The sequence below is a fragment of the Lampetra planeri genome, chromosome 27 (genome assembly GCF_965212315.1).
Source record: "Lampetra planeri chromosome 27, kcLamPlan1.2.h2, whole genome shotgun sequence".
In the NCBI taxonomy this organism is placed as follows: Eukaryota; Metazoa; Chordata; class Hyperoartia; order Petromyzontiformes; family Petromyzontidae; genus Lampetra; species Lampetra planeri.
In genome coordinates, this window is record NC_136133.1 from 171369 (window position 1) to 315547 (window position 144179).

The following is a 144179-nucleotide window of genomic DNA, read 5'->3' on the forward strand; positions in this document are numbered from 1 at the left end:
TGCCGTCAGCTCGGTTGTGGCTTCGCCGTGTCAGCCCCGGGAAATGCTCGGTACGGAGCGGGAAGCGGCCGGATCTGGATGGACAACGTGCAGTGCAACGGTTCCGAGTCTCAACTCTCGCAGTGCAGACAAAACGGCTGGGGCACTCACGACTGCAGCCATGTGGAAGATGCTTCCGTCGTCTGCTCACTCGGTATTGATCTTCAATTATGTATTTATGTTCACAATCCATAAGAAACTGCCATTTAAAACTCAATTTGTCGACAAAATAATAGTCATGCAGTGGTCACAAAAAATAAAGTTGCAAGCCTTTATTCATAATAAAGTTTTTTGGGTTAGATCGCGTAAATAAAATAAAGTCCTTAACCCACCCGACATTGCCAATTAGTCAGGTTTGTCAGGTAAACAAAACGTGCCAATTAGTCACTCCTTCAGCACATCGGTGTGTTGGAGAGTAAACCAACATTTACTGTTTTGAGTACGACGTTTAACTGGTGATTACAACCAGCTTAATCAGGCAATTTGGCAGAATTGTGAAGACTTCTTCCTGCTTCCGGTCTTAAATAGAGCAATATAATGTCATCAATGTGTGCCTATCAGGTGGAAAAATTGGTCGCGAAAGCCTACGTGCTAAAGCTTGTTAGCCTTCAGTTTAAATGTCACATTTATTCAGCCGGTATTTACATATAAATGGATCATACTTGCATAATGAATGTTCATTGCATACACAACATTTTATATATTGTTTACTGCATTGATATTGTATTGCCTTAATCATACCCATGGCATTAAGGTTGACCCATAGGATAATGTTATTTAACATTGAGGCCACTCCTTCACCTGAGCAATGGATGCGCATCAATGAAGGCAAATATTTCCACAATGCAACGGGATGATGTTCTCAATGTTCGTGCGAATTATTAACACAAGCTTGTGTGTGCATGTCGTTTTCAAATGGCTTACATCATCGACATCATCCGGAGCAGCTCTTCACACTACTTCCGGTAAAGTCTGAGTAAACGGCAACTATATTCAGGATGTATAGTTGGAATGATTGAAATACCTGCAGTCGAAGAACATTTAAGTATGTAATATTTAGGTTATCCGAATGGCCGGTAACTCAGCACTGTGGAGGGGCAGTGAGGGCTGGTGGATCACACTCGTGTTGCGAAACTTCCTTCCTCTGGGCATCGAGGAGGTGCCATACTCTGGGTTGCTCCGGTTTCCTGCCATATGTATAAACACTCATTCATTCATACTCTTTGGTTCTCTCGGTAAAGTCACGAAGGTAGAAATAAAATAAAATAATTTAATATATCGAGGTTTGTAGAGCTTGGGCAACTATTGGCGCTAGCTCACCGCCTGGCTGTCTTTCAGCTTGTCTATGGTTCAACGATTGTGAGATACAATTTGCATAAACGACGCCGCTATATATGAAAAAACAAACAATATTATTTTCATTATTTGTACTGGAAGCACAGAAAACTGCAAAGTCAATGCAATAAAAGAGCGATATTGGTTTCTAAAAGTGATGGGAAACTGGTATTGCAATGAGAGGTGTAGCGTGAAAATCTTGGAAAATCATATCGCCGCAACTCTAGCTGTACGTTCCAAATTAAAAATCCTAATCAGAAGGCCGCTGAATAGTCGTCATTGATTGCAGAGTACCAATTTGTTGTGTGGGGTTGTGAAATGTCCACCACTGCCTCAGGGATGGCGAAGAAGATGAACTGCACCCAAGACTCCTTTGAGCATTGAGTCACCATCTATTTATTGCTCGTTCTGAAAAAAGAAAGCGTTTAACATTTCCTGACATTTAATAAGTTTAAGTTGTCCACTGTTGCTAACGAAATCAATATTTCACAGCACTACGTCCACACATTCTTACAATGTCCCTGTGGGCAATGGTGTTAGCATAATGGTGATCGGCACTGCACTTTTAATCCAGCAACAAGTTCAATCCAGCAACAAGTTCAATCACCGCCACCAGCTAACATCTGTGGCCAGTGATATCTCAACTGATATCCCTCCACTGACCAGCGTGGTGATGTATAGTCAATCAAACCACCATGATTAATACGACCATGGCGGGGCAAGGGGGGGGGGGACTTCCTCCAGAAGTGGACTAACACTGGCTGAAAGTTGTCATTCGTAATGCATCATGTCCACACAGGACAACAGCCCTATCCGGATGAAAATATTATTTTGCATTGTGCAATAGTTGGGAAGGCTATTAACATGTGAATTGATTTGAAGTTTTCGTGACTGCATGACTCCAATCTCTCCCTTTAACGCAGCTGCTGTGCGTGCGTGCGGTGACGAAACTCCTTTCCATCTCTGACCCTGCCTACTTATCCTTGGGTGACACCCACCTCAAACCTATATATAACCTCGTGTTGCAGCAGCCCTTTCTTGTTCAGCAGTTCTACTGCTGTATCTTTCCACCTGATGACCACCGCTTGTGTTGCGATCGAAACGTCGTGATTTATTATTTATTTTTATACCTACGTGACTTTACCGAAAGAACCAAAGAGTATGTGAATTGAGTCTGTCCTGTTTCTCTCTTTTGCAAATGTCACCGTCATCATATGGAGCAGCTCCAACCACCATTGGCACCACCACCACCACCACCAGATCCACACCCACCATTACCACCACCCCCACCAGTACCACCACCACCCCCACCAGCACCACCCCCACCAGTACTACCACCAGTACCACCCCCACCAGTACCACCAGCACCACCCCCACCAGTACCACCACCAGCACCACCTCCACCAGTACCACCACCTCCACCCCCACCAGTACCACCACCAGTACCACCCCCACCAGTACCACCACCAGCACCACCCCCACCAGTACCACCACCAGCACCACCCCCACCAGTACCACCACCAGCACCACCCCCACCAGTACCACCACCTCCACCCCCACCAGTACCACCACCAGTACCACCCCCACCAGTACCACCACCAGCACCACCCCCACCAGTACCACCACCAGCACCACCCCCACCAGTACCACCACCAGCACCACCTCCACCAGTACCACCACCTCCACCCCCACCAGTACCACCACCAGTACCACCCCCACCAGTACCACCACCAGCACCACCCCCACCAGTACCACCACCAGCACCACCCCCACCAGTACCACCACCAGCACCACCTCCACCAGTACCACCACCTCCACCCCCACCAGTACCACCACCAGTACCACCCCCACCAGTACCACCACCAGCACCACCCCCACCAGTACCACCACCAGCACCACCTCCACCAGTACCACCACCTCCACCCCCACCAGTACCACCACCAGCACCACCCCCATCAGTAGCACCACCACCAGCACCACTGGCAGTACCTCCACCGTCGCCACCAGCAGCAGCAGCAGCACTGTCACCACTGCCGGTAAGACCTCTTAACATTAAGTGACGTTGACATGAGGGTTGTAATGATAGCTGCATGAACTGGGCAACACCGTTTTGTGGTTGTGAAATGTAACCAATTTTATCATACACTTGGAATCTAAATATGCGATTCGCTCGTTCCAAACACAGAGAGGATGCCAGAAAGGATGCCACTTAAAAGTTTAATACAATGCCGTATACATTACACAGATTCTTTGGAGCACAATGTGGTATAGGTTACACCTAACGTGGTATGCATTCACGTAAATATATTTAAATAATAATGAAGTAAACAATACTGCACTGTCTGGTTGCACACCATCATTCCGGTTAAGGATCACGGCCTCCTCATAACCTGTTGGTCATGAGGTTTGTTTGACCATACTCAAGCGCCGTGGTGACGTCATCGCCACTTTATGACGAACGGCGGTTGTTGTTGTTGACAATACTTTGACCATGCTGGTGAGTGAGGGTTGTTGATAAGTTGGGTGGTGATGGGGGGCGTCGTGGTGGCAGAGCCGGGGGAGTTCAGATATACTTCGCCACTTGTGTTAGCCTTGGCTGGGGAATGGAATTGAGGTCGCATTCAGAGAGCAGTTTGCTGTTGTGCCACCACTACACACAGTTAAAATAGCCCGTGCAGTAGATGAATACCTCACTCTTTGTCCAACCGTCCAATAATTCAGCGTACCTTCGTGTTCGAACGAGCACAGGCCATCACTTATTAAATAGTCCTCATGAGCCAGTCGAGTAGATTCCACGTTTTTGCTGTCCTATAGCCAGGACCGTCTAAATAAATAGGACAAGTATTTATTTTTACATAGTGGTAATCGTCAATGAAGGAGTCCAGCAGAAGATTGATAAAGTGTTGAGAATGATTATTATTGTTGTGGTATTTTCCACACACGCAAACATAACTGCCTGGATGACAATGCTGCCCTACCTGTTGGTGATTGGTTGGAAGGCCATTGTCACTGGAATTGAGTTTATCGCGTGTTTTTTTCTACTGAAAATGTAAATCATCATTGTATGGAGCAGATCTCACCTACCGACGGCACGACCACGACTGGCACCACCATCGCCATCACCAGAGCCACTATCACCCTTGGTTAAAAAAAAAAACTTACATCACGAAATAATGTGAACAATTATCGGACACTCTTTTGTCACTGCAAGATGAACGTAATTGCACTACATTATCATTATTAAAAGTAATTGTCCTCATGCTCTGAATCAATTAAGTCGACTTGTTTGTACCCACTAAAGCGGACAGAATGTTTATAATCTCGCATGGCTAGCGGCAGTTCGTAGAATGCATGGGTAGAAGATTTGTCACCGGCCCTCTCATTGTTTACACAGCAGGGCAGGTATCGCAACTTGCCCCTCCACTCGACTGAGAGATTGACACATGACAATCCCATCAATATATATTAATTCTCAGAACTAAAATTTATTCAAATAAGGGTGAAAATACAAATTTAAACATCTCGTTCGAGAGACAAACATCGCACCTCCTGGCTTTTTTTTCTCCTGGAAGACACTGGTGGAACGTTAAATAATAATGATAATAACATTTTAAATAGCGTCGTTCATGAAAAACTGCATCTCACAACGCTGGCCGATACGCACATCTCCTTCTTGGGTGGAAAATTAAAGACACAAGCCAGAGTAGTGTGGTTGTGGCCATGCAACACAAACAATAGATCATACAATAAACCCACTGCAGTCTGCGCTCCTTCAATGGAGAAGGAACAGTGAAGCTACAGGAACTCTCTCTCTCCTGAAGCCCTCTCATTGTGGCGAGCAGCAGACCTCGACTTTGGCATTTAGCTGCTGTGCGTATTGCCTGCATCATATGCAAGGCCAGAATTGAACCCACAGTTTAAGGTTTTATATACTGTATGTTTTTGTAAAGTTAAATTAGTATTGATGTAAATGTCGTGAAGACTTCTTTTTAATGAACTCGCACAGCGGCTTGTGGAAATGGATCCATGCGGTGGACTAAGCGTGCGTGAAATATTTTTAGGGCTTGCAAAAAGGGGCCGCAATTTTGTCGCCGCAATGCGCACTGTGACTTTATTTATTTTTTTCAACTTCCCCGCCGAAGGCGGAGGAGGCAGTTTAAATGACGGCAATTGATTAATCACGCCGAACACCCACGGCACATTAGGAGTAGTTACACGGATTTCGAAATATCGTGTTTACCCGCGTGGTTACCATTTTTTTACTTCACGCAAATCTTCCAAGACCTTTAAACGTGGCCCACACCACGCGCACCCACACCGATGTTGTAATTTGAAGTCTTTCGGGGTGGGACGGGGTGCAGGGGTGAGGTATTATAAAAAAAAAAGCCGCGCTCAGTTTCAACCCAGTTCCATATTTTACCTCCAACAAACACTGACTGGTGCAACGCAGCTACTCGACTAATTATCAACGATGTGGTTCGTCCAGTGCCTTCTCACCTGTGTCCTGGTGGTTCGTGCTGTGCCAGGTAAAGGCGCACACACGCGCATACAACTCACGGGCTTTTATATGCAACCAACAACAGCGCACTTTCTGCCAGCTTCAATACAACGTATATATTTGTGTGTATATGTGTGTGTGTGCATATATATGTGTGTGGATATGTATATGTGTGCAGTGGTTGCGCGCTGTATTCGATTCCGGCCGACCGAGTTTGATTCCCGCTCACGGTCAACACCAGTGATGATTATCTGAACCCGTCCTGGGATTCCCCTTTGTCGACTCACCCTCAAAGGAGTACTTGGTGCGGTGTGTAAACATTGACATTTGGGAGACAAAGGCGGCCGGGCGTGGTGATGGCGACCCACCCCCTCGTGTGCCGTTCCGGCCTTCATATGTGCTCGCTTAACAGCACTTGCCCCAAAAATATAAGGCTGTAACAGGGTATTTTGTCTTTGTATGTATACATGTGTAACGTAGGTAATTTAAATGAAAGATTACAACGCTCGTGTTTGTGAATCACTTCTAATCAATCGCATGGGTGCAGTATCCACGAGACATTAGCGAGAGGTGCATTTATTGTTCTCTGTTCGTAGATATTATGTTATTAGTTACACGTTATTAGTTACATGTGTGAATGAAAATGATGCGCTTTACGATTCGTATAATGTCCTTTGTAAAACAAAACCCCGAAGTGAATCGAGATTACTTGAAAGCGTAGCATTATGCCGGGACAGTGTTCTGCCATAATGACACCCTTATGGGGTGGCTTTCCTGTACACAGAGTGGCCCATTGAGCCATCTGGTCTCTTTTCGATTAAAACATCCAAGAATGGTAGCTTGCCATTCTTTTCCACCTCCATGGTGAATTTGATGGCTGGGTGTATGGAATTGATGTGGATGAGGAAATATTTGATCGTTTCTGCGTGGATTACTTACACAGGTGGTGGGGGGGGGGGTCGAAAAGTACGCATTTATACAGGGAAGGGGAGGGGTCAAGTTTTGACAGATTTTTGCGTACATACTAAATGGATGGCCCCTAAGGAGAAATAGGTGGGTGGGGCCAATCAGGTAGTGGTGGGCGGGGCCATCAGGTAGTGGTGGGCGGGGCCATTAGGTAGTGGTGGGCGGGGCCAAGCAGGTGGTGGTGGGCGGGGTCAGGGGTAGTGGTGGGCGGGGTCAGGCGTAGTGGTGGGCGGGGTCGGTAGGGGTGTAGAGCGGCTTAACGACGACCAACATCCCTATTCGGGCAGCGATATAACAATAGATGTCTTGTTGAAAGTGTAATAATGCTCGTTGAAACGACTTCTGGAATCCGTCTTTTATTCAACTTATGTTACAGTTACTTCACGCTGCTGATAGGCAGCGTGAGAGGGACAGATAGAGAGAGAGACGCACTGCCACGTGGCAACTCGGAGCCCCGCTCCCGCGTGGCCCCCTTCCTCCGTTCGTTCCCGTTCTGACCACGTGTCGTTCGTCTCCACCCCTATTTAATACCCGGGTCACGTGGTACGTTTCCGCCAATCCTCGTTAGCCTGCATGGAATCTTCCAGGTTCCCTCGTCAGCTCCCGGGACCACGCCCCTGACTCATCTCCCCATTGGCTGTGGCCAAAGCCAGCAGAACCAATCCTTATAGCTGTCACCTTTCCATCACGTCAGGACCATGCCCCCAGGCTTCCCCCCATTGGCTGTATACCAGGACCGGCAGAGCCAATCACCATGACGAGTTGTGATACGTCAGTGAGCCGGATATATCCTCATATTACAAAAGCATTCATGCAGATGCATGTCGACATCTGTTGAGATACGAGGTGCCTGTGTAGCTCAGAGCGTTTAGTTAGGGCGCTTAATCAGCAACCACCACTGAGTTACCTGGGTTAAATGCGAGTTTCAGTCAACTCTGATTGAACCGCTTCTTAAGTGGAGCGAGTTGATGGTTAACCAGGTTACCAATGACTATAGCACACATTGCTATTATTGTAAAAAAAAACTTTAATGGGTTACATTACAGCTGTGAAATTCACACCACCTGTTCGGATCGCAAATGAGAATGTATCCGAGTCGAGTCGAGTACTCAAGCAGCAGGCCGGTTGTAGGAAAGTGCGCTCTGCCTTGTGTGGGAGGAATAACAAAACGGTCTCATGTTGTCATAATAACACGACTGTAATGATGAGGGTCATATGCACGACATCTCGAGCATAGGGCACCAGCGCCGTGCAATGGCCCACTGCCCATTCTCTCATCGTCTCATAGACAAGTGTGCCCTCCTGCGCAGCTACGAGAGTTCCCAATGGATTGCTCGTCTCGTCACATAGCCCATCGCACTGTTTTAATACAACTGAGCAGACGAACACAACTATTAAATAACTTATTTCTTCCGTCAACAAGAATTCGACATTGTGTGATCATTTTCACGTTTTTTGCGCGCGACTAAAGTGGTGTAATTCAGCAGTAAAGTATTATCATTAATTTAAAGTATCCCACGAAATACATGTTGGCACATACAATGGCGGAGCCAGGATTTTTAGGGAGGGGGGCAACCCCTCCAGCAATGAAAAATGATAGAGGAGTTGTTAGTGAGTAAGGAGTTGTTAGTAAGTAAGGAGTTGTTAGTAAGGAGTTGTTAGTGAGTAAGGAGTTGTTAGTAAGTAAGGAGTTGTTAGTAAGGAGTTGTTAGTGAGTAAGGAGTTGTAAGTAAGGAGTTGTTAGTGAGTAAGGAGTTGTTAGTAAGTAAGGTGTTGTTAGTAAGTAAGGAGCCCCTTGCTTTGTATTCGCCGCGTGTGCGGCGATGGCGCAGCCATCGATCGAGGGTCGAATTCTACCCGTGTTGTGTGATCGGCATCGCGCTCGCTGAAGGTGTTTGATGCCTTCAGGGAAGTCGTGCACTCTGTATACGCAACTGCGCACAATTATGAGTCACTTACAACTGCTTTTCCATTACTTATTGCCAATTATAGACTCAGACTATTGTCCGATTATCTCATAGAGTCCCTGGCACATAATAATATGCTACAAAGTCGCAGTGGGGGTCGTAAAATTCTGATTTATTACTAATAAACCCATTGATCCGATCGTAATGAGGGATTTCGATCGGATCATTGGGGGGGGGGGGGGCACATACCTTCCATTACGCATACCCTCTTGCATAAGCTCAGTAGCTACTCATTTGGATAGAGCACAGTTAACAAGATCGTAAAGGGCGTGAAATCGAATTCCCTGCCAAGGTCGAGTCGAGAATCCCTCCCCAATGACTGAAACCAGTTGCACAATGGGGCAGGGCTTGTGTGTAGTGGGCGGGGCTTCCGTGTGTAGTGGGCGGGGCTTCCGTGTGTAGTGGGCGGGGCTTCTGTGTGCAGTGGGCGGGGCTTCTGTGTGCAGTGGGCGGGGCTTCTATGTGTAGTAGGCGGGGCTTCTGTGTGTAGTGGGCGGGGCGTCTGTGCGTAGTTGGCGGGGCTTCTGTGTGTAGTGGGCGGGGCTTCTGTGCGTAGTGGGCGGGGCTTCTGTGCGTAGTGGGCGGGGTTTCTGTGCGTGTTGGAGGGGCTTCTGTGCGTGGTGGGCGGGGCTTCTGTGCGTAGTGGGCGGGGCCTCTGTGTGTAGTGGGCGGGGCTTCTGTGCGTAGTGGGCGGAGCTTCCGTGTGCAGTAGGCGGGGCTTCTGTGTGTAGTGGACGGGGCTTCTGTGTGTAGTGGGCGGGGCTTCTGTGTGTAGTGGGCGGGGCTTCTGTGTGTGTAGTGGGGCTTCTGCGTGTAGTGGGTGGGGCTTCTGTGTGCAGTGGGCGGGACTTCTGTGTGTAGTGGGCGGGGCTTCTGTGTGTAGTGGGCGGGGCTTTTGTGTGTAGTGGGCGGGGCTTCCGTGTGTAGTGGGCGGGGCTTCTGTGTGTAGTGGGTGGGACTTTCACGTCATTAAATCACAAACGGAAACTACTGCACACACAATGAGCCTGAAGGATAAGTCCATCAATCCGTAGTGACATCACACGTGATACATAACCATTATGTAATTTAACATGGGATGGACCCCTCTTCGACGAATGGTGGAAATTTTGGCGGTAATTCCCATCCTCGTGTAGTTTAATTCGCTCAACATTAAAGTGACATTGGCATCATCATTATCCATGCTCAATCCATTGCTGGATGAAGGCCTCCTTTACGTAAACCTTGACATTTTTAAGGACCGTTTCACCATACTATAACTGACAACAAGGCCGTAGCCATAGAGTCAACATTGTGGGGGACCAAACTTTCCAGGGTGTCTGGGGGTCCCAACCCAGAAAAATATCTACATTTGAAAACTCATTTCCTGCCTAAAATATTTTAAACTTCACGAACACATGGGATGGACTTTTTTTTTAACAATAATGTCTAACAGTGTATTGTATTACATTGCTCTGTTTTTACTTTTTTACCATTTCTTGTTTCATTGTATGTAATGGCAGAGATTAGGGATTCATAAAGTACAACCATAACCACAATCATATAAACAGAAATCTACGCATTGATTTATATGAAGACAAGTCCAGATATTGTGGCCAAGGTTAACCAAATTGTTGTCTTTATTTAAATAGCAAAGCACATTTTTTTATAGCAATATATTGGGGGGGACATTTTGAGCATATTTGAATATTGGGGGGGGGGGTGTGTCCCCCCCCCCAATATATATTATAATTACGGCCTTTACTGACAAATGTGCAAAGACCCAAGCACGTAGTTAACAACGAAAATGGAGTACAGTCCCGAGTGAGCCCAGATATGCTGTATTCAAACCCTTACATACCCGTCTCCAGCGTTGCTGAACCTTATCAATAGATTTCACCATTAGCCAATCAAAGGACCCTTCACTTTCTGATTACATTTCCCGTGCTTTGAGCCTTTTTAAACCGTTCCACCAATCAGCGTCGTCTCCCACCCACGCGCCCACCAATCCAAAGTGCCCCTAGCAGGCAGACGATGACCAGTGGAGCACAAGTGGTACCCACTTGAACAGCGGGGCTTAGTGCTATACACGACTTTGGATACTGTATAATTAATAAGGCACTATAAGAAGGGCCTGGGTTGAATTTCTGACTTGGACGCCTTCTTTGTAGAGGGCTGTAAGCCCCCCCCCCGCCGCTGTTCTGAATGGGTTTTCTATGGATTCTCCATTTTCCTCCCATATATATGAACAAAAACTATACAAGGTAACTGGTATTGGTCAAACATCGTAATGCTCAAAAATTACCGTACTCATTTAGGATGACAAATAGCAACATCGCCACCTACTGTGAATACTTGGCAGGACCCTCCTGAAGCAGATTATTGAGAGGCAGGCGTTCACGGTATATACAGAATATAAAAGCCTCCCTTCGTGGCCCTTTCAAATGTATAAATGTATCGCGTTGATCACTGTATGCGTGTTTGTGTTTTTCATATGCATCCACCTTCATTTGGAGAAGCTCAAACTACCGGTAAGAGTTTTCATGCAGTTTTAAGGATGTATATCAAACTGGGCATTTTGTAAAGACAATACAGTACCATACTTATTAATATACAAGTAGTGTCTAAATGTAGCTGTATCTCAAAACACTGAAAAAGTAGGACATGCTTATCACGAGAAACTAAAAATCATGGGGGATATGCATACACACAACGCGTTTCCACTTCACGCGACGCAGAACGCACCCCCCTATAACGCGGTTTATGAGCTATCGACGACGACTCCTTTCTTGAGCTGCGTGGCTGAGCCTTGATACATTGCAGTAATACTCCGATTTATGTCTCTCCTTTTTACGTCGTTTCGCAAATACTTTGTCACTTTATTAACATCACTACCTGATGTGCATTGCCTCAACCCACACTTACGTCGCTGACAGCTTCATCCGTCCTTTCTCGTATCAGTCTACTCCCCTTAAATTTCATTGACTTTTACGTCATTTCAATATTCGTTGTCGCGTAGGATTGACAACAACTGTATCATCTACATACAAATAATTCACTCCCTGTCAGAAAGAACCTTCGTAAGTATCATACATTTTTTAGCGATTCCTGATAGTTATAATAAAACTGTACTAACTTCATAACCATGTGTTTGTGTACTTGTCTATTTGAAACGTTTTCACTGCATTCTCTGAAGCAGCGTCTTCAACTCTCACCCCCAGCGGTGAGTGCTATCACTCACTAAAATGTGCACCATGGTTATGTCACGAATGTACCGAAATATATTCTTGAGTTGGAAATTGCAGTTGTTATGTGTGAAGTTTGGTAAGGATTGTGAGATTTTTGATGTATTCAAAAGTACAATAAATGTGTAATGTATCCAAGACGCCAGGTGGAATGGAGCTTAGATAAAGGAGATAGGGTAAAGGATGTGGTTACAAGGAAAGCTCAAGTGGGAGTCATTCTAAGCAAGTAACTTAAATAGGATATGATAGATGTAGAGGGTGGATCAAAGCTTGATTTTGGTGACATGAAATACTGAAGATGGAATGCTCAAAATGGTATAAGGCTACGCACCATGCAGGCAGGTTGTAGTGAACAGGAAATATGAAATTATGGAGGCGTTTCGAAAATTAGTGCATGGATGTACCTGAACAAAGACTGATAGTTTGTGCAGACCGAAATGGCCGTGGGAGTAGAATGGGAAGGATTACAGGGAGTCCATGACGACAAAAGTACATTGTAAAATAAATGAAGGGAAAAAAATAATACTGGAGATCACTGAGAGTTTGTAGATATTTATTACTAACACATGATTTGAAGAGAAAGAATAACCCACACTTGAATACTAGAGTAGGGTACATTGGAGATTTGCTTGTCTATCATGGTGAGTTCCGTTGCCAGCAAATAATGTTTGTCAGCCCGCTCTGACCAGCATGGTGAAGTATGGTAATTAAAAGCCGCCTTCATCGCACGTAAACTATGGCCTCTGATTTCCCAGTATCTCTGGTTCTGCCATTCATGGAATCAGCAGGATCGGTAAAATAGCAGAGGGTGCTCAGGGGATATTGCAGGGTAAGAATGTTTAACAATTGAATACTGCATTGCAGTGTTGACATTTACACTTTCACACAAGCGTGCTCACACGTGCACACACACAAACTCTCCTCGGTGATTGCTTTGTCTCCGGTCCCTCTTGTCCTCCATGCTGCCATCCACGCAACGCTTGTCCTCACCCCCCTCTGCGCCCACTTTTCTTACTCGACCCCACGCTCCCTCTATTGATTTATATTGTTGAGTGCAGACGTGGAATTGAGTTAACCGATTTCTGTTTTATACGTTGGTGTCCCGAGTGGTAAAACAATATTTTGCTTCACCAATGTCAGTCCAGAAGAGGCTGATTTTAGCTTTCTGTACTCATTATAATAGTAAATGCACTGCACTGTGAATATCCGGCGACATGAGTTAAATTCCCAGGCCACGTTTAACATCAGTGACCCAGTGACCAGTGATATCTGAACTAAGCTACACTGACCAGCCGATGGGAACGGGTCAGTTCTTATGACTGTAATTACCTTCATTAAGCGGCTGACCTTGTTATGATTCCCGTTTCTAGCCGTGGGGTGCCAATCAAGCCCGTGCCTCAATGGAGCAACCTGCCAAGATTTAGACTGGATTTTCGCAGGATACTACTGGTGCAATTGTCCCTCAGATTGGTATGGACAATATTGCGAAAATCCCGGTAAGTGCACTTGCACTTCTAGATTTGAAGCTTTCGTGACTGCAAGGATTCATACTCTTAGTTTTTTGACTTTACCGAAAAAACTAAGAGTATGCACTTATAATGTATATTATAGTGCATTTCCTTTTTTTTTGTACGTCTTAAATTAACTATACATAATGTTTTACTGTCACTGCAGTTATTTTGGATGATAAATAAATTGGAAGGAAGTTAAACGTTAGGCTATATTATATCTTTCTTGTATCCATCCAATTGTACAATCATCATATCTGTAAGCGAGGAGTAAAACCCATCAATAGAAAAATTGTGCAGGCCAAAAAAACATATTTCAATAACACAAACGTGAAAAAAGTGCTCGGCCTCTGCACAGCATGCAAAAAACATAATCAGTTCCTGAAGAAGTGCATTCTGGTTGGCTTGTAATAGGTCACAATCACAATACATTTGAGTTTACGTTGCTGTATCACTGCTGTCTGTCATTCGGGTCACATTTGCTCAAATTTATTTTGCTGGTGACCTCAGATAAGAGGGAACCACAATGGAACTGCTCATGGTTTTTTCATGATGCACAATTTGTAGACGTTTGTGTGTTCTTTGAAACTAACCGTTGTACAATGCAAAACCCTAGACACTGAAAGAGGAAGTCAACCAGATGTGAGGAATATTTGAAATAGCCATACTGAGACCGATAACAGGATTAACGAGTAGCGATAGGAGATAAAATATTGATCTAAAAAAATAAACGTTTCAAAGGGACATCATGAACATCATCCAAACAGATGATTGCCTTAAATCACAGGATGGATAACGTTTCTCAAACAAGTTAATAGGTCGCATAGTGTAAACGTAGGGACTCTACATATATTGTTTCCACACTTGGCAGCAGTGAATAATGGTGAAAATACACGCAACCACGGGGAGAACATGCAATCTCCCAATATACAGGCATTAGTCGCGATCGAACCCACGACCTCCTGTATACCACGCGAGGTAGTTAACATCTCGACAAGAGAATCACAATGCAGTTCTCCAGGAATTTCTGATATAGTTCTTACATAGTGCATAAAGGCTCAGTGCTTATTGTACATATTTCTGAGTGTTTTTTAACTTATGGTATTCTGGCCTACACTATGTTTCTATGATAGGTTTTCTCGTTAGTTACAGATTTGTCTGAAAGCAACCTGTGTACAAACAGAAAATTGAAAGTGATGCTGGATCAGATCTGGAGCCATGTAGGACAGGACGAGCTTCTATACGAAACTAGCATTGGAAGCCAGCTAAATGGGCATGTAATGGCATCCATGTCATTCCATGAGACTTCAATCACATCTTCACGATGAGAACTACAAACTCGTGTTATTCTTTTGTTATTTTTACGTATCTTAATTGGCTGCAATGGCCAGTGAGCATATTTGCACACATCATGAAACAGAGATTTGTAAAACTCAATTCCAGTGGGCGTGGAGGAGCCATACCCGAGCTCGCCAGGAGAAGGCAGTATAGCAACTAGGACTAATCACCATCTGTTTCCATCTGTACAGAGATACAACATTGTCACTTTGCGCAAGGCATGGGTTTTCTCCGGGTTCTCCGGTTTACTCCCCACTTGTATAATAAACACAACTCATCATTAATTGGATGAAAACATCTGAAAATGAAAACCCAATACAGCAGCAGGACCCTCCTGAAAAAGAGTCCTACAACTCAGTGTGGCTTTCCTGGATTTGGAAAGTCATGCTTTTTCAGCTGATAGTTTGTATGAAGACAGGAGCTTGATCAATAACACGAGAATACTTGCACATATCTAATAAAGTGTAATATTCTAGAACAAATATGATGCATAAATAATGAGGAGCAGTAGAGGTCAGAATGTAATAATCACACCATATAAATGTGTTTGTCTCTCTTTACATGCACTCGCCGTCATATGGATCAGTTCCCACGATATCTCCCGGTGAGTTCATGCAATGCAACTGATGTAAACGCAGATAATGTAAAGTGATTGCGGATCAGCTGAGGAGTTGTATCAGACCGAATTAGCTTCTGCTCCAATAACAGATAGCACCTGGTTAGAGGCAGGAACTTGCTGGTTGTTTTTCATACATAGCTCTTCATTGCATCTTCAAATTTGCATGTATAACTGGAGGCAACTATCTAAAACCAAAACTTTTTAAAATGTAAATGTGCTAAAATGAATGTAGCTTACTATAGTTTTAATTTACAAAAATTATAAAACAAATATGAGTGTAATGGAAGGGGCGGGGTGGCAGGCAGAGCCGTCCCTCGGGTACGGTGAATCGGGGCGACCGCCCCAGGCGCTGCGCTTTGGGGGGTCCCGCATTTCGAAGTCATGGTGTGAGATGTAATCATTGCAATTTAGTTGGAAGGCGTCGGGGGACCCAGACAGTGACATTTTCCCCGGGTCCCACACCCCCCCCACCTAGGGACAGCCCTGGCGGCAGTGGTGGACTGGTTCACAGGACTGTGCGATGAAGCCAGCCAACTAAGTTATATCCCTGACCATAGCTAAAATCCGTGATGAGTGATGTCTGCATTGGTCACTAACCATGACTGATCAGCACGGTGAAGTATGGTCAGACAACCCCGAGGCTTTCATCAAGCAGTGGAGTGACAAACTCTGACATTTATTCCTACTTTTAAGAGGCTGACACTGTCAGATTAAATCACGCTGCTACAAACAGCATACTGCGTGAACTGATGATGAGATGAAAAAAACTACCAGATCCAAAGCATAATAGTGGTACCGGTATGTGTAGGATCTGCATGCGCATCGAGCCCGTGCCAAAACGGCGGGACCTGCATTTCGGAGTGGACGTTCGGGTGGGACCCTCCACGGCCCTACTGGTGCTACTGCAGCATGTTCTGGTCTGGCCCGGATTGTGAATATTGGTGTGAGTATGGTTCCAGTTGTACTTCGTTGTGCACGAGTGTTTGTCTTTTTGTAAATCTATATATAAAAAAGGGAAATTTGTGATTATGTGTGTCTGTTCAAAATGTTTAGCGGACTTCCCGACATGCAACAAACTTTAAATTTGCCCTGTGGGTACTTTCCAGACTGTACACCATACAAATATTATAAAAATACACTTTTGTATATATTTATTTTGGGGGGGTGGGGGGGGCGCAATATATTTTGCACGCCAAGTGAGCTGTGACGTCTCATCTCTGTCATGTGACCCGTATGCGGAAAAGTAACGGAGTGTGCCTGCTCATGTCACCCCCCCCAACCCTCCGCGTGTTGCAGGTCTAATGCGTTCTTCGCGCAGCATTGCTTTATTATTTCAGTCGTTTACTGCCGTACGCACCCTGAAAGTTGTGTGTCTGTAGCAAGCGCGTGTATGTGTACCTATGGACGCGCGTGTATGTGTACCTATGGACGCGCGTGTGTGTGTGGGGGGAGCAGTAGTGTAGTAGTTAGCGCGCTGCCCTACGAACCCGGCGAGCCGAGTTCGATTCCCGCTCACGGCCACCACCGTTGACGATTATTTTAACCGGTCCTGGGCTTCCCCTATGTCGACTCAACCTCAATCGAGTAACTAGTGTGGTGTTCGAACATCACCACTGGGGAGACAAATACGGCCGGGCGTGGTGACTCCAAGTCCTGGGCGAAGCCGGCTAGTACAGTATATATGAACCAGAGTTAATAATTGGGATATTTTGTAAAAACGTAAAAAAGAAATACAATTTAACTGTCACCATACTTATCTTTGTAGGATATTAAAACCAAATCAAGGAATATATATAGACATTTACAAATTATGCTTGCAATGTTTACTATAGGCCTGAAAGATAATATGATGAACTGAGATTTTTAGATGGAGTGACACAGTATTTGGGACACCTTTGATGATGATTTGAAACGGTGGTGGTGGTGACGGTGAGGAATTCAAGAGGATGACTGCTCCGGAGATGCAGGTGTTTGATAACAATGCAACGTTCTTATAATCTTAACACTGGGAAGCGCTAGCCGCAACACCTTCCTTGATTGCATTCCCATTTGTAATAGAACTCACAGTGGACTCGTTTAAACCAAAATGTATAAACGAGTCGACTGTAAGTACCTATAAAGTAAAAGTGCACAATAGCGAGTTCAGAGCGGGATCACTGCGAGACTTCACGACTAAGCAGGCAGCCGAGCGGGCATGCCGAATCTTCGCAGATAGTTTCAAATATAAAATGTTGCGTGTCACCACTACACGTGCATCTCCCCGGTGTTGGTGGTCTGGCACTACGTACACTCGTGCATACTCGAGCCTGGCAGGTCGCGAATAAGGAATTCGGATCCATTTTGTAACTCGCGAATATACAAATCCAGAACCCGTGCTGAGCAATGATTAACTGTATTGTCATCCAATAGCAAGCACACCATACTCTTTAGTTCTTACGGTAAAGTCACGTAGTTAGAAATAAAATAAAACATTTTTCCACCATGCTACGGAGAAGGTCTCAATTCAACTTCCAGTGAGACCTTGCAATGCATCTTAGGCAAAACGCAATAATGCATCTTATGAAAATGCTGGCTCAGATGAGGAGCTGTGTAGGATAGGACAAGCTTCTACATCAACCAGAAATATCGCTAGTTAAGCAGACACCTGTTGATAGTTGTTTTGACAAGGTTTTCCATTGTCGCTTCAAATTCACACCGAGAACTATCTGAAATTGCATAAAACATTTAAAGAAAATGTAAATTTGTGGCAATCTGTTCATAAAACAAAAACGGGCTGGAGCTTTGGTGTGGGGGACTGAAGGGCTGGGCTACTAATGATCTCAAGGACTGAGATTTCAGTCCATGGTTAACATAATTGACGAGTGGTATCTGAATTGGTCCTCGGGCTCCCTTTCCTCGTCTAAACACTGTAATACAATGTATTCATCGTTATGTGGAGCAGCTCCGTGGTCAACTATCGGTGAGATCTTGCAATGCAACGTGTGTTAACACGGCATATTTAAAGTGGCACTGGCTCAGATGAGAAGCTGTGTAGGACAGGACGAGCGACCCTGGGGTTCCGAATAAACGGAAGTCAAAATTGTAATTAGTTAATGTATTTTTGGCGACTCCGCCCCACCATGCACATAAACGCCGCGACCCACCTGGTGCGGATCATTCTGTTGTCATGTCGTCCAAGCGCAGCGAGGACGAATGCGCAGAAGAAACAAAACGTTGAAACCTTGTTAAGCGCATCGCGTAGAGCTCGTCGAGAGGAATAGATTGTTCGTATCGTTCACCTTCAACAGACAAAATGACGTCGCAACGCAGTTTATGCGAGAGCCGGGGGCTTATGGGACCCCGGGGTCCCGCCATAAGGTTCACATGTCTTTCCATTGTATCTTCAAGTTCACATCTGTAACGATAGGCAATTGCATATGACATATTCTTGGTTCTTTCGGTAAAGTCACGTAGAAGGGAAATAATAAAATAATAAAAATATTAAACTATATTTTGTATATACTTTTTTAATATAAAACAATATTTTTTTTATTTTTATTATTATTTTATTATTTCCCTTCTACGTGACTTTACCGAAAGAACCAAGAATTTGAATCCCTGCAGTCACGAAAGCTTTAAATCAAAGTTTGCATACGACATAGTTTAATAATAAGAAAAACTATTATTTTAGAAAATCTGTTCATAAAAAAAACGTATACATGCTCCGATATGTGCGTTGTCTTTGTACTTTTCGCCTTTTGGCATTCTCTTGTCTAACGCTGGTGAAGCTAGGCCATAGAGAAGGCTGTCTCTGGTGTAGGCCAATCAGTTTCAAAGACAAAGCCATCTATTATTAAATAATGTTTGTTTGTACGTTCACCACAAGAACGTGTGATTAATACAGACTTCATTCCCTGCAAAGGTTAATATTTGTTCTAGATTTGAAGCTTTCGTGACTGCAAGGATTCATATTCTTAGGTTTTTTCGGTAAAGTCACGTAGGTAAAACATCAAAATTAATAAAATAAAATAAAAATCACGACGTTTCGGAAGCAACACAAGTCTCCGTCATCAGGTGGGATCGTCACAGCTGGATTAGCTGCATCAAGTGAGGCAATGATTCAAGATGTAATCCCTTAAAAGCAAGTTGAGGGGGGAGGAGAGGGGGGGGAGCTCATCAGAATGTGGTAGCCAATGAATGGAACGTATCGGGAGGGAGGGGGGTGGGGCTCAAAGACGGCACGGAGTGCCACGTACAACGCATCGGGAGGGGGAGGGGGGCGGGGCCAAAAGGATGGACGACGGCGTGGACGCGGTTGCTGCTGCACACGCCAACGCATTGGACAGAGAGCGGGAGGGGAGGCCTGATACACATGATAGAAAAGAACGAAAATGCCCATGTTTATACCAATGCTGGCTGAACAATGAAGAGAGTACTGTTAAACACTGGGGGTGTTAACACTCGGTAAAGTAAAGTAAAATAGTGCCTGTCAGATAAGATGGTCCAAAAAAGTGTAATTAAGTCTTTTTTGCGTGGTTGATAACATCTTTCCAATGATTACTAAGTTTGTACCCATCATCACGGTTGAAATTATGTCTGTGTTTGTATATTTGTATGGCTTCGTGTACAAACCTTTGATGGTAGCCGGGAGGTTTGCAGAGAACCTTTTCCGAGACCAAGGTTCTCTGCAAACCTCCCGGCTACCATCAAAGGTTTGTACACGAAGCCATACAAATATACAAACACAGACATAATTTCAACCGTGATGATGGGTACAAACTTAGTAATCATTGGAAAGATGTCATCAACCACGCAAAAATACTTTTTTGGACCATCTTATCTGACAGGCACTATTTTACTTTACTTTACCGAGTGTTAACATCCCCAGTGTTTAACAGTACTCTCTTCATTGTTCAGCCAGCATTGGTATAAACATGGGCATTTTCTTTATTTTCTATCATGTGTATCAGGCCTCCCCTCCCCTCTCTGTCCAATGCGTTGGCGTGTGCAGCAGCAACCGCGTCCACGCCGTCGTCCATCCTTTTGGCCCCGCCCCCCTCCCCCTCCCGATGCGTTGTACGTGGCACTCCGTGCCGTCTTTGAGCCCCGCCCCCCTCCCTCCCGATACGTTCCATTCATTGGCTACCACATTCTGATGAGCTCCCCCCCCCTCTCCTCCCCCCTCAACTTGCTTTTAAGGGATTACATCTTGAATCATTGCCTCACTTGATGCAGCTAATCCGGCTGTGACGGTCCCACCTGATGACGGAGACTTGTGTTGCCTCCGAAACGTCGTGATTTTTATTTTATTTTATTAATTTTGATGCTTTACTGGTTAATATTTGGTGTGTGGACATCTTAACACCTGTTGTATTGTCAGAAAGGGTAAAACCTATTCTTATTGTTTTTATTTTGATACTGGCAAAAGGGTCCCATGATATAATAACAAGTTTTGGAGCTTTGGTGCAGTGGTCTGAAAGACTGTGCTATGAATGGTCTGAAGGACTGAGTTAGATTCCAGTACATGGTTAACATAACTGATGAGTGGAATCTGAATTGATCCTATGAGATCTTTCCAGTCATGTCAAATAAAAGTGAGCACTGGAGGCAGTGATTGTCGACGAATACAAGTAGAATGGACCACCTTGTGGTTGAGTTTCTTTTTGCATGTTCTTTACCTACAGCCACCAGTTTCTTGGGAGGTCAGATACATTGTGCACCATTCTCGAAAACGGGCGATTATAAAGTGATGGTATCTGACTTGAAAGGTTTGCAAAAGCAGGAGCACGACCCCGAACAATAGAATGAGCATCATACTGAAGTATTCTAGGACGTATTTTCTACATAAATCCTTTGGAACACTAGAGTTTATCACTTAATGATCACACCATGTGAACATGTTTGTGTCTATTTACATATATTCACCATCATGCGGAGCAGCTGCTACAACAACTCCCGGTAAGATATTGCAACACAACTTTTAGATGCAGCATATTGAAAGTGATGCTGACTCAGCTATGGAGCTGTGTCAGACAGGACTAGCTTCTACACCAACAAGGTAGCACCTAGTTAAGCAGGCACTTGCTGGTTCTTTTTGTAATCTAGCTTCCCATTGCATTTTCAAACCACGTCTATTACGATAGGCAACTATAGAAAATAATATTTAAACAGTTTTTGTGGTGCAATGTTCTGCAGGACTGTGCGATGAACCCAGCAAAGTGAGTTAGATTCCTGTACATGTTAACATCATTGAGTAGTGATATCTGAATTGGTGCTATGTTCCCATTTCACCCTCACATTCCTATTTGTCTCATTACATGTCTTTAGCTGCTACGACAACCGCCTGTGAGACCTTGCAACGCAACTTGTGTAGATCAAGAATATTATATGTGACGCTGACTCAGCTCAAGAGCTGTGTACTAGTCCTAGCTTCCATATCAACAGGAGATTGCGTCTATTTTAGCAGGCACTTGCTATGTTCTTGTCTTTTACACAGCTTTCCAATTTATCGTCCGATCACAATTATAGCTGTAGACAATAGAATTAAACATTTTTTCCATTTAAATTAATAAGTTCATAAATCAAATATAGCGTGAGGCCTTGATGTAGTGACTTGAAGGGCTGTGCTATGAACCCAGAGTCAAAATTCCCGTTCGTGGCCAACATCACTGATGGGAGTGATATCGCAATAGTTCCTAGGAGCCCAGTTTACCATCCAACACCAATTAGAGCGTCTGTCTCTTTACATGTCCTCAGTGTTATACGGAGCAGCTTCTACAACTCTCCGTGATGCTTGTTAAGCTGAACAGCTGCGTAGGACAGGACTAGGTTGTATGCCAAACAAGATGTGGAACCCAATTAATTAGGCATATTGAATTATTTTACATTTTTCCACTCGACTCCAAAAATATATTAAAAGCAATGATGTTTCAATGGAGTGTTTTGTAACTGTGGGACCTTAGCATATAACACTTAAGTTTTATATTCTACGACAAATATTCTGCATACATCATGACGAGTTATAGCGTTCAGACATTTACGTGTTTGTCTCTCTTTGCATGTATTCACCATATGGAGCAGCTCTCACCACAACTGCTGGTGGGTTCATGCAAAACAACTTATGTACAGACACAATATTGAAAGTGATGCTGACTCGGCTAATGGAGCTGTGTAGGACAGGACTAGCTTCTACACCAACAAGATAGCATTTAGTTAGCAGGCACTTGCGGATTCTCGTCCTTATATTACCCTTCTGTATATATCAAAATACATCTATCACTCTAGACAACTGTAGAAAACAAGATTCATAAAAAAACGTTGACTTGCGATATTAAGTTCGGAAAGCAAATGCAGTGTGGGGGCTTTGATGCAGTGATATGCAGGACTGAGCGATGAACCCAGCGAAGTGAGTTAGATCCCTGTTGTTGCTGTTGTTGTTGTTTTCCTCGCACTTTCTGTTCATAGGTGGCGTTGTATCGCCACTTTAGATCCCTGTTCACAGTGAACATCGAGTGATGTCTGAAATGGTGGTGTTTCCATTGCACCATCAAATGTCGATCTGTTTTTTCATGTCTTCCCCATCATATGGAGCAGCTGAAGGTACATTTTCCGGTGAGCTCTTACAACGCAACTCGCGCAGATAAAACACATTGAAAGTGACGCTGACTCAGCTATGGAGCTGTGTAGGACAGGACCAGCTTCTACACCAACAAGATAGCACTGAGTTAAGCAGGCACTTGGCAGTTACTATTCTTATATAGCTCTTCATTAGATGTCAAAGTTCACTTCTCTTACTGGAGACAACTGTAGAACACTCGTCCTAGTTGTAATCGTGTAAATTTGTGTTGTTCATTTCATGAAAAAACGTGGAGCGGTGGGCGGGGGGGCGAAAACGGTCCATTGGATGGACTGCTATGAACCCATTGGCCTGAGTTAGATCCCCAGACCATGGCTAACATCGTTGATGTGAGACTGAAATTTGGTCCTTGGCCCACCTTTTACCATGCAACACTGACCAGCATGGTGCAGTCAGACTTACATCCAGCTTTGGATTGACAATGGCCGAAATTAGTATTGAGCGATTGACATTGTCTAGTTTAAGAGATGCCGCTACAGAGAACATAATCCATTACCTGATGAGATGCAAAGAATAACCAGATCCACGGCATAATTGTGGTACCTGTATCTGCAGTAGCTGCGTGTGCATCGTACCCGTGCCAAAACGGAGGGGACTGCGTAGAGCAGTGGAATGACTGGTGGGGCATTCAGCGCCCCTACTATTGCAATTGCTACGGAATCATGTCTGGTCCGGATTGTGAATATTTTGGTGAGTATGGTTCTTACTGTACTTATTGATGCACGTGCTTCTATCTTTTTGCAAATATATATGAACCATAGATAAGTAACACTGCTTATCTTTGTGGGATGTCAAAATTAATCAATAGGAAATGTTTACATCATGGGACCTCCTTTGCCAGTACCAAAATATGAGAATAGGTTTTTCGCCTTTTGGCGTCCTCTGGTTTAACACCGTTTTGAGACGAGGCTCGAAAGAAAGCCGTCTCTGGTGTGGACCAATCAGTTCCAAAGACAATGCATATATTATCAGAGTATGTTTTTAGTTTGCATTCTGACCACAAGTATTGTGGTTAATGCAGACATGATTCCTTATAAAAGGTTTCAGTTTGTTTTAACATATTGACACCTGTTTTGTTGCCAGAAAAAAGGGGGAAAATCTATTCTCAGGAAATATTTAAGCAATATTTGTAGGGTTTACTGTTATCCTGAATATAATGTGGTGCTTGGAGATGTTTGGGTTGCACAGTGAGAGCGGTTGGGACACCGCACGATGAATCAGCCACCCCGAGTTTCATTCCTAGCCAGGGGTAAGATTAGTGGCAACATCTGAACCATTCCTGGGCCCCCACTTCACCAATCACCACGCCATGATTAACACGGCGTGGGGAAACCTTTCCTCAGCAGTGCATGAGACGATTTTATCCAATTATTATTTTATCTAATGAAGGTTTTGTGAAGAAATAACCTAGATCACGAAAAATCACTTGCAGCCACAACATTGAGACCTATATATCTAAATTAGCATTTTTAATCAGGGACATCTAATATTGACAGACTTTTATTTGCTATAGATATCAAACTAATTATTAAAGTTGTTTTACTAATTGTGCAGTCTATTTGTGGTGTCATTCATGTACATTGCTATTAAACACAGTCACCCAGTGTTTTGCCAATGAGTAGTTGTGTAGAGGCAGAAACTTGATCACTAACTTGTGAATATTCACTGTAGGCCAGGCTTAGCTTCTATACTAAAAAAAACATGGAATCCAATTAATTGGGCATTCCATGACACTGTAACATGGACCTGTATTACTACTGACAACTCTCAGCTCACATTCAACAATTATTAAAACGGAAATTCACTACCTTGGGGTTATGATTTTGTTATTCTCGCACATTTCATGATCTACAACAGCCACCACTGTCACTGGTGTTAATATAATTGCATACTATCCGCAAATCAAAAAATTGGAAAATAAAAAATTGCTGATCGTTTTATAGAGGCACAAGCATTATCCTTTTAAAAAAGAATAGTTCAATATAACACTAAAGTGAAATATTTTTGGATATGTATTCAGTATTAACTAATGAAGAGCAGTATAATTCAAACGTTAATAATTTAATCTGTTTCTGTCTTTCTACATGTAATCACCATCATACAGAGCAGCTATCACGACTCTATGCCAGACCACGCATCACAACTCGTGTATAGGGGGCACATTTTAAGTTATTCTGACTCGGCTGAGCAGACACATAGGATGGGACTAGCATCGATGCGAAACATGATTTGGATTCGAGTTGAATGCGGATTCAAATGATGCTGAGATACGTTTTTCAAATGAAGCAGAATTTTATTTTTGGGGATTATTCCAGAAAGGGAAGTGACATGAATAATTTTTGATGTTGTTTTCTCACAAATGGTGTCACACGGCATTAATTAACATTCTTCACAACATTGTGGTTATGCTATGGTCTATTTTCTCGCATCTTACTTCGCTGTAACAGCTAACAACCTCCGTGGAAAGTTTATTTCCGACTCCAAAGACATTTGGAAATAAATTATATTTCAATGGAGTGTGTTGTAATGGTGGGACCTTTGTCACAAACACTGAAGTGTAATATTCTAGGCCATATTTTGCATGAATTATCAGGAGAAATCGATTTCAGACTTGATTAATTAAAACCATATTTACGTGTTTGTTTATATTTGCATGTATTCACCATCATACGGAGCAGGTTATACAACAACTTCCGGTGAGATCATGCATTGACACTTGTGTAAACACAGACTATTAATAAGTATAACCCGTAAAAACAAAGTTTTTCACTATAAATCCTTTATATGCGTGGCAGCGAACTTAATATAAAGGATTTAAAAATATATTCGCCTGTGGAGGACGCGGGGATCGATCTCGCGACCTTTGGCATGGGAAGCGAGGGTGCTACCAACTGCTCTACTCCGCCACAGCCTGTGGAGGGGTTACGCTCTGGGCTCTTATACTGTGACGTTCAGCGAAAGCGATGAATGAGTTCTATTTGAATATATGTAAAATAATTTTTTTTTGCCTAAAAAGTGTAACATTTTGGGAATTTTTTCACGAACATTAATTGTCTGGCACAACGAGTCTGTGTGGAAAATGTCAGCTCGATTGGATCACGGGAAGTGGGTTAAAAAACGACCGAAAGATTTGCACGGTCGCAAGCAAGCACGCAAGCAAGCAAGCATGCGAACTTAATATAAAGGATTTAAAAATGGTGCTGGCTAAGCTGAGGAGCTGTAGAGGACAGGACTAACTTCTATGTCAAACAAGATGTGGACCGCAATTAATTGAGCATGTGGCATACTATTCACCATCATATGGAGAAGAGTCCATGACAACTTCCGCTGAGATCATGCAACACGATGTGTACAAACATATTATTGAAAGTGATGCCAACTCGGCTAAGGAGCTGTGTAGGACAGGACTAGCGTCTACACCAACAAGATATCGCACTGAGTTAAGCAGGCAGACAAATGGATTAAAGCGTTTAAAAAAATAAGCATTCGTAATATGAAGTTCATACATCAAATATGGTGTGAGGCCTTGGTGTAGTGGGTTGAAGGGCTATGCTATGCACCCAGAGAACTGAGACAGATTCCCGTTTGGAGCCAACATCACTGAGTGATATCTCAATAGTTCCTAGGACTCCATTTTACCATACAACACCAATTAGAATGCCTGTTTGTCTCTCTATTTGTCGTGATTGTTAAATGGAGCAGTTGCTGTGAAAACTCCATCTTGCAATGCAACTCGTGTAGATGCATCAAATTGAAAGTGGTGCTGGCTAAGCTGAAGAGCTGTGTAGGACAGTACTAACTTGTACACTAAACAAGACGTGGAACCAAGACAATCAATTAATAGCTTACTCTATGAGACCTTACCAATCATGTCCATTAAAAGTGAGAATTGGAGGCAAGTGATTGGCTATTCATGAAAAGTAAAACGGATCACCTTGTGGTTCAGTTTATTTCACTTATCTTCTTTACCTACAACAGCCAGAGTACCTCGGGTTGTGCGATAATTTGTGAAATCTGGTATGGGGATTTGGTGCGATGAATCCAGCGAAGCGAGTTAGATCCACTTCCATGATTAACATCACCGAGTAATGATATCTGCATTGGTCCTATGTTCCCATTTCACCATGAAATGCCTATTTGTCTCATTGCATGTCTGCATTGTCATGGAGAGCAGCTGCTACAACAACTCCTGGTGAGAGCTTGCAACGCAACTCGTGTAGATAACGAATATTGAATGTGACGCTCGCCGGGGTCAAGAGCTGTATAGGACAGGCCTAGCTTCAACACCAACAAGAGTTACGCAGGCACTTACCATGTTTAATATCTTAAGTAGCTTTCCTTTTTATGTTCATATCAAAATTATAACTGGAGGCAACTGTATTAAAGCATTTTTTGTATTATACATTTGTAATATTAAGTTCATACGTCAAATATGGTGTGAGGCTTCGGTTTAGATGCCTAAAGGGATATGCTATGAACCCAGAGAACTGAGTTAGATCTCGGTGAGATCTTGCAAACCAACTCCTGTAGATGCAGCAAAATGAAAGTGATGCTGGCTAAGCTTAGGAGCTGTGTAGGACAGCACTAACTTCTACAATTATCAAGATGTGAGACCGATATTAATGGGGATATAAATACATCAATTGATCAGTTATTCTATGAGACCTTACCAGTCATGTCTATTAAAAGTGAGAACTGGAGGCAGTAATTGGCTATGAATATAAATAAAATGGACCCCCTTGTGGTTTAGTTTATTTCACGCATCTACTTTACCGAGAGCCACCAGTTTCTCTGGAGGTGAGATAAATTGTGCACCATTCAATAATACAGACGTTTATAGAGTGATGGTATCTGAGTTGAAAGACAGGAGCTCGATCCCTAACAATCAAACATTTGTCCATCATACTGAACTGAAATATTCCAGGACGTGGTCTTCATTTATCATTAAGAGAAACAGTTAATCAATTTTATAATCACACCACATGAACGTGTTTGTGTCTCCTAACATACATTCACCATCATACGGAGCAGCTCCTACGACAACTCCTGGTGAGATCTTGCAATACATCTCGTGTAGATGCAGAATATTGAAAGTGATGCTGACTCGGCTAAGGAGCTGTGTAGGACAGGACTAGCTTCTACACCAAAAAGAGATAGCGCTGAGTTAAGCAGTCACTTGCTCTTTTTTCTATCTTACATAGCGTTCCATTGTATCTGGAAATCAACATGATAGCTGCAGACAACTGTATTAAAGCATATAAAAAAGATATATACATTCGTATTTTTAAGTTCAAACATGAAATATGGTGTGAGGCCTTGGTGGGTTGAAGGGCTATGCTATGCACCCAGAGAACTGAGTCAGATTCCCGTCTGGAGCCAACATCTCTGAGTGATATCTCAATAGTTCCTAGGACCCCATTTTACCATCCCACACCAATTAAAATCCATAAAAGAGGTTTTTATGTTAGATCGCGTAAATTTATAAATGTGTCGTTAAAACCCACCACCACCTGACACAGCCAACTAGTAAGGGTTGTCACGTAAACAGAACGTGCCAATTCGTCACTAGTACAGCACACCGGTATGTTGGAGAGCCAGGCCACAACATTTACAATCTGAGTACGACGTTTCGCCAGTACTTACAACTAGCTTTATCAGGCGACAGCCAAATTTGTGGAGAATTCCACCTGTTTCGTTCCTTATATAGAGGCGTAGATGTGTTGACCACCCTTCTGCACTCTCGCACAATGTGGGGAGGGGATTACTGAGGCAACATACATTATGCATGTGCATTGTGCGAGCCCTTTGAACATGTCCTTCCTGTCTATTGTGTTTATTATAATAGCCATACCAACGGTAATCGCTATTGAAGTACGCTGCCCTTTGTCGGAATGTATTTAAATAATCTATTATTTGATGATTCGCTTCCACGCAGCACTAAGGCGGCAGCTATCCGAACGGTTAAAGTTATTTTGATTTCTTTAAATGTCGATAGATTATCTAATCAGTTTTTGCCAGTAGTAGCTAGTTTTGCACAAAACTTCAACATTATCAAAATCAATTGAGTGTCCTTGTTGGCGCGCGTGTTCTGCTACTGCTGACAGTTGCATTTGGGAGAATTTAATATTTCTCTGAAGTTCTTTTAGTCTCGTGCTGATCATTCGGCCTGTTTGCCCAACGTAACATTTACCACACATGCAGTTAATCCTGTACACGCCTTCTGATAGCTTCGGTAATACATCTTTTGTACCCGATGTTAATTTCTGTATTTTATGTATTGTGCCAAATCTTACTCGGATGTTTTGTTTTTCCCAACATCTGGATAGTTTATCAGTTACTCCCGCAGTTTCAATGCTCTTGTTATTTTATTTGGTTTTGGTATTCAATGGCCTGTTGTTTTGTGCATCATTGTAACCGTTAATTTGCAGCGCTTCTTTAACATGTTGAATTTCACTTCTCAGACTGTCACCATCTGACGCTTTCTTAGCTCGATGAATGAGCGTCTTGATAAGAGTAGATTTCTGTGCGGTGTGATGGTCGCGAAAGCCTACGTGTTAAACTGACCAAGTAAAATGCCTGTTTGTCTATTTATATGTCCTCTTTGTCATATTGGGCAGCTCCTACGACAACTCCAGGTGAGATCTTGCGATGCAACTCATGTAGATGCAGCAAATTGAATGTGATGCTGGCTAAGCTGAAGAGCTGTGTAGGACAGTACTAACTTGTACACCACCAAGACGTGGAACCAAGATAATCAATTCACAGGTTACTCTGGGAGACCTTTCCAGTCATGTCAATTAAAAGTGAGAACTGGAGGCCAGTGATTGGCTATGAATACAAATAAAATGGACCCCCTTGTGGTTTAGTTTATTTCATGCATCTACTTTACCTATAGCCACCAGTTTTTCTGGAAGTAAGATAAATTGTGCACCATTCAAGAATACAGACGTTTTTAGACTGATGGTATATGAGTTTAAAGGTTTAAAGGCAGGAGCTCGATCCCTAACATTCAAACATATGTCCATAATACTGAAGTGAAATATTCCAGGACGTGGTCTTCATTTATCATTAAGAGAAACTGAGTTAATCAATTAATAATCACACCACATTAACATGTTTGTGTCTCATTACATATATTCTCACCATCATATGGAGCAGCTCCTACGACAACTCCTGGTGAGATCTTGCAACGCAACTCGCACAGATAAAACACATTGAAAGTGACGATGACTCAGCTGCGGAGCTGCAAAGGACAGGACCAGCTTCTACACCAACAGGGGATAGGACCTAGTTTAGTAGGCACTTGCTGTGTTTTTTCTCTTGCTTAGCTTTCCATTGTATCTTCCAATCACAATTATAGTTGTAGACATTCTGTATTAAATATTTTTTCTTGAAGATATGAAGTTCCTAAATCAAATATGGTGTGAGGCCTTGGTGCAGTGGCCTTAAGGGCTCTGTTATGAACCCAGATAACTGATTAAATTCCCACTTGTGGATATCACTGAGAAGTGATAACTTAATATTCTTAGGGCCCCATTTTACCATCCAACACCAATTTGAATGCCTGTTTGTCTCTCTATTTGTCGTGATTGTTAAATGGAGCAGTTGCTGTGACAACTCCATCTTGCAATGCAACTCGTGTAGATGCATCAAATTGAAAGTGGTGCTGGCTAAGCTGAAGAGCTGTGTAGGACAGTACTAACTTGTACACTAAACAAGACGTGGAACCAAGACAATCAATTAATAGCTTACTCTATGAGACCTTACCAATCATGTCCATTAAAAGTGAGAATTGGAGGCAAGTGATTGGCTATTCATGAAAAGTAAAACGGATCACCTTGTGGTTCAGTTTATTTCACTTATCTTCTTTACCTACAACAGCCAGAGTACCTCGGGTTGTGCGATAATTTGTGAAATCTGGTATGGGGATTTGGTGCGATGAATCCAGCGAAGCGAGTTAGATCCACTTCCATGATTAACATCACCGAGTAATGATATCTGCATTGGTCCTATGTTCCCATTTCACCATGAAATGCCTATTTGTCTCATTGCATGTCTGCATTGTCGTGGAGAGCAGCTGCTACAACAACTCCTGGTGAGAGCTTGCAACGCAACTCGTGTAGATAACGAATATTGAATGTGACGCTCGCCGGGGTCAGGAGCTGTATAGGACAGGCCTAGCTTCAACACCAACAAGAGTTACGCAGGCACTTACCATGTTTTATATCTTAAGTAGCTTTCCTTTTTATGTTCATATCAAAATTATAACTGGAGGCAACTGTATTAAAGCATTTTTTGTATTATACATTTGTAATATTAAGTTCATACGTCAAATATGGTGTGAGGCTTCAGTTTAGATGCCTAAAGGGATATGCTATGAACCCAGAGAACTGAGTTAGATCTCGGTGATATCTTGCAAACCAATTCCTGTAGATGCAGCAAAATGAAAGTGATGCTGGCTAAGCTTAGGAGCTGTGTAGGACAGCACTAACTTCTACACTTATCAAGATGTGAGACCGATATTAATGGGGATATAAATACATCAATTGATCAGTTATTCTATGAGACCTTACCAGTCATGTCTATTTAAAGTGGGAACTGGAGGCAGTAATTGGCTATGAATACAAATAAAATGGACCCCCTTGGCGTTTAGTTAATTTCACGCATCTACTTTACCGAGAGCCACCAGTTTCTCTGGAGGTGAGATAAATTGTGCACCATTCAATAATACAGACGTTTATAGAGTGATGGTATCTGAGTTGAAAGCCAGGAGCCCGATCCCTAACAATCAAACATATGTCCATCATACTGAAGTGAAATATTCCAGGACGTGGTCTTCATTTATCATTAAGAGAAACAGTTAATCAATTTTATAATCAAACCACATGAACGTGTTTGTGTCTCTTAACATACATTCACCATCATACGGAGCAGCTCAAACGACAACTCCTGGTGAGATCTTGCAATACATCTCGTGTAGATGCAGAATATTGAAAGTGATGCTGACTCGGCTAAGGAGCTGTGTAGGACAGGACTAGCTTCTACACCAAAAAGAGATAGCGCTGAGTTAAGCAATCACTTGCTCTTTTTTCTATCTTACATAGCGTTCCATTGTATCTGGAAATCAACATGATAGCTGCAGACAACTGTATTAAAGCATATAAAAAAGATATATACATTCGTATTTTTAAGTTCAAACATGAAATATGGTGTGAGGCCTTGGTGGGTTGAAGGGCTATGCTATGCACCCAGAGAACTGAGTCAGATTCCCGTCTGGAGCCAACATCTCTGAGTGATATCTCAATAGTTCCTAGGACCCCATTTTACCATCCCACACCAATTAAAATCCATAATAGAGGTTTTTTGGTTAGATCGGGTACATTTATAAATGTGTCGTTAAAACACACCACCACCTGACACAGCCAACTAGTAAGGGTTGTCACGTAAACAGAACGTGCCAATTCGTCACTAGTACAGCACACCGGTATGTTGGAGAGCCAGGCCACAACATTTACAATCTGAGTACGACGTTTCGCCAGTACTTACAACTAGCTTTATCAGGCGACAGCCAAATTTGTGGAGAATTCCACCTGTTTCGTTCCTTATATAGAGGCGTAGATGTGTTGACCACCCTTCTGCACTCTCGCACAATGTGGGGAGGGGATTACTGAGGCAACATACATTATGCCTGTGCATTATGCGACCCCTTTGAACATGTCCTTCCTGTCTATTGTGTTTATTATAATAGCCATACCAACGGTAATCGCTATTGAAGTACGCTGCCCTTTGTCGGAATGTATTTAAATAATCTATTATTTGATGACTCGCTTCCACGCAGCACTAAGGCGGCAGCTATTCGAACGGTTAAAGTTATTTTGATTTCTTTAAATGTCGATAGATTATCTAATCATTTTTTGCCAGTAGTAGCTAGTTTTGCACCAAACTTCAACATTATCAAAATCAATTGAGTGTCCTTGTTGGCGCGCGTGTTCTGCTACTGCTGACAGTTGCATTTGGGAGAATTTAATATTTCTCTGTTCTTTTAGTCTCGTGCTGATCATTCGGCCTGTTTGCCCAACGTAACATTTACCACACATGCAGTTAATCCTGTACACGCCTTCTGATAGCTTCGGTAATACATCTTTTGTACCCGATGTTAATTTCTGTATTTTATGTATTGTGCCAAATCTTACTCGGATGTTTTGTTTTTCCCAACATCTGGATAGTTTATCAGTTACTCCCGCAGTTTCAATGCTCTTGTTATTTTATTTGGTTTTGGTATTCAATGGCCTGTTGTTTTGTGCATCATTGTAACCGTTAATTTGCAGCGCTTCTTTAACATGTTGAATTTCACTTCTCAGACTGTCACCATCTGACGCTTTCTCAACTCGATGAATGAGCGTCTTGATAAGAGTAGATTTCTGTGCGGTGTGATGGTCGCGAAAGCCTACGTGTTAAACTGACCAAGTAAAATGCCTGTTTGTCTATTTATATGTCCTCTTTGTCGTATTGGGCAGCTCCTACGACAACTCCAGGTGAGATCTTGCGATGCAACTCGTGTAGGTGCAGCAAATTGAATGTGATGCTGGCTAAGCTGAAGAGCTGTGTAGGACAGTACTAACTTGTACACCACCAAGACGTGGAACCAAGATAATCAATTCACAGGTTACTCTGGGAGACCTTTCCAGTCATATCAATTAAAAGTGAGAACTGGAGGCCAGTGATTGGCTATGAATACAAATAAAATGGACCCCCTTGTGGTTTAGTTTATTTCATGCATCTACTTTACCTATAGCCACCAGTTTCTCTGGAAGTAAGATCAATTGTGCACCATTCAAGAATACAGACGTTTTTAGACTGATGGTATATGAGTTTAAAGGTTTAAAGGCAGGAGCTCGATCCCTAACATTCAAACATATGTCCATCATACTGAAGTGAAATATTCCAGGACGTGGTCTTCATTTATCATTAAGAGAAACTGAGTTAATCAATAATCACACCACATTAACGTGTTTGTGTCTCATTACATATATTCTCACCATCATATGGAGCAGCTCCTACGACAACTCCTGGTGAGATCTTGCAACGCAACTCGCGCAGATAAAACACATTGAAAGTGACGATGACTCAGCTGCGGAGCTGTATAGGACAGGACCAGCTTCTACACCAACAGGGGATAGGACCTAGTTTAGTAGGCACTTGCTGTGTTTTTTCTCTTGCTTAGCTTTCCATTGTATCTTCCAATCACAATTATAGTTGTAGACATTCTGTATTAAATATTTTTTCTTGAAGATATGAAGTTCCTAAATCAAATATGGTGTGAGGCCTTGGTGCAGTGGCCTTAAGGGCTCTGTTATGAACCCAGATAACTGATTAAATTCCCACTTGTGGATATCACTGAGAAGTGATAACTTAATATTCTTAGGGCCCCATTTTACCATCCACCACCAATTAGAATGCCTGTTTGTCTCTATATGTCCTGATTGTTAAATGGAGCAGTTGCTATGACAACTCCATCTTGCAATGCAACTCGTGTAGATGCATCAAATTGAAAGTGGTGCTGGCTAAGCTGAAGAGCTGTGTAGGACAGTACTAACTTGTACACTAAACAAGACATGGAACCAAGACAATCAATTAATAGCTTACTCTATGAGACCTTACCAATCATGTCCATTAAAAGTGAGAATTGGAGGCAAGTGATTGGCTATTCATGAAAAGTAAAACGGATCACCTTGTGGTTCAGTTTATTTCACTTATCTTCTTTACCTACAACAGCCAGAGTATCTCGGGTTGTGCGATAATTTGTGAAATCTGGTATGGGGATTTGGTGCGATGAATCCAGCGAAGCGAGTTAGATCCACTTCCATGATTAACATCACCGAGTAATGATATCTGCATTGGTCCTATGTTCCCATTTCACCATGAAATGCCTATTTGTCTCATTGCATGTCTGCATTGTCGTGGAGAGCAGCTGCTACAACAACTCCTGGTGAGAGCTTGCAACGCAACTCGTGTAGATAACGAATATTCAATGTGACGCTCGCCGGGGTCAAGAGCTGTATAGGACAGGCCTAGCTTCAACACCAACAAGAGTTACGCAGGCACTTACCATGTTTAATATCTTAAGTAGCTTTCCTTTTTATGTTCATATCAAAATTATAACTGGAGGCAACTGTATTAAAGCATTTTTTGTATTATACATTTGTTATATTAAGTTCATACGTCAAATATGGTGTGAGGCTTCGGTTTAGATGCCTAAAGGGATATGCTATGAACCCAGAGAACTGAGTTAGATCTCGGTGAGATCTTGCAAACCAACTCCTGTAGATGCAGCAAAATGAAAGTGATGCTGGCTAAGCTTAGGAGCTGTGTAGGACAGCACTAACTTCTACAATTATCAAGATGTGAGACCGATATTATTGGGGATATAAATACATCAATTGATCAGTTATTCTATGAGACCTTACCAGTCATGTCTATTAAAAGTGAGAACTGGAGGCAGTAATTGGCTATGAATATAAATAAAATGGACCCCCTTGTGGTTTAGTTTATTTCACGCATCTACTTTACCGAGAGCCACCAGTTTCTCTGGAGGTGAGATAAATTGTGCACCATTCAATAATACAGACGTTTATAGAGTGATGGTATCTGAGTTGAAAACCAGGAGCTCGATCCCTAACAATCAAACATATGTCCATCATACTGAACTGAAATATTCCAGGACGTGGTCTTCATTTATCATTAAGAGAAACAGTTAATCAATTTTATAATCACACCACATGAACGTGTTTGTGTCTCTTAACATACATTCACCATCATACGGAGCAGCTCCTACGACAACTCCTGGTGAGATCTTGCAATACATCTCGTGTAGATGCAGAATATTGAAAGTGATGCTGACTCGGCTAAGGAGCTGTGTAGGACAGGACTAGCTTCTACACCAAAAAGAGATAGCGCTGAGTTAAGCAGTCACTTGCTCTTTTTTCTATCTTACATAGCGTTCCATTGTATCTGGAAATCAATATGATAGCTGCAGACAACTGTATTAAAGCATATAAAAAAGATATATACATTCGTATTTTTAAGTTCAAACATGAAACATGGTGTGAGGCCTTGGTGGGTTGAAGGGCTATGCTATGCACCCAGAGAACTGAGTCAGATTCCCGTCTGGAGCCAACATCTCTGAGTGATATCTCAATAGTTCCTAGGACCCCATTTTACCATCCCACACCAATTAAAATCCATAAAAGAGGTTTTTAGGTTAGATCGCGTAAATTTATAAATGTGTCGTTAAAACCCACCACCACCTGACACAGCCAACTAGTAAGGGTTGTCACGTAAACAGAACGTGCCAATTCGTCACTAGTACAGCACACCGGTATGTTGGAGAGCCAGGCCACAACATTTACAATCTGAGTACGACGTTTCGCCAGTACTTACAACTAGCTTTATCAGGCGACAGCCAAATTTGTGGAGAATTCCACCTGTTTCGTTCCTTATATAGAGGCGTAGATGTGTTGACCACCCTTCTGCACTCTCGCACAATGTGGGGAGGGGATTACTGAGGCAACATACATTATGCATGTGCATTGTGCGAGCCCTTTGAACATGTCCTTCCTGTCTATTGTGTTTATTATAATAGCCATACCAACGGTAATCGCTATTGAAGTACGCTGCCCTTTGTCGGAATGTATTTAAATAATCTATTATTTGATGATTCGCTTCCACGCAGCACTAAGGCGGCAGCTATCCGAACGGTTAAAGTTATTTTGATTTCTTTAAATGTCGATAGATTATCTAATCAGTTTTTGCCAGTAGTAGCTAGTTTTGCACAAAACTTCAACATTATCAAAATCAATTGAGTGTCCTTGTTGGCGCGCGTGTTCTGCTACTGCTGACAGTTGCATTTGGGAGAATTTAATATTTCTCTGTTCTTTTAGTCTCGTGCTGATCATTCGGCCTGTTTGCCCAACGTAACATTTACCACACATGCAGTTAATCCTGTACACGCCTTCTGATAGCTTCGGTAATACATCTTTTGTACCCGATGTTAATTTCTGTATTTTATGTATTGTGCCAAATCTTACTCGGATGTTTTGTTTTTCCCAACATCTGGATAGTTTATCAGTTACTCCCGCAGTTTCAATGCTCTTGTTATTTTATTTGGTTTTGGTATTCAATGGCCTGTTGTTTTGTGCATCATTGTAACCGTTAATTTGCAGCGCTTCCTTAACATGTTGAATTTCACTTCTCAGACTCACCATCTGACGCTTTCTTAGCTCGATGAATGAGCGTCTTGATAAGAGTAGATTTCTGTGCGGTGTGATGGTCGCGAAAGCCTACGTGTTAAACTGACCAAGTAAAATGCCTGTTTGTCTATTTATATGTCCTCTTTGTCATATTGGGCAGCTCCTACGACAACTCCAGGTGAGATCTTGCGATGCAACTCATGTAGATGCAGCAAATTGAATGTGATGCTGGCTAAGCTGAAGAGCTGTGTAGGACAGTACTAACTTGTACACCACCAAGACGTGGAACCAAGATAATCAATTCACAGGTTACTCTGGGAGACCTTTCCAGTCATGTCAATTAAAAGTGAGAACTGGAGGCCAGTGATTGGCTATGAATACAAATAAAATGGACCCCCTTGTGGTTTAGTTTATTTCATGCATCTACTTTACCTATAGCCACCAGTTTCTCTGGAAGTAAGATAAATTGTGCACCATTCAAGAATACAGACGTTTTTAGACTGATGGTATATGAGTTTAAAGGTTTAAAGGCAGGAGCTCGATCCCTAACATTCAAACATATGTCCATCATACTGAAGTGAAATATTCCAGGACGTGGTCTTCATTTATCATTAAGAGAAACTGAGTTAATCAATTAATAATCACACCACATTAACATGTTTGTGTCTCATTACATATATTCTCACCATCATATGGAGCAGCTCCTACGACAACTCCTGGTGAGATCTTGCAACGCAACTCGCACAGATAAAACACATTGAAAGTGACGATGACTCAGCTGCGGAGCTGCAAAGGACAGGACCAGCTTCTACACCAACAGGGGATAGGACCTAGTTTAGTAGGCACTTGCTGTGTTTTTTCTCTTGCTTAGCTTTCCATTGTATCTTCCAATCACAATTATAGTTGTAGACATTCTGTATTAAATATTTTTTCTTGAAGATATGAAGTTCCTAAATCAAATATGGTGTGAGGCCTTGGTGCAGTGGCCTTAAGGGCTCTGTTATGAACCCAGATAACTGATTAAATTCCCACTTGTGGATATCACTGAGAAGTGATAACTTAATATTCTTAGGGCCCCATTTTACCATCCAACACCAATTAGAATGCCTGTTTGTCTCTCTATATGTCGTGATTGTTAAATGGAGCAGTTGCTGTGACAACTGCATCTTGCAATGCAACTCGTGTAGATGCATCAAATTGAAAGTGGTGCTGGCTAAGCTGAAGAGCTTTGTAGGACAGTACTAACTTGTACACTAAACAAGACGTGGAACCAAGACAATCAATTAATAGCTTACTCTATGAGACCCTACCAATCATGTCAATTAAAAGTGAGAATTGGAGGCTAGTGATTGGCTATTCATGAAAAGTAAAACGGATCACCTAGTGGTTCAGTTTATTTCACTTCTCTTCTTTACCTACAACAGCCAGAGTACCTCGGGTTGTGCGATAATTTGTGAAATCTGGTATGGGGATTTGGTGCGATGAATCCAGCGAAGCGAGTTAGATCCACTTCCATGATTAACATCACCGAGTAATGATATCTGCATTGGTCCTATGTTCCCATTTCACCATGAAATGCCTATTTGTCTCATTGCATGTCTGCATTGTCGTGGAGAGCAGCTGCTACAACAACTCCTGGTGAGAGCTTGCAACGCAACTCGTGTAGATAACGAATATTGAATGTGACGCTCGCCGGGGTCAGGAGCTGTATAGGACAGGCCTAGCTTCAACACCAACAAGAGTTACGCAGGCACTTACCATGTTTAATATCTTAAGTAGCTTTCCTTTGTATGTTCATATCAAAATTATAACTGGAGGCAACTGTATTAAAGCATTTTTTTGTATTATACATTTGTAATATTAAGTTCATACGTCAAATATGGTGTGAGGATTCGGTTTAGTTGCCTAAAGGGATATGCTATGAACCCAGAGAACTGAGTTAGATCTCGGTGAGATCTTGCAAACCAATTCCTGTAGATGCAGCAAAATGAAAGTGATGCTGGCTAAGCTTAGGAGCTGTGTAGGACAGCACTAACTTCTACACTTATCAAGATGTGAGACCGATATTAATGGGGATATAAATACATCAATTGATCAGTTATTCTATGAGACCTTACCAGTCATGTCTATTTAAAGTGGGAACTGGAGGCAGTAATTGGCTATGAATACAAATAAAATGGACCCCCTTGGCGTTTAGTTAATTTCACGCATCTACTTTACCGAGAGCCACCAGTTTCTCTGGAGGTGAGATAAATTGTGCACCATTCAATAATACAGACGTTTATAGAGTGATGGTATCTGAGTTGAAAGCCAGGAGCTCGATCCCTAACAATCAAACATATGTCCATCATACTGAAGTGAAATATTCCAGGACGTGGTCTTCATTTATCATTAAGAGAAACAGTTAATCAATTTTATAATCACACCACATGAACGTGTTTGTGTCTCTTAACATACATTCACCATCATACGGAGCAGCTCCTACGACAACTCCTGGTGAGATCTTGCAACGCATCTCGTGTAGATGCAGAATATTGAAAGTGATGCTGACTCGACTATGGAGCTGTATTGGACAGTTTCAGTTTTAAGTTTCTTTTACTTGGTATAGCCCTGTGAGCCATTCGGCTCTTGAATCGGGTGCAACCGCAACAAACAAAAACATGAACAAGAAAACATCTTGAAGTGACTCCGCGACAGGACCAGATCCTACACCAACAAGACAGCACTTAGTTAAGAAGGCACTTGCTGGTTCTTTTTCTTTTAAAGCTTTTTGTTGCATCTTCAAAGCACATCTATTACTATATGTTGCACACTCAAAATGAAGGACGTGGGCAGGTGCTCCAAATCGAGGGCAAGCACATTTATTGTGGTTAATAGCAATCTTGTGAAGAACAGCACCGTCACTCTGTGAAATGCAATTGCACGTGTTACAACAGCATTTATTCCGAGTCGCCATTAACCATGTGGCTGGTTTACACGTGCGGTTATTTATTCACAGTTTTCTCTTAAACCCAATTCTACTACTGATAGACCATCTTTGTCTTTGACAATCACATTTGCACATCACTATTCGAATATTCCTTTAATCCTAAGCTGTATGTCTATCTATACCATCCACTTATATCGGTATCTTATACTCATCATATGTACTGTATGTGTACAGTATACGTACTGTATTTCACCATTGTATAGCTTACTACTTTACATGTGTTCTATTCTCAATAGCATTGCAAGTAGTCATACTCTAGGTACATGGGCATAGTTATAGACTAAAGAGTACTAGAGTTAGAGAATTACAATGCCAGTAGGTAATTACAGTGCGTCCTCCCTTTACAATGCAGTGCTAAAACGCCTCTAATTGCATATATCACAAACGAACAATTCAAAGCCAAGCTTAAAGTCTAGAACAAGTCTAGAACAAGTCTAAAACATTTATATAACGATCAAAAACAACCTTTGGGTCTTTTACCTGTAAAATGCAACAGCACGTGTTACAACAGCATTTCTTCTGAGTCGCCATTAACCATGTGGCTGGTTTTCACGTGCGGTTATTCATTAAAACTGCCAGCCACCTATAGGCCCAACTCGGTCATCACATTCTGCTGTACACACATTCATTGATGCACTGCACAGCACATCAGGACTTTCACAGAACCACACTTTACTCCCTTGCTGCACAAGGATATAATTAAGAGAGTGATCCATTCCTAATGTGCCACATATAGGCAACTCTACAAAACAAGACTTCATAAAAAAGAACTGGAGACAAATGTGGTGTTAGGCTTGGTGCAATGTAGCCAGCAAAGTGAGTTAGATCCCTGTACATGGATATCATTGTCGAGGAGTGATATCTGAATTGGACCTGTGTTCCCATTTCACATTCACTTGACGGTTATTTTTCTTATATAGGTCTTCATTAGATATCCAAATTCCCCTCTCTTACTGCAGACAAATGTAGAACACTTGTCTTATTTTAATCGTGTAAATGTGAGTGGTGGGCGGGGGGGGGGGGACGAACATGGTGCAATAAACCCATTTACCTGAGTTAGATCCCCAGACCATGGCTAACATCGTTGATGTAAAACTGAAATGTGGTCCGAGGCCCTCCTTTTACCATGCAACACTGACCAGGATGGTAATGTATGGTCGGACAATTCCCGTGGCTTACGTGGTGTAGAGACTTTAATCCAGCTGTGGATTGACAATGGCCAACAATATTAATTGTGGTTGGCAGTCAAGTTTAACCATGGCATAATTGTGATACCTGTATCTGCAGTCCCTGCGTGTGCATCGAACCCGTGCCAATACAGAGGATACTGCATAGAGGGGTGGACGGTTGAGTGGGGCATTTTGCTCCCCTACTCGTGCATTTGCTACGGAGTCTTTTATGGCCCTAATTGTGCATATGGTGGTGAGTGGTTCTTACTGCACTTATTGATGCATGTGCTTCTATGTTGTTGCAAATATATATTAACCACAGATAAGTTCAGTTACCATGGTTATCTTTGTGGGATTAAAAAATGAAATCGTAGGATATATTTAAACACTATTTGCAGGGTTATTAATATAAATAAAACCTTTCCTCAGCAGTGGAGGAGAAGTTATTATTATGAGTTATAAATGTTTTGTGAAGAAGGAAACGTGATCAGTAAAATAACGTGCAGCCACACGGGGATCTATGTCTAAATTAGCATTATTAATCGATGATTTTTATTTGCTATACAGATCTTCAAACAATACTTATTTAAATTGTTGTATTTATTACGTGGTATATTTGTATTAATCGTGTACATAGACTGCTAGTAAGCACGTCCGCTCAGTGTTTGTCAATGAGTGGTTGTGTAGACGCAGGAACTTGATCACTAACTTGTGAATATTCACTGTAGGACAGGCCGAGCCTCTACACGAAACAAGACGTAGAATATAATTAGTTGGGTATTCCATGACACCTTAACAGTTACCTGTATTACTACTGACAACTGAAGGCTCACATTCAACAATTATAAAAAAAGGAAATTCACTACCTTGTGATCATGATTTTGTTATGCTTGCACATTTCATTATCTGCAACATTCCCTATTTGCACTGGTGGTAATATAGTTTGTTTATGATCCATAAAGCAGAAATTTGGAAAGTAATGGTATTTTAGCTTTTAGTTTTGTCGAGGCATAAACGTTTTTCCCTGTCAATAAATTATTGTACATAACACTGAAGTGAAATATTCTAGGACATGTATTCAGTATGAATCATGAATAGCAGCATTATTCAGGAATGAATAAACAAGGCATATTATTCTGTCTGTGTCTCTCTACATGCAATCGCCATCATAAGGAGCAGCAACCACGACTCCCCGTGAGATCACGCACCACAACTCGTGTCTACGTCGCACGTTTTAAGCTATTCTGATTCGGCCGAGCAGACGCATAGGATGGGACGAGCATCTTTGCTCAACAAAATTTGGATTAAAGTTGAATGGGCATGGAAGGGTATAGGGATATGAAAATCATGCTGAGATAGGTTTTTGAGATTAAGCGGAATTTCATTTTTGGGGATTATTCCAGAAAGGTAAGGGACATGAATAACATTTTGTCATGTTGTTTTCTCAATAAAATGGTGTCACACGGCATTAAGTAACATTCTTGCTGAAAGACAAATAAATATAAAAAACAGGGCAATTGAACCAAATGTTCAATGATATCAATATATAAAAAAAAAATAATATCACAAGCGTTTAAAAACTGAAACTCACCCCTATGAAATTAAATCGATTAATACGTTATTATATTATACCTCAACATTCCCATCTATTTTTGTTGAGAACTGCAGGTGCGATTTGGTAATTTCACAATAAAAAGATAACTCACGACATTGTGGTTAAGCGATGGTTATTTTCTCGTATCTTCTTTAGCTGCAACAGCCAACAACCTCCGTGGAAAGTTCCTTTCCGATTCCAAAGACGTTTGGAAATAAATAATGTGTCAAGGGAGTGTTTTGTAGCTGTGGGACCATCACAAACACTGATGTGTAATATTCTTGGACATTCTGCATAAATTATCAAGAGTAATCGATTTCAGACGTTATTAATCACAACCATATTCACGTGTTTGTTTATATTTGCATGTATTCACCGACATATGGAGCAGCTCCCACTACAACACCCGGTGAGATCCTGCAACGCAACTTGTGTACAGACAGAATATTGAAAGTGATGCTGGCTCAGCTGAGGAGCGGTATAGGACAGGACTAGCTTCTACACCAACAGGAGATTGTGCGAAGTTAAGCAGGCACTTGCTTTTTTCGATCTTACATAGCTTTCCATTTGTATCTTTGAAATCAAAATTAAAGCGGCATACAACTGTAAAGTATTATTTTCAAATATACATTTGGAATTTTCAGTTCATACATCAAATATGTTGTGAGGACTTGGTATGGTGGCTTGAAGGGCTATGGTATGCACCTAGAGAAGTGAGTCAGATTCCCATTTGTGGCCAACATCACTGAGTGATATCTCAATAGTTCCTCGGGCACCATTTCACCATCCAACACCAATTACAATGCCTGTTTGTCTCTCTACATGTCTTCATTGTCACACGGAGCAGCTTCAACATCTGTCGGTGAGATCTTGTCATGCAACTCATGCAGATTCAGACTGTATAAAGTAATGTTGACTTTGGTGAACAGCTGTGTAGGACAGGATTAGCTTGTGTTCCAAATAAGACGTGGAACCCAATTAATTGGGCATATGGCATCTTTTAACGTTTTTCCACAAGATCTTATGATTTATATTTATTACAAATGTGAACTGTAGGTCCATATTTGGCATTGTTAAAAATGAAATGCACGGCCTTGTGGTTATGATCTTATGCTTGCATCTTCCATTATCTGCTACAGCCACCATTACTACTGGTGGTATGACATTTTGGACATATGTCGTGAGGTATACTGAGTCTTCTTCTTGGTTCTTTCGGTAAAGTCACGTAGAAAAGTATATTGAGTCACTATGGCGTGTAGCGCCAGCTACTGATACAAGAGTGGATCTGTGCGTGTTAGAGCCTCTCTCTGGCACCAGAGTATGTGAAGTATTGGAAAGACGCAGGAAACCACTTGACGGGTAGCACACTTTTTATTTAAACTTGACACGTCACGATATAACGTGTGGTCTCTATTCCTCTGACTACACACACTTTACTTGACACGTGTGGTCACTTCTTCTAACTACACACTCTTCACTTAACACGTGTGGTCACTACTCTTCTGACTACACACTCTTCACTCGACACGTGTGGTCACTATAACTCACGCTGCAGGCTCACACTGCATGCTCCCACTGCCTGCTCGCACTGTACGCTCTCCCTGCACTCCGCCCCGTAACGTCCGTGGAGCCTACCAGCCCACCCCAGCTTGGGCGTGGGCTACAACCTCTGAGTCCCGAGGACCGGTCCTCACACGGACGTTCGGTCCCGGGTCCCAGGGTTCCGCCTCTGGGTCACACAGAGCCCGGTCCCTACAGTGACAGCGGGACTAGGTACCGCAGGGCTCTTCCTCCTCTGTCTTCAGTCTAAGCTGGTTACTCGCTCCCCGTGTGCCTATGCGCACCACCTTATATAGCCCCCGCTCACGGGAGACGGAGCGTATGCGGACCTCGACGTGAGCATCCCTCTTAGTTGACCAATCCCCCCGCGCTTTCCCCAGGATCCCTTCGCTGTCAGCGCGCGCCACTGATACTCAACCAATCACTGCCTCATAACCCCCGACCCTGCGCTGCCTCTGATCCTTCCACGTAAGCGCGCGTCACCAACACACTTTAGCCAATCACTACGCGCTGGCACACGATCCCTACCCCAGCGCGTACCACCACTACATATGTATGGCATGGAAGGGGGCCTTAGAGAGTATGGTTATGGTGACTGTCAGAGAGAGCGCAGTTAAGGACGTGACTGTCTGGGTAGCGAAAAGGGGGGCCAAAAGGCAGCGGGAGGGACGCGTGATATATGGCCCAGAACCTTCTGGTAGGATCCAGAAGGGGGCGTGGCCGAGGGCGGAGTCAGGCCACGCCCAGGGGCATAAGAGAGAGAGATCCCGAGAGCCTATTGGGGCTGTCTTCTGGAATATAACCCGCCGTGGTACGTCTCTTCGGTTTTCGGTCGCCACTTTCGGCATCGTAGGTCAGGCAGTATGTTACTGACTTGACCCAATTATGTAGTTACCCCGTTATGGTCTAGTTACCCGTGGTAGTTACACCTATGTAGTTATCCAATACCTTTACGTAGTTACCCTGTCGGGGTGTTAGCATAAACGTGTTGCCTCCAAGTCAAGTGTGTGTCTCCGTGGAACCCACTACACATACGTAAAGTAGGCATTGGGAAAATAATAAGATGACATTTGATAGCTTTGTAGAGGGATACGTTTTATTCCTTTCAATAAATATTGCACAGAACACATCAGTTAAATATTCTAGGACATGTATTCAGTATGAATCATGAAAAGCAATATAATTCAGGAATGAATAATAATGCCAAATTAATCTGTTTGTGTATCTCTATGTATTCACCGTCATATGGAGTTGCTACCAATACAATTGCCAGTGAGATTTTGTGCGATAATTTGTGACATATGGTATGAGGATTTGGTGCGATGTATCCAGCGAAGCCAGTTAGATCCACGTCCATGGTTAACATCACCGAGTAGTTATATCTGCATTGGTCCTATGTTCCTATTTCACCATAAAATGCCTATTTGTCTCATTACATGTCTGCATTGTTGTGGAGAGCAGCAATCTCAACATCTCCTGGTGAGATCATGCAACGCAACTCGCGCAGATAAAACACATTGAAAGTGATGCTGACTCAGCTGAGGAGCTGCATAGGACAGGACCAGCATTTACACCAACAGGAGATAGCACCTAGTTTAGCAGACACTTGCTATGTTTTTTTCTTACGTTGCTTTCCATTGTATATTCCAATCACAATCATGGCTGTAGACAACTGTATTAAAGATATGAAGTTGATAAATCAAATATGGTGTGAGGCATTGGTGCAGTGGCCTTAAGGGCTCTGCTATGAACCTAGAGAACTGATTAGATTCCCACTTGTGGATATCACTGAGAAGTGATATCTCAATCTTCTTAGGGCCCCATTTAACCATCCAATACCTATTAGAATGTCTGTTTGTCTCTTTACATGTCCTGAATGTCATACGGAGCAGTTGCTATGACAACTCCAGGTGAGATCTTGCAATGCGACTCGTGTTGATGCATCAAACTGAAAGTGGTGCTCGCTAAGCTGAAGAGCTGTGTAGGACACTACTGACTTGTACACAAAACAAGACGTGGAACCAAGATAATAAATTCCTAGGTTACTCTATGATACCTTTGCAGTCACGTCTATTTAAAGTGAGAACTGGAGGATAGTGATTGGCTATGAATACAAATAAAATGGACCACATTGTGGTTTAGTTTATTTCACGTATCTTCTTTACCTACAACAGCCACCAGTTTCTCGGGAGGTGAGAATTTGCACATCATTCAAGTATTGGACGTTCATCTAGTGATGATATCTGAGCTGATAGGTTGCAAAATGCAGGAGCTCGATCCCTAACAATAGAATGTGTATCATACTGATGATAAATGTTTTCTGCATAAATCATTCGGAGCAGTAGAATCCAATTAATAATCACACCACATTAACGTGTTTGTGTCTCTTTACATATATACACCATCATATGGAGCAGGGTCCATGACAACTTTCGCTGAGATCTTGCAACACGATATGAACAAACAGAATATGAAAGTGATGCTAACTCGGATAAGGAGCTGTGTAGGACAGGACTAGCTTCTACACTAGGGGTGGGGAACCGTTTTTATTCCAAGGGCCATTTGGATATTTATAACATCATTCGCGGGCCATACAAAATCACCAACTTAAAAATTAGCCTGTTATATTTGGTCAAACATTTACTTAACTCACCCCTAATGTGATGGCTGGAACTGCTTCTCTTTGGTGAGGCGTGTGATGTTAGCTGGTATTGATGATGTTGCTACTCGCAACTGATTTTCCAGGTTTGCTCCTAGATTTATTGAATTTCGAGTCCCGCTTGCGGTTGTCTTGTCATGGTCAGACCAAATGATTCCGCGGGTCTTATACGGCCCGCGGGCGGGACGTTCCCCACTCCTGTTCTAAACCAAAAAGAGATTACACCTCGTTAATGACCCACTTGACGGTTATTTTTCTCATATAGATCTTCATTATATATCCAAATTCCCCTCTCTTACTGGAGACAAATGTAGAACACACGTCCTATTTTAATAGTGTAAATGTGAGTGGTGGGTGGGGGGGGGGGGACATGGTGCAATAAACCCATTGACTTTAGTTAGATCCCCAGACCATGGCTAACATCGTTGATGTAAAACTGAAATGTGGTCCGAGGCCCTCCTTTTACCATGCAACACTGACCAGGATGGCGAAGTATGGTCAGACAACCCCCGTGGCCTACGTGGTGTAGAGACTTTCATCCAGCTGTGGATTGACAATGGCCAACAGTATTAATTGAGGTTGAAAGTTAAGTGTAACCATGGAATAATTGTGATACCTGTATCTGCAGTCCCTGCGTGTGCATCGAACCCCTGCCAATACAGAGGATACTGCATAGAGGGGTGGACGGTTGAGTGGGGCATTTTGCTCCCCTACTCGTGCATTTGCTACGAAGTCTTTTATGGCCCGAATTGTGCATATGGTGGTGAGTGGTTCTTACTGCACTTATTGATGCATGTGCTTCTATGTTGTTGCAAATATATATGAACCACAGATAGGTTCAGTTACCATTGTAATCTTTGTGGGATTAAAAAATGAAATTGTAGGATATATTTAAACACTATTTGCAGGGTTATGAATATAAATAAAACCTTTCCTCAGCAGTGGAGGAGAAGTTATTATTACATGTTATAAATGTTTTATGAAGAAGGAAACGTGATCAGTAAAACAACGTACAGCCACACAGGGATCTATGTCTAAATTAGCATTATTAATCGATGATTTTTATTTGCTATACAGATCTTCAAACAATACTTATTTAAATTGTTGTATTTATTACGTGGTATATTTGTGTTGATCATGCACATAGACTGCTAGTAAGCACGGCCGCTCAGTGTTTGTCAATGAGTGGTTGTGTAGACGCAGGAACTTGATCACTAACTTGTGAATATTCACTGTAGGACAGGCCGAGCCTCTACACGAAACAAGACGTAGAATATAATTAGTTGGGTATTCCATGACACCTTAACAGTTACCTGTATTACTACTGACAACTGAAGGCTCACATTCAACAATTATAAAAAAAGGAAATGCACTACCTTGTGATCATGATTTTGTTATGCTTGCACATTTCATTATCTGCAACATTCCCTATTTGCACTGGTGGTAATATAGTTTGTTTATGATCCATAAAGCAGACATTTGGAAAGTAATGGTATTTTAGCTTTTAGTTTTGTCGAGGCATAAACGTTTTTCCCTTTAAATAAATTATTGTACGTAACACTGAAGTGAAATATTCTAGGACATGTATTCAGTATGAATCATGAATAGCAGCATTATTCTGGAATGAATAAACAAGGCATATTATTCTGTCTGTGTCTCTCTACATGCAATCGCCATCATACGGAGCAGCAAGCACGACTCCGCGTGAGATCACGCACCACAACTCGTGTCTACGTCGCACGTTTTAAGCTATTCTGATTCGGCCGAGCAGACGCATAGGATGGGACGAGCATCTTTGCTCAACAAAATTTTGATTCAAGTTGAATGGGCATGGAAGGGTATAGGGATATGAAAATCATGCTGAGATACGTTTTTGAGATTAAGCGGAATTTCATTTTTGAGGATTATTTCAGAAAGGGAAGTGACATTAATAACATTTCTCATGTTGTTTTCTCACTAAAATTGTGTCACACGGCATTAAGTAACATTATTGCTGCAAAGACAAATACATATTTAAAACAGGGGATTTGAACCAAACGTTCAATGATGTTAAAATATTTCAGAAAAAAATCATATCACAAGCTTTTTAAAACTTCAACATTCCCATTTCTTGTTTTTGAGAAATACAGGTGCGGTTTGGTAATTTCACAATAAAAAGATAACTCACAAAATTGTGGTTAAGCTATGGTTATTTTCTCACATCTTCTTTAGCTGCAACAGCCAACAACCTCCGTGGAAAGTTCATTTCCGACTCCAAAGACGTTTGGAAATAAATAATGTTTCAATGGAGGGTTTTGTAACTGTGGGACCATCACAAACACTGATGTGTAATATTCTCGGACATTCTGCATAAATTATCAAGAGCAACCGATTTTAGATGTTATTAATCACAACCATATTCACGTGTTTGTTTATATTTGCATGTATTCACCGTCATATGGAGCAGCTCCCACGACAACTCCCGGTGAGATCCTGCAACGCAACTTGTGTACAGACAGAATATTGAAAGTGATGCTGGCTCAGCTGAGGAGCTGTGTAGGACAGGACAAGCTTGTATACAAACAAAATACATCTAGTTAAGCAGGCACTTGCTTTTTTTATCTTAGAAAGCTTTACATTGTATCTTCAAATCAAAATGATAGCTGCAGACAACTGTATTAAAGCTTTTTAAAATATATATACATATATTAAGTTTATACATGAAATATGGTGTGAGGCCTTGGTGTAGTGGGTTGAAGGGCTATGGTATGCACCTAAAGAAGTGAGTCAAGATTCCTGTTTGTAGCCAACATCACCGAGTGATATCTCAACAGTTCCCAGGACGCCATTTCACCATCCAACACCAATTCAAATGCCTGTGTGTCTCTTCCCATGTCCTCTTTGTCATACGGAGCAGCTTCTACGACAACTCCAGGTGAGATCTTGCGATGCAAATTGAAAGTGATGCTGGCTACGCTGAAGTGCTGAGTAGGACAGTACTAACTTGTACACAAAACTAAATGTGGAATCAAGATAATAAATTCACAGGTTACTCTGTGAGACCTTTATAGTCATGTCAATTAAAAGTGAGAACTCGAGGCAGTGATTGGTTACGAATACAGATAAAATGAACCACCTTGTGGTTGAGTTTATTTCACGTATCTTCTTTACCTTCATCAGCCACCAGTTTCTCGGGAGGTGATAATTTTAACGCCATTCAAGAAATCCGACGTTCATCTAGTGATGAAATCTGAGCTGAAAGGTTGCCAAATGCGGGACCTCGATCCCTAACAATAGAATGTGAATCATACTGCAGATATATATTCCAGGACATGTTTTCTGCATATATCATTCTGAGCAGTGGCATCCATCAATTAATAATCACACCACATTAACCTGTTTGTGTCTCTCTATATGCGCCATCATACGGAGCAGCTTCTACAACTCCTGGTGAGATAATTCAATGACACTTGTGTAAACACAGAATATTGAAAATGTTGCTGGTTCAGCTGAGGAGCTGTATAGGACAGGACTAACTACTATGTCAAAAAAAGATGTGGACCCCAATTAATTGAGCATGTGGCAACTCCAAAAATACATATTAAAAGTAGTTATGTTTCAATTATGAGTATTTTGCAACTGTGGGACTTTAGTCACTAACAAGAAAATATTAACACATTTACACTGACGTTTAATATTTTAGGACAAATATGCTGCATAAATCATCAATAGTTATAGTGTTCAGACATTGATATTCACTATCATATTTACGTGTAAGTGTATCTTTTCACGCCTTCACCCTCATATGGTGCATGTGTTGAGTTCATGCAACATGTGTACTGACAGAATATGGAAAGTGATGCTTTGTGTAGATCAGGACTTGCTTCCACAAGAGATAGCTACTCGTTAAGCAGGCGCTTGCTGGTTAATTTTCTTATATAGCTCTTCATTAGATGTAAAAGTTCACTTCTTTTACTGGAGACAACTGTAGAACACTTGTCCTATTTGTAATCGTGTACATGTGTGATAGTAATAGGTTTTTACCCTTTCAACTGGTACAAAAACTGACACCTTTATTCAAGGGATCATGTTTGCAATAACCACAACACAAGCAGTCAAAATGCAAACAAAAAGAAACAACTCTGATAATGATATGCATTGTCCTTGAAGTTGATGTACCAGTTGAAAGGGTAAAAACCTATTACTATATTTTGCCACTGGTAAAGGAGATGTCTCATAGTACATGTGTGATGTTCATTTCATGAATAAAACGTTGAGTGGTGGGCGGTGGGCGGGCGAAAACGGTGCACTGGTAGGACTGCTATGAACTCATTGACTTGAGTTCGATCCCCAGACCACAGCTAACATCGTTGTAATATAAAAATTTGGTCCTTGGCCCACCTTTTACCATGCAGCATGGTGGAGAACAGTCAGACTTTCATCCAGCTTTGGATTGACAATGGCCGAAATTAGTGTTGAGCAATTGACATTGTCTAGTTTAAGTGATGCCGCTACAGAGAATCTAATCAACGACGTAATAAGATGCAAAGAATAACGGTATCCACGGCATTATTGTGATACCTGTATTTGCAGTCTCTCCGTGTGCATCGAACCCGTGCCTTAACGGAGGAGAGTGCATAGAGCAGTGGATTAACTGGTGGGGAACTCTGCTCCCCTACTATTGCAATTGCCACGGAGTCTTTTATGGCCTACTTTGTGAAGATTTTGGTGAGTATGGTGCTTACTGTACTTATTTATGCACGTGCTTCTATTATGTTGCAAATATATATGAACCAACGATAAGTCACAATGCTTATCTTTGTGGGATGTAAAATGTATTTAATAGGAAATATTTAAGCAATATTTGCAGGGTTTACTCTTATCCTGAAAATATGAATCAGCCACCCCGAGTTTTATTCATAGCCAAGGGTAACATCAGTGGCGACATCTGAACCATTTCTGGGCCCCACTTCACCAATCACCATGCCATGATTAACACGGCGTGGAGAAACCTTTCCTCAGCAGTGCATGAGAAGGGATTTCAAATTATTATTTTACATTATAAAGGTTTTGTGAAGAAAGAAACTTGATCACTAAAAATAACCTTCAGCCACAACACCGAGACCTAAAATGAAAAAAAAAATCATAATTAGTCGAGGACATCTCATATTGACAAATTTTCATTTGCTGTAGAAATCAAACTGATTGTTCAAATTGTTTTACTTATTGTGCTGTTTATTTGTGGTGTTATTCATATACATTGCTATTAAACGCGGTCGCCCAGCGTTTGTCAATGAGTGGTTGTGTAGAGGCAGGAGCTTGATCACTAACTCGCACATTTCATGATCTACAATAGCCACGATTGCCACTGCTATTAATATAATTTGCATACGATCCGTAAATTGGAAAATATATTTTTTCTGATCGTTATGTAGAGGCACGAGGATTATCTTTAAAAAGAAATAGTTAAACATAACACTAAAGTGAAATCTTTTCGGACATGCATTTAGGATGAATAATGTAGAGCAGTATAATTCAAGATTTAATACTTTAATCTGTTTCTGTCTTTCTACATGCAATCACCATCATACGGAGCAGGTACCACAACTTCACGTGAGACCACGCACCACAACTCGTGTATACGCGGCACATTTTAAGTTATTCTTACTCAGCTGAGCAGAACCTTCGAAGGGCACTCTCATTTATGATAAACAAGACATGGCAGCCAGTTAAATGTGCATCATATGGCATGTTTTAACGTGTCATTTCTAGAGGATATTAACATTTATATTTATTATGATAGTGATCTGGAGGTTCGTATTTGGCAATTATTGAAAAGAAAATGCACGACCTTGTGGTTATGATTTTTTTTCTTATTATTGTACATTTAATTATCTGCAACAGCTCCCATTATCACTGTTGGTGAGAATTTTTACACCACTCGTGAAGCAGACATTTTGAAAGCAATGATGGTTCAGCTGAAAGTTTCATAGTCATGAACTTTATTCGTTTCAAGAAATAGTTGCATATGACACGGAAGTGAAATATTCTAGGGTATGTATTCAGCATGAATCATGAAGAGCTGTATAATTTAGGAATGAATAATCACTCCATATTAATCTGTTTTGTCTCTACATGCAATCGCCATCATACGGAACAGCTACCACGACTCCCAGTGAGATCACGCACCACAGCTCATGTATACACGGCACATTGAAAGCAATTCTGGGTCAACTATAGAGCTGCGTAGGAGAGGACAAGCTTATACAGCAACAAGAGATTGCACCTCATTAAATAGGCATTTGCCGGTTATTTTTCATAATTGGTTCTTCATTATATACAAAATATCACATTCCTTATGATTCACAACTGTAGAACACGTGTCCTATTTGAATCATGTACATTTTTCAGCTTCATTTCAAAAAGGGTGGGGGGCAAAAATGGTGCATTGGTGGTGGGACTGTGCTATGAACACATTGACCTAAGTTCCCCAGACCATGGCTCTTCCCCCCCCTCCAACCCAGCTTAAAAAGACGCTCCAAGCCTGGGGTTGTCATTCAGACTCTGTCTTCTCGACAGACCTGTTTTCACCTGAGGACGGCTGCTTGCGTTGTGGCCGAAACGTCGTGAGAATTATTTTATTATGTTTTATTTTTATTATTTTATTACTTCCCTTCTACGTGACTTCACCGAAAGAACCAAGAAGAAGACATGGCTAACATCGTTGATGTGATACCAAAATTTGGTCCTCGGTCCTCCTTCTACCTTGCAACACTGACCAGGATGGTGAAGTATGGTCAGACAACCTCCATGGCTTACAAGGTGTAGATACTTTCATCCAGCTATAGCTTGACAATAGTCGACGTTTGCATTGAGCGATTGACTTCGTCAAGTTTAAGCGATGCCACTGAAGATAATCTAATCCTTTATGTGATGAGATGCAAAGAATAACCTGATCCACGGCATAATTGTGATACCTGTATCTGCAGTCCTTGCTTGTGCATCGAACCCGTGCCAAAACGGAGGGAGCTGCATCGAGGGGTTGGTTGTCGAGTGGGGCATTCAGAACCCCTACTCGTGCATTTGCTACGAATTCTCTTACGGCCCGGTTTGTGAAAATACGTGTGAGTATGGTTCTTACTCTACTTATTGGTGCATCTGCTTGTTGAAAATATTTATGAACCATATATAAGTTTAATCACCATGGTTATCTTTGTGGGATTTTAAAATATATTAATAGGATATATTCGAATAATTTTCCAGGGTTTACTCTCATGCTGAAAATAACGTGATGCTTTGAGATTTTTAGAGGGCGCAGTGACAATGTGTTTGGGACACCGTACTTTGAATCGGCCACCCTGAGTTTGATTCCTAGCCAGGGGTAACGTCAGTTGCGACATCGGACCATTTCTAGGCCCCACTCCACCAATCACCATTCCATGATTAACACGGCGTGGAGAAACCTTTCCTCAGCAGTGCATGAAAAGGGATTAAATTTATTATTTTATCCTATAGAGGTTTTGTGAAGAAAGAAACTTAATCACTAAAAATAACCTTCAGCCACAACACCGATACCTAAAATAAAAAGAAAACCATAATTAGTCGAGGACATCTCCATATTGACAAATTTTCATTTGCTATAGAAATCACACTGATTGTTTAAATAGTTTTACTTATTGTGCAGTTTATTTGTGGTGTTATTCATATACATTGCTATTAAACGCGGTCGCCCAGTGTTTGTCAAAAAGGTGGTTGTGTCGAGGATAGTGAAGTATGGTCAGACAACCTCCATGGCTTACAAGGTGTAGAGACTTTCATCCAGCCATAGATTGACAATGACCGACGTTTGCATTGAGCGATTGACTTTGTCAAGATTAAGCGATGCCACTGTAGATAATCTAATCCTTTATGTGATGAGATGTGTAGAGGTGTTACGGGAGGGCGAACAAACACACCAGGGGTGGTTATGCCCGCACGGGGAAGGATGCATCCATGTCCGCACCGTTTAGCCTGGGGGGCTGAAACGGCGCTGTGATCCCCCACGGCCCCACCCCTCGGGGGGGGGGGGGGGGGGAGTTGCTATATAAGGTGGTGAGCCGGTGGGCTCGGGGTTCAGTGTTTAGCTTAAACCAGTGAAGAAAGAAGACCGGCTAGATAGGCCCTGGGACTCCTCTTCGCTGTCCTAAGGACCGACCAGGGCAAGCCAGTGGCGTGGCCCCGAGAGCCCAGAGCCGATGCTCTTGTAAGAGCCGGTCTGGTGACTAAGGGTGCCGTGATCCTAGCTTGGCCAGAGCCGGATCAGCTAGCCTCCCCTAGCTCTCGAGTGGAGGACCTGGGAGTAGGCTAGCCGGGATAGAGATAGTGGGATCTCCCTGTTAGACGGGTGAAGGGGCAGATACCCCTTCGAGTGTTGTATACCTTGGTCTGTATTGAGTAAAACGTTTAATAAATAAGTGTGCCTCCGACTACGTCATCCACGTCTCATTGAACCTACTACAGATGCAAAGAATAACCTGATCCACGGCATAATTGTGATACCTGTATCTGCAGTCCTTGCTTGTGAATCGAACCCGTGCCAAAACAGAGGGGACTGCAAAGACGGATTTGATTTCGAGCGGGGAATTCGGCTCCCCCACTCGTGCATTTGCTACGAATTATTTTACGGCCCGAATTGTGAATATGATGGTGAGTATGGTGCTTACTGCACTCATGTGCTTCTATCTTGTTGCAAATATATATGAACCATAGATAAGTTCAGTCACCATGCTTATCTTTGTGGGGTGTGAAAATGAATGTATAGGATATATTTAAACAATGTTCGCAGGGTTTACTCTCATCCTGAAAATAACGTGATGCTTTGAGATGGCGCAGTGACAACGTGGTTTGCGACACCACACTTTGAATCGGCTGCCCTGAGTGTGAATCCTAGCTATGGGTAATATCAGTGGTGACATCTGAACCATTTCTGGGCCCCACAACAATCACCATGCCATTATTAACACGGCGTTGGAAACTTTTCCTCAGCAGTGGATGTGAAGGGGTTTCAAATTATTATCATTATGTTATAAATTTTGTAAGAAGGAAATATGATCAGTAAAAAATAACGTGCAGCCAAAACACCGTGACCTAAGTCTAAATTAGCATTATTAAATCGGATAAATGTTTCCTGCTATAAAGATAAAACAATAATAATTTCAATTGGTTTACTTATTGCGTGGTCTATTTTGTTGTTCATGTACATAAACTGCTATCAAGCACAGTCAACTAGTGTGTGTCAAAGAGTTATAGTGTAGACGCAGGAACTTGATCACAAACTTGTGAATATTCAGAGTAGGACCGGCTTGGCTTCTCCACCAAACAAGACATAATACAATTAATTTGGCATTCCATGACACCTTAACATTTACATCCACTTCCATGGTGAACTGGATGGATGGGTATTGCGAGTTGAAATGATTAAAAAATTCGTTAAGTGTATCTTTGCCTTGTGGTCAGACTACCAATGTGTCAGCCACACATCTAAACCAAGCAGATGGTTTTAGTGTGCTTGAAGCTATTGCTTTTGTTTCAAAATCTTCCATGTACAAAATCGCTATCACAGGAGACAAATGAGAGCCCATTGCTGCTCCTTTTGTTTATAGAAGTCACCTTTCCACAAAAAATAGGTCTTCTTTAGACATTATTTATTTCAGTGTATTTACCATTTCACTTTCCCCCCCCCCCCCCCATTAATATAATGGTAATACATCCAAACTTCGTTATACTGAAATGTTGTATATCGAAGTCACATGTATAGGTATTACTGTATTTAGGTGAGTGGTTCTTACTGTACTTTTTGGTACATGTGGTTCTGTCTGTTTGCAAATATATATGAACCATAAATAAGTTGACTGTTACCACACATATCTTCGTGGGATGTAAAAACAAATCCAAATCAGGAAATATTCGTACATTTAAATGATGCTTGCAATGTTTACTATAGGCCTGAAAATATCATGAATTGAGATTTTTAGATCACGAAGTGAAAACAGTGGTTGGGAAATTCCACGGTGATTCAGCCAACATGAGTTTGATTCCCAACCATGGGTAACATCAGTGGTGACTGATATTTTAACTGTTCCTGGGCCCCCACTTCACCAATAACCACGCCATGGTTAACACAGCATGGGAAACCCTTTCCTCAAATTAGTGGGAAACCATGCAATGGATTTCGTGAAGGAGAATTGATCACCAAAAAATTTAACAGCCAAAACACCAGAACCTTGAGTCTAATATTGCATTAATCTTTGGCATCTAATATTGCACGTAGATTTCGATTTTCTATATCAAAAAATAATTCAAATATAAACTTTTTCGGAGTATTTGTGTTGTTGATGTACATGTGCTACTAAGCAGTCACATCGTGTGTGTCAATTAGTAGAGGCCGGAGCTTGATCACTATCAAGTGAATATTTGCACATAACATTAACAGTGTATTTTTTTGCAACATGTGTTCAGCATGAATTATGAAGAGCAGATGAGTTCTGTAATACATCATGTTAACGTGTTTGTGTCTCTTTATATATATGTATTCACCATCACATGGATCAGTTTCCACTCCACCGCCTGGTGAGATCACACAACGCAACTCATGTAAACGCAGCACATTGCGAGTGAAGTTGGATTAGATGAGGAGCTATGTAGGACTGGACTAGCTTCTACACCAAACATGATGTAGAACCTAATTAATTGGGCATTCGACAATGCCGTAACATTTTTAGAACGTTAGGCTCGTATTTTATATTAAAATGAAATGCAGTACCGTGTGGTTATGATTGACTTATTCTTGCACATTTCATTATCTCAAACAGCCATCCTTATCAATGGTGGCGAGATAATTTATGCACCACTAATAAAACGGAACTTTGGATAGTGACGTTACGTTATCCCAATTGAGGAAATATTTCCACACAACACAAGACACCATGGACAGATGTTTGTGTCTCTGTATATGTATGCTTCGTCATATAGAGTAGTTACCACTGCAACTGCTGGTTAGATCTTGCAACTCAACTCCTGTAAACGCAGCATATTGAAAGTGGGGCCTTTATAGAGAGTTTAGGGTTATGGTTAGGTCTGTGCAGCGTCACAGTGCAAATTTGAAGACGTCATGGCATAGTGACACTCTCCTTGTTAAACAAACGTAATAAGTCTAATACAACTATAATATTTATAACATCATGTTTTGTAAGTCTTGAGCAACCCAGAACTCTTGCATTGTGTTTTACGACATCCACTGGATGATTCTAGGTACTGTGAACATGATTTCAAATTGAAGGCTCACATTTTTTAAAAGCGTGTGCTGAATGTAATGTCTCTCTAGTGGCTGCCCGGGGACATGGGACCTAATCGCACACGGCTTGTCCACCAAAAATAATATATTTTCAATCATGCTATGACGATTGCAATGTGTTTGAGTTACTGAATCGTTACACGCCTTATTTCTAATATCAATCAACGACATTAAAGAAAGTGAGATGTTGAACACGTCCGATTATCACGGTTGGCTACGTAGGTTGCAAACGTTCACGCAAACATACGACATTAAAGAAAGTGAGATGTTGAACACGTCTGATTATCACGGTTGGCTACGTAGGTTGCAAACGTTCACGCAAACATACATCAAGTACAGTACAAACAACAACACTCGAATGTGTATGCATTCATTGCGGCTGTAAGAGGGTTCTGACATCCATTGGAGTGCAGTGTAAAGTAGAGCCGACACAAGATTACAGGGGGTTCGTCTTTTAATCCTTTTCTCCCATCCACACCCGTCCCCAGCCGTCCCAATCTCGTTCCCGCCAAAGGCCCCTTCTTCCCGCCCGTTCTCCCCTTATATCTCCTCGATTACCCCTCCCACTAACCCTCCTATTGGTGGGAATCCTTCCTCTGACACCCCTACATCACCCCCCCCCCCCCCCGGAGGAAAAAAAAAACGTCCTCGGTTCTGCCTCCCCCATGGACCATTTAAGTCTCCCCATGCCTCCCCCCACTGACAGTGACGACAGCGCTTAACCCCCCCACAACCATACAATGCAATATAACACAACAATCAATTGCGCGGCCTGCCCGGGTCTCCAGCCAGCATCCCGTAACAGCCCGGACATCCACAGGCAGCAGATGACCGTGGCGGCCCCCTCCTTCAAAGGCCCTCTCGTCGCGGTCCCTGGTTCGGTGGCGCTGGTGTTGCCTTGCCTGGTGCCGCTGTCTCTCCGGCCCCCGCGGCCCCCGGTCATGCCGCTGCTCCGTCAGGCCTCACATGGGGCGCTGTAGGTGACAAGGGAACACAGGGCACCGAACCCCCTGCCGGTCGGCGCGTGGTGGTTGGCGACCTTGGCCCGGGTAGGGATGATGATGATGTTGGCGGTGGTAATGGTGAAGATGATGGTGGAGAGATGTATGGCATAAGGCGGGTGGGGTGTACAAACCATTGTCGCTTACCCAGTTGGACCTGGACGCACTGCGGTCGGAGTACTTTAATGACCTCAACCGGCCCTTTCCAGGGTCGGTGCAGCTTTTGTGAAAGGCCAACCGGCACCTGAGGACAGTGTAGCCATGCCTGGTCCCCGACTTTAAAGGGCTTGGCTGTCACTGTCCTCTCCCGTATCCGTACATTACTCTCTTGGCTCGTGGCCGATGCGGCCTCGGCTGCTTGGTGGGCCTCTCTCAAATAAACGAGGGAGGTCTTTAGTGCCTTTGGCCATGCGTCAGCTTTTGCGGGAATGTCCGTCAGCTGCGCCTCAATAGGCGGAATGGGATCCCATCCGTACATCAGGAAAAACGGCGAGAACCCCGTTGCCACATGTGGGGCCACCCTGTATGCCGCTAAGACCGATGGAATGTGGAGGTCCCAGTCGGAGTGGTTTTCGTCCACCACTTGGGACAGCATGGCCGCTATGGTGCGGTTAAGCCGCTCCACCATCCCATCGGTCTGGGGATGATATGGAGATGTTCGGACCTTTTTAGTGCCCAGGATAGAGCAGACATCCTTCAATAGCCGTGAGGAGAAATTCCTGCCCTAATCCGTGAGCAACTGCTCCGTTGCCCCCTTATCAAGGACATAGCCCCCCACGAAGGCATCGGCGATGGTCTGTGCCGTTTGGTCCGGGAGGGCCCACGCCATCGGCCACCTCGTGCAGTACTCGACCCCGACCAACAGATATTTATTTCCCCGTGGCGTGACCGGCAGTGGTCCCAGGATGTCCAACGCAACCAACTCGTTGACCCTGGTCACCGTGATGGGCTGTAGGGCCGCCCGGCTTACCCGGGGTGGCGGCTTTCGCCGCGCACATTCGACGCAGGTAGCGACCCATCGGTGCACGTCAGCGGTCATGTCTGGCCAAAAGTACTGACCCTGTAATGTGTACAGTGTCTTCCGCCCCGCCAGGTGTAGCAGCTGGCGGCCGTGTACGTACATAACCAATTGTTGACGCAGCGACTCTGGAACTACCAGGCATCGCCGCGCCCTGCTGGGTCCCATCGCATGAGGAGGCCCTCCCATACGATGTACTCCTCCCCCCTGCCTCTGCTGAGGCACGTAGCGTTCGCAGTGGGGCTTCCTCCAGCTATAGACGTCTTCAATCGTCCAAGGTCAGCCCCAGCTTGTGGTCGGTCAGCTGGACCTCACCCTGTGTGCCCTCCGCCGTGCATACAGGAGCAATGACCGTCTCCTCTGGCCTCGCCTGCTTGCAGTGTGCCCTGCCTGTGGTGCATGCACAAGGGCTCTGGGGTGCCAGTCGGGACAATGCGTCTGCGTTGGCGTGTCTGGTCCCTTTGTGATGCACCACTTGGTACCTGTACTCCTGCAGGCGCTCTATCCACCTGGCCAGCTGGCCCGAAGGCTGGTCAATGCGGCGCGAATACTGCAAGGCCGCGTGGTCAGTGCAGACCGTAAATTTGCGACCATACAGGTAGGGTCGGAATTGCTGCACGAAGTGAACGACTGCCAGGGGTTCCCTACATGTGATTGCAGTAGCGCTGCTCCGCTGATGAAAGCACGTGACTACCGTAGGTGATAACCACCTCCCGACACTGCTGGACTTGCGACAAGACACTGCCGATGCCCACATCGCTGGCATCCGTGTCCAGGATAAAGGGGAGGCCATAATCTGGAAAGGCCAATGGTGGTGCATCTGTCAGACGCGAGCACAGCTGCTGGAATGCCTCTTCCTCCAGAGGGCCCCAATAAAACCTCTGGTTCTTCGCCGTCAACACGTGCAAGGGCTTGGCAATGATTGCAAAGTTGGGTACAAACTGGCGGTAGTAAGAAACGAAACCCACAAACCAGCGTACCTCTGGAACCGTTGTGGGAACAGCCCAGGCCCTCACGCAGGCCGTCTTTTCCGTGTCTGTAGCCACTCCAGATTCACTGACGACGTGGCCTAAGTAGCGTACTGACGACCGCATGAGGTGGCACTTCGACGGCTTGAGCTTCAAGTTCGCGTTCCGGAACCGCAGGAATGCCTGACGTAATCGGTCAATGTGTTCCTCGAATGATCGGCTGAAGACAATGACGTCATCCAGGTAGATGAGGCACGTTTCCCATTGGCGGCCTGCTAAGGCCAACTCCATTTAAACATTGGAACGTCGCCAGCACAGTCTGGAGGCCCATAGGCAGGCAGTTGAATTTGAACAGGCCCTGTGGTGTCCGGAACGCTATTTTAGGCTGGGAGTCCGCGTCTAGTGGGACCTGCCAGAACCCGGACAATAAATCCAGCGTACTCAAAAATTGTGCTCCCGCCAGTGCATCCAATGAGTCGTCGATACGTGTTAGGGGATACGCGTCGGCAAGCGTGATGGCATTGAGGCATTGGAAGTCCACACAGAATCTCAGTGACCCGTCTGACTTCTTAACTAGGACCACCGGTGCCCCCCATGGACTCGAGGATGGAGAAATTATGTCAGCCCGCAGCATCTCCTGCACCGCTTGTTGAATGTGCCCTTTTTCCATCGGGCTCATTCTATCTGTATTTTGGTGCAGGGGTGCGGTGTCTCCCGTGTTGATGTAGTGCTTCGACAGATTTGTGCATCCTAGGTCGAATGGTCCCCGGCTGAACACGTCCGAGAACTCATGCAATAACGAGTGCAGCTGGTGTTTCTGGTCGGGCGGCAATCCCTGCTCAGGCGCCGCCAGCTGGTCCATCCAAGATTCGGCCCCTCTGTCTTCGGACACGCTGATGCTGCCTACAAGCTCGGGCTCCGTCCCGGGGGTTCCTAGTGACAAGGGACTAACGTGGGCCAGAACTGTTCCCTCCTGCACCGTCGCTGTTCTATTGGAGGTGTTCAGCACCTTAATGAACAGATGCTGGTTCCTCTGGACAATAGTTTCGGCTCCCACCAGCGCATGTCGATCTGTGGCAGCTGACGCCGGAGACACCAGGATGGATGAGTCCGGTCGGGCTGTCACGAGGGAGGACCGATATCGCAGCGGAATCAGCATCTGGGCTGCCGGGGGAATGGAGACAGACTTACTGACCAGAGCCTGCACTTAGGGTACACCCTGGCCGGCCCACTCCACCTTTAGGAAATGGAGATGCGTTCCCTGGACTTCCACCCGCCCATTGGCCAGATTGATTTTCATCGGCATTTGCCTCAGAAAGTCCGTCCCCAACAGGCAGGGTATGGGCAATGTTGCGGAGACGAGAATGGGTCCTGCTACTGAAAGCTGCCCAATCTTTATCGGGGCTTCAACCTGGCCCAGGAAGCCCATGCTGCCTCCATTTGCTGCAATGAACGTCGTCTTGATGGGGACTAAAGGTCGGTTTTTATCCGGCAGCATCTCGTGCATGGTGTCCGAGATGATCGTGGCTGATGCCCCCGTGTCAACCAAGATACGTGTCGACACTCCCGTGATTTCACCAACCAGGACCGAGGTTCCTGACGTGGCCGCTACCACCTGCCTTGCCAGCTTCCTCCATTGTGTGGCTGAGTCCGGCCACTGACCAGGTGGAGGCTTGTGAGTTGATGGGGGATGGATGTGAATGGACCGAAGATGGGGTGCCCCCTTTTGGAGTGCGTCGCAGCAGGGTGTGGGCTTCCCCCTGGGGTGCGGGCTGGGCTCTCTATGTGGTGCAAATTGCCCCCCCTTGGTGACGTAGGATGGCCCCCCCCATTGTAGTGGGCGGTGGGGATTGGGGGGTGGGCCTTCCCGTGAGCCCATCCCTTCTCCCCTCCCCTTCCTTTGTCATGCGGGCGTGTGCCCCCTTCATGGTGTGGTCCCCCTGGTCCCATCTCGCTCCACCGCAAAGTGGTGGTGAGGCGGGGCGTGGAACTGCTCCAGGGCGCAATGGCAATTGTGTGTGCTGCCTCAGCCTAGGGGCCGTTACCCCTGGCAACTCGCCGGCGTCGCAGGTAACTAGTGACGTCACTTCCGGTCGCGACGTTACGTCGGCCCGCGAAACCACGCCCGCCCGCGACGGCACGTCTGGCAGCAACGTCACTTCTGGTTGTGACATCATATCCACCCGCGACGCCACGTCCGGTCGCGACGTCCCTTCCGGCCCCAGCGCGGTCCCCAGCCCCGGCGCGATTTCCAGCGCGGTCCGCGACACCACTTCTGGTCGCTACGTCACTTCCGGACGCAACGTCACGTCCGTTCGCGACGCCACTTCCGGTCGCAGTCCGCGACACGATTCCCGGCATGGTTCCCAGCCCCGGCGCGATCCCCTTCCCCCGACCAGGACAGTGGGGACCGGGGAACGACACCGACGGCGCCCACCCCGAGGAGGCTCCCGGTGAGTTCGCGGCGTCGGGGGTGTATTTTCTCGGCCCGACCAAGAGGCCGGGCGGGACGGCGTCACTCGCCTGGATCCTGTCGGCGTTCGGCCCCAGCGGATTCCAGGTGGCGTTGGCAGCCTCCGGCTCCGTGCGGCACCCCCCTCGCCACATGCCCCTCTCGACCACAACGGTGGCAGACCCACGGGGCGTTCCATCGGGGTGGCTCGGCGCGGTGTTGTAGAGGCGGCTGCCAGCGACGCGGCGGCTGGTTGCGCCTCTGGTCCCTCTGCTCCGCCAGCCCCCGGATCGCCATGTACACCTCCCTCAGCGATGGCTCCGGCTCAGACGTCGGGGGTCCGTTCCCAGCTGCCCCACAGGCAGCCTGCGGCGATGGTGCCGGTTCGGCGGTTGGTGTCGCTGGACCCAGTAGCGCCGTGGCAACGGCTTGGCTGTTCCCCCCCGCCGCGCCAGCCACCTGGCCCACGGGTGGCGCCCGGCCCATGACCTGTTCATGGGCTTGGAGGGTCCGGGCCGCCCAGAGTGAGGTGCATTCCCCTGGCGTCACCACGAGCATTACAATGCCAGCGCGGCAAGCGTAGGCGATGAGGTGCTCGACCACGAGGTCCTCGAGCGATTCTTCAGCCAGGCGAGGGAGAGCCCTCCTCGCCAACATGAGCAGCGCACCCCTGTAGGCTAAAGGGGAGTCTCTAGCCCCTCTTTGGCAGTCCTGGAACCGTTTAAAGGCTCCTTCCGCCGGGCAGTAGATCTCCCCCAAAGCCTCGTAGGCCGCCTGTAGCGTGGTCTTGCTGTGCGAGGGAAGGGAGGTATAAGAGGAGAGCGCCTCGTCGCCCAGAACGGATGGCAAAGCTCGTAGTGCCTCTTCGTCTGTCCACTCAAGAGCATGGAAGGCAGCCTCGAATCGGTGGACAAACGCCTCCCAATCTTCTTCCTCGGCCACGAACTTGTCGACGGGCCCCAGCCGACGCGCACATCCTGCCACCTGCTCTCCGTGTTGAGTGTTTAGCCCTGGGGGTTTTGGCGGGAGCGGCATCGGCTAGCGTGACGAGGTTGGTTGCGGCTCCTGCCCGGCCGGCTGGTCGGCCTCCGGGTCCCGTGGCCTCTCCTCCCGTGGTACGCGTGGGGGTGGGGGTCCCGGTGCCGGCGGGGCCCCCATAGGGAGCCTCTGCAGCAGCTCCTGAAGTGCCCTCTCCACGCGGGCCATGCGGTCCTCCATGGGGTCCTCCAGGCGATCCAGGCCCCCTGCTGCTGCTTCTGGTAGCAGGCCCCCTTGTTGCCCGGGATGGGAAGGATCCCCGTCCCCTGCTTCCTCTTCTCTTGGCTCTTTTCCGCGTGGATTCTTCTTCGTAGCCATTGTAAATCCCACCGCTGCCACCAAATGTAAAGTAGAGCCGACACAAGATTACAGGGGGTTCATCTTTTAATCCTTTTCTCCCATCCACACCTGTCCCCAGCCGTCCCAATCTCGTTCCCGCCAAAGGCCCCTTCTTCCTGCCCGTTCTCCCCTTATATCTCCTCGATTACCCCTCCCACTAACCCTCCTATTGGTGGGAATCCTTCCCCTGACACCCCTACAGCAGTATAAACACAAATTAGTGATATATTGTTGACAAAAGTGTTGAAGTCGATTGCAAATTTTACAGTATGTTCAAGTCTTGGAGACTTGCAATCTTCTAAAACATATCTTAGAAAATGTAATTAAAACAAGCCCTATAATTTTTGACATTACAGCTGTATGTTGGACTTCTTTTGCACCATACATAGCCTGCCGTGCTAATCGGAGGCACGGATAATGATAGAACATGTGGCAACCAGGAAATGCTAAGGCATGTGTGGCAGTTTCACTCTTCCTCGAATTTAAGAACAGCCAGGTGGTGGTTACTATGCACACCTGGATGTTGTAAAACTCCATTCCCATGGGCGTCGAGATGGTGCCATACCATGGCTTGCCAAGGGAATACGATGCGGCAAAATGTGGACTCCATCTGTGCCATCTGTATGGGATAGTTTGTTTGCTCCCCTTGCATGCGTGGGTTTTTTCCGAGCGCTTCGGTTTTCTTTGGCTTGCAAGCACTGATTAATTGGCCCACAGCACCTTAATATATAGAGGACCGCAGATCTTGGGGGAGAATTTGGTTCCAGCTCGCCTTTGCCAGTTGTCTGTGGTTCCTTCTTGCTCGTTTAAGTTACTCTGTCTGGGAGAACGAGCGAATACTGTGTGGCAAATTACAAGTCTAAATAAATTATTATTCAGTATCACATGGGTTGCATATACTGTGCACGATTGCCTGATTGGCTTAGGAATCCAACAATGCCTTTTTGGCCTCGAGGATTTTGTGATCGTGTAAAAGTAATTTAATAATGCACGGTTCTCTTTTCTCAGGGGGATGTCTGTCTTTCCCATGCCTCAATGGCGGAGTCTGCAATTCCCAACAGTTCTATCCCTACTACAAGTGCCGATGCAGCCCAGGCTTGACAGGCGTCAACTGTGAACATTTTGGTGAGAGGTTTCCCTGTTTTGCCTGCTGGTAGTCACTGTACACGATATGCATGCGTGTGTGTGTGGAGTGCTGGAGCAGCGGTTACCGCACTGTGCTACGCACCCGGCTATCCAAGTTCTATTCCTGTTCTCATCCCACACCACTGACAAGTATCTGAATCGGTCATGGGCCTCCCCTAGTTCTAAAGCATTTGTGTTTAGTCATTCATTTTTGGGAGTGAAAATGGATGCACCAACGTTCTTTGTGCACGTCCACTTTGCAGAGTCACCGCAACTGAACTGTACATCGCAATCCCTGGAGCTGCAGATCCCACTGGACGAACTGAGCGCACTCAACCTCTCACCGTATGACATCCACCTGGAGGACCCCTCGTGCCGTGGCTACTGCACGCAGCAGTACCTGATCCTGCATAGCGACTTGCAGTCCTGTGGCACCACGGCCGAGGTATTTCAACTGGGACCATGCGAGCTGAAAACCCCGCGCACACACTTGAGATCCTAGACTAGTCTTACTTGACTCAGGACTCGTACCCAAGACCTGCGATTCAGCTACCCTTCCCTCTGCTGCTCCAAAAGGAATCCTGCAGCTATACTTGCAGATAGCCACACAGGTCAATTTGAAATCAGAAAAAGGCTGTAAAGCATATTCAATCATATGTCGTTTCGAGTTTGAGGTTACATAAGAAGCTGATGCTATTCAATTTTGTTATTTCGCATAGCAATATGAACGTTATGGCAGGACCCCAGGGTCCCATAATCCCCCGGCTCTCGCACAAACTGCGTTGCGATGTAATTTTATGTCTGTTGAAGGTGAACGATATGGTAATATATTCCTCTCGACGAGCTCTACGTGATGCGCTAAACAAGGTTTCAAAGTTTTGTTTCTTCTGCGCATTCGTCCTTGCTGCGCTTGGACGACATGATAATAGAATGATCCATGGCAGGTGGGTCACGGCATTGGTGTGTGCGGTGGGACAAAGTCGCCAAAAATACATTAACTAATTACGATTTTGACTTCCGCTTATTCGGGACCCCGTGGTCCCGCCATAAGGTTCATATGTTCAGGAGATAAATGCATATGTCAAGGTCTGATGCTAGCCCCAACGAGAGGCATTTAGGAGAGTTTGTGTAGTTTTGCTATTCCGCCTCCGTTGAAGGAGCGCATGGCCACAGTCGCACCACTGTGGCTTATCCTAAATTTTCCATGAAGATGTGTGAACAGCCTGCTGAAGTTCTGATGTGGTTGATGGTTACACCTGTGTCTGTCGAGGAAGAATATCAAAGCTATGATGTATGGGTCTCAAATGCTCTTGAGTGGGACGGATGGAGGGGGCACGTGTGCTCTATGTTGTTTTTCCTCTCCCCAAGGCCCATGGCGACACCATCGTGTACTCGAACACGGCGTACGGCTTCGTGTCGGGAACCACAGCCAAGAAACTGCGCATCCCTGTGCACTGCTACATTGGGTCCGAAGGGAATGTAGTAGCGAGCTACGTGCCCAGGTAACGGCACCGGGTTCCAATATAAGTTTTTTCCTGGGTGAAACGAAGCTCTTAAAACGTCTCGGTCGATGTTCTTTGGTGACTTGTTCGTCTACTAACAGTTACTGGCAACTGCACGCAAGAGACTGACATTTTCCCAACAATCAAATGTATGTCTATCAATGAATACAGTGAAGATCAGCCATGATCTATGTACTGCTGGATGAAGGCCTTTACAAGCCTGTACTATTTATCTAGACTTACACGCGAGTTGAATTCGTGGCTTCCACATCCACGGAAGATGTATAGCTTTGTTTACCCTCCACTCCGGTGGTTCGTCTCAATCGCTAAACATTCATCCTTCCAAAGCTGACTTTTCTTCACAGTATGTTCTCTAATCCATGCAACCCTCTGCATGTGCCTCGGTTTAAATTACAGGCGTCTCTCTCCCTTCTTCTTGATACACTTTTAAGCTTTTGTTCTCAAGGGGCAATCATTGTGCACGAGTGTCTTTTGTAAGATTCTCCTTCTTAAATGTTGGAACCCTCTTTCTCGCACTGCAGAGTGCATGACAAGTACAGCTCGGGCACCTTTGACCTGAGCATAGTGCTCTACATGGACCAGAGCTTCGGTCAGCCTGTCCACTCGTACCCATTCGAGGTGGACCTCGGAGCCCCGATCTACGTGGAGGTGGGACAGATTCATTAATTGCCGTGTTTTCAAGAACCAATGTAGCAAGGTGGATTCCTCACAATCTGCTGAGGTGGCAAATAAAAAATGTGATTCAAATTAGTGATAATGCATATAAAAACAGTTTGAACAGTAAAAGCACGCATGAAGTCCCAGTGTGCTTTGTCGGAATGCAATCACCTTTGCATATTTTTTAAGGCCAATTATTTTTTATTAAAAGCAACAGTTTTGTTATAAACTGACATATGTGGATCCTTTAAAGGGGACAAAACAATCATCAGTGGATACGGGAAAGGCCAAGGCGTTATAGGAGCAGGCAGAATAATTGTTGCTATTAGCCAGTGCGTTGCACAACTTGCATATTTATCATTCATACAGCACACATTTTGACCCATGATTAATTCTATTTCATAAAAGCCCAAGCCATTCGTAAGGTGGCGTGCCTTTGTGGTCGATGCACGTTCACCGGTTTGTTTGCGACGTTGTGCCCACTGCCCCATCCCTCTCCTGATGCAGTCCACCTCACCCCTAAGAGTTCATCTGTGCGTTTCTTCACCAGGTGCTTCTCAACTCCCATGCCAATGACCTGCAGCTCTTTCTGGAGACGTGCAGAGCCTCCCCCTTCACCGGCGCCGATGACAGCGACTCCTACTTCATCATTAGAAATGGGTACACGGCCGACTTGGCTCACTGTGGGATTGAAGCCCACTTACCTCCGTTCGTCAGTCTTATTAATCAAGCTATGTACAAGCCAGATAGTGGTGGCTCTGCACGTGGCCTCTAATCCACCACTGTGTAGGCGAGGGTTGATGGATCACACACAGCTGTTGTTAAACTCCCTTCTTGTGGACGTCGAGGAGGTGCCATACACTGGCTTGCCAGGAGAAAGCAGAACAGCAAAGTGTGGACTGAAATATTTTCTTTCTGTATGGGATAGGGTGTTGCCCCCTCGCATGTGTGGGTATTCATGTGTTGTATATGTGGGGTGTGACAATTTTGATGTGTTGTATGCGTGCGTGGGTGAAATTATTATGTTGTATATGTGGGTTATGAATATTCAGTGAAAATAATAATAATCAATCGAAATTTGGCCAAAGGTGTAATTATCCGGAAATACTTTAATCCATGTAATTACGCACATTTAATTATGCCAATTCGAGAGGTAATTGTAGTAATTATGCGAGTGGGTGTAATTATGATAATGCAAGTCGTTATGATAACCAGACCCCGCCTCGGTGACGAGGGTGGGTTATCGATCGGAATAAGGCAATTAATCGTATGCAGTTATGCAGGTGTGGTGTAAGTATACAAGATTAACTTAGATTAACTCGGCCTCGTTGTCTAGGTTCGTCTCATTCTCGCTTATTTAGGTCCCCGGTTCGCCCCGTTATCGCTTTAACATTTACTGAGTATGTGTTAGTGTGTTTATTAAGGTCACCAAGTTCAGATCTCAACGCAGAAGCAGATCTTATGCATAGATTTCAGGAAGGAATCACACAACCACTTCTGTATTAATCAATTTATTACTAATTCAACCTCAACTATGATATAGTATGCGAACTCTCAATCTCGGAACGTCAACACGGCATCAATACAGTATCATCAACGATTGTCTGATTTCACTTGACAACGGCACATGGATCCCGCGTAACGCGATGGTTGTTAGTGAGAGAGAGTCGTTAAAACATGCAAATACTATGCTAAGAAAACCTTAACGTTACTGAATGATTATACTTGAAAGATTATACGGCGATAAAACACAATCAAAACAGTTATGATTCTTAAAGGCACCAATCTCAACAGATACATCGCAGGTTATCTGACAACAGAGTGGCTCGGCGGAAGGAGGTGCCAAGAATCAATTCGTATTGATGGATCTGTTGGGAATTTATGCGATTAAGAGTACAGTCCACTAAATATTAAAGATAATACTCTTACAAATGACGGATGGCCATCACTCGGTCTCGAGTTTTTCTTCACAGCCACGGATGGCTTATGGGTTCGAGTGGGTTTGAGTGGTAAGAGTTGTCTTCAATAGTCAGTGTTCGGAGTCGGTTCTTTATGTCAAACAACGCCTGGTGGTCGTGTGGTGAGGGGGCGGTGCGCGTCATACGTATTAGTCGCTCCTCTGTCGCCGTGGGGAATTGGTTGGATGCCTGTTGATACGCTGTCGTAGTTCGGAACCCGGTCGGTAGGTGGCGCCCGCAGCTCGCTCGCAGCGCACCGTCGTCCTCTCGTCACCAGACCGCGACCCTGGCTGCCAGCAGGGGCTTCTGACGCGGCAGGTTGAACTGTCAAGCGGGTCTTGCCCGCCTGCAGAGGCGACGGGGAGCTGCTTGAGTCGAGCCCCGAGAGCCAGCTGAACTCGGCTGAGTCCCAGAAGCTGAAGAGTCGAGCCGACCCGTTAGTCGCAGCTCGGCTGGTGAGTTCGACCCTCTTGGTCGAACTCGGCTGATGAGTCGAGCCGACCCTTCCGGTCGAGCTCGCTCATGAGTCGACCCATTGGTCGCCCTCGTGATGAGTTGACTCTCCTGGTCCAACTGGTTTCCAATGCTCAGAGTCCTTTCTTTTATGCCGAAAAATCCCTTTGGGTCCTGCCCACAAGGCGGGGTTTCTTTTGATTTACTGTGTCAGGATCTGTCCGTGTGTAGGTGTGTCCATGTGTGTGTCCGTACGTCCGTGTGTCCTTGTGTGCATCACCCACGATATATCCCGTGGTCATATTCCCTCCATAAAATCCACGAGCAAACAATCAGGTGTTACAAATTGCCTCGAGGTCGTCTCTCTGTCTGGGTGCGATTCATCCCTTGTTTGGCCTTCTTCATGAGCCAAAACACAGACGTTACAAATCGTCTCATAGGCGTCTTTGTCCGTGTTGCACCACCTGGAGGGAGGGGCACACTCCCCCCCGACCCTCGCTGACGCATGAAGAAATGATTAAAAGTTTTAACATTTGTCCCTTACCATTTCCCAGTTATGATTCTATGTGTAACCTAAGGTCTGTCATTTCCCATCGTGGTGCTTGACTCAAGTGGAGGTTTCCCCGAGCACATACACACTCCCATCCCGCGCTGCGGGGATACAAAGACGGCCGGGATCTCCCTTTCTCTCCGACCCTGGATTTAACATCGCTCTTTTATTATGTATTTATTCGACCTGGTGGTGATTTATCCCGTTATGCTTCGGGTCGAGTTGTATCAATAACTTTAGCCTACCCTGTTGTTAAACTCCGACTTTAACGTTATTTTAATAGCAATACAGAATAATTGAGCTTTTCGACTTAACTAGGCAAACACGAACTTTTGGTAACCCCCCCCCGCAGCCTCGCTGTTCAGCTGAGCCTGCAGCCTTGAGAGAGAGAGAGCAACACCCTTATTTTCGTCTCACTGTGGTCATCCAACCTTCTGCTCTGGGAGTGTGATTAATTTCAGGACAAGGCCCCCTCACGTTCAGACGTGCAGTGGTTGTTAATCAGCCCCCTCTCCTGTATACACAACCTTGAGCTGGGCTTATCTTGGCTCTTTCAGCTGCAGCAGAACAAGGCGTATTCCTCCTCCCTGTGTGCACGTGTTCCAATTAGCTCGAAATCCCTAACACACAATCAGTGATGACCCCCCCGGCCTTCTGTGGCCGTGATCCAGACAAAGGCGCCTCTGCTCCTTTCATTGCCCAATTATTTGCCCATGTGCTGAGGTCATAGATGGTTGGGCTTTTTGCTTTAACTGTCTGGCTGACTTTCCCACTGTCTCTGCCGCCTGCACGGGTGACAGGTGTCCGTTTATCAGGCCTTATCTATCCCTGAAGCAAGGTTGCAATTCTGCCATCTTAGCCCTCCTCCCGTTCATTACTACAACACCTGGTGTTTTGCAGTTTACTGCGCTTTGGTGTGTTTTCATTCATTATATATCAATGATGATAATATATAAAAAATATCAAGTTTGGAAGAAGGGTTAGGATACAACACATGGGACAGGTATAAACGCTAATTGGCCGATAACTCCTTAATATATAGAGGACCGCAGAGCTTGGGGAAGGGGGGGGATATTTGGTGTAGGCTCACCATGTGGCTGCTTTCCCCGCTTGGCTATAGTTTGTCGCACCCCAATCACTCTTCTCAAAGTGTGAGCATTACAATTTTACTTTACTATAATTACTCTGACCACGTGCCCATCTTTCGATTCATGGAGTGCCTGTTGCTCATCCGATTCCATAATTATTAGCGCCGTCAATAATGCCTGTGAAGACTTGTCGGAAATAATTTTGCTAATTAAATTAAGTGCTTCTCATTTGGCGAGCAGGGAAACTTGCTAACGTGGCCTGACACACAAACACGCCTCCTTCATGTTTTCCATAACGCAGAGATGGTGTACACCACCTTTCACAATGAGCATGTGGTGGCAAGAGCGGTGTATCGTTGATACAAGCACTAGCCCATGGAGAATGAACACAGATACTTGAATGTGTTTGTAACGGCACGTGTTCGTGGGGCCGCAGATGTCAACAGGATCTCTCATACGTCAACTACTACAGTGGCGACAACAAGAGACAGCGTTTCAGCATCCAGAGTGTTGAGTTCTCCAATGGCTTTCAGGTAAAGTTCCCAACTCCTTGACCCGAGGTTTCATAAACAAAACTCTGTGACCTCCTTACGTTAGGGATTATCGAAATATTGCATCCTGTTCTCACATCTCTGATTCCCACGTGAAACGATAATGTAACCAACATGCTTAATGACAGGGAAACCTTTCTATCATCTGGAAAATATGTTTTCGTGGTATCCAGTCAGCTCCCATTAGCATCTCACTAATTTAAATGTATCCATGGTGTATATTTTACAAATCCCTATTACGGACAATGCACACCTGCTGTGGGCCCAGGTTGTCCCATATGCTCTCGTGTGCGTATGACAAACATACGCACATGTTTCTTCGATCCTACCCCAATGTTAATATATGTATCTGTTATTCACTACGATAACCACGCCCTGTGTTGGTTATTCTTAGGTGGGAAGTTTGTCTTGGAGGTTTTCCATCTCCAGCAACGCTTGCTAAATACCAGACTGGCTGTATGAGGGTCATACTTACAATTACTCCTAAAATTTAAATAACACAGTAGGCAAGTTATTTTTAGCTACAAAAATGCACAGCTCTAGAGCACGAGGGCATAAATCCAAGGGCAAATGAGTATATGAACAAGCCAGTTTCTCCCAGATTCATAGTTAATTCCTCCCCCCTCACCATATCTGGTGTTGAAAATGTTCCCTGAGCTGGATTATAGAGTATATCAGTGCTTGAACATATGGGTTGCCAAGTGTAAAGAAGGCACAGGTTACTATATGCGGGTCTAATATTACTGTGTAGTTGTCGTACATGGTGGGAGGTGGGGTTCCAGTGTGCAAGAGTAGCCATCAAAGGATTGCCGATGGGTAAAATCCTTTAGCACATGAAGCATTATATACCCACAGTAGTACATACAGCACTAGTGTAGCCTCTGGTATGGTCTCTCCGTACCGCAGCAGTAGACAGAGTCCCCAGTTCTTGATGTAGTCGTTTCGCACTGCAGCAGCAGATGGAGCGCTCAGGGTCCTCGGTGTGGTCTCACCACACTCCAGCAGCGGATAGAGCACACGGGTGCTCAGGTGCAGTCTCTTCACACTAGACACTCGTAAGCCAGGGCCTCTCACAGTTACTGATGTGGCCTTTTCACAGTAAGCAGCAGCTACAGCACACCTGTTCTTGCTGTAGTCTTTTCACACTCCAGCAGCAGACAAAGCGCTTAGTTCTAATACTTGGTGTGGTCCCCCCACACTCTCCAGCAGTCAACCAAGCACACGCGTGGCTCTTGGCGTGGTCTCTCCACACAGTAGCAGTCCGAAGTTCAGAACATTAAGCCCCCCCCCCATTGAATTATTATCATCCATGTTGTACCCATGCTCATTTGCATAATCCAGAGGGCCTTCTCCCTGGATGACACCTTGGTTGGGCGACACCCAGATTTTCCACTCAATTCATACAATGCATAAGCACGGTATCACCCACTCCTTCACAAACACCGCAAACAGATCAGAGAGACGCATTCTCTGAGCAAATTGTATGGTGGGGGAGGGGATTATCTTTCAACTTGTCACAATTAACTTCCCTCATTATTTAGTTTTTCAGTGTTATTTATGCATTGGCCCATTTCCAAAAAGTGATGAGATGATACAATGCACAGCGATTGATTGATGACTTCTGTGTTACTTTTGGTAATATGCATATATATCTGCATTGGGTAGTGGCCTGCATCACAGCAGAGCATAATGGATGCGATTTTTCACCTGTGTATCTTCATATATGCCATCACAATCCCTAATATTCGGTCATTATAAACACAAAGGCTTCATTTTCGAGAACAAACCAATCAGTAAAGTAGAATTAAGTAGCAAGGAGCTGCATCCCTCATTTTAGAACCACATTACTTTTTTACATTTCCAATTGAATATCAAATGGTACCCTTTTGCAGATACAATTGATTAACCCAGCCTAGTGAAGCTTTGACGTTTGCATTGTCCTTGTCCTGTTCGCCTGTTGGCGGTCTTTGGCCTAGCGCTGATGATTAAAGGACAATGCATACATTTTTATATTTGCTTGCATTTTTACCATAAGTATGTGTGGTTAATGCAGATTTGATGCTTTGTAATGGGTGTTTATTTGGCGTTTGAACAGCTTAAAGCACCTGTATTTATGCCTTTTTATCATTACATTTTAATACAAATTTAGTTACAGGTATTAATTTAAAAATGTATATATATATTACTTCAAAAACACATGTACAAAAGAAACTCTTAGTCAAAGGAAATGTGGGTCAGGGTCTCTTACGTAATTAAATTATACTGTCGCTGCTTGTAAGTAGTTTGGTGGTGTTTACATTTGTAAAGAAATGACAATGGCCGATACTTTTACCAATGTCCTTTGCAGGTGTACCTGGAGTGCTCCGTACGCGTTTGCCAAATTTCCGACCTGAACTCGAGATGCCAGCGAGGGTGCGTTCGCGCCAAGCGGTCCGTGCGTGACCTCGTCAGCCGGGATAATCGTGCCGAGCACAAAGTGGACCTCTCCCAGGGCCCCGTGCTGCTCCGCAAGTCACGGCAGGGTGAGCTCCTCCTTACCGGTCGGCCGATCTCCAATGTGCCCTCTGACAAATGGCACTGGCACAACTCTGATCTGTAGAAGCTGGGAGGGAGGATTGGGTAACAGATGAAAAGCGTTGCCATTAGATAATACACAATGATAGGCAAGTCATGTTAATTGAACCATGGCAGCCATGTGCAATGATTCGGGGTGATCCATATATTTAACAAAATAAAAAAGCGTACCAAATGTCTCCTTCATATATGTTCATAGAAATGTTTTTAAAGTATTATTTACACAACCCATCGGCGGCTTTCTAGGAGTAAATACATTCAGTAGCATTGAGTTAGTACAAGAAAAAACCTGAACCATAAATATATGCAGATTAACTGAAAGCTATCAGAATGTCTTCATGAACAAGTTCGATTTCATATCGCTTATGTGATTTCATATCGCTTATGTGTGGTGACAGGCCCATAGTGTACCCAATTGATTTCCTCAGTTTTCTACAAGAGCCCAATTAGCAGGGCTCTGCTGAAGCATCATGTAATGTGTAGGTAACACGCACATTGGAGGAATTTAAAGTGAAAATGGACAACCGTATCACATCCACACAAACGCACACAAAATATGTTTTTAGACTGCAGGAATCTGGTGAGCTATGAAGCTTTTTTTCACAGATGCATAGTAGGGGTGGGTCAGAAAGTTACAACAAGATATATATGGAAAAGAGTCTCACATCTCTGTATTGGCTGGCTTGTGTGCTTTCGCTGGTTTTATCGCCCCTCCCTTTTCACCGTAGCTTCTGGGGTGCTGAGCTCGCTGGCGGGCATGGTGTACGCCCTGGCTGCCGCCCTGGTCGTCTCTGCCGTGTGCGTGGCCGCGGTGAAAATCTACCGCCACCGCGCCGCAAGGCCCCGTTACAAACCCCTCGTCACGTACGAAGAATTCACAACTTAATGGACGCCACCTCCAACATAATCTCTTGCATGAAATAATTATATATACCAAATAGGTGTTTGGGTTTACTTAGAATGGATTTCAGAAGGCGTATATTAATTTAGCAGTTTAAGTCCTGTGCCATGGGATTAGTCTACAATATGGATATTGTATGTGTTGGGAAGTTAGATTTTATTCAAGAATACAATGTTGGTAAACTTCCTTGATTGAAAGGTTTCATATGAATGTACAATATATAATGGTGATTATTTATATTACCTGATACATATCATGATGCAATACAGGTACTGTAATTTGAGAGAAAAATACAACCTATGAAAGTACAATTTGAAGTTACTTTGCACAAAATTTGACTGTTCAGGCCTATATTGACTTCCAGAAGACTGATTTGTTTTGGCAATATTTGGGTGAACTCAAATGTGATCAGCTTTCAACTAATGCTCTAATGATGTCCCAAATGTTTAAGAATAATTTTTAAATTACAGTAATTGCCAATTATATTATTTTAAACAGTATCGTTTTCTTCTGCATTTATAGTGCCTATTGTAGGCCATACAATAACATATTCTCACATGTTTATCTTATCTTCATAACGAGGGACTTGAATGGTTTCAATTCGGAACTATTGATGTTCTTGTGTATACATGATTGAGTAGGAGTGTGGATCACTTTGTGCCCTTTGCTAATTATTGCACATCATAAGGTTGGTTGTGGTGAAATAAAATTTGTAACGTGAATTGGCATGGCTATTTTACCGACTTGTATAAAACATTTAATCTTGAGGACTTCACAATGAATTGCTTCTCGTCTTACTCAAATAAGATAATACAATTTTGGCTTGAAATAAAGGGATCAAAGGCACCCCTTTTCAATTGACATCACACACGCTTCTGCAATAACACGGCCCATATTGCTCTAGCATGAGTTGATATCATAACTCGGTCATCACGGGGAGGGGGGGGGGGGTGGAGACGGACTCCTTTATGGATTACGTTAATCTTTTTGTTGCCGTTCTGTTGCCCGTCTCATCCAATCGCCATCATCGCTTCTTGCGATGCATTCTACCGAAGCCCACCTACCTTGTGGAACATGAAATCAAATACACATTCGCAGACAAGCTCAGTACGGAACTTATGGAGTATAAGCCACACAGCCATCAACATTGACATTGCACATCCACCTGCATAGGCATCACCTCAAACAAAGAGCTCATGCTTGACATAACGGTGTCATGCAATTTTGAGTTCATGCAAGCACACGTGGGGGTGGGGGGGTTTGGAACGGCTAGTTCCACCACTCCCGGGTCACAACTAATGCTGACAAGTTGCGACTGGCATGAAGGGACCGGCTTGACATGGTGACCTACCAGTGACTCACCCCTTAAAACAGGTGGCCCCCATGGGTCCCAGATGTCTTCAAGGTCTCAAAAAAATATTTGCTGGAGGGTGTCTCAAAGACTCTTCCGGCAGCGTATCGGCCAGTGGTGTCAGCCTCCAAAAGTCGAGCGGTAGCTTGAGTGCTGCCTTGGCCGAGGCTCGCTGCCGTCTCAACGGGAAACGAAATATTACGAGCAGTGTCAAGGTGACTGCTTCGTCCAACTCGAGGGCGTCCCTCAGCAGCCCATGTGACACCACAGAAACGGGTTAGTGGTGTTAAAAGTGTGGCTTGCTAGTTGCCCAGGAGAGCCGGACATCCTTCCTCAACAGTCGGCATGTCACAGCAGTCACAAAGGTGAGCAGGGTTCAATGGTTAGCTGTTGAGACAAACTGCAAACTCCATAATATGTGAAGCACTGTTATGAAGTTGACAATGGTCATATAGTATGGATAGGTAAGCCTGGTTCCCTTACTAGGAACAAAGTGTGGAGAGGTTCGAAGATGACCTTTTCAAACTGGAAAGTGAATATGGTTCTCATCCTCAGGGAAATATGTGGACAGGTAAGTATTTTACCTTGTCAAGTTTGGAAGAGGTCATGATCCATTATCTAACAAGTTAAAGAGTAACCTATGACTTTTTAACTAATTATAACCTTGCTTGAATACTTTTTTGGAACCAAATTTATTTCAAGGTGACTAGGGTCTGTGTATATTCTCTGGCATCAAATTTATATGGAGAAGGCACAGAGGCTCACAAGACCAGTTAACAATAACAAATCACGTTGGAAACAAGTATGTTTACATTTACCCAGATAAAATATCAGAATTAAAGAAGGTCCGGGCCCTATACACTTTAAAGTTTGCCTAATTACACACATATCTTGGGACAGCTCACTAACTTGACCAACTCGGATATCGCATTCCAAGCCAAGATGGCATCCAGCTGCCTTTCAGGCAAGCACCAGACCAGACACGTCTTGTCTCCGCCTGTGTGACTCCAGCTGAAGGAAAACACTCCCTTTCACCCCAAAATGTAACACTAACCACAACCGGTAGAGTTGGTCTATGGACGTCTTTAACAAATAAATAAAATTCGGCACCGGCACCTCCAAAAGGTGGGAGCGGGGGAGATGAACTCAGCCGCTGTGATACAATAAACAGTGGACTGCATCAGAATCACCAATCATGCAAATATTAGCCTATCAAAAAAGGGGGCATTTCACATGACACTATATTACCCAATGGGATTATTCAATCGACACGGCAATTCACCCGCGAATGATGAACCCGATAGTTATTAACCCGTTGTCAATACTGTACATATACAGTACCATTGTTGGTGTGAGTGGGGGATGTGTATGTAGATCAGTTAGTGCGAGGGGCTGGTGACCCCTCCACCTGGCACTTTTTTCTACCAAGCACCACGGTGGAAACACCAAATAAGAGAGACCTAGGTGCTAGAGACCAGGTGCTAGAGACCAGGGGGACAGGTGTTCATGACGCCTTCTGGCCAAACTCCATCTGGCAGAGCCAGGAACAAGAAAACACTGAGGTTGGAATGTTTGGACTCTCTTTGTGGAAGAGAGGCTGCCAACTCCGATACTGCCTAGACCTTTGTGAAATAGAGGAGATCCGGTGAACCGATTCTGGCTCTAGTCATCATGAAGGGTGGACAGTTCTCCACTCAGGGCAGGAAACTGTCAAACAGCAGGGAGTGACACTTCCTTTGAATAAAAGAATGAACGGGGTGTGGGAGCGTGGCTGTGAGGTGTCGAAAACTGTAAGTCCCAGGCTACTGTGGGCTCGCCTTCCCATCAACAAGAGGCGCTGAATGGTGGTGGTGATTGCTTATGCCCACATCGAAGATGAACATCAGTGGATGGATACAGACAAGCCCGATAAGTCAAACCCCTTCTATAACCTCCTGTCCCAGGTGCTCGCTAAAGTGGCCCCTCGGGATAAAGTCATCCTGTTAGATGACTTTAATGCCCGAGTGGGTCATGACGCAGACACCTGGGTTGGAGTAATCGGAAGACATGGACCAGATCAACTCAATAATAACGGAAGGAGGCTGCTAAACTTCTGTGTAGCCTATGGGCTTGTAATTATGAACACGCTGTTCCGGCATCGGCGCATTCACAAAACATCATGGATGTACACTGGGTCCAAGCAAGAATATCTGCTGGACAATATCATTACGGACCAGCGGATGCGGGCCCATGTCCTTGACACCAGGACCTACCCGTGGAGCTGATCTGCTCACTGACCATCGGTTTTGTCATCTGTAAGATGCGCTTGGCCATTCTTCCACTCCAATGGTGGGTGTCCATCTAGGACCCCATTCAAACCCACAGTGGCCTGGTTTCAGCTAGCTGAAGATAGTTGCAAGCAAGAATTTCAACATTGCTTGCAGCTGGTGTTAGCATTGTGCCCCCCCTCCTTCTGATGCTAAAGGGAAATGGGTGAAGTTCAGGACTGTGGCTCATGCAGCTGCAATGGCTGCATTGGGTGTGCGGTACAGACCTCCGCACAGACCCCGGCTGAAGAAGGAAGTGTTCCGGTTGGTTGAGAGGAAATGACAGGCCCACTCCCATCGTCTACAAAATCCAACATCTGAGAATGAGGAGGCTTACCGCAGCCTACGGTCGGAGATTCGGAGAGCCGTGCGGTGCTGCAAGGATTAGTGGTGGGGGTGGTTTGCTGACGATTACTAATCACGATTTAATTCCATCCAAAAAGCAACTTGCAGTACCTCACCTATCACCATCTTTAAAGGAAAGAATGATAATTCGATCTCCGACCCCCAGGAACAGGTCTGCAGTTTTTCAGAGCATTTTTGTGTGGTCTTGGGGGAGGGCAATTCCCTCAGCTCAGACAACATCAAAGGGCAAGGTGGGAACGACCCTGCTAGGGCTGCAGTGCCTCAAATAATGGCAGAAGTAACCACTCCTTCTGAATGGTTGGCTGAGGTGCCATCTGTGGAGGAAGTGCGATGGGCGATCCGAAGTCTGAGACCAGGAAAAGCGCCAGACAGAGATGATCTTCCAAGCAAAATGCTGAGGGAGGGTGGCATCTGTGTGCAGACTGCCCTACATGACATCATCACAACTATCTGGACCACAGGACAGGTTTCACGCAGATTTAAACAGCTATAGGGGAATCTGTCTTCTCAGTGTGCCGGGAAAAGTCCTGGCAAGGATTATTCAACATGGCCTGGCCAGGGATGCTGAGGCTTGCGGAGCCCCAATGTGATTTCAGACCGGGGCGGTCCTGCACAGATGCCATATTCTCTGTCCGTCTGCTACAGCAGAGTTGTAGGGAATTCAAACAAGACCTACATCTCTGGTTTATTAAACTGGTCAAGGCCTATGATACCATTAACAAGTCATGGCCGTAGGCAGTTATTCGTGCTTTCAGAGTCCCTGACTCTCTGCTCACAATAATTAAGGGCCTTCATGATGGTGGGCAAACGAAGGTAAAGCTATGTGGCCAGGAGTCGGAGTCATTCCCTGTTCACCTAGGGGTGCGATAGGGATATCCTCTGGCTCCCACATTGGGACCATCTAGGGCCGGGGTCAACGGACCTGATTTGATAGCGGCCCAGACCATTGTGAAAGGGGATGGGGACCCCTTCATCGCGGTCCTCAATGTGGGGTTGCGAACGGCTGTGGTTCCTCAAGGGACCGTGCTTGCACACGCAACGCCGGTACCCTGTGAGGAACCGGTCATTGGACAGGTGAGCACCGCTTCTCCGTCGCAACCACATTCGGACCGTGATGAGGGGTGGCTGGATGCGCTTTGTGCGGGATCATCGGACCTGTCCGACTCACAGCGTGAGAAGCTACGAACCCTCCTGCGCGAGTTTTCCGACGTTTTTAGTCGATACAAATATAATATTGGTTGTACTAAACTGCTGCGACACCATATTGACACGGGTGACAGCGCGCCAATCCGCCAAAATCCTTTTCGGTTGAGTCCCGCCAAAAAGGATCATGTCAAATCGCCCGTAGACGACATGCTAGCTGCGGATATTATATCCCCTTCTACCAGCCCTTGGGGTGCACCGATCGTGTTAGTAAAAAAACACGACGGCTCATTGCGGTTTTGTGTCGATTTTCGTTGGCTGAACAAGATTTCCGTAGCCGACGCATACCCGCTCCCTCGGATGGATGAATCGCTTGATGCTCTGGCGGGGGCGCGGTTCTTCTCCATGTTAGATTTACTGTCAGGGTTCTGGCAGCTTCCTCTGGATGATGAATCTAAACCTAAAACAGCTTTCTGTAAGCTGCACGGCCTATTCCAATTTAACCGCTTGCCAATGGGGCTCCACTCAGCGCCGGCGACTTTTCAGCGATTAATGGAATTGGTCCTGGCTGGGTTGCAATGGGATTCTTGTTTGATTTACTTAGACGATGTCATCGTCTTTAGTAAAACATTCGACGAACACCTCCAGAGGTTGCGGGCTGTTTTCCTCAAAATGCGGGCTGCTAATTTGAAATTCAAGCCCCAGAAATGTCATTTGCTCCGCGAATCGGTGCGGTATTTGGGCCACATTGTTGGATGGTCAGGTATTGCCACAGATCCCGCCAAAACGCAATGTGTCAGCTCCTGGCCGACTCCCACCTCGGTGGGGGATGTCAGGAGTTTAATTGGAATCGCGTCATATTACCAACGGTTTGTCGCTGATTTCGCGATGATTGCTAAACCCTTACATGCCTTGACATCAAAGGGGGTCAAGTTTCACTGGGGACAGGAGGAGGAGGCTGCTTTTCGCTCCCTCCAGGACGCCCTAGTGGGGGCTCCGCCATTGAGTTATCCAGACTTTTCGAAACCCTCGATACATACGCAAGCAACACGGGCATTGGGGGCGTGCTCTTGCAGGTTGTTGGGGGCGTAGAGCATGTGGTAGCATACGTCAGTCGGGTTTTGTCTCCGGCGGAACAGAGCTACTGTGTTACCCGTCGGGAACTATTGGCAATCGTTTACTTCATTCAGCAATATCGCCCATATCTGTACGGTCGCCATTTCACCGTCCGCACAGATCATGCGGCGCTGCAGTACGCCTTGCGGGTTCAACAGCCATCGGGACAATTGTCTCGATGGTTGGAGATTCTCCAAGATTTAGATTTTGAGACTACATATCGTAAGGGCGTTCGCCACACAAACGCAGATGCTCTGTCGCGTTTGCTGCCCACCTCCGAGTGCGCTTGCCTCCTGGGTTTGGGGTGTTGCAGACCTCCGAATGTGATCTCTGATTCGGTCCTTGCGGCTGCCGCTGATACGCCTTCAATTGCGGGTCCTATTGAGCAAGAAGGGAGGGATTCTTTGCTGGGATTGTCTGTTGCGGAGTGGGGGCGCCTCCAAATGGAGGACACCTCCCTCCTCGCGTTACGCCATCGCATCGGGGGAGCTGGTCGGGGGGTGGAAAATGTCGACTCGTGGGGGTTATTCCAGGGTCTTTTGATGCATTGGGATGGGAGATCCCGCCGCCACCGGCTGGTGGTGCCTTCCACATTGAGGGGTAGAGTGGTGTGGGCTACTCACGAGCAACTCCTGCACCTGGGGACTCACAAAACCCTTGCCATGCTCCAGCTGGATTTTTCTTGGCCGGGCATGGCAAGGGACGTGGATGATCTTGTAGGGTCTTGTACTCAGTGCGCGCAACGGAAGCCACCAGCAAGGGGGTCCAATCCACCATTGCAGTCTATCAAGGTTTCCCGGGTTAACAAACTCGTCGCGCTTGATATTCTGGGCCCATTCCCCGCTACACCTAGGGGAAATAAATACCTATTGACCGGGGTGGAATATTTTACGCGATGGCCTATGGCCTGGCCCCTCGCCAACCAGTCGGCAGCAGCCATTGCGGAGGCCTTTGTCCAGGGCTACGTCCTCGACAAAGGTGCTCCGGAGCGGCTGCTGACTGACCAGGGTAAAAATTTCTTGGGTAAACTTCTCCACGAAGTGTGCGAGCTCCTGGGTACAAAAAAAATTCGTACCTCCCCATATCATCCGCAAACTGACGGGATGGTGGAGCGTCTGCATCGGACTATCACGTCCATGCTGTCCCAACAGGTGTCTGAATCCCAGACCGATTGGGACCTTCATATTCCGGGGGTTTTGGCGGCCTACAGAATGGCTCCTCATGCGGCGACCGGATTTTCGCCCTTCTTCCTAATGTACGGTCGCGAGGCTAACCCACCTGTCGCGACTCAGCTGCAGATCTCCACGCCACATGCTAAATCCAAATTGACCGACGATATCAAATTCAACATCGCTAAATTGACAGAGGCGCGGGAGGCGGCCATCCAAAATTCAAACCTCCGCCAGAGGGTGAATGAAAGGCTCAGGCTGGGTCGGGCACATGTGCTCCAGCGGAAACCGGGTGACAAGGTGTGGTTACACTGTCCCCAAGTACCACTGGCGGCCTCGTATAATCTGGTGCGGCCGTGGCGGGGGCCCGTGGAAGTGGTGCAGGTCTTGCGGCCGCAATGTGTACGTGTCTGATGGGGGAAGCGTCGGTGGTTCGTGCACCCCTCCAGGTTGAAACCGTTCGTTGCGCCCCATGTTCCTACCACACACACACGGCCAAACATGTGAGGGGTCCACCGACTCCCGGAGTCCGACTTCGCTGCTTTCGCCTGACTTGCCACCGACTGTTCCACCTCCAGGTGCACCAGGATTGACGTGCTCATGACCGCCAACCCCTCCCGGGGGGGTCGGGAGTCGCTCGTCGGCAAAGCCAGACACTCTCGCACCCGGACTATTGACACCCACCGCTGGGCCAACCGGGGCTGCCCCTTGTGACGGTCCCGCTGCAAGAACGCGCGCCAATACGTGCAGACTTTTGTGAAATCGGCCGCTTGTGCGGCCCTTGCGGGGGTCGCGGTGGTAGGGGGGAGATCCTGGAAATTGTATATATGATGTTTTTTTACGGGATGGGGTATTTATTCGGGGGGGGTGCGTCGGGTTATTTTTCTCTCTCTCGGTAGTTGTCGTTACTGTTGTCGTTCTTGTTGTTGTTGTTGTTGTTGCTGTTGTTGTTAGTTACGCAAGGCACACATGGGTTTGGGGGGATGCATCTTTATTTGCAGCCGGGACGGCTGCGGGCTGTACAGGAGGGCGGGGGTTGATGTAGAGGTGTTACGGGAGGGCAAACAAACACACCGGGTGTGGTTATGCCCGCACGCGAAAGGATGCTTACATCCATGTCCGCACCATTTAGCCTGGGGGGCTAATACGGCGCTGGGATCCCCCACGGCATTGTGGACCTGGAAATATTGAGCGGTGTCTCGGCCTCGCTGTGCGCTGCATTGCACCACTATCCGAGTAGATAACCTCGCATTCAATAAACCTTCGGAGCCAGGGTGAACATCCGACTCCAAACGTATTTAATGAATTGAACGAGGTAAAACTGATGGAAAAACACAGTACAAATACAGCATCTGTTAATACTTGGAAATATCAATACAATTGTAATGCCTGAAAGTACGCGCCACATGCGAGAGTGGATATATGCGCGCGTGGAGTACAGTGGAAGCAAACGAGGTCGAGGGGTTGTTGGTGCTAGGCGTATGCCAGAGACGAGTAGGGGGCAACTAAGGACACAGAGTGCTGATTGGCTGGGAGTTGTTGTTGTCCAAAGGAGGTGATGCGCTGTCTGAGGACAGTAGCAGGTGGTAAGGTGTGTATTTAAGGACGCAGGCGCCGATTGGCTGAGGAGTTGTTGTTGTCGCTAAGTGGCGCCGCATTGTCTGGGGAAACATGGCAGGTGCCAGCGGGGGCTGGGGGCGAGTGGCGTCGCGGGGGGATGCCTCAGATTAATTGGAGATTAATTGGCTCGGGGATAAAGAGAGGGGGTTTTGGAGCAGATGGGAGTTCACTCCTGGGAGGAGACAGAGGATGTTGGAGTCGAAGCAGTGGAGCCAGTAGCAGTGGAGAAGTGTAGGATAGCAGTGAAGTGTAGGGTAGCAGTGGAGATGCCAGCAGAAGCGGCTGGAGTGAGACGACAAAGCCAGTAGAAAGCGGCTGGAGTGTAGGAAGAGAAGCTGATAGAGATACGGCTGAGTGTGACGTCGTAGCCGATAAAGAGCAGCTGAACTGTGACAGGGAGAGTGGACGAGAGACACGGAGAGACGTAGAGCGAGTGAGGCCGGCGGAACGCGGCGAGCGAGCAGAGAGCGCAGGAGAAATGTTGATCGGTGTCAGCTGGAGGAATGTTGATAGGTGTTAGCTGGAGGTAGGCCTCGGCAAGGTAAGGTAAAAGTTAAAAGGTAAAAACAACGAGCCTATTTTTACCCTACCTTTTACCTTACCACAATACAATCACTGTTACCTACCTTTTACCCTTTAGCAGATAAGGTAAAAGGTAAAAAGCAACGAGCCTACCTTTTACCCTTACCCCACATAAATTACCCAATTACAGGGTAATTACTAGGGAACTACACATGAACAAGGTTTATAACGGTAAATGCTAGGTAGAGCGCTTTATTCAAATAGAATACTCTCAATGATTCCAATTTTACACGCTTGTTGTTGTCATTGTTGTTGTTGTTGTCATTGTTGTTGTTGTCGTCGTCGTCGAATCCTCAAATCTTGTAACTAAATTTGTACCCATTTCCTAATGTGGTATCGACTGCAAACTTGGTATAATTATGTCATACTGATTACAACACTATATTCTATCATAAAATCATTTTGTATATGTTATGTTTCGGCTTGGGTCTAATTGTCCACGCTCAACTGACGTTGGCTGTAAATCACCACGGTCCCTTACGTTGTGGCAAGCTTCGGGGCCACTTTCTGGAGTCGTGGAGTTCTGTCATTACTCGTACATTTAATAAAAGCGTGTTTTTAATAAAGTTTGTTTTAATATTACTTATTAAATGTAGGCCACGGACTGCGCCACTGAGCTTTTAGCGGTAAACAAGGTACCGTATTTACCGGGTAATACTTCGCGCTATCTTTACCCTACCGGGTAATTCTTCCGAGCTACCTTTACCCTACCCTTTACCTTACCCCTTGGCATGTCGACATATTTACCCTTTACCTTTACTCTTTTACCCGGTAAAAAGGGTAAATTACCTTACCTTGCCGAGGCCTAGCTGGAGGAATGTTGATCGGTATACGCGAAATGAAAGGAGAGAGAAAAGCAAGAAGCTGTCTTGTGTTGTATCTATGCCCTGTTTTCCGTTATTAATATTAAGAATAATTAAGACATTTTTTTTATTATATCTATATATATATATTTTTTTTAAATGAAATAATGAAAACAACCCACTACAAGCACACCAGAAATCTGTGAGACGGCCATTAAACTGCACAAACAGATGGCCTATGAATGCTTGGAGGGTTAGGAAAGGTCGCGAGGAGGGGTCGCGGGGGTGTCTGCTTCTTCTCGCTCTGTTTGTGTTTTTTGTTGCACGCTCGCAAGGAATGCGTAGAGGGGAGTCACGTTTTGAGTTAGGCACGGGCGCACACAGCGAACAGGCAGTCTGGGTCGAGTCGTGCTCGGTCTCGCAACTCGGCTTGCGACGCAGCGTTGCGACAGGGCTCGCAAGAGAGCGGGGGCAGATCGTGCCTCGAGAAGTGATGGAACGAGGAGGGGTCGTTCGAGTCGCAGAAGTCTGAGTTCAACCTGGGTCGGGGCTGGGTTTCAGCCGTGCTCCAGCTGGCGGAGCGTCGTGAGGAAACGAAACACCGATGCCGATAGCAGGTGTCGCTTCTCGCAGAACGAAGTTAAGTGCGAGTGAAGCTGGCAGCTGCACGAACAAGGGAAGCACGAAGCAGAGAGAGTGACGAGTGACGACAAGCAATCAACCTGTAAAAGGGCGGAGATCACCAAGCGTCGACCAAGCGAGCAAAGCAGAGAGTGCGAAGCAATGGAGAAAGCCTGGTCAAACGGCTGTGAGGAAGAGGACAGCGCCATCGAATGCGCCGTGTGTCTAATACACACCCAGATCAACCAGCATCAACCAAAATCGACTCGTCATCCCGCAGTGGAGAAAGAGAGTCAAAGTCTTCCGAACGAGCGCCACCGAGCGCCACCGAGCGCCACCGAGCGCCACCGAGCGCCACCGAGTGCCACCGAGCGCCACCGAGCGCCACGGAGCGCCACCGAGCGACACCGAGCGACACCGAGCGACACCGAGCGACACCCAGCGCCACCGAGCGACACGAGCGACCGAGCATCTTCAAGGACTGCATCGTGCCAACTCGTCATCTAGCAGTAGAGGGAGAGAGAGCGCAAGAGCAGCACGACTCGGACGTCACCGGGCGTCACCCAGCGTCGTGCCAACTCGTCATCTAGCAGTAGAGGGAGAGAGAGCGCAAGAGCAGCACGACTCGGACGTCACCGGGCGTCACCGAGCGTCGTGCCAAATCGTCGTCCAGCAGTGGAGAGAAAGAGAGAGCGCACAAGCCGAGCGACACGCCGAGCGAGGGAGCAGCAGGGGCTCGCGGCGGCCACGCCCAACCCAGAGAAAACTTCTGGCCGCTGTTTGTATCCTCCCACACCACACAAGCTAACGACACAACTCCCGGCTCTAAGAATTAATTAATATTACAAGGGGACAACGCACACACAGCACGCACACGAATAAGACTAAAAAAAAATTGTCTTTGCGTTTCAAAAAGGGTTGCCATTTTGAGGTGGTGCATTCAATACCAACTGATTGTGCAAAGCAGTTGCTGTCGTCGAGTTACATGAATAAGAAATGTTTTAGTCATTCATTTTCGTTAACTGCATAATCACGCCAATGAAGAAGTATTTTTAGTCATTCATTTTCGTTACTGCATAATCTTGTCCATGAATTTATTGACATATACTTGCTTTCGGATAAGAGAGTGTCATGTGCTTGTTTAGAATAAAATTGCTTAACACCAACTGTTCGAGTGCTTCTTTCCAAGTCCATGCAAAACTATCTTATTCTTGATAACTGTATCCTGCGATGAGATATGAAAATGGAGACCTAAAATATCATAACACACACTAAGATTATCGGTAAACGTTTAATCGATGATAATCGTATTATCCTGATTGATATAACAATGGATAAACGAAGCTAAGCCTAATTATCATAACTGCTCACAGTAACATAATCGCAAGCATCCGCATAAATTACTACGATTATCTCCGCGATTAGCATAACTTATGCATATAATTACACACATTATCATAATGTATGCATGTTAATACACACATTAACATAATTAATGCGATTTGCGCATTTTTCGGAAAATTACTAATTTTTATTATTTTCATCAAAATTTCATAATCCAACACATACAACATTGTCAAGTCGAGCACTACACAATGAATGAACACTACAGCATCATAACATTGTCTTAGATAACCTGAAACTCAACAATAGATCCTGGATGGACTGGGCACCTACAATTGTACTGAACAGCTATACAAGAAAATAAGCTACTGTGTTAAATAAAGGCATATCGTGTAATCATCACACTGCAGACCAAATGTACAGCACTACACATAACACTGAACTGTGGATGAGACATTTCGTCATCCTTGCTCTCAAGACCGCAATAAGGTTACATGGGTACAGGTCTGACTCGACGTATTCAATTACAAGTAACATTCACAATAAGGCAAGTTGCAGGATTCGTTGTTAACTAGGCCTCATATATATCATAACAATTTAACGGCATTATAAAGGCATTTACAGCATTATAACAGTAATTATAACATTATAACAGCATTCCCAATATTATAAGAACAAACACGAATTTACAGACAATGACTATTTGTGCCTCCATTCTGTACTGTGTAATGGCTGACACCCATGTGATTGAGAGTGAATCTTAAATCGTAACTTCCTGGTCATGTGACCAAACTCGGCATCAAAATGTAATAAAAGACTCCGTCAGGCACTGCTGGTCTCCGTTGGTCTTTTATTTATTTTCTTTCTCCGCACCCCGCTGGTCCTGTCCGCGGACCAGCGTCGTCTCGCGCGCGCCCCACCCAACGTGGCTCAGCCTCTTTACTCCCGCAACTGACCCCGATCTCTTCCGGGCTCCCACTTATATCCTCTCCCCCACGTGACCCTGACTCCTCCTCTTCCGGATAATCAGATCCGGCCTTCCCATACTGCCCTGCTGGCTCCACCCCCATTCACCTCGCTTCCAATTGGAGCCGAGGTGAACGGCGGCCCCTCCCACACGCCCCCCATACCGGGCTCCGCCCCCCAATACCCCGGGCTGTGTGATTGGGCCAGAACCCAGCAGCAAACCCCATTTACGCTATATTCATATTCTTGGGTTTTTTCGGTAAAGTCACGTAGGTAAAAAATAACAATAAAATTCACGTAGGTAAAAAATTTAAATTAATAATTAAAATTGTATTTTTTTACCTATGCGACTTTACCGAAAAAACCCAAGAATATGAATCCTTGCAGTCACGAAAGCTTCAAATCTAGAACCCATTTACGCTCGCATTACAAAAACAGGAAATTCCTGTGTACACATACCCCCACATCTGCCGTGAGGCAAAACCTGCCGTGAGGCAGAATTTTGAAAAAAGCCCCTACTTGTTCTTTTGATTGCTAACCCCTGTTCTCAGGTGAGTGATTACCTTCTGCTATTGTTGGCATGAAGTCACGTTGACGAGTTTTCAAGGCTGGTAGCCAGATAATTAGTGCTGCTGATAGCCGCAGGCGATTTGTGAAATCCGTGCAATGTATCCACGGCAAGCGAAGATGAACTGTTGTCTACCAAACAAATTTTGTGGGGGTTGCCTACGCATTGTGAAATGTGAAGTATCTGCTTATCGAATTACATTTCTCCCGAATGTTCATCATTTAGAACAATGCTCGGGGGCCCGCAAAGGCACATTTGAAAGGTGAGGGGCATACAAGGATGGGACCCCCGCCCTCACACACTCGCCTCTTGGGGCTAAGGGCGTAGCCAGCACCAACCCGAGGGCATATAATGAGAGCTCTGTGAGGAGCACGGGGTTCTTCATGTGTTGCTGTTCAAAGATCCACATTGGGGAGAAGAAGCCTCTATTACCACACGGTCCGGGACCCAGCTTGTGGTCCGGACTGGGATAGCGAACCGTGTATAGTTCTGCCATAGCATGGCTAGATGGGCATTCGAGACCCGAGTATAGGTTGTGTTGTGTATTGTTATGTTAATAAGAGTGTTGCTCCCAAGATAACATCTGCGACTCAGTTGGACTCACTACACTTGTGAGTTAGTTGTAAGGCGTCGGGAGGCCCGCACACCGTGATTATCCACGGGCTCTGTACCCCCCCCCCCCCAATCCAACCTATGGACGGCCCTACCGACCACCAATTAGAGCCCTGCCATCGACATCTCGACTCGCGGACAAGCAGCCAATCGGTCTCCACGCCTGTAACCAAACAGTGGCTCTGGCCGAGGTTGTTGCTTAGGGCACTGCACGTATCGCCTCGCATATTGCAGACACCTTCTTGAGTAATTCAACCTTAAGATCTTATTTTTAGTCATTGCCTTCCTTGAGGCTTGTATCTATTGTGAAATGCTGTTAATTTTGAGAGTTGGCCCATATTCATGTTCTCGAATCGTGATGTTTTCTTCTTCAGACACTCTCCAAATGTCACTGCACGAAACGATTTGTCGTCTGTACCAGATGATGAATGGAGGAGACCAAAAACAAATCTCATCTCGTAACAATGTAGAGGTGTCATGTTTGGAATGGCACTGAGAGACAAAACACGCCAATCAGATACAAAATCAAGTAAACAACACTGCTACATTTCGATTTAAAGCAAAGTGGGCATAGACAGGATGCATGACCACAAGGAATGACGACTAATGGGCGATACTGGTGGTAGAATATCAATTAATTGAGTCAAGAAACTCAAATGACTACATTCTAATAATTTGCGTCGCTGTGGAGAATATAATTTACAAAAAAACACAGAAATTACGCCTCCTTCACATATTTGTCCATGCGTATAATAAAGTATTTAACACAACCCATCAGCCACACAGCCTTCTGGGAGTACATAATTTCAGCATTATTGGTACAGCACAGCCAATGGTGCTGAACAGATGCCATGAGCATCCTGTCCAAACGAGAAAACATCCTCATATCTTCACAAGCGCAAGATCTGAGATAGAAATATTAACCTGACATCGTTGGACTCTTAAAATTACCTTCGATCTCATGCAAATCTTCTGGGCCACAACACTACACCGCATCATCTGCACAAACCACAGCAGCATCAGCAGGTGTTGCAGATAGTTGATGAAAATGATGATGCAGACATCAGAAATTTAAAACGCTCTCCGGTGAGTGTGCGGAGACCGTGGTCACCACCCAGAGCAGAGTCATGAAACACAGAAATGAGATTCAATGCCCGATTAACAAACATTCAAGAGGCGGCGGCGGCATTGTTACAGCGATGATTCACCGCTTTGCTTTTCCTGACAACCATCTGGTTCAACCACCTCAATGTTAATTTAAAGTTGTTGCTCTACGTCAACACCCGCCTTGGGAAGGAAACATAGACCCATAGACTCCCACAGAGACCTGTACAAAGTGGGCATAATAGGGATACCGTCCACTAATCCTGATGCAATAATCTGGCTCAACCGCCACAGTATAACATTAGAGCTGTTGCTCTCCATCAACATCAGCCAGGCGAAGACAATTTAAGAAGATGTCTTCGTACGTGCACTGACGCATGCAAAGCTACGCAGAGCACGTGGTGGCAGCCACAAGCGATAGCCGCGAACATTTTGTGGCGCAACATATTGTTTATACTCTTTGGTTATTTCGGTAAAGTCACGTAGGTATAAAATAAAATAAATTACGACGTTTCGGGTGCAACACAAGCGTCCGTCATCAGATGGGAAAGCATGGTCTGCTGCTGATGCAGACTGTTTTACTTATTTTATTTCTACCCACGTGACTTTACCGAAATAACCAAAGAGTATGGATTCCTGCAGTCACGGAAGCTTCAAATCAATATTGTGTATAGCTTGGCATTCGAAAAGGGAGACATTGCGTTATTGAAGTTTTATTTGCTTTTGAAAAGGCTCTCTGCCCTACGGGCAACGTCTCATCAATCAACTAAATGGCGAGAACAAAGCCATGCACCGCCATAACCGCAAACTATAGCGCTGGCCGGACAACCATATACGTTTAAAACAACACATGCAAAACGAGTAACCATAGCACTTGGTAATTTGTGCATTATGCAAAAAGAATCACCAGTTCCTGAAGAAGGTATGCTTCTTCAGACTAACGTATTTATAGGCTTGATCGCGAAAATGTAAGCTTGTCGTAAATCCACCTCCACCCGACACAGCCAATCAATAAGGGTTGTCACGTGAACAAAACGTGCCAACTAGTTACGGCTTCAGCACCACCGGTGTGCTGGAGAATAAACCCACAACATTTAAAATTTGAGCACGACGTTTCGCTGGTCATTACAACCAACTTCATCAGGCGATTTCCAGAATTCTTAAGATTCTAACGTGATTTCACCCATCACGTGGCACCCATTGTTCACACCCGGCAACGACGGTGCAGTGCCCACCATTACCGGGACTTATGTTTGCAGCGAGCTAGCATTCCAACCGTGCGATTTTAGTTCACAGGGCGAAAAAACGGTGAACGATCGACATTGACGCCGATAGCCAAAATATAGATCCGGATACAGACACAGGATACGCATCGTTAATTAAAGTATAAACATTAGCGCATTCCAATCATGAAATAAATTAAAGGCGTCTAAAATTAGTTCATGCTGCAGGGTGGCTAGGCAGGATCACTAAAATGTTTACCAGGTACGGCTCACTGAGCTATATAGCTCTTTTTCAGAATTGACCTGACCACGAATGACAGCTCAACGAAGTGGCTTATCACGTGAAAATTTTATAGCAGCGAAATAATCTAAAAGCATGTTTATAAATATGGAGGAAAAAAACGGAGGACCCAGAGAGAAATCTATGCGACCACGGGGATAACAGGCAAACTCCAAATTTACAGGCGTCAAGATCGGGAACGAACCCACGACCTCCTCCATACCAGTCGAGGGAAATAACATCTCGCCACCGCGGCACCCCAAGGTGGTGGTGGATTGGGGGGGGCTTCATACAGCAGTGGATTGACCATGGCTGCTGATGATAATCAATGACTGAAAAGCCATACTGGACTTTATTCTTCGTACTGTTGTCGTCTAGATGTGCCTGCGGAGTTTCTTCAAGGTTACAGCGTTGCTGCTTCTGTCTACGAAGGCAAGGTCCCAAAACAACATAACACGTATCACAAAATAATAATAACAGTAATAATAATGGTCGTTGTGGAGAATATGTATACTGTATAACGAGAATATATGTCACAAAATAATGTGGTAATGGATATCAATAAATTAGGGCCTCAGAGTGGTTTTTGCATCCATGGGAAGTCTAAACATGACAGTGTTCTTTTCTTTTATCAGAAATTCGTGGCAACTGTGCTGAGACTAAGATTCAATTTAAATGTCTCGAAAACTGCAATGCAAGATTATTTAATTAATTCAACCATCACGTAGAGTCAACGAAGGACTGTTGCGCAAATCGTGTGACCTCTTGCGACAGCATGCGCATAAACTGCTCTTGCTGCCATACAGCGGCGTCTCGAGTGATTTGTTTGATCCACGGGTCACGGTGGGTGGGGGGGGGCGTCAATTTGAGGGTCGCAGTTCACACTTCGAACGTCGACCGCCAACTGAAGTGACTGCAATTGGCTGCAGGAGTTTGCGCGTTGAGACTGGCGACGTGTCCACAAAGTCACAGCAGTCCCCTCCAACTAAGCTCTCGACCACTTCGGAGACTGGTTACAGATGCAATGGTGACATTTCTGACGAAGAGGGCTTTGGCACTGCATGTGGAAGGACTGCAACTGATCCAAATGAGCTTGAAGTAATGTCCACGCTCCGCACTGTACAGCAACAAAACTGACAAGACGCAGCACTGGTATCCTCCCAATTTGGTACCCAAACTTAATCGTTTCTGGGACCAAATGCGGTTCAATTATCCTTAAGGCCAGGCCAATCTGGCGCATGACATCAGGTCTACATCGTCCATCAGTGGTATCTGTGCAGATCCCAGGTAAGCACATTCCTCCACTGCTTCTACAGCATTGAACACTGATTACGCAGGGTGCTTCTCCAGGTCCAGAGCCTAAGTTCTGGACTTTTGTTTTCTGACATTATCGTGTTAGAGAATGGTTCGTGGAAGCAGAAATTACAGAACTACCTTTCAAATCTCTTCCAGTGTGACCTTCAGTCTCACACGGTACGTTCCTTCCGTGCTGCTCCTGGCAGTAATGTTCGTCGCGTGGACAGTCTTCGAGATATTATTAATTCTCATAGAAGGACTTCAGCTAAACAAACTAAGCCCGGAACTCAATTTTACGTGATGGGGTTTGTTTGTTTGTTTGTTCAGGCATTGGTGACTGGACCGAGACCGTCAACTCTGCAACTGATAAGTTGGTTTAACCACGGGCAGCTGAGTGAATTCAGTCAGCTGCCCGTGTCTGGATTCAAACCCAGGCTCTAAATCGTCATCAGCTCTGCACCCTGACTTCTGAGCCACCCGTCCATTTCTTAGCCCTAAACACTCCTAATAGAACGTGAGCTCCAACAATGAGACGAAAGTAAAAAAAAAAATGTATCTTACAAGGTAAGGCCCACTGAGCTATATGGCTCTTTTTCAGAAGCGACCTAACCACAAATGATAGTTCAACAAAGTGGCTTATCACGTGAAAATGTATAGCAGCCAAATACTCTCAACGCATGTTTCTAAATGTGCAGGAAAAAATCAGAGGACCCGGAGAAAAATCCACGCGACCACGGGGAGAGAGGCACCGCAAACTACAACTGTGCAGCATAGGCGAGGTCGCTTGAGGTCCCTCTTGGGCAGGCGTCGGCAACCTAAGGACCATCGTCGCGTATTCACGACGTGCATTGTGGCCCTGGAAATATTGAGCGTTTTTTTTGCTGTGGATTTCACACCTGATGATGATTACTTGTGTTGCAGTCGAAACGTCGTGAGAATTTTTAGTGTTTCATATTTATATTATTTTATTATTTCCCTTTTACGTGACTTTACCGAAAGAAACAAGAATATGGGTTTATTTTTACCGACTTTTGAAAAAAAGCCCCTACTTGTTCTTTCTCGGGTGAGTGATTACCTTCTGCTATTGTTGGCATGAAGTCACGTTGACGAGTTTTCAAGGCTGGTAGCCAGATTAATAGTGCTGCTGATAGCCGCGGGCGATTTATAAAATCCGCGCAATGTATCCACGGCAAGCGAAGATTAACTGTTGTCTAGCAAACAAGTTTTGTGCGGGTTGCCTACGCATTGTGAAATGGGAAGTATCTGCTTACCGAATTATATTTCTCCCGAACGTTCGACATTTAGAATAATGCTCGGGGGCCCGCAGAGGCACATTTGAAAGGCGAGGGGCATAAAAAGGATGCGACCCACGCCCTCACGCACTCGATTCTTGGGGGGACGCGCCTGTGTTCGAAACATCACAGCGTGGTCAGAACAATGAAGATGCTGTACGACACCTCCTGCGTCGTACGATGGCTGCTCACTTCTCTGCTGATGTTCCATGCCGTGGCAGGTAAAGGGGCGTACGTGTGAGTCTCTGTGTGGTGATCATTTTAATCGGTCCTGGGCCTCCCCTACGTCGACTCAGCCGCAAATGAGCATCTGGTGGAATGTTTTAACATCGCCACTCGGGAGATAAATGTGACCGGGAATAGTGGTGGCCACCATTAAACCCCCTCGTGTGCCGTGCCGACCTTCATAAGCGCTCGCTTACAACACTTGCCCCAACAGTCTGGTAAGGCTACACGGGGATCTTTGTTTTGTGTGTATACATAACCTTGAGGAGCGGTAGTGCAGTGGTTAGCGCACTGCACTACGAACCCGGCCACTCGGCATCGCTGATTAATATTTTAATTTGTCCTGGACCTCCTCCCCTCAGTCAACTCAGCCTTAAATATATTACCTGGTGCGGTGCATAAAAAAACCCATCAGCACTGGGGATACAAAGGCGGCGGGGTGTTGATATTGGCCAAACCACCCCTCGTGTGCGGTGTCGGCCTTGATAGGGGATCGCTACCAGCACTTGCCACAACAGCCTGTTCAGGCTAGACGGGTTTTATTTTTATTACATAACATAAAATATGGAATATGGAATTTCCATGCGTTTTCGGAATGCCCCCGATCTCGTCGAGATCCTGGAAGCAAAGCGAGGTTGAGTTGAGCCAGGCTTGTAGTGATCGTGGGGGAGATCACCATGCATAACAGGTGCTATAGGCTGTCGGCTGCAAGGCTACACTGTGGGCAGCAGAGGACAGTACAGCAAATTCCAATGTTGTAAAGTACTGTAATCACAATATATGTTTTCTGAAGTATGGCCTAATAAACCCCCACGACCGGCAGGCATCCAGTAGTGGATTTGACATTGTTGTACGTGTCTATGACCAACAATAATCCGTGAGGTACCATTTGATGATTTGTCATGTCGCTTCGGATCACCCTGGATTCGATGGCGTAACTCGAGGCCGTTCACCAGCATTGAATTCAAGCGAGCCCGAATGCCAAAACCGGTCCAGAGTTTTCTTGAATTTGAGCAGGTGCTGCTAAAATGATGTACTCTCAGAAGGGCCGTGCGGCTGATGGGATGTGTAAGAATGTTGTTTTTAATAGAATATTTATTGTATTTTATGTATTTAGTAATAGTACATTTCACATTAAGGCAGCGTGGAGTGTTACACAATTGTGTCAACGTGAAGAAGTCTACATTCCTTCGCCAATTACGGTGGTTTAATAGTTGATTATGGGATGAGAATCTTAATATTCAGAAGCAATTTGCAATTTCTCGACCCCTTAACGCCGATTGCATTTTTGAGCGAATGTAACCAATTACATTAAATGAATACGATATTGACAACGGTGCGTTTGCCTCATCTTTTCTCTTTGTCACGTCCCCAATGTCCTTTGGTGACGAAGCTACGGGTCCCGCTACATCTGGTGAGCACCGTTTGTCTATTATTTCGCATTCAAGTTGCATGCGCACCGTATTAGTCCCTTTGCATTAAAACAAAAACAATGCACCTCGAGTCGAGCGGCTCCGTGCGTTACCCTCGATTCTCAGCACACAGATGGAATTCGTACCCAAGTACCCCTCGACAGATTCTTCCAAGTGGATGATGGCAGCGGACTGTGAAGGCAGTTCCATGCCGCTGTCTCAAGCTCCTCGATGTGTCGATGTGAAGTGTACATTATTGTCCTTGGGGAATTATCAAGGAGAACACTTCACACTTAAGAGATTTATTACCACGTGCTGTTGTTGAAAGGTTTGGGCATTGGGCGTCAACACCACAGCAGATCTTCTCCGAACCATCATCCACTCAACAATTCCTGCTTCAACTATTTCTCGACTTGCGAGGGCAGAATGCGCCGGCCAGGGATATTTTGTCTGCATTAAAAACGATAGCCTTAGGAATCAATATCCACTGTATAACGTCACGCTTGTGATTCCCTCTCTCCCAACTGCTGACGTCGTCTCGTGGAGCAGCTTCAACACCTTCTCCACCGGGTGAGTCATCGCGTTCACTCACACGAGGGGTTGTTGTGTCTGCTGCTGTTGTCAGAGCGAATCAGCTTGATAACATCTAATGTCAATTATAACCAACACAGTGCACCTTGATATAATTAAGGACATCCTAGGGATTATAACCACGTGCTCGTGTTCCACTTCCCCCTTATATCCCCTGGCCTATGTCATCAAGCCCCGCCTACAGCCACGCCCCCTCACGAACCTTCTAGATGGTTACTTCCCCAGAGCCTTTAAGCTCCGCCCCTAACTCTGGCTCGTCCCTCTGATTGTGTGATGGTACAAGCGGCGGAGCCTATCTCACCGATCGGCGATCGGCAGTGAACTCTCGTATTATAGAAGCAAAGTATCAGACAGAAAACAGGCCAGTGTGTAGGTAGGAGAGTTGATAGTGGAATGATGGGCCGAAGTAAAGTACCTTCTTTATGGATTTTAGGAAGACCATAGAATATGGGTGGTCTAGTAGCAGAAGGTTTTAGGGAGAGCCATTTGAATGGTTCGATTAGAGAAGTCGAACTGGTAATTATATTGTTGGTTTTTGTAGCCAGGCTGTTAGTAGGATCTTTGTTGATTTTGGTGTAACTGCCATCATTAAGAAGGTCCTGGATTTTGTTGTTATATGTGGTTTTATCCATTATGACAGTAGCATTGCCCTTGTCGGCCGAGAGGATGACTATGGCAGCAGCTGGCGGCCGTGTACGTCCATAACCAATTGTTGACGCAGTGACTCCGGAACTACCAGGCATCGCCGGCGCCCTGTCGGGTCCTATCACATGAGGAGGTCCTCCCATACGATGTACTCCTCCCCCCCTGCCTCTGCTGAGAAGCATAGCGTTCGCAGTGAGGCTTCCTCCAGCTGTAGACGTCTCCAATCATCCAAGGTCAGCCCCAGGTCATGGTCGGTCAGCTGGACCTCACCCTGTGTGCCCTCTGCCGTGCGTACGGGAGTGATGACAGTCCCCTCCGGCCTCGCCTCCTTGCAGCGTGCCCCGCCTGTGGTGCATGCACAAGGGCCCTAGGGCGCCAGCCGGGACAATGCGTCTGCGTTGGCGTGTCTGGTCCCTTTGTGATGCACCACTTGGTACCTGTACTCCTGCAGGCACTCTATCCACCTGGCCAGCTGGCCCGAAGGCTGGTCGTTGCGGAGCGAATACTGCAAGGCCGCGTGGTCAGTGTGGACCGTAAATTTGCGACCATACAGGTAGGGTCGGAATTGCTGCACGAAGTGAACGACTGCCAGGAGTTCCCTACATGTGACGCAGTAGCGCTGCTCCGCTGATGAAAGCACGTGACTACCGTAGACGATAACCACCTCCCGACCCTGCTGGACTTGCGATAAGACACTGCCAATGCCCACATCGCTGGCATCCGTGTCCAGGATAAAGGGGAGGCCAAAATCCGGAAAGGCCAATGGTGGTGCATCTGTCAGACGCGAACGCAGCTGCTGGAATGCCTCTTCCTCCAGAGGGCCCCAATAAAACCTCTGGTTTTTCGCCGTCAACACGTGCATGTGCTTGGCAATGGTTGCAAAGTTGGGTACAAACCGGTGGTAGTAAGAAACGAAACCCACAAACCGGCGTACCTCCGGAACCGTTGTGGGAACAGCCCAGGCCCTCACGCAGGCCGTTTTTTCTGGGTCTGTAGCCACTCCAGATTTACTGACGACGTGGCCCAAGTAGTGCACCGACGACTGCATAAGGTGGCACTTCGACGGCTTGAGCTTCAAGTTCGCGTTCCGGAACCGCAGGAATACCTGACGTAATTGGTCAATGTGTTCCTCGAATTATCGGCTGAAGACAATGACGTCGTCCAGGTAGATGAAGCATGTTTCCCATTGGAGGCCTGCTAAGGCCAACTCCATTAAGTGTTGGAACGTCGCCGGCGCAGTCTGGAGGCCCATAGGCAGGCAGTTGAATTCGAACAGGCCCTGTGGTGTCCGGAACGCTGTTTTAGGCCGGGAGTCCGCATCTAGTGGGACCTGCCAGAACCCGGACAATACATCCAGCATACTGAAATGTTTTGCTCCTGCCAGTGCATCCAATGAGTCGTCGATATGTGGTAGGGGATATGCGTCGGCAAGCGTGACAGCATTGAGGCGCCGGAAGTCCACACAGAATCTTAGTGGCCCGTCTGACTTCTTGACTAGGACCACCGGTGCCCCCCATGGACTCGAGGATGGAGAAATTATGTTAGCCCGCAGCATCTCCTGCACCGCTTGTTGAATGTGCCCTTTTTCCATCGGGCTCATTCTATGTGTTTTGGCGCAGGGGTGCGGCATCTCCCATGTTGATGTGCTACTGCGACAGATTTGTGCGTCCTAGGTCGAACGGTCCCCGGCTGAACACATCCGAGAACTCATGCAATAACGAGTGCAGCTGGTGTTTCTGGTCGGGCGGCAATCCCGGCTCAGGCCCCGCCAGCTGGTTCATCCACGATTCGGCCCCTCTGTCCTCAGACTGGCTGATGCTGCCTACAAGCTGGGCTCCGTCCAGGGGGCTCCTAGTGACAAGGGACTAATGTGGGCCAGAACTGTTCCCTCCTGCACCGTCGCTGTTCTATTGGAGGTGTTCAGCACCTGAATGAACAGATGCTGGTTCCTCTGGACAATAGTTTCAGCTCCCACCAGCGCATGGCGATCCGTGGCAGCTGACGCCGGAGACACCAGGATGGGTGAGTCCGGTCGGGCTGTCACGAGGGAGGACTGATATCGCAGCAGAATCAGCATCTGGGCTGCCGGGGGAATGGAGACAGACTTACTGACCAGAGCCTGCACGTAGGGTACACACCGGCTGGCCTCCTCCGCCTTTAGGAAATGGAGATGCGTTCACTGGACTTCCACCCACCCATTGGCCAGATCAATTTTCATTGGCATCCGCCTCAGAAAGTCCGTCCCCAACAGGCAGGGTACGGGCAACGTTGCGGAGACAAGGATGGGTCCTGCTACCGAAAGCTGCCCAATCTGTATCAGGGCTTCAACCTGGCCCAGGAAGCCCATGCTGCCTCCATTTGCTCCAATGAACGTCGTCTTGATGGGGACTAAAGGCCGTTTTTTTTCCGGCAGCATCTCGTGCATGGTGCTCGAGATGATCGTGGCTGATGCCCCCGTGTCAACCAAGATACGTGCCAACACTCCCGCAATTTCACCGACCAGGACCGAGGTTCCTGACGTGGCCGCTACCACCCGCCTTGCAAGCTTCCTCCATTGTGTGGCTGAGTCCGGCCACTGACCAGGCGGCGGCTCATGAGATGATGGGGGATGGATGTGAATGGACCAAAGAAGGGGTGCCTCCCTTTGGAGTGCGTCGCAGCAGGGTGAATGCGCCCTTGTTACATAGTGTGGGCTTCCCCCTGGGGTGCGGGCTGGGCTCTCTATGTGGTGCAAATTGCCCCCCCCCCCTTGGTGACGTAGGATGGGCCCCCCTTGTGGTGTGGGGGGACCCCCCCCCCATTGTAGTGGGCGGTGGGGATTGGGGGATGGGCCTTCCCGTGAGCCCATCACTTCTCCCCTCCCCTTCCTTTGTCACAGGGGCGTGGGCCCCCTTCATGGTGTGGTCCCCTGGTCCTGTCTCGCTCCGCCGCAAACCGATGGCGAGGCGGGGCATGGAACTGCTCCAGGGCGCAACGGCAATTGTGTATGCTGTCTCATCCCAGGGGCCGTTGCCCCTGACAACTCGCCGGCGTCGCAGGTAACTAGTGACGTCACTTCCGGTCGCAACGTCACATCCGCCCGCGAAACCAAACCCGTCCGCGACGCCATTTCCGTCCGTGACGTCACTTCTGGCCGCGACGGTACTTCCGGTTGTGATGTCACGTCCGCCCGCGATGCCATGTCCGGCCGCGACGCCACTTCCAGTCGCGACGTGATCTCTGGCCTCGGCGCGGTTCCCGGCCCCGGCGCGATCCCCGGCCCCGGCGCGATCCCCGGCCCCGGCGCGATCCCCGGCCCTGGCGCGACCCCCGGCATGATCCCCTTCCCCCAACCAGGACAGTGGGGACCGGGGAACGACACGGACGGTGCCCACCCCGAGGAGGCTCCCGGTGAGGTCGCGGCGTCGGGGGTGTAATTTTTCGGCCCGACCGAGAGGCCGGGCGGGACGGCGTCACTCGCATGGATCCTGTCGGCGTTCGGCCCCGGCGGGTTCCAGGTGGCGTTGGCGGCCTCCGGCTCCGTGCGGCACCCCCTCGCCACATGCCCCTCTCGACCACAACGGTGGCACGAGGTCCTCGAGCACTTTTTCATCCAGGCGAGGGAAAGCCCTCCTCGCCAACACGAGCAGCGCACCCCTGTAGGCTAAAAGGGAATCTCTAGCCCCTCGCTGGCGGTCCTGGAACCGTTTACAGGCTCCTTCAGCTGGGCAGTAGATCTCCCCCAAAGCCTCGTAGGCCGCCTGTAGCGTGGTCTTGCTGTGTGAGGGAAGGGAGGTGTAAGAGGAGAGCACATCGTCGTCCAGAATGGATGGCAAAGCTCGTAGTGCCTCTTCGTCTGACAACTCGAGAGCGTGGAAGGCAGCCTCGAATCGGCAGACAAACACCTCCCAATCTCCTTCCTCGGCCACGAACTTGTCGATGGGCCCCAGCCAACGCGCCCGTCCTGCCACCTGCTCTCAGTGTTGGGTATTTAGCCCGGGGGGTTTTGGCGGGAGCGCCGGCGGCTGGCGTGACGAGGTTGGTTGCGGCTCCTGCCCAGCCGGCTGGTCGGCCTCCGGGTCTCGTGGCCTCTCCTCCCGTAGTATGCGTGGGGGTGGGGGTCCCGTTGCCGGCGGGCCCCCCATAGGGAACCTCTGCAGTAGTTCCTGGAGTGCCCTCTCCACGCGGGCCATGTGGTCCTCCATGGGGTCCTCCAGGCGACCCAGGCCCCCTTGTTGCCCAGGATGGGAAGGATCTCCGGCCCATGCTTCCTCTTCTCTTGGCTCTTTTCCGCGGGGATTCTTCTTCATAGCCATTATAGATCCCACCGCTGCCACCGGATGTAAAGGAGAGCCGACACAAGATTGCAGGGGGTTTGTCTTTTAATCCTTTTTTCCCATCCACACCTGTCCCCAGCTGTCCCAATCTCGTTCCTGCCAAAGGCCCCTTCTTCCCGCCTGTTCTCCCCTTATATATCCTCGATTACCCTTCCCACTAACCCTCATATTGGTGGGAATCCTTCCCCTGACACCCCTACAGTTTAATAGTTGATTATGGGATGAGAATCTTAATATTCATAAGCAATTTACAATTTCTCGACCCTTTAGCACCGATTGCATTATTGAGCGATTGTGACCAATGCCATTAAATGAATATGATATTGACAACGGTGCGTTTGTCTAATCTTTTCTCTTTGTCACGTCCCCAATGTCCTTCGGTGACAAAGCTACGAGTCTCGCTACACCTGGTGAGTACCGTTGGTCTATTCTTTCGCATTCAAGTTGCTTTGTATAAAAAACTAAAAACAATGCCCCTCGAGTCGAGCGGCTCCGTGTGCTACCCTCGATTCTCAGCACACAGCTGGAATTAGTACCCAAGTACGCCTCGACAGATTCTTCCAAGTGGATGATGGCAGTGGACTGTGAAGGCAGTTCCACACTGCTGTCTCAAGCTCCTCGATATGTGTCGATGTCAAGTGTAAATTATCCTCTTTTTGGAATTATCAAGGAGAACACTTCACACTTAAGGGAATTATTAGCACGTGCTGTTGTTGTTGAAAAGGTTTGGGCATTGGGCGTCAACATCACGTCAGATCTTCTCCGAACCATCATCCACTCAACAATTCCTGCTTCAACTATTTCCCGACTTGCGAGGGCAGAATGCGCCGGCCAGTGATATTTTGTCTGCATTAAAAACGATTGCCTTAGGAATGAATATCCACTGGATAACCTCACGCTTGCGATTCCCTCTCTCCCAACTGCTGACGTATTCTCGTGGAGCAGCTCCTACACCTCCCCCACCGAGTGAGTCATCGCTTTCACTCACACGAGGGGTTGTTGTTGCGGTTGTTGTTGTTGTTGCTGCGGTTGTTGTGTCTGCTGCTGTTGTCAAAGCCACCATGAGGGTGGTGCACCGATCGAGTGAACCGTTGCTGTGTGAGCTCCTCTTCACTCACCTCTGTCTTGGCCACACACGTGTAGCTGGCGATTTTCACATTTGGGATTGTGCAATGTCACCAACTGAACTCCAAGTGGCTACGCGCAGGGTTTCCCCAACTCCAGTCCTCGCGGCCCCACCTCCACGCGACATCTTTCCGCGTTTTCCAATTTACTCCCCGTTCAGATTCAAATTCATTCGTTCCACGCTGCACGCGCCCGATGCGCGGCGCTAAACAAGTCCCACGCGCTCAGCAAGTAACGCCGTGCCGTTCATGTGAAACACGTGTACACACACACGGATACGTAAAACATGTGCACGCACATGGACACTATCTCAATGTTCATGTGAATTGGATCGATTAACAAATACATATTTAATTGCTTAGCGCGTCACGTGGGACGTGTTTAACAATTATCTGGCGCGTACAGCGTGGAACGAGTTAATTTGAACTTCTTCTTTTTTAGTGCTGCCTAACGGCGTGTGCGACTTCACGATGATATTGGTCCCGGTCTAGCACGGCGTGTAGAGTTTGTGCTGTTGTTAATTGTAGCCATGTTTTGATGTTACTGAGCCATGTCGTTTTTGGCCGTCCTGGTCGTTTTTTCCCTTCGATTTTTCCTTCCAGGATTAGCTTTAATAGCTGGTATTTGTGGTCTTTTCGGGCAATGTGGCCTAGGTAGTAACACTTCCTGCTAATGATGGTCTTCAGCAGTTGCCTGTCAGTGCCCATATCTTGCAGAACTTGTGTATTGGTGGTTTTGGCTGTCCATGGGATTTTCAGCATTCTTCGATACAGCCACATCTCGAAAGCTTCGAGCCTTTTTGTTGCTGTTATTGTCAGTGTCCACGTCTCAACTCCGTACAGCAAAATTGACCAGATGTAGCATTTCAGTGTGCGCAGTTTCAGTGATGTACTCAAGTTGCGGTCTGCAAGGAGTGTTTTCCATTTAATAAATGCTTGCCTTGCTTGTTCAATTCTGCTCTTGATTTCGACTTCATGGTTCAACTGATCGTCAATGATTACACCAAGGTATTTAAATCGGTGTACTTGTTCCAATTTTTCGCTACCAAGCTTGATTGTTGTTTCGCTTGTAGTTCGGCTGACCTTCATAACCTTTGTTTTCTTTTTATTAATTCGTAAGCCCCATATTTGACTCTCTGTGGCAACCTCGTCCAAGATTTGTTGTAGGTCTTGTTCCGAATCGGCCAGCAGTGCAGTGTCGTCGGCATACCTGATGTTGTTGATGTATTGTCCATTGACTTTAATACCAATGTTTTATCTGCTAGTGTTCGATCAAAAATCTGCTCCGAGTAGATGTTGAAAAGACTGGGTGAAAGTGGGCAGCCTTGTCGCACACCTTTTTGTATTGGTGTTGGGTCTGTCAATTCGTTGTCATATCGGAGTTGGGCTGTTTGCTTCCAATAAAGAGCAATGATGAAGTTGATGTCGTTTTTATCTAGTCCCAGTTGTTTTTATAGAGCTGCTAGTCGGTCGTGGTCGACTGAGTCAAAGGCTTTCTCGTAATCTATGAAGCAGATGTACACTTCTTTCTGATGTTCGTAGCATCGCTGTAGTAGTATCTGTAGACAGAAGATTGCTTCTCTTGTGCCTAGTCCTTTGCAGAAGCCAAACTGTGTGTTCTTCAATGCATTTTCGCATGTGGAGCGTATGCGCTGTTGGATCACCTTCAGGAAGACTTTCAGCACGTGGCTCATCAAGCTTATCAGTCTGTAGTCCTCGTATTTCCGGCTTGTTGCTTTCTTTGGTATTGCCACAAAGATGGATTGTAGCCAGTCGGATGGAATTTTATTGCCATTGTATATTTGATTGTACCAATTAGTCAGTTGTCGTATGTTGTTACTGTCTAATAGTTTGAGCAATTCTACATGGATTGTGTCGGGCCCGCACGCTTTGCCTGACTTAGCTGTTTTGATTGCATGTTCTACTTCTGATGTTAAAATGTGTAGAGCGTCTTTCGACATCTGTTGGTCTTTTTCTGCAGGTGTTCTCATGGCGCCATAGAGCTTGTGTATATAGTTTGTCCAGGTGTCCATTTTTTCTTGTTTATTTAGGATTGGTTGGTTGTTGTCCGCATACAAGGTAGCTGTTGGGGCTGGTCTGTAGATGTTACCAGCTTCTTTGAGCTTCTTGTGCAGAGTAAAATGGTCATGTTTTTAATTAGTTCTTCAATCTCGGCGCATTGTTCTTCCATCCACTTTTCTTTTGCCTGTCGGATTGCTTCTCTGATCTTCTGTTGCATTTGTTTGTACTTCTCCAAGTTGTTGTTTTTGTACATTCTTCGTTGGCTCATTAGATCGAGAATACAATGTGTCATCCATCGTTGTTTCTTTTTCGATGGCTGATGTCCCAGCATGACTTCTGTTGTTTCTGTGATGCATTGTTTGAACGAGCGCCAGTACTCCTGAACATCTGCTGTTTCTGTTGTTATTGAGCGGATGCTATCGTTGAGATGTTGCTGTATTTGTCTTTTATCGGCGCTGTTCTTCAGTTTCTCCAGGTCTGCTCGTCTCGTCTTTGTACATTGTATTGATCGCAATTTGAGTCTTATTGTAGCTGTTACTGGGTTATGATCTGACGATATATCGGCTCCAGGGTAGGTTTTTGCTGTAATCACACTGGACTTAAACCTGATGTTAATTAGGATATAATCGATTTGGTTCCTGACGATGTTGTTGTCGGAGTCTTGCGGCGAGGTCCACGTGTACAGTCGTCGAGGTGGTAATTGGAACCACGTGTTAGCAATACTGAAACGTTCTTCTTGGCAGAATTGAACCAGTCTGTCGCCTCGTTCATTCCTTGTTCCTAGTCCGTGTTCTCCGACAATGTTCTGCATTCGACCGTGGCCAACCTTGGCATTGAAATCGCCGAGGATTATAGTGATGTCTTGCTTCTTCAGCGGCTTCAGCGTGTTGGTTAGTTGCTCATAGAACGATTCGATTTCATGATCTTGTTTATCTGCTGTTGGAGCATAAACCTGTAGAATGTTCACGTTGACTTTGTTGCCTGCTAATTGTAGTAGTGCTATTCGTTCTGATACTGGGGTAAAGTTGTTGACTTTATTCGCTAATTTCTTGTGTACTATAAAGGCGACACCGTATGTTTGTTTGGTGTTTTCTTCTCCTCCGGAGCAGAAGATGTGGTGTTCGCTCGATATAAACTTTTTTGTTCCAGGCCATTTAGTTTCGCTTAGACCGATTATGTTGATTTTAAGTCGATCCATTTCTTGTATGACATTGGCTAGTTTTCCTGCTTGAAGTAAACTTCTAACGTTCCAAGTTGCTACTTTGAAAGGGTTCTTTGACACAAGCTCGGAGATTCTTAGCACCCCTGTCCTATTTAAAGGACGCCGATACTCAGGGCCTTTGTTGATTTTGCTTGTCATCATTGAAGTTTTCAAGGGAGCAATAATCCAAGTAGTTTCCCGTTGCTTTCTTGGATCACCATTTATTTGAAAAGGTCATGTGGGGACCTTTCGAAACGGGTTTTGTCTGACGTCTCCACTGAAGTCTTCCCGCCTTGGGTGACCCTTCTGAGAGCACTAGGCTCTCGACGGTATAGCGATCAGCTTCTCAGACGTACACAAACTCTCTCGCCGCGTTAAGGCACCGTTTCTCGAGAGAGTAATTTGAACGTGGAGGGTAAATCGGTGAACGCAGAAAGAAGTCGGCGTGGACGTGGGCCGCAAGGAATGGAGTTTGGGAAATCCTGGCCACCAGGGTTCGTGCCGTGTCTCCAGGTCGCGTAATTATCAGTGACCTTCGCCCCCTCTTTTCGTCTCTGACTGAAGGTCATTTGAGCACATTTTGAATGACCCCGCAGCTTGTAAGCGACAGTATTAATCATAATAAACTTGTTTTTAAAACGCGTTCGATGAGGGAGCCCAAAGCGCCGTACAAGACAAAGCTGCAGACATTCAGCGTGATGGCAAATCGTAACTAGAAAAACGGCTAAATAATGAAATAAATGCTAAAAGCCGTTTGCCGAATTAGCTGACAGTTGAATGCGTGTAATTGTATAAATAAAGTTTTGAGGTAAGTTTTGAATGTGGCCACAGTCTCCGAGAGACTGACATCTCGTAGCAGAGCGATGCTGTCTGGGTGATGGCTGCGGACCCTCAGGGTAGTCTCCAGCTTCTCGATATGTGTCGATCTGGAGTATGAAGTATCCTCCTTTGGGAATTATCAAGGAGAAGACTTCGCACTTAAGGGGATTATTGCCAAGTGCTCTTGTTGCTGTGTGCATCGGGGCGGTCACATCACATCAGATCCTCTTCCAATCCATTGTCCACTCAATCATTCCGGCGACAAATACTTCCCGAATTGCGAGGGCAGAATGCGTCAGAGCCGCGTCATGAAAAGGGACTTCATCGCCACCCCGGCCAGTGAGATTTTGTTTATCTCCGTTAAAAGCGATCGCCTTAGGGATGAATATCCACTATATAACGTCACGCTTGTGATTCCCTCTCTTCCAACTGCTGACGTCGTCTCGTGGAGCAGCTTCAACACCTCCCCCACCGAGTGAGTCATCGCGTTCACTCACACACGAGGGGTTGTTGTTGTTGCTGTTGTTGTGTCTGCTGCTGTTGTCAGAGCGACCATGAGGGTGGTGCACCGAGCGAGTGAACCGTTGCTGTGCGAGCTCCTCTTCACTCGCCTTATTCTTGGCCACACACGTGTAGTCGGTGATTTGAACATTTGCGATTGTGCAATGGATTGTGCAATGTCACCAACTGAACAAGTCTTTTGATTCGTTGCACGCGCCCGATGATTAATAAACACGTCCCACGTGACGCAATAAGCTATTTTTTGATAAATTGGCATACAAAGTGGCACGAAAAGTAGCTATTGAGTTCCAGGCAAATTCTTAAAAAATCTAATATATTAATATGAAATGTAACTAATTTATAATAAGAGTAAAATTACAAAATGTTGCTGGCACAATGAATCGTGGCAAAGTTTTTTCTCTTCAGACTCATTGAGGCTTTCCTGAGTAAACAATTGAGCATTATTATTACTAGTATAACCATCATTCACGGTTGGCTACGTACTGTGCAAAAGAAGTTCAACATTCGTACTTTATCAATCTAACGCAGAATTGCATGACACCTGAGCATCCACCATGCATACATTAATTTGCCCTGAGACTGAACCCTGGTAATAAGTGATCATCTGGAGTGACCCTTATTATTTTTTCAAGTATTGTGGTATGTTCATTGTGGTATGTTCTTGTCTGTTTTAATGTCTTCCGCCGCTGTTCTCCGGAGCAGCTACGAATCTACTCATCGCCGGTAAGAGTCACCTCTCACTCAGAAGCTTTGCACCGCGGTGATTCAAGTTTCAAGTTTCATGTATTAGGTATAGCCCTGTGAGCCATGTTGCTCTTGAGTCGGGTGCAACCGCAACAAACTAGATATGAACGGAGAACATCTTAAAGCTACGACGCGCAACAGAAACATCCTGGATAAACCAGCAAATCTTCAAAAAAAAAAAACACCGTATTACAAAAAAATCCCAGTGTGATGCAAGTCTAACAATAACAACCATAAGACAATTTATATAAAAGTTATCAGGCCAACTCCGCACTTCATTAAGAAACATGGATTAACCATGTTTTCGAAATCACCATAAATAAAGCTATAAAAACAATGTAACAACAGCAATCATAGGAACTGTGATTCGAATTTAAATATAAACTATATACATAACATGTACGACCAAACTTGCAGCCATAGCTGGCAGCATGACACTCCCAGTGTATGATGTGTGAGTGAGTCAGCGGTAGTGTGAGTGAGTATATGTGTGAGTGAGTCAGCGTATGATGAGTCAGTCGGTGTATGATGTGTGAGTGAGTCAGTGTAAGACGAGTGAGTATATCACGGCCTCCTCCCCGCCATCACGGCCTTCTCCACGTGATGTCGCGAATGTGTGGATTGTGGTGTCGTGCCAAAGCAAAGCACATGCGTGCCTACGAATGTGCCCCACAGACACAATTTGCTCGTCCGAGAACACAGCAGGGAGCACACGCGCTCAGAACTCACTGACACCCGCAGTTCAACCCTCATCCAGTCACTTCATAGACACCCCACAGACAGATTTACACATGCATCTTCTGTACGAAGGAATGGAATAAAACAGTTTTTCTGCTCAACTGTCACGTATCTCCTTGCTCAAACCAGTATGTTTATTGGATGATGCTCTTGTCATTTGGCGGCCCAAAGCCCGTGGTGACAATTACATGACTTATTTTTGGCATAACCCCCAGAACCCAAACGCATTTGGGGTGTACTTTCCTGGTCCCGTTTCACCACTGATTTCTGCTCTGGGTCACCTCCACACTCACTCCACAGATGTTCATATTCTGGTTCACCATTTCAATCTTGGCCTGCCTCTCATTCTCTGCCCTAGTACGCTCTCTCTCTATAAACACTCTATCCTCTCATGACATGTCCTAAAACCCAAAGGAGTCTCTCTCCAAATGTTACCACTGCTTGCTTGTCTTGGACTTCATGTCTAAACCGAGAAGATATTCCATAGTAACTCTGTTTGTTCAACTTATCCCATCATCATACCATGTCCTCCTCCCCAGGCACTTAGTCCATCTGTACGGGTCTTGCTGCCCTTCTTTGCTGTTTGCCACGTGGGCGGCAGAATGCCATCATCAATAATCAACAATCGCCATGGTGCTGCTTTTTGGCCATTTGTGAGCGACAGATAAAAAATAGCATCTTATTAAAATGTTTTATTCATTATGAATGCTTGCACGCAATATTGCAATGTGTTTTGCTTTCAGATTACTGGTGCGATTTGTTCGGATGCCAAAATGGGGGAGTTTGCGTGAACCTGCCATTCGATCCGTTCTACCAGTGCATCTGCAGCCCTGGGTGGGCCGGATCCACCTGTGAATATCCAAGTAAGAATCTTTGCTGGAACTACGCTGTCGGGTTACCACCTGTCCGGATTTTAGCAACAGATTTTCTGAGAATTGACTTGTTCTTTATTGTTATTGTAGGAACAAAGCAAACTTGACAATACAATCGCACTTGTCTTTCGTGACTTGATTTCTGTTTTAGTGATATTGTAATATATATTTTTAGTATACAGTATGCGAGACTTCAAACAACTTGGAAGCTTACGCTAACCATACCCAAAAGACAAAATGTAGGTTTTTAGATATAACGAGTTATGCACATGGACAATGTATTGTCCATATTAACTATTCATTGTTTTAATAAATTGCAACTGTCTATCATTTTAACCCGTAGGCTTTCGCAACCAATATCATCCATAATAGAGTTTTTTGGGTTAGATCGTATAAAATATAACATTAATTTACACGACAACTAATGAACACTCGTCTTCACGTATTGAATGGATCGGTGTGCTAATCCGAATGTGTTGTATTGTACTGTGATGTTAATTCCACAGGTAGGATTTAAATGACCGATATGATTAATTAATTTGCGGTTCCTATGGTCGTGAGGGGATATGTCAATTAAGAGCTATGCACCATCCTCTACCACCCAACACTGCCAGACAAATCAAGTTGTCACCTGGAAGAATGTGCCAATAAATGTTGCTTTTCAGCGAAACCGGTATTACACTGCTGTCGGTATATAACAAGTTTAAATATAATAAAGTGAATACAGAGTACTCGCCAGAGATGGCGGAGTCGATTGCATCTTGAGGTTGCATTCAATCTGTGTAGCCCATTATGTTAGAGTAATCCATTATTTAATCCACGTGAGTATTCAATTAACCTGACTCGAATATAATAAACAACAATCACAGTTTTGCACGTGAAACAACTGAGACAAATTATTCCTCGTCACGTAATTTTCCGTGATTTTATAAACGAATCAGCTTGATAGCATCTAATGTAAATTATAACCAACATAGTGCACCTTGATATAATTAAGGACATCCTATATTTAGCACCAATTAAATAGCTTCACCTTGTTCCACTTTTTAACGCCGTAAATTACAACCAATCAACATGCAATCACCTCCAATCATCAACAGCAACCACCGGTGACATCACCACGGCACTTGTGCCAAGCTAGGTGCATCTTCAGGCTATCATGTGAAAGTGTCTAAGGCTCGCAGCTTGCAGGTCACGGGACCGACCCAGGTGCCATGGGTTGACTGACTGAGGTGACTGGCAGATGCACCACCTGTACTCTCCCCTGTGCCAAATCATGGATCCAAATTCACCTGCACGGCTGTTCCGATGACGTCATGACACCTGCTCAAGGACTCAGATCAGGAAGCGCATTCCCTCGAGATCTGAGCTCTTATTGATTACGGTGGCTGCTATAACAATATTATTACTATTATAGAATAACACTTGCACTCTTAATAATCATATTGTTGTATTTCCTTCCAGACTCAATGCCAACAACCAGGCCATGGATTTCTACCGGACGTTTTGGTAATTAGTTTCACACTCGCATGCCTCATCACGGTTGCCAGTAAAGGCCATCATCCTTCGAACCCAGCTCTCTCTGCACCTTGCCTAGCGAAGAAGTTGCCATTGCCTTTTGCGTTGCCATCCTGTCACAGTACAGACTATTGCAACTGCATGTCTGAGTGGACGGACCCCCCTGTAAATATTCAAATAAGAATCATTGTCGGAACGACCACTGGAGGCTTGCCACCTGTCCAGATTTTAGCAGGACATTTTCTGAGAATTGACTGTGTTCTTTATTGTTATTGTAGGAACAAAGCAAACTAAACAATACAATCGCACGTGTTTTGGTGACTTTTGAATTATGTTTCAGTATTGTTGTCATATATATTTTTATTATGCAGTATACGAGACTTGAAGCAACTTATAGGCGTATGCTAACCATGCCCTTTGAAAAATGAATTGATACATCTCGGCACCGTAATATTTGATACCCAAAGGACAAAATGTAGTTTTTACATTTTGCAAGTTATACACATGGACTCTTTATTGTCCATATTAACTATTTAGTGGTTTGCAAAATTTTAACTGTCTGTCCTGAGTAACATATACCATTAATTTACATGAAAACTTGATAACAATAATCTTTATTTATTGGATGGTTTGGAGTGCTGATCCGAATGTGTTGTATTGTACTTTGCTGTTAATTCCACGAGTAAAATTTAAATTACCGATATAATTAATAATCCATTTGTGGGTCATATGGTTGTGAGGGGATAATGTCCATTAGAACTATGCACCATCCTCCACCACCCAACACTGCCAGACAAATCAAGTTGTCACCTGGAGGAATGTGCCAATAAATGTTGCTTTTCGGCGAAACCGGTATTACACTGCTGTCGGTATATAACAAGTTTAAATATAGTAAAGTTAATACAAAGTACTCACCAGAGATGGCAGAGTCGATTGCATCTTGAGGTTGTATTAAATCACTGTAGCCCTTAATTCTAGATTTGAAGCTTTCATGACTGCAAGGATTCATACTCTTAGGTTTTTTCGGTAAAGTCACGTAGGTAAAAAAAATATATTATTCTTTTATTTATATAATTTTTTTCACTGTAGCCCATTATGTTAGAGTAATCTATTATTTAATCAACATGTGTATTTAATTAACCTGACTCGATTATATGGAAACAACAATCACACTTTTGCACATGAAATAACTGTGACAAATTATTCCTCGGCACGTAATTTTCCGTTATTTATAAACGAATCAGCTTGATCATATCTAATGTAAATTATAACCAACACAGTGCACCTTGATATAATTAAGGACATCCTATATTTAGCACAAATTAAATAGCTTCACCTTGTTCCACTTTTTAACGCCGTAAATTACAACCAATCAAGATGCAATCACCTCCAATCATCAACAGCATCCACCGGTGACATCACCACGGCACTTGTGCCAAGCTAGGTTCACCTTCAGGCTGTCATGTGAAAGTGTCTAAGGCTCGCTGCTTGTAGGAGGTCACGGGACCGACCCAGGTGCCATGGGTTGACTGACTGAGGTGACTGGCAGATGCACCACCTGTACTCTCCACTGTGCCAAATCATGGATCCCAATTCACCTGCACAGCTGTTCTGATGACGTCATGACACCTCCTCAAGGACCCAGATCAGGAAGCGCATTCCCTCGAGATCTGAGCTCTTATTGATTACGGTGGCTGCTATAACAATATTATTACTATTATAGAATTACACTTGCACTCTTAATAATCATATTGATGTATTTCCTTCCAGACTCAATGCCAACAACCAGGCCATGGATTTCTACCGGACGTTTTGGTAATTAGTTTCACACTCGCATGCTTCATCACGGTTGCCTGTAAAGGCCATCATCCTTCGAACCCAGCTCTCTCTGCACCTTGCCTAGCGAAGAAGTTGCCATTGCCTTTTGCGTTGCCATCCTGTCACAGTACAGTCTATTCTCCTATAATGTGTAGTTTTCATAACGTGAATTGGATTTAACGCGATCGAGCGAACGGAACTACGTCACGCGAGTAGGAATAAGCACCATTGGTACCTCATTTGCCAGTAAAAAAATATGATAATTGTTTTTTTACCCTTTTATCTGGCAACAAAACTGACACCTTTTAGGAATAAGCAGCTGTACAGCTGCCTCGGTGGAGCATCATACAAGGCGTGATGCTGCTGGATGCTTCTAGATGCTACCCACGCATCTCAGTCTTTATTCAGCCTGCATACACATTTCACACATTATTGCAGACCGTGCTTTCCCCTATATTATAGATTGTAACGTGATTTTTACATAACGCGATGTTCTTCAGCAACGCAACTACCGCGTTATAGAACAGACTGTCCTGTATCTCTTTTTTTCTGACATCACGTAATGAGTAATCGATTCTTAAATTTTCACTGCATGCATATAATCGTGGCTTCAAGAAAACATTATATTTGTGTACCGTACACGGGACTAAATTTGTTGCAGTGACCTCTGCAGCCACGAGATCACTGCATTCGTCACAATGCAAACGTGATCAAATCATCACATAGAATCGCCACTCCGAACTGCGACAATTCGTCACATTAAGTAGTTTATATGGTGTAAAAAATTGTTCGTCTTCACGGTATTGCAGAAAATCACCATCGCCATTATCACATCTAATTGTGTGTCTTTTTACTTTAACCAGATGCGCCCATACGGCTGGTTGGGGGTGGCTCCTCATGTCAGGGCCGGGTGGAGGTGTTCTACGGCGGCACGTGGGGCACGGTGTGCGATGACATCTGGAGTCTGCAGCACGCCCAGGTCGTGTGTCGCCAGCTGGGCTGTGGCTCCGCTGTTGCTGCCTTGTCCTTGGCTTACTTCGGACCGGGCTATGGTCAGATATGGCTCGACAATGTCCAGTGCTCAGGCTACGAGCCTCAGCTCTCCTTCTGTCAGCATCTTCCCTGGGGGAGTAACGACTGTGGGCATAATGAGGATGCCTCTGTCATCTGCTTGCAAGGTACGTCGTCACAATGTGTGTGTTTGTGTGCCCTGTGGGGAGTGGTAGTGTAGTAGTTATCACGGTGAGCTACGGAAATCCCGGCAACCCAAGTTCGATTCCGACTCACGACCACCAACGCCAGTGATGAATAACTCAACTGGTCCTGCGCCTCCCCTAGGTTAACTCAGCCTCAAATCTGGGGAGATAAAGGTGGTCGGACATGATGCCGATCACCCACCTGGCATAGATGGTCGCTAATAATGATAAAAACATTTCTAGCGACGTTGTTGCGAATTGCATCTGACAATCACGGAGGAACCACAGACCAAGCTGGAAGGCTGCCAGGTGGTGAGCCGGTGCCAACAATTGATCTGCTGCTCTATACATATTAAGACCTTTTTAGGCACTTGGTGAGTATTTATAGTGAGTATTTATAGTGAGTATTTATAGGGAGTATTTAAAGGGAGTATTTATGGGAGGAAACCTACGCATGGGAAGTGGCAACACTATCCCATACAGAAGGGAAAGATTATATTAGTCCAGGGTATTGCACCTCGATACCCACGGGAAGGGATTCTCGCAAGCTTTTGATATTTTTTCGATCCACCAACCTACGTTGCCTCCACAGTGCTGGATCACAGACCACGGGCATAGCCACCACCACCATCTGTGGTTCTTCCTCGTGACTCGGAGTCGTTCCCTCTCTATGGGATTCAGCAAATACTGTGATGCATTACAAATTGAACTTGTAATTAATTGGAATAAAATATGATCACAATAATCATTCTGTTCGTGTCATATCCTTACATTTGAAGTGTGTAAGCTAATTGTAAAAACACGCAATATAAAGCGTTCATACTTACAGTTCTTGAGCGTTTTGGTTAAGGTTGAACAACCTCCACCGAGGCCTCTGTTAAGGGTTGGACTGACAAAGGAGTGATCTCATTATTGTTACAAATGTAGGACTTGAAATGTCACGCGCCACGCGTTCTGTTGCTATGAGAGCGAGCAGCGTACAGTGGGGGCAACTGAGGATACAGTTGTTGTTGTGTGCCATTAAGGGGGAGGTCATTAAGAGACACCACAGGTGTTAAGGGTAACTGAGGACGCAGGCCGGTGATTGGTCAGGAGGGTGAGTGGCTGATGACTGGCACCGGGCTGACGGCGATAACATGGTCACGTGAGGCTGGGGGCCTGGGGGCGAGTAGCAAAGCGGGGGATGAGATAATTAATTGGGGCTGATTGGTTCGGGTATAAAGGCACAGCGTAACGGAGAGACGGGAGTCTTGGTTGGTGTTGGAGTCTGAGTTGGAGTAGTTGGTGCCCGGGACAGAGACGGAGCAGCAGGGAGCAGGAATAGATACGATAAGGGTAGACAGAGAGAATACAGATAGGGTAGCAGTGGATAGAGAGAATACAGATAGGGTCACAGTGGATGGAGCGAGTACAGAGTAGGGTAGCAGCGGAGTGACGGACCTTGGGGAAGAGAGAGAGAGAGCGAGCGAAGTCGCGGAGCGGAGCGAGCGAACAGAGACATGGAGTGATGATGATGGCGGGTTGTGCATTGGAGCGAACAGAGAGGCATGGAGTGATGACGAGGAGGAGGTGTGAACTATATGCGTGAATAAAAGAGACGAGAAAGACAAGAAGCTGTCGTATTAGTACGAGTCCTACACAAATAAAGTACCATAATAATCAGACGTCTATGGGGCCAGGCCATATTTCATGGTAGTCGTGAGGTTGTATCCATGGGTATGAATAGCGGCTGGTCCTATTGGTCACTGTAACCTGTGGATTTCTCGGAGATGTGAGGACGTTGATGATAAACATCTTCACAACGTTCACGAGATCCCCCTCAATTTTCCTTGTTGGGGGCACCTATCTGAGAAGGCATTTCTTGGTCCTGTAGCACCGTTTATGGTGGCTTGAATTGTTGGCGCTCTGAAGGGTCAGGCATGGAGACCATGGATCGATGTGCGGTTGCCGGCATTGACGATGGGATTCGTGGTGATGTCTCGCTTCACGGAGTGGGGCCTGCGTGTCAAGGCCACCATCTTCTGCTCCTCGTTAACAAAGCGGCGTATTCATTCTCGCGCGCAGAACCGGAGGCATTCAACTGCACGTCGCAGCACCTGGAGCTGCTGATCCCTCTGAGCACGCTCAACTCACTCCACCTCTCCCCATACTCTCTTCACCTGGAGGACCCCTCGTGCAGTGGCTACATCTCAGGGCAGTACCTGGTCCTGCACAGCGATCTGCATGCCTGTGGCACCAGGGTCGAGGTATTTGTCCGGGACCCGAGACTGGAGACGCCCCACCACACACACATCTGAGATTGTTCAAACCTAACATCCGAAAGCCTAGGGCTCTATCAACACTCAATATCTCTCTCGCTTCCTCTACCCAGGTGCAGGGCGACACCATCGTCTACACGAACACAGCGTATGGCTACGTGCCCGGTACCAAGGCCAAGAAACTGCGCATCCCCTTGCACTGTCAAATCGGCTCCGCTGGCAGCGTCGTAGCGAGCTTTGCACCCAGGTAAATGGCAGCAGCTTTGGCGTCAACAATTTCCAATCTCTCCTGGAATCCAACTATCACACGGCCTAGGTAGTAGGTGATTGCACTCACTGCAAGTGTGGTGGTATTCCTCGAATGTCAGCCAATGTCTTTCTGGTGGTAATGATTGTGCTCTTGTAAAACTTTTAAACAAGCTCACTGCGAAGTTGTGATTTTTATCGATCACTACAGCGTGCACGACAGGTACAGCTCAGGCAGTTTCGAATTGAGCATCCAGCTGTACATGGACGAGAGCTTCCTGCAGCCCGTCTACTCATACCCACTGGAGGTGGATCTCGGGAGCCGGATCTACACGGAGGTGGGTAGGATGAGTTAATCGCTGTCACACGGCGATTCCTCCTCAAACATCATCACGAGGAGCCTTCTTGCTGGCACAAGCGACCCATTTAGGGGCGTAGCAGAGAGAGACAGCCGAAACTGGGAGCGTAGAGGACGAGATGGGACAGAGTAAGAGACGAGAGAAGCGAGATAAGGTGGGGCAAGGCCATGGAGGGGTTTTTAGACTAGAGTGATAAATGTAAACAGACTAGGATAGCCGTCCACCTAAGACCGTCATTTATGCAATCTGTAGGAAGTCGGCCTGACGACTCTTTTTCTGGATGTATTGCTACATCACACGTGGTCAAGCATGAGCCGTACCATCTGAGCACTCCATACAATGGTGTCAAAGACATGAACGTTGAATAAAATTTGACCAAAATTGCCAAATCGTTCGTTATGAAAACTCCATGTATGTATGTACCAATTTACTTCTGGATTGACAAAGGAATGAGCATTATTACTATAATTAGTATACGTTATATACCGAGGTGCAAAACAAGATTACATCATATGGTTGGTGAAATGTGACGTTGTATGACATCATGACTTGGCCGCAAAGGCTTTACTCTTTATCACTGGGGGGCTTTTTCACATTATTTTGGATAAAACTTGAATATGATAATTTGACAAGTTTTATCATTAATATTATTCGTCTCTCATATCAATTAAACTTTTAATTAAAATGTAATTTGGGGGACCCTTATTTCCATTTTCTCAATTTTTCGTGCCGGAATGGATGATCACGAATTTTCGATACCCTGTTACCGCAATTTTTCAGCGTGGTATGTCAGGCTCGAGTTTTGTTGTAATAAAAACATAACAATAATAAAAACATATGAATTATATTTTTTAATGTCTATGAGCATTAACATGACTGCACGTGATGCGCCAAATGCAGGGTGTAAATCTTCCGTCAAATTCTCATCCGATCTCACCCCGCATCGATTGTTCTCTTCACAAGGTGCTGCTCGTCTCCTACATTGGCAGCCTGCAGCTCTTCCTCGAGACGTGCAAGGTGTCCCCCTACATTGGCGCGGACGACAGCAACTCCTACTTCATCATTAGACACGGGTACATGCGGCAACCCCAAGCTGTGCTTCATTTGTTTTCTTTTAAGACGCCAACACGCATTTGCCACCTCTGTTGATCAGCATGGATGGCACTCTTGTGATAATTCATTCGGTTCACAATCACGAGTTAAAATATTGGTTGCATATCGACTCAACCTGAAGCACCCATACATTTTATACTTTTTAATTATTTTTCTCGTGCCTTGCCTCCACAGTTCTAGGTTTATCCAGTAACAGGAACATAATAGTGATGGTGATATCTTCAGCAGTGGATAGATCATGGCACATGATGATATGGCCCAGTCTGTAACCCGAGCAAGGCCCTCTCCACTGTGCACGGCTCGTCCAGGAACCGCCAGAGCAATAGATCGAATCTTTAGAGTCTTTATCAGAATCTGTACTTAGACTAGACACTCCATGGCGCGTGTTTCACTGCGGTCAAACGTGTCGGTGTTATTAGAGTAGCCCCACATCTGCATTATGACCTTGTGACTTTCTCACTCGCGTGCGAAGGGGCAATTCATGCATCTCTAGTTCGACCGATCTTTTTCTGTGAGGCTTTGGGCAGTGTCAATGTGCGTCGTGACTCGCCCTTGCCTCTTGTGTCGAGCCGTGTGTGCATGCTATATTCCTATTAGTGTAGCCGTAGATGGGGTTTTTTTTGCGGATCAGCTACGGTTAGGAACCGTTTCCGCGATTTCAGGTGGCGTACAGCTGGAGGTGTGGCCATGTAGCAATTGCTTGTGACCATCCTCCTGATATCCAGCGGGGCGATTTCAACTAGCGTGGACAGTCTGACCACAATTGTTGGTGTTAGCTATCCGGTGATTACCAGCAGCTGCCATTCGGCACTCGGCTTCAGAATCAAGAATTCGAATCTTTACTTAGATTGGAGGAATGCGATGACTTAATGGAGCTATTTTTCACAAATACCCGGCTTTTTTGCAAGAGCCGATCATTCCCACACAAGTCCAGCGCATTCGGCCCGTAGAGCAGCAGAGTGCAAGCGTGGTGGCTCGTCGTCTTGCCGGGCTTGGCTGCCCTCTTTGAGGAGCCTCCCTGAGTGTGTTGTTGTTGTTCTGGTGCACTGGCTTTGCCTTTTGACTTCTCCACTTGTGTGCTTTGAAGGTGAGCAATGCCACTCCAGGTTAGAGTGGATTCCATCAAATGATTCCTTGACCTCGGAGTGTGAGGTGATGAACCTGCATGTTTGTGCACGCGTGTGTATGTGACTTACACAGGGGGAGCGGTATTGTAGCGGTTAGTGAACTGCGCTACGAACCCGGCGATCCGAGATAGATTTCAGCTCAGGGCCAACACCGGTGACGATTATCTTAACCGATCCGATGCCTCCCCTAGGTCGACTCAGCTTCAAATGAATACCTAGTGCGGTGTGTAAACTTCGCCACTAGAGGGAAACAAAGGCGGCCAGGCGTGGTACTGGCCACCCACACCCGTGTGTGCCGTGCCAGCCTTCATCTGTGCTCGCGAACAGCACTTGCCCCAACAGTCTATTAAGGTTATACGGGGGATCTTTGTCTTTAACTTACATTGTGAATCTACCAACTGCAGATGTCAAGAGGACCCATCCTACAACAACTACTACAGCGGCGACAACAAGAGACAGCACTTCAGCTTCCAGAGCGTTGAGTTCTTCGCCGGCTCTCAGGTGTGCATCCCCATGGCAACAGAAATATGTACGGGGGGGAGGGAGGAGGGGGGAGGAGGGCGAGGAGGGGGGGGGGGTTTGCCACTCCCTGTCCCCCCTCAACTTTTGGACAGGGGCAGAGAAATATCGACTATGACCCCTCCATGAACAATGAACAGCACCGTTGACGTGGGATTCCTCTGCTTATTCTTTGGGTCTTTCGGTAAAGTCACGTAGATAGGTTCAAAGAAAAGAACAAAAAAATAACAAAAAAACTACGACGTTTCGATCGCAACACCCAGTGGTCGTGTGACGACTGCTTGTGTTGCGATCGAATTCCTGCATTCACGAAAGCTTTAAGTCAACATTCTTCTGCTTCTTGCCCCAAGTTCTAGATTTCTCCACGGGAACAGTTCTTGTCCGCAGGGGGCAGTGTAGCACATCAACCTGGACTCATTAGTTTTAAACTCTGACCAATTGAACTACATCTTAGACATGATGGTACCACACTTATAATTACCACTCCAAAATCACCCCATCCTGCTCTCGTCCACCTGTTTATTTTCCCCAAACAATTGGCCAGGCTCCACGTATCCTGCCGTGCTCCAGTTGTGGGTCCCTGCAACGGAAATGTTTCTCTTCATTCAGCGAACCTGCTCAACCTGACTTTGTGTTTTTCTTTGAACCATCATGAGCCCAACTTTGCAGCCATCTTCGTTCAGTGCTTCAGTCATATCCACTCGTTAATTTCCGGGTAAACTAAATGATCATTATTTTTACTCACATTCGAATGGTAACATGCTCTGAAACATCTCGCGGCTGGTCACCTACATCCTTCGTAGGTGTACCTGGAGTGCTCCGTACGCGTTTGTGACCCTTCCAACCGGTACTCGCGGTGCCAGCGAGGGTGCGTGCGCTCCAAACGGTCCGTGCGCGACCTCTCCAGCCAGAAAAAGTACGCCGAGCACAACGTGGGCCTCTCCCAGGGCCCCCTACTGCTCCACAAGACGCGCCAGGGTGAGCATCCTCCTTCCTGACCAAACGAATCGTCAATACAATACCACCCTCTGCCAATATGACGCAGCACTCGTATGCAGAGCCATCCCGAGGATACGGTGAATTTCAGCGACTGTCCCGGGCCCCGTGCTTTGGGGGGCCCCGCGTTTCCATGTCACGGTGTCAATAATACTACCGGGTGAGTTTGAAGGCATTGGGGGGCCCACACATTGAGATTTTGCCCAGGCCCCACAATCCCCTATGGACGGCCTTGCTAATGTGCCATGGGAAGAATTATTAACTTGCAAACCGTGTCCGCGCAACAAGTGAAAAGGTTTTTTTTTTTGCGATCTAACGCAATCTACCCCAAAAAATCCCTCTATCATGGATGATATTGGTCGCGAAAGCCTACGTGTTAAAGTGGAAATGCGTGGAACTGCTTGCTGGCGGGGATGGTGATAAACACAATGATGCAATTGCCATTGCTCGTCTAATTTGTAATGCAGAAATTACTCTTTTCATTCAGAGATATTAAGATATAATTTATGGTACAAGGCAGTTTTAGTACAATACGGTTTGAAATTATAAAATGTTTCGCTACAATTCCCATCTCATAACAACCATGGTACTATCTCACGTTAAAATGTGAACAGATGTGCAATTGCAGTCATTTTGGTATTACTGATACACGTAAAATAACGGATAAATATTATGACAATGATGATGAAGAGTCTCACATCTCTATGCTGGCTGGCTTGTGTGCTTTTGCTGGTGTTTTCTGCCCTCTCTTTCCACCGCAGCTTCTGGGGTGCTGAGCTCGCTGGCGGGCATGGTGTACGCCCTGGCTGCCGTCCTGGCCGTCGCTGCCGTGTGCGTGGCCGCGGTGAAAGTCTACCGCCACCGCGCCACAGGGCCCCAGTATCACCACGTCGTCACCAACGACGAATTCGCGACCTGATGGAATGGAGCCGCTGGATTCCATTGTCGACATGAATTTGTTTTAGTTTGTGCTGGGGTTTTTTTTTATCGTCGAATCCACGACTTTACCGATACGTTCAACAAATTAGTTGGTGATGCTGCTGATTCTGCTATGTTGACAGTGGAACATGAGCACAGCTTGCAACAGCAAAACTTTAACGCATTAGTCAATAATACCTCTGTGGCTTTAAAAGGAAAACCATAATACGTGACGTTTCGGGCATTCTTCTGTGGCCATTGTCCAAAAATGCCCTATTATATTTTTATTACATTTAAAGCCACAGTTATTGACATGTGTTGAGTTTATTTTGTTACCTATATAATTCACCTTTTTAAAACTACAATAATCTGGAGGGTTCTAGCTGATGCATGGTGCAGAAAATGTAGAGCAAATGCATAGATGTCATTTCCCTCATTTGATGTGTAGGTCGTGGGTTCGATCACGACCCTGACACCTGGATATTTGGGGTTTTGAATGTGCTCCCCGTGGTCGGGCGGATGTTTCTCCAGATCACCCGGGTTTTTCCTCCACATTTACAAACATATAGTAATTGGCTGCTTTAAATTTCCACATGATAAGCCACTTCGTTGAGCTATCATTTACGGCCAAGTCGCTTCTGAAAAAGAGCTCTATAGCTCAGCGGGCCTTGGTAAAAGAAAAATAGTTTTAAAAGTCTAATCGGTTTCTGTCTCATTCGAAATCTCCCCCATTCTCCCAAGAACAATACGCCCCGCTAGAAAGGGATGGCAGTGAATGTGGTTCTCCCCTCCCTGACGTCCTCAAACAGTTGTCGAGGGCAGTGGTTTTTAGGCGACACCGAGACCACGAGGCTACGGGACAGACCGGGGGCTCGATAGCAGACACGAGGATCGTTTGAATGGCGTTCACGTCAAGTGTGCTCTGTAACCGTTGATATAAAAGCACAAAGAGATAATAGAAATGGGGACTATTGCGTGGAGATTGATGCGATAAATGTTGTACAGTTAAACTAACTAGAAACCGATTTGATCCTAGATTGTAGAGGAATAAAGATGGTAAAGGAAGGGGTCGATGCTAGCAAATTGGTTTGTGTACTGCACCTATGGACCTGGCCTCCCAAGTTAGATTCCCGGCTATGGCCAACATCAGTGGTGATGGGCCGCCACCCCTTCACCAACCCACACTGACCAGCGTGGTGAAGTATGGCCGAACAACACCCATAACTGACACAGTGTGGAGACAAGGAGCTACGTAATCAAGATTTTACTTGTCCTACGACGAGCATCTTGACCACTGGACATCATTTGTTCTACATTGATGCAAATGTCTATATATCTTTGCTATACGGCTGATTGTTGATTTTTTTGTTTACGTAGGATTGGTCTGGTTATACTTTTGATTTTCACAATTTACAGGTTTAAGGACTGTTGTGTTTTCCCTTAAGTGAATAGTAACAGTACTTAAAACCAAATAAAAGGATCGAACGGGTGGTGTGCCGTCGTGTTGCGAGCTTGCGGTGTGTCTGGCCGAGTTTGCTGCTTGTGTCAAGATGCACGGTTCTGTTATTACCATTACTGACACCTCAAGTCAATCAAATGCGGGGGGGGGGGCGTGGGGGGGACAACAAACTTGTATTATTTATTTTCCACCAGGGAAATGTAGTTCTGTACTCACTCGAGGATCATATACATATGGGCATCTCTCGATTTACGAAAGGGATGCGTTCTACAGAAAAACGCATCGAACGAAATTTCGTGAATCGGAATGGCCTTTCCCCATTAATTTAATTCTAAATGAGGGATGTGTTTCTGACGGTCATTCCAACTCCTAACCTAAAATATATACCAAGATCATTTTTCACAATACAAAAATTATAATAAAGAACATCAATATTAAAACGATTAAATGATAATTATAACAACTAATTAACCTTTTTAGGGAACTCCCTAAACGATCTGCATTTCACAATGACTGGATAGATTATGAGGAGGCGTTAACTGCTGTTGACTGTCGGGATACCGTGACGCTGCCGTGGACGAATGCCACAGCCTCTCCGTGGCCTCTTGCTCGATGATGTCACGGCCCCCACCGGAGTGAAATTTCGTTCACGCGGAAATTCTAATTCGTGAATGGGAAGGTGTCCATAATTTGTCAATTGGGTTAACGTGAAATTTCATAAACCGAACTTTGTAAATCGAGGGATACCTGTGTAGGGCTGTTACGGGAGGGCTGTAAGTGCATACGATCCAATGGGTAACAAACACAGTGGGCGGAGTTACGGGAGTACACGGGGGGGGTGCCCGCAGCGACGTCCGCATCAGGCAGCCTGGGGGGTTGTGATCCTGTTGGGGGGTATAAAGGGGGAGGACAAAGAGAGCTCGGGGCTGAGTCTGGGAACGAAGGAGGAAGAGTGAAGATCCTCTAGCTAGAGCCCTGGACTCCCCTCGACGCCGCCCTTGTCAGGGCTGCAGAGGAGCGAGCCAGAGGCGTGGTTCCGTGAACCAGGGTTAGACCCTGGGACTCCGGAGACCGTAGCCCGACTCACCAGTGTCGGGCCAGTTAGCCTCCCCTAGCTCGTTAGAGGAGGACTTGGGGATAGGTGAGATTAGCTAGGGGGTATCCCCAGTTATCCGGGTGAGGGGGCCGCTACCCCCTCTAGTGTTGTCCTGTACCGATAAGCTGAAATAAATATACGTGTGCCTCAACTTGGGTGTCCAGCGTCTTCACCGGTACTTCACCTGTATACAGCTGTAAAACCAGATGCATTTCTACTCCGACTTGTTATTTACTAATGTAAAAGGCATTAAGTCAAATGGATGCTCCCGGGATTCCTAATTGGTAAAGTATCGAGTCGACATTTCAATCTCGAGCACATAAAAAAAACATCTAATTAATAAAAATAATTAATGCAACGCTGTTCACAAAACCACACGAGTCTGCCGGATATGTAATGAGCTACGCTCGCCCCTGCCCCCAACTCGCTAAGCCGTGGAATGTGGTGTTGTTGACAATTCTGGGGTAGGGGTAATGGGCTAACAACTGCGCCACTGCTCCCCCTTTACACAACATATATGAGTTGGAATTCTTAGTTGGAATCGTAAACCTGAGGAATTGATAGGTATGTATTTTGAACTTCTTTCGCACCGTACATAGCCAACCATGCTCATCAGAGGAGCAGGGGAAGGGCTGCAAACGAAACACAAACAGCAGTTCAAAAAAAAAACTGTTCTCAATCTCGATGATTTAAAGTACATAGCTCCAGCGGCTTCCTAATATCGGAAGAAATCGCGTTCCAGACGGCCGCAGAAGCGCATCTGAAAGCACGCGATGCAGTGACAATCTTTGCGAGCCAAAATCTGCTGCGAGGATTATTGGAATTTGTGTGGTCTATGCTCGTTGAAAAAATATGAACCCATAAATCGATCCATGGTTAGAGGATTCATTTGAGGATACGGTCTCTCAGCCTTCACAACCGTAAAGTTCTAGACAACACTTGCTCGCTTGGCCGGAACTTTCCCGGTTTCATAAATGTTGTCCCCCTCTTCCCCACGAAACATGAGTGAGAATCGATTTTTATTCACATTTTTCGACTTCATGCTCGGCACTTATGATAGAAAGGGGCGGGGCTACCCCGGTAGTGGGCGGGGATATTCGGGTAGTGGCCAGGGTTGGAAGTGGAGTAGGCAGGGCCAATCCGCTCGCTCTGTGGGCGGTGCTAGCGAACGTGTGGGCGTGGCTATGCAAAAAGTGGGTAGGGCTGATGGAGGGAGGAGCAGACAGCTCACCACGTGTCCTCATTGATCCTCCCAGAAATTCGATAGCTTTAATGGCCGCGTGGTAATTGTATTTTCATTAACACAGTTGTGAAATTGGCTGAGCTATGTTAATTATAAATCTAGGCATTAAAAAAAACAGTCAACACAAGCGATGCAAACGCAGGCAACAGATAAGACAATTAAATTTACTACACTAAACGTTTTAATATCGCAAGTTACACTTCCATGATCGAGGCATAAAGATTCCTGATTCGAGGTGATGAATCGACCCAGGAATCGATCATTCTTTTCCTGTTTTTTACTGGCTACTTCCCAAGCTTTGTTCACTCCAATAGTCTAAAGACCAACACCAATTCGTATGCACACAAATAATAATTTACATTTGCAAGGCGCATTTCATCCGTAGATCCCAATGCGCCACCATTTATAGAAATAAGGAAATAAGCAGAATCTGCAGGGTAAAGGGCCAGAAACTATAGGATAGAGGCCAGTTTAAAGAGATGAGTATTCAAGACCGACATAAATATATCTAACGATTCTGACTGCCTTAATTAGCAAAGGCAAAGCGGTACAAATCTTGGGAAGTGCACTCGCAATAGCCGATCACCCCGACAGGAGATGGGCCTTGACCTCGAAGTACGAAGGCGGCGATCCGAAGATGGCAGGGACCTCGTTGGTGTAGCGAGAGCTCCGATAATCGATGTAAATAGACGAACCGAAGCGTCGTCACGCCTTGGCTGCTGCACAAGCTGGCGTACCAGGAAAGTTCGATCTTGCCTCAAAAATATATCTTCGAAGTAAAATGTATTTTACTCTCATGGAAGCTTTTATATATATACGATATGTATATTGTCTCGACAAAGACAAGTCGGTTGTCTAGAAACCCCGTCAGATATCGGAACTATCACCCTGTACTGACAGATGATGCCCGTTTGTAAACACACATCGCATTTATAGATGCAACATTGCGTTATAAGAATGGTGTGCACAGTAAATATATTCACTCTGATCAATCAATTGATGACCCCAAATCGTGACAATTCATGGAATTATTCGGGGGTGAAGAATTGCTCCTTGACTAACGCTAAGCTTCACGTCCATCACAATGATCCCCGTCTCCCGGGCCTTAAAACTCCGCGTACACTCCCGCAGTGGCGGAGCCAGTGGGGGGGGTGGGGGGGTGGCACGTGCCCCCCCCAATGATCCGATCGAAACCCTTAATTTCGATCGGATCATTGGGGTTTATTAGTAATAAATCGGCATTTTGCGACCCCCACTCCCACCGTGTAGCATATTATTACGTGCCAGGGACTCTATGAGATGATAGGACAATAGTCTGAGTCCATAATTGGCAATACGTAACAACAAAGCAGTTATAAGTGACTCAGAATTGTGCGCAGTTGCGTATAGAGTACACGACTTCCCTGAAGGCATTCACCTTCAGCGAGCGCAATGACGATCACAGATGGTTCGAATTCGACCTTCGATTGATGGCTGCAGAAGCGCCCGGGGACAAGTCATTACTTCATTGCTGGAGCGGTTGCCCCCCTCTACCTGAAAATCCTGGCTCCGCCTCTCCACTCCCGGCTCCTCTACCCATCCCCACCTCTATCCAGTCACGGCCAGCCCCGGTCGACCAGGTGTGGTGGGAACCTACGGTCCGTGGGCCAGAGATGACCCGCCACTTCGTTTCACACGGCCCATGAATACACGAAGTCCGCCACTTTGAAGCGACCAGTGGTATTTACCCCTGTCACTGCAAGCATCTTAGCCGCGCTAATCGGGCACTGTTGGTGAATATTATAATCCTATGGCAACAACACTGTGTTTCAAATGTTAGCGCTCTTAGCCACTTCTCTCAGTCACTTCAATAGCCTCTTTACACTCGGTCGACACGCAGGTTAATTTCACGTAATTATTCCAAACTGTTCAGGCGTGCGTTAATGAGTGACCCAACCAAATTGCACTCGTGTGTTATTCGTACCTCGGTTGAGTAAAACTGTCCACGCCCTTGCTATAAACGCTTGTAAACCTCTTCGTTTGATGTTCGACATCTTGCGAAACGGTGGCGCTTGGATACCCACAAGAATCCAACGAAACATTGAGCAAGCTTAAAGGAAAAAACGCCGTGGCATGCCAAACACGAAGATTTACAAATCGCTGTAAACTTTCTAAAGAAGACGTCACAGGGCTACGTCAGAAGTCATTGCTTCAATGGTAATAATCGTCCACGTCAATCAAAGGATAATTTTCTTCTTGTAATGTCTCATAGCCGGCGTAATTAATTTATTATTTCTGTTTTTATTAGGACCCAGCACGTGGCTTCTTTCGGAGCGCTGTACAGAGAAAAAAAACATCTCTAGTTGATCTAACATATCATAGGACGTGAGTAGCTCTTTAGTTTCTTTATGAATGGAGAATCCCCGCGGTCAACGAGTGGATGAAAGATCCACCACATTCAATTTGCTTTTTACTTGGCAAAAACTCTTCGGAGCGCCAGAATGTTTGGTTCTTTGCCCCCATATTTGGAATGCTCTGCCTAAAGAACTGCATATGACTGCTGAGATTCTCCATTTATAAAGAAACTAAAACCCTACTTACATCCTATGATATGTTAGATTCAATAAAGATGTTTTTTTTTCTCTGTACGGCGCTCCGAAGCCACGTGCTGGGTCCTAATAAAAAGACGTAAATAATGAATAAATAATCCCGGCTATGAGATGTTACAAAAAAAATCATGCTTTGATTGTAGGGTGGCGCGCTGCTCGTGGCGAGCTCTCGGGTAAAGTTCTTCCATGTTACAGCTCGACGCGGATCGCGCTCGGGAGAATATTACAAAAGTATTTGGGCGAGAAGGGAAAGTGAAAGAAGTCAGCAGGAGGACAAAGCAGCGGGCTCAACTGCCGTACAAGCACATCATCAACCCGCACTGACCGGCATGGCGAAGTATGGTCAAATAACACCCCCCAAAGTCGTGGGGGCGGTCATCATCCAGCAGTGGGTAGACAAAACGGCTGTACATTTACATTACGAAGTGAAGGGATGAAAAACGTGAGCATCAGTTACCAGTGACGGTTGTTCAGTTAGTTACATGTCACCAACTAAACATGAGCTCGATATGGAAAAAGGACTCCATTGTCCACATCTTGACTGTGACATCATCTCTGCCACCACCGTCGTCTCTCGCTCGTCGTTATGTCCTCTGGATGGCGGTAGCCTCTCCCGTGGCCCCGTTGGTCTCCGTCGTTGCCTTGAGGAGTTCAATCTCAGGACCGTCCACCAGCTCGGTTCCGTAGCGCTTGCGGTAGTAGCAACGAGCCAGCAGCCCCACCACGAACATCTCCACCACCAGCAGCTGCTGGTGCATGTCTGTAAGGCCACGTGTTATGGGTCGCACGGTCGCACAGGGAGAAAGCTCTGGGTGGTGGTGGTGGTTGTGGAGGTGGTTGTGAAGGTGGTGGTTGAATAGGTAGTGGGACCTAAGACCCACAGGCCGGATACGGTCCACAACACAGGAGGCCCACCACCACAAAACGGCCCGCAAGCATCTTAGCCGCACTAATAGGGTAATGAAGTGGGAAAATTTCGACCTAATTTTAGTGCACTCAGTCCCTGCTATTACTGCAAGGGGCTCTTGCAGTGACAGCAGTGCATGAGCTGTGTGTTAATGGGTATGTTAATATCTGTTAAAGTACGTGTTAATGTATGGCCCGCCAATGGTAATGTATCTCTATGAAGTAAAGGTAAAGGTTCCCGTGCCCCTGGCACTGCACTATGAACTGGCTATCCCAGTTTCATTTGCCGTGACCGACGGCTGACATCAGTGGTGAATGTCTGAAGCGGAGTTGCCCTCCCCCGCTCTAGGTTGAATCAGCCTGAAAGGAGTATTTGGTGAGGTTTGTCACCAACAGCATTGGAGATGACAAAGGTCGCCTGGCGTAGTGCTGGTGTCATGCCACCCCCGTGTGCCATTCCAGCCCCTGAATCGGTGCTCGCTTTTTGCGCAAGGGGCGACTGTGTGTTGGTCTGCGTGCGGGACGAGGTGAGAGTGATGCGGTGCGTGGGACGCGCGGAGTGACACTCACACGAAGCGCGGGCCCTGGCGGAAAATGGCGGCACACAGGTCAGGGAGCCCATGTTGGCACACGTGGTGAAGATCGAGCCTTGGAGCTGGCACAGGATCAGGACGCTCTGTGTTGGTCGGGACGATCAGAGGGGGGGGAGAGAGAATGGAGGGGGTGGGCAGCAGACAGGGAGTTAAGTCAGGGTCGGCAAAGCAGTCCAGACGGTTGGGTGGAGAATCACACACACTGCCAACAATGACCAGCATCATGGCCTCCAGCAGCTTAAATTATAGACATCGGTACTCACTGGCAGGGCCTCCATATTGAGGGTGTGGGGCCTGGAGCAAATCCCATTGTGTGGGCTCCCCGACGCTTTGCAACTAAACACCTGTCGAAGTACGGGGCCCCCCAAAGCGTGGGGCTCGGGGCAGTCACCCCGATTCACCGTACCCTAGAGACTGCTCTGCTGGCCTGACGGGATCTTTGTTCTGTTTTGCTGAAAGCTCATTTCGTTCAAAACGGGGCACTATCCAGAAACACAGCTACCGCGTTCGATGAGGGCTTCATTGTAATATATGGCAGCCTTTACGATCGCTGTTGCTGGCACTGGCAATGGTCACGGACGGCGACATTGATAGCGCTGAGGGTTGGGCGAGGGCGCCACTGTCGCTCCTTCCATCACCTGGTTGAGGACGAACTTGGGGATGATCTTTTGGTTGGCCAGGTTGAAGCGGGCGTGGTTGAAGAGGATGCCGATGGGATAGAGCGATAACACAGTGGCGGTGCCAGAGACGATGGTGATCCAGAGATATCCGTTGTCCACCGTCATCTGTGAATGGGAAACAGACCACGGGCAATTGGCTGTGTGGAGTTTGTTCGTTCTCCCATTGGTCTGCTGTGGGTCCTCTCGAAAAAAACATGAAATGTAGCTGGGTTTGGTCTCAATATTCCAATATAATTAGGACCCTCCGGATAAAGTGTTCAGACACCAGCATGGCTTTCCTGGCAGCTGAGAGCTGGCCAGAAGGTGGCAGTGTGGCAGTGGAGATCAGTCCACTATTATAGTCGATAGATCGATTGAGAGGCGAGTTTCGAGCCCAATACATTTGGTTGAGCACTTAATTTTGTTAGATTCCAGCTCTGAGACATCAGAATATGGCTGTCAAAAGAGTGACTGGCATGCAGGAGTGGCCCCTCCTGAAACAAGAATATATTTATTGGCACAAAACAGGGTCATTGTCCTGCTGTGAATCAAACTCTTGAACGACCCCGGTCCAAAGGTTTTGTTAATCATCCATGACCACACCGCCAGTCAAAGGGGCATTCATGAGAACAGCGAAATCGCGCAGCGGTCATCGTCCTCACAGCTGCGCCAGCTGTCCGCCGTTCGATTGTGGCATCCCCAAGGAGGAGCTTCTGCAGTCGATCACACTGCAGAAGTTAAACTGGTGCGACAAGTCACACGGTGGTGGGGGGGGGGGGAAGGGGGGGCTCAACAGGTTCTGTGCCTGCCAGGGTCGGTGGTGTAGCAGCTAACCTCCCCCCCCCCATGCCCTGCGCCAACATTGCACCACATTAACTCACTCTGCAACATGCGGTCAGCAACAGTGTGGTCGAGTTGCCCTGACCGGACTCTAAGAAGCTAGGCCCGGAACCCTAATAACAATAATAAAGACATCTGACTTAGCACGGAAGAGGAGGCCAAAATTCTCTCCAGAGGAGCTCTCTGGAGCAAACTCTGGCACATGGCACCTTCTGCCAGCAGTGGCGTGAGCATAGCAGTTACAGGGGCTGCACATTTACCTTTGTCCATTTTGTGGTAGAGGACTTGCATTATTGTAATTAACGAATTAATTGATGCAATTAAAACAACTTCTAGTTCTGAATGAAGATGGAGGGCCATTGCAAGAAAGGCTCATCAAAATCACTTGCGAGCGCCACTCACCACGCCCGGCATGAAGTTCCCGTTCGTCCACAGCACAGCACCCAGAAAGAGAAGGACTGGCCTCAAAAATGCCACTTGGAACGTCCCCATCTTGAGAATCCTCAATGTCCGCCTGTGTGAATTGGTGGGGACATAGCGTATTTAATTAAATAATTAACATAAAGTCAAAGCTGCTCGAAAGCGAATGCCATGGAATAAAAAGTGTTGACAAGCACTTCAACATCTGACTACGGTTAACATCAGTGGCGTGTGATATCTGCAAATAATTTGTGAACTGATATGGTCATGTTTCACGAAGCAAACACAAATGCACAAACCAGACAGAAGAGAGAGGAACAAAACAAACAAGAGGGTGAAAAACGAGATTGGACTCTTGAATATAAGGGTAGCCCTAGTAAGAGGAGGTACTGGCTCGATGTCCATGGTCAGAGCTGTCCCGAGGGTACGGCGATTCGGGGCGACCTCCCCAGGCCCCGTGCTTTGGGGGGCCTCGCGCTTCAACGTCACGGTGTCAGATGTGATACTACCAAGTTAGTTTGAAGGCGTCGGGGGCTCACACGGTGGGATTTGGCCCCAGGCCCCACAACCCCCGATGGACGGCCCTGTCCATGGTAGCTAATCTCTGGGGTGTTCCTACCTCCAGTCCAGGATCCTAGCCCGAGAACCGGTAAAGCCTAAATCTGAAAATGGAATGGGCACTGCGTGGTTCAGACGTCGGAACGCTGAGCTGGCACCGCTGAGATCCTGGGTTTGAATGTAGGCAGCTGCCTGTGCTAAATCCGTGTTCTGCAGTCGAGAGAGTTAATGGGCTCAGTCCCATCACCAATGACTGCACAAAAAAGCCCTCACTTTTAAATGATTTGTGCACTTACATTTGGCTAATTTTCCAACTCTTGAGAATGTTTACATATTGTTTTGACTGCCACGTGATGGACCTTTCTGTCAGTGCCACAGTGCATGGAAAAGTGCTGTCCCAATCCTGTACCGGCCAGAGATTTCTTAAAATGGTTTTCAGAAATATCTCTATAATATCCACATCATCGGGCCATTCTCTAATGTGGAAAGTTTGCACTGCTCTTGGAGACGTCCGAGTGGCTACTGTGACTCATACCGTGACTCCGATTGCATAATCGGGAAAACAGTGTGGAAAAAAGACAAACAAAAATAAAACAAATCTTAGAGTCTAACCGGGACATGGTGGTGTTGGGCAGGCACAGGCAGCAGCAGCAGCAGGGCCCGGTGCTTGTCTTTATTGGGATGCCCTTGAAGCGAGTAATCATTGCCTCCTCACCTCCGTACTCAGCGATGATCATAATCATGAACTGGTGAATGCACACGGCGAAATATCTGATCCACGGGAGTGGTACGACCCATGGGGAATGGGGGCATAGGGAAGACAAGGCAGAGTTAGTTGCGCAAACCGAGCTTAGGGTCGTTCCATCCACTCGTTTTACGCTTTATTGCGTGTCCATCACTCTTAATATGATACCGGTGAAGTACCCACTGTGGTTGGCATCAGGTCCTGGTGCAAAGAATGAAATGGGGCTCTCTATCCAATTATCACCGCCCCTTCCCAGCCCCTGTAGAATCAGAATACTTTAATTAGAATCAGAATGTTTATTTAGATTGGAGGAATCCGATGAGCTGTGAAGTTCTTTTTCAAAAATGTCCAGTAGAGACGGTTCAGCAAGTTACAACAAAACCAATACAAGTGCCAAAAAGAGAGCAAGTGACGAAATAAAAAGCCCGATGCCTGCCTGAGCCACTCTGATACGGTGTGGGGAGGCTGCTTAACCAATGACGGATGGCTCTTAATTCATTTAAAACTTTGCCAGATTTCAGATGTTTGTTGTTTCCATATTTGAATTCGGTACCTTTCAAGACATTTCATTGGCCTAGCTTTTTTTGCATCTTGCTCTACTAATCAGTATTGCTGAACGTGGAATGGTGCCGCGTGTGGAATGATGCCGGGTGTGAATCTGTTGTGATTTGGGTCTCTACCCCTCTCATCCCACCTCAGGCCAGATGCATTAAGCGGGGGGGAAGGCGGATGGGGAGCGTGGGGGGGTGCGGGGGACGCAGCCTCACATTGAGGAGGCGAAGTCGGTGAACATGGCCGAGCGTGGGACCCAGAGCCCGATGCACGAGGTGAGCGCCACCACCTGTGCCACGCATCCACGGATGAGGTTAAAACCTGAACATTTTAGGACAGGGTCCTCCAGAAAAAATAATCTTAAATTGAGTAATTTGAGTCCTCTATTTATGAATGATAACAGTTACTATTATCTTTAGGCTATCCCCTTTCAGGCTCAATACAAAGAATGCTGAGTTGTTTGCTGTGTGGGTAGCGTTGTTGTCTGGGTAGCGTTGCTGTGTGGTTGGGGTTGTTGTGTGGGTGGGGTTGTTGTGTGGGTGGGGTTGTTGTGTGGGTGGGGTTGCTGTGTGGGTGGGGTTGTTGTGTAGGAGGGTTGCTGTGTAGGTTGGGTTGCCATCTGTTCTGTTTTTATTTATTCCCAGGATTGTCTTCTTTGGTAGCTGCCCGGGGAGGATCGTTATCAGTCGTCCAGGGACACTAAGAATCCTGGTTATTTGTCAGTCGTGCAATATTACACCACTAAGAACAAAGTATTCACGTGTATCTCTCATCTCATTCGGCATTGTGAGATATTCCCTTTCCTTTATGTGTCTCGTTTTGTTATTGTTGTTGTTGTCGTAACCTCAGAGATGGCGACTCTACCGTGTCTTGCGTGTTGTTGTTTTAATGTTCTCTCAAATGTGACATCACTGTACCGGCGGGGCTCCGTTGACCCAGATCAGCGTCTTGCGTCTGCGCGGGCAGGGCACCTTGTTGGAGATGTAGAGCACCTCCTCAGCGTAGACGACTGTGATGATGGTGGTCATGATGGTGAAGATGACGATCATCGCCCAGTTGAGCGCGTCCATGTCTGCATGCACGCGCACACAAGTGAGGGAACCAGAGAAGAGTAACAAGAATAACTATTATGGGGGTCCATAAACATTTTATTTATCATCATTTGCAGAATGCGGTGTTGTCCTCAGACCGCCTCTAAAGCTTCATTAGCGTACGCAGTCTTCAACAACGCACGGCGCGACCATCTGTCTTACACCACAACCGCAGGTCGAGTGGTCGTGTAAGCCTCAACTGTGCAGGGTTGCTGCACACAGGAGGCCTTGGCCGGTTTGGAACCCTCTTGAGCAGGGCCTCGTCTGAGCCTCCTGTCACGAAGAAGGAGTTCGGTGACATGAACCACCTATCGGCAGACATCTCCAATAGGAGGTCGGTATGCCCGACTGCGTCGTAGGCTGCTGCTAGATCGAGAAAGAACTATAACCCTGTCTTCAGGTTCTCGTGATAACCGACCTCGATGAACTTAGTGCCAGCACTTGATCATGCATGCTGCGGCCTCGTGGGAACCCAGTCTGGTGGACACTCAGGATGTGTTCTATTTGTGGTGATGTACACCGGAGGATCAGACGTTCCAAGCCTTTGAAGCAAAACGAAGAGCCAGCGATATTGGCCGGTAGCTTGCAGCAAGGGTTAGATCTCTGCCCCGTTTCGAAAGGACGATGACTTTCGACATGCGTCATATCTTTGGCAGCTTCTCTTCACTGGGGGCCCTTGCAAAGAACCCCACCAACCTGTCCAGTAGTGACCTCCAAATGTGTTTCATGTCATACCACCTCTAATTTCATGTCATACCACCTCTGGTTTAACGTCATACCACCTCTGGTTTAATTGTGGTCACTCATCAGAGCGCTAGCCAAGCTCAGCCCTGCATAACTTCCGAGATCTGACGAGATGCGGTTGCGTTTCGGGTGACCTTGTGACGAGGAGCACGTTTAATCCACGACGTGAAATACGCGTTTGCAAGGCAAGAAAACAACAACATCGGATAACTGACTACTAATGGAGATGCTGATTTCCGAAGGATGAGTCATATTTTCAGCATTCCGTTTAAAGTTCACTCGTGCTCTTGAGATCACACACTGCAGGATGTGGTGGGGGAGCTGGCTGGGTGAACGGCACGGGGACCAAGTTAATCATTACAATGCCATGCATGTTCAGCCTCCCATAGCTCAGCTGGTAAAGTCGCAGGGCTCCCCGGCTAATATAACACGTTAATCTCTTCGCTTGGGTCAACGTCAACCTCATTAACGTCACAACATGTCCTCTATGGGATCGGTAAAAGTATCCACATATAACTAGTCAAGCCATGCTACGTAACACAGCCAAATCAACAGTTGGATATTGTGTTTAATTCATAATGATAAATAGAAGGTTGATTATAATCATCCTTCTAATTATCATTATGAATGTAACACGATTTTTGTTCCTAGGTAGTAAGTGTTATTTTCTAATTGCTTATGCCTCAAAAGAATAGAAAATGGCTATTTATTTCCCACACACTTTTCTTTTGTGACCACATTTCTCAACCCCCCCCCTCGTCACACATAGTCACAAATGTCTGATCCCCCCCCCCCCTAGGTGCGTGACGTCATTTATGGACGGCCCCTAATGCGGTACAGATTAGTTACATTCTACTAGTGCATAGTTGCGATAAAAGTTCATCCATGACAATATCAGTGTGTGTTTGGTTAAGGCACTGTGGGTAGCGGTATTGTAGCAGTTAGTACGATGCGCTGACAGTTATCTGAGCCGGTCCTGGGCCTCCCCTAGGTCGACTCAGCCTCAAATGAATACCCCAGTGCAGTGTGTAAACAATGCCACTGAGGAGACAACGGAGATCGGGCGTGGTGCTGGCTGCCCTTGTCACAAGGAGGACCTATACAGCACACAAGGGCCTTGTGTGCTGTATAGGTCCTCGCTAACAGCACTTTCCTACACAATCTGTAGCGCCTGCAGGGAGGATCTGCGTCTTTGCGGGGGATGCACCACGGGCATGGGATGTAATTTATGGAGACGTTGAGGCGAGGGTGCAGGTGGCTGTAAGACAAATACGAGGTAGACGGCCTTTCTGCTCAAAGTCCGGAGAGGCTTTATCATTAGGTACACTGTAAGTTGGACTTCTCTTTGCAAAGATGCAGCGGTGAGAATTGTGTATTGTGTGCGCGTTGCAAAGCCAACGTATCCGTATATATGAATGTGTACGTGTTTACCCGAGTACAGTAACGTTTAATTTATATTCTATTTCAGTGTATGGGACCAGATTAATCAAGCTTGGATGAAACAGTCGATGCGCATCGTTTTTTGTGAATTGGCTCATGATTATGGAATGTTTTAACACATTCACTTTTTTCGCCCCGTGACATTATTCCCGACGGACAATCGACATTTTGTCACGAGACCAAGAATCCATTCTCAAATCTCACAAAGCGTCGATTGTGACCGCCGTGTGGCCAACAACGGCGGTGCAAGAGATTTCTTTCGCAGAACTTGTTTTGGCTTCCGAGCATGTGGAACGAAACGTGGGACTTCGTGCCAATCAACACGTATGGTAGTACTACAGCCCGAGAAACCACGGTCCCCTACTTGTCCGCATGGTGACAAACGGGGATCGTTGCGCTTGAAGGCCTTCTGGCTAAACCACGCGTCACGTCTCGAGGGCTAATCCTGCAGCGCTTGGATGGGCGACCACACGTGTTGTGTAGGCTGCTGCTGCTGCTGCCGCTTCTACGGAATGGCTGGGGGGGGTCTACGTCGTCAGCAGGGGGGCAGTGCAGTAGAATCCACCGGTGTGCTACGCTCCATGCCTTCACTAACCCGCGCTGAACGAGCGTGATCGATTACGGTGAAAACAAACTCCAGCGACACGCACGGCGCGCGTGCATGCCCTCCTCCTCCTCCTTCAGCGGTGGCGTGGACGCGGGGGCTGCAAGTCTGTGCGTGACCTCCGATACGCACGGTGGGCTACCGACGGAGCGAAAGAGGTTCAACGTCCGTACGTGACGCGTGCTTGGGGAGGCTCACCTCGGACAAGCTCTCCCGTGGTGGGCGGCTCGTGAACACATGACGTGGAGATGTTGAGCTGCGCGAGCAGCTGCTCGTCCATGTCGAGGCGCTGCTGCTGCTGCTGCTATCGCCGACGTCTCGGGCTCCCGCGGCGACAGCGCGCGGCTCTTCCCGTGAGCACTCGAGCCAGCGGCCGCCTGTCGCCAGCCGGCACAGGGCGACATGGGACGCAGCAGCTGATTACAAAGCACGTCGATGACGAAAAGGGCCACACACAGCACTCTGATCCAAAGCACACGCGCGCACACACTGCACTCAATGTACCACCCAATCCGCATTATAAATGTTTTACTCAAGAATGTTGGCACAGATGGCCGTACAATGAAGTTAACAATTCAATTCGTTAATCCGACCCACTTAATTCGTCTGCGCTCAACAAAATAAAAAGAGCATACTTCACCTGGTCAGCGCGGGTTGGTTGGTTGAAGGGAGTGAGTTAGGCCGAGTTTAGATAATCACTCGCAGCGGATGTTATCGACGTGGCTGGGAATCCAACTCAGGTGCCAGGCTCAGAGCCCAGTGTGCTTGCAAACAACAAACACAACATCCCATCAAAACGTTATTTGTGTAGTCCCTATTAACACACTTTGTTTACCAACTGAATTAACTAATTGACACACAAGTGAACGATGTTAATGAGGCACGGTACATTTAAACTACAATCATAACTCTACATAAATAAAACATAGAACAATTCTGAAAGCTATAATCTAGCTGCTGTATACTCACACAAACGCGTTAAAATATGTTATCAATCACGAAATATAACAGTACCGATGAGCAATGACCTAATAATGATTGTGATGATTGTAAATAATGACAATGTTGATGATGCACAGGGGGAGTCTGTATGATAGTGGCTTTAGTCGAGAAAGGCTCGAGATGATTACCGTGGGATCTTTAAAGCCGCGATGGGTGCCGCCACCAATCCTAAGCCTCGCTCGGCGCGCTCGACCTCTCACCGGCACGTCCGTTGCTGCCCTCCGACTTGTAAAGGGACCCGGCCAAGCCGAGCCTTTAACAGCCCCCGGCCATAAAGAAGAAAAATAAATAAGTAGAAACCACGAGAGGCGTCGTAAAGACATTATACGGCAGAAGCAGCCCATAACAGCCACATGTGTGGGAATTAAGAGTTATGTGTACTTAATATGTGTGTGTGTGTTACTGGAGTGTAGGAGCGGTGGCGCAAGTGGTTAACGCAAGTCTCGTATCAATGGCGAAAAATATCTGAACTCGTTCTGGGACTCCTTCCCCTCCCCCACCCACCTCCAGTCGCCCATGACTGGATAAACTCTCCTTTTTATTTTTAAGGCAGTGTTTGTGACCAAAGTGTTGTATGGATGGATGTTTAACTTCTTTCGCACCGTGCGTCGCCTACCGTGTTAATCGGAGGTGTCGAGTTAATGTGAACAAAAACCATGTGCATCGCTAGCAACGAGTAGCAAGTTCACCGATGATGCGATTAAAACAGTGTCTAAAAGCTTTTTAAAAATAGTTTTAAGCCGACACTTGTTCAATCAGTAAAAACAATTAACCTCAACCAATTGCCCCGATGGTGAACTTCCTACAGTAGAGGTGTGGGGTGAACACACAACACGGCACGCTGGCGGCGAACGCGAACCGCGACTTCATTTCACCACGGCCCGGGCCGCGTGAAGCTTCGCACCGAAGACCTGCAAACTCACGGTATTATATCCGTCACTGCAAACATCATTGCCACGTGTCTATATATTTATATCCTTCGGAACTGCCACCGGACATCGACGTGCCAATGAGAGGAGATCAGACACAGGCATGGCATTGGTGAGTTATCGGGTCAGCCCTGTTTATCATCTCTGTTCGTTAATTGTTGGTTTAGAGCTTAGGTTTGGTGCTAATGTGTGACCCACCAAACACATTCGTGAATGCCACCGTAGACTTTAGTGGAAACAAAAACCACAGTTGGGATTTAAATTCATCCAAAAAAATCCTGAACAGTTTTTTTTAACAGGCACATGAATAGTTACCTATTTGTAACTATTGATTAAAAGACAAACCCATCAATACTTATCGAACAGTACTCCGACTAAATATACATTTTTTAATTAAAAGTAACATAAAATGTTTGTACACACTGCATTATGGGTGGATATGTTCATAGTGAGCTCACTGAAACTAGCATGTGCATAAGCTAGCATGTGCATAATCCAATTAATTAAACTCTCAAGCAATGTAAGGTAATAGGAGTGAAAGTAAAGATACTGCATAAGAAGGATGTACCTCAGTAAGGAAAATGATACCCCCACGCGACTTGTTAGCGCATGGCATCTCAATGACGTTGGTGTCATTCAAGGTAGGGTCTTTTCTCTGTTTATGCCCCCCCCCCCAGTTTAAGGAGCCGAGTTGATGCATTGGCCACCCTTGAACGTTCACCCTTGGCACCAATGGCTCCGCTTCAGACAACGCTCGGCTCTCACGTTCACTGCGATTACATTCCCGGTGACTGCGCCAACGACTCAGTCGTTGGCTGGGCTCAGTGATTTTGAGTTAGTGGAACGTGTGCCGCACAGGCCGATTTAAGCGTCAGCAGCCATAATCTATCCAGTGCCGGGCGAAGGCCCTCTCGGCAATCTATAGCTTCTGCACACACAGCCGTTTCCCTCCTTTGGCTGCGATTCCGTCGTTCGTTTCGACCACCGGCCACCCCCCCTTACCAATGGCACTTTTACGTTTAAACGGCATAGTTACCATGGTAACAAAATATTTCAAATGCTCTATAAGCCTGGGCTCTAAGCAATAACAGAAACAGCAATATTCAATTTCACTGCAGGTAGTTGAATAAAGTATCTGATGGAACTAATTCGAGGAGTCAGAAATCCAAGTATTGTCATTTCAAATATTTTGGAACTTTCGTTTTGGAGTGAAATTTGTAACAACTTGCGAAAAAAATAACTATTCGAAATATGTTTCGTCAAATTTGCAATAACGTTGCAATTAAAACAATATTGTGTTTCTTAAATTGTTTCAAACGTATGATACATAACATAAAAATCGGTAGGTTTGAACTTTAGCATTATTGTTATACTCTTTACATGGAAAATGTATTTTAACATGAATACGCATGTCAATAAAGTGACAATATAAGGATGAATATTTTAGAAAACGAAAATCAATGTATGCATTAGTACAAATTCTGGGGTCAGGAATTCAAATTGTATAATGTGAGAGACATCAGTGCCTGTGTTTGTGGTAAACTGTGTAAAACATGTCGATATTTTACAGTTTCAGAGGGTTTAACTTCGAACAGCAGTAGCTCTAAAGATGTGTAATAAAAGACTTGACCACGATCTCTGGCTCAGTGTCCTTTATTCGGTCCGTACTGCGTTCCCACACGGCTGTCTCTCTTATTCTCTCTGTGCTGGTTCCGATGTCACTCCAGTCCACATCAGCAGCCCCGCTGCTGTTCTTGTCGCTCTTGCAGCCCCACAGCAGCTCCGCTGCTGTACTCTCACACAGCTCCCTTGGCTGTTCCTGCTGCAGCTCTGACAGCCTCGTGCTGTCTCGCCTTCTCGTCGCTCCTGCGACTCTTGGCAGCCACTCCGCTGCCCCTCACACACAGCCTTACTGCCTATCTCTATCTGCAGCTTTACACCTCCCAGTAGCTCCCTACTGTTCCCAGGGTTGGCTCCCGCTTCTGACGGTGCCCCCTCGGCTCGTACGCCCGCGTGGCCCCACACCTTTCCATTCACACCCCGACTGCCTTCTCCTTCCGGTTTACCCGCTTAAGGACCCCCTACCTTTCACCCACGTCACCTGGCTCCGCCTCCTCGTGACGTCACATCCGGAAGGTCGCTTTCGCCCGCATTACACCACCCTCCCCCATAGAAAAAACCCAGCCGACCTCAGCTGAACAACACCAAAGCGTAATGCGGTGAACCGACCTTCCCCCTTAAAGGACACTAAGCATGCAATATAACAACAAGAACAACACACAAGTAACATCGACGAACGTACGAAAGCATGCGATAAATACGACGGCAAGAACAAGAACAACAACAACATACAATCAACGAAACGTAAGCGATTTGGAACGAGTGCGGGTCGCCGGCCCGTCCCGGACGGTCGGCGGCCCACTTGTAGAACGGGGACGCGATGGAACACGAGAAATGACAGGGGGTAATTCCCCTGCTGCGATTGGAAGTCCACCGACATCTCGTGTCCCTGACGAATCAGTCTTGGTCGTATTCCGCGAATGCGCCTGCAGCGGGGTCGGAAGGGTCGCCGGGCTTGAAGGTACCGCAGCCCTGGCAGGCGCCCTCCGAACAGGCCCACTCCTCCCCCGCGGTGTCACGGTCGGCCTGTCTGGAACAGGTACGACAGGCGCTCTAGCAAGATCAATGGACGCAGGCGGGGAAGAGTCAGAGTCAGCAGCAACAGACCCCGGCAAGGCAACATTGGGAGATGACGCATCACGTAGGGGAGCAACATATGGTTTCAACCGCGACGTATGAACAAACCAACGGCG

At 46.0% G+C, this 144179-nt stretch overlaps 4 protein-coding genes and 1 long non-coding RNA gene across 15 annotated transcripts; 4 read left to right on the plus strand and 1 right to left on the minus strand.

The window, feature by feature from the left end:
- The first annotated feature begins 15102 nt into the window (after positions 1 to 15102).
- LOC144727941 (uncharacterized) lies at positions 15103 to 41264 on the plus strand. Of its 2 annotated transcripts, XM_078607082.1 has the most exons (14): positions 15103 to 15479; positions 16303 to 16437; positions 21414 to 21431; positions 22554 to 22571; positions 23067 to 23084; positions 23665 to 23799; positions 25788 to 25805; positions 30268 to 30285; positions 35081 to 35098; positions 35938 to 35955; positions 37519 to 37536; positions 38060 to 38077; positions 38979 to 38996; positions 39837 to 41264. In XM_078607082.1, the coding sequence occupies exons 1-14, from the start codon at positions 15437 to 15439 to the stop codon at positions 39944 to 39946; spliced, it is 603 nt and encodes a 200-aa protein (XP_078463208.1). In that variant the 5' UTR covers positions 15103 to 15436; the 3' UTR covers positions 39947 to 41264. The 2 variants fall into 2 exon arrangements, with proteins under 2 accessions (XP_078463208.1, XP_078463209.1); XM_078607083.1 differs by lacking the exon at positions 37519 to 37536.
- An 860-nt stretch (positions 41265 to 42124) lies between these two features.
- Positions 42125 to 48067, plus strand: LOC144727943 (uncharacterized). Its single transcript, XR_013587455.1, has 3 exons — positions 42125 to 42710; positions 43502 to 43519; positions 46132 to 48067. It is a non-coding gene; the product is annotated as an uncharacterized LOC144727943 (long non-coding RNA).
- A 4799-nt stretch (positions 48068 to 52866) lies between these two features.
- LOC144727936 (CUB and zona pellucida-like domain-containing protein 1) lies at positions 52867 to 77603 on the plus strand. Of its 2 annotated transcripts, XM_078607066.1 has the most exons (13): positions 52867 to 52921; positions 53469 to 53483; positions 54298 to 54432; positions 55859 to 55993; positions 57899 to 57916; positions 66465 to 66581; positions 66845 to 67026; positions 67950 to 68083; positions 68626 to 68752; positions 69312 to 69421; positions 73247 to 73343; positions 75709 to 75883; positions 76664 to 77603. In XM_078607066.1, exons 1-13 carry the CDS (start codon positions 52882 to 52884, stop codon positions 76819 to 76821), a joined length of 1443 nt encoding a protein of 480 aa, XP_078463192.1. In that variant the 5' UTR covers positions 52867 to 52881; the 3' UTR covers positions 76822 to 77603. The 2 variants fall into 2 exon arrangements, with proteins under 2 accessions (XP_078463192.1, XP_078463193.1); XM_078607067.1 differs by lacking the exon at positions 53469 to 53483.
- Positions 77604 to 105326: 27723 nt separating this feature from the next.
- Positions 105327 to 125387, plus strand: LOC144727937 (scavenger receptor cysteine-rich domain-containing protein DMBT1-like). 6 transcript variants are annotated; one of them, XM_078607071.1, is made up of 14 exons: positions 105327 to 105919; positions 109408 to 109428; positions 110178 to 110198; positions 111701 to 111820; positions 113294 to 113338; positions 115118 to 115162; positions 116029 to 116343; positions 118426 to 118607; positions 118733 to 118866; positions 119077 to 119203; positions 120188 to 120297; positions 121869 to 121965; positions 122787 to 122961; positions 123741 to 125387. In XM_078607071.1, exons 5-14 carry the CDS (start codon positions 113299 to 113301, stop codon positions 123896 to 123898), a joined length of 1383 nt encoding a protein of 460 aa, XP_078463197.1. In that variant the 5' UTR covers positions 105327 to 105919; positions 109408 to 109428; positions 110178 to 110198; positions 111701 to 111820; positions 113294 to 113298; the 3' UTR covers positions 123899 to 125387. The 6 variants fall into 6 exon arrangements, with proteins under 6 accessions (XP_078463197.1, XP_078463198.1, XP_078463195.1 ...); XM_078607069.1 differs by having other exon boundaries at positions 105328 to 108652; XM_078607068.1 differs by having other exon boundaries at positions 105328 to 108647.
- Positions 125388 to 127845: 2458 nt separating this feature from the next.
- On the minus strand, positions 127846 to 140689 carry LOC144727940 (organic solute transporter subunit alpha-like). Of its 4 annotated transcripts, none has more exons than XM_078607078.1 (10): positions 140566 to 140689; positions 140076 to 140199; positions 139634 to 139812; positions 136474 to 136628; positions 135772 to 135845; positions 134872 to 135030; positions 133684 to 133795; positions 132421 to 132567; positions 131760 to 131865; positions 127846 to 131043 (listed from the first exon to the last, which is right to left on the minus strand). In XM_078607078.1, exons 3-10 carry the CDS (start codon positions 139713 to 139715, stop codon positions 130868 to 130870), a joined length of 1011 nt encoding a protein of 336 aa, XP_078463204.1. In that variant the 5' UTR covers positions 139716 to 139812; positions 140076 to 140199; positions 140566 to 140689; the 3' UTR covers positions 127846 to 130867. The 4 variants fall into 4 exon arrangements, with proteins under 4 accessions (XP_078463204.1, XP_078463207.1, XP_078463206.1 ...); XM_078607081.1 differs by having other exon boundaries at positions 140638 to 140677; XM_078607080.1 differs by lacking the exon at positions 140566 to 140689 and adding an exon at positions 140450 to 140546.
- Positions 140690 to 144179: the final 3490 nt, after the last annotated feature.

Bases quoted from the DNA above. Each gene is read 5' to 3' on its own strand.
- LOC144727941 (XM_078607082.1), top strand. From the start codon at position 15,437: ATGCACTCGCCGTCATATGGATCAGTTCCCACGATATCTCCCG. The intron at 15,480-16,302 runs GTGAGTTCATGC...CGGTATGTGTAG, and splicing joins AGTTCCCACGATATCTCCCG to GATCTGCATGCGCATCGAGC.
- LOC144727936 (XM_078607066.1), top strand. From the start codon at position 52,882: ATGCAATCACCATCATACGGAGCAGGTACCACAACTTCAC. The intron at 66,582-66,844 runs GTGAGAGGTTTC...TCCACTTTGCAG, and splicing joins CGTCAACTGTGAACATTTTG to AGTCACCGCAACTGAACTGT. The intron at 73,344-75,708 runs GTAAAGTTCCCA...TGTCCTTTGCAG, and splicing joins AGTTCTCCAATGGCTTTCAG to GTGTACCTGGAGTGCTCCGT.
- LOC144727937 (XM_078607071.1), top strand. From the start codon at position 113,299: ATGCCAACAACCAGGCCATGGATTTCTACCGGACGTTTTG. The intron at 113,339-115,117 runs GTAATTAGTTTC...ATTTCCTTCCAG, and splicing joins GATTTCTACCGGACGTTTTG to ACTCAATGCCAACAACCAGG. The intron at 121,966-122,786 runs GTGTGCATCCCC...CATCCTTCGTAG, and splicing joins AGTTCTTCGCCGGCTCTCAG to GTGTACCTGGAGTGCTCCGT.
- LOC144727940 (XM_078607078.1), bottom strand. From the start codon at position 139,715: ATGGACGAGCAGCTGCTCGCGCAGCTCAACATCTCCACGTCATGTGTT. The intron at 135,031-135,771 runs GTGAGGCTGCGT...CCCGTGGATCAG, and splicing joins ACCGACTTCGCCTCCTCAAT to ATATTTCGCCGTGTGCATTC. The intron at 132,568-133,683 runs GTGAGTGGCGCT...TCCCATTCACAG, and splicing joins GGAACTTCATGCCGGGCGTG to ATGACGGTGGACAACGGATA.